The following is a 144,179-nucleotide window of genomic DNA, read 5'->3' as shown; positions in this document are numbered from 1 at the left end:
TTTCATGTAACTCTATAGTTCTTTTCTTTTTGGGCGTTAGCCCTCTTTTACTACCAAAAAATAAATAAAAAATAAAAACTTCATGATAAACTACATTAGTGTGGTTCCATTGCACACTTGATTTTCTTCATCTAATGTCAACATCTTCAGACTCTTCTTTCATGTGACTCTAGACAAAGAGGCATATAATTGTCCATGAGTGAATACTGGTTTAGAAAGATATATGCCTACATGAGTGATAGTTAGTAGTCATGTCATCTTTCGCTTTAACCTTAAATAACTACAAAAGAGATGAACAAACTCAATATATAGAGATCAATATATTCAATATATATCACTTAATTAATGGGGCATGATTTGTTAGTACTAGGGGTGTGCATGGTCGGATAATTTGACAAACCAAACCATATCCAAACCGAAACCATTTAATTGGATTTTGATTCATAACCATAACCATATTTTATTATAAACCGGTTATAAAACTGGTTATAAATTTGGTTATGGATATATAACCAGTTATTTTAACCAAACCAAATTTAAAAGCGGTCATTTTTTAAATCCAATTTTTAACCGGTCATTTTTTAAATCCAATTCGTAAGGGAGTTCATCGACTCCACCTAACCTAGGAAAAATAAATTACAAAGATAAAAAGAAAAGAACCTTATTGGCCTTGGAGTTGCTTGGCCCCCTTGCCTCCTCCTTAGAGTTCTCCTAACTCTAGAGTGAATATTCAATGTGTATGAATATTTCTGAATGAATAACAGTGGAGGAGGAAAGCTCTATTTATAGTTTTTCAGCTGGATTTTGGGCTTTTCTGCGCGTCCATAGCACCCATCGTGGCCACGATGGATCATATCGTGGTACGATGGAAGATCTTCTCTAGATTTTCTGCTTTCTTCAACCGCCTTTCATCGTGTCACGATGACAAGTCATCGTGGTACGATGGGAAAGATTTGTTGCAAATTTTCTTCAATTTAAACCGCCTTCTCATCGCGCCACGCTGGGATCTCATCGTGGGTACGATGGCTGCGCCGTTTATTATGTTTTTGCCCTTTTTTTACTGCTTTTTCCACTTTTTTTGCTTCTGGGCCAAATAACTTCACTTTTTCAGGTATTTGCTTGCTTTTGGGCTTCAACTGCTATTAAAACTACCTAAATTATTACTAAAAACATCATATAATTGAATGTGATCATATACATACTCCATGACTCTTCTCGGAATTGATTTCAGAACTATTATCGTACTTTGGTGCCATGATAGTTTTTCAAACGGAAGAAACAATTTTGTTAATTTTTTATAGGGAACTAACAAATTTGTATGAAATGATTAGACAAATAAACTCAACATATATATAGAGAAATAAAAAACCAAAAAATCTAAGACATGTAACAAATTTATTGTTTGTTTTTTTAGTTATGCAAATTTTCTATTTTTAAATTTTTTTAGTTAAGATAAATTTAAGTTAAATTGATAAAAAAAACAAAAAAAAAACTACATGGTTTGTTTTATTGAGTTATGCTAATCTATGATGCATTGTTATTTTTAGTTATACTAATCCTCTATATTGTTTTTTTATATATATAAATTGAATTGATCTAGACATTTTGTTTTTTTTTTTTTATAATTGATTCATAATTTTTTTTGTTAGATTCATAGATTTAATAAAAGATAAAAAAAAAATTGATTCATAATTTTGTTTTGTTATAATAGATTCATAGATTTAATAAAAGATTTAATAAAAGATAATTTTTTTTTTGAAAAGATATGACACGTAGACGCCATATTAGATTAAATTATTTTAAAAAATGCCATATAAGAGTTTGTTCATTGAGAAGCAACATGAGAACGCCAAATATACTTTTTACTTTAAGTAAGACAATTATATACAGTATAAATTAATAAATACGAAAATGTAATATACAAGAAAAAAAACAAGAAAAAAAGAGATACTACACTTTACATACGGCTATATTTTTTTTTAATGACAAATATATATTTGAAAGATAAAAAAAATAGCAATTGTCAGTGTACAAATCATCAGTACCAAAAGTACTCAACAACAAATAAGTAAAAAGATACAAAACAAAAGCACCAAAGAGGACTCCCAAAGTTTGGAAAACACCTCAACCACCCAGAGCCACATACGGTTATCTAGAAATACACAGCCAAAAGCACAACAAAAAACATAAGTGTTTATTAGAATAAGCGAGGGCAATTAAAATTTTAAAAGAAGAGATTAGGATAATGTAATTCAATTTGAATTTGAGGTCTATTGTGTATGTCCTATTGCCGGTTGATTCTTGCATTTTTCTATGAGGGAATTTGAACCTTCTTGTGTTCAGTGGCTAGAAGTGTTTAGTTTTTGTGGTTGGTGTGTCCATTTGCTTACATGTGTTATAATCTGTTAGGTGTTGGTGGAGTGTACGTTTTAACATGTATTCTGAGGCGGCTTTGTTTTTGTAGTTCCATTTTATCCCGGCTTCTATTCATCTTGTAAGGAAAGCGGTTAATTTTAATAATATATTTTGCTGTTAAAAAAATAAAAATAAAGAGCGGCTTTTTTTTAAATCAAAACTTTAGGTGACGTTTAGCTTAGATTACACAAAGGCTTAAATTGTGCATACTGCATAAACAAGTATAATGTTTACCTAAGACAATCAGTAAGTAGCAATCGGTACATATATCCGAATTAAATTGTATCAGCTTATTTTTTATAATAACGACTTTTTTATATTTAATAGATCAAACCAAACCAACAGAAACAAGTTGATTTAATTTTAATTTTACAAACTTATAGTTTATTTAATTGCTACTCAAAATAACATTTCAACTTATAACGTATTATTTGTTTTTTCAAATATTAAAAATTGTATTTATTCTTTACCAAAAAAAAAAAAGAAATTGTATTTATTTTCGTTTCCTTGTTAACCTAGCGGTATGTGAGGATATTTTATATTGACATTTTCTCTGTACTATCTAACAGCGTAAAATAACAACTGAGGATTCGTTGACTGTTGAATATGCCTAAAATTTTGAAAGTTGGTAAGATACGAGACATGCAGATCCGTGACGTGCGGGGAGTACGTGAACTTATACTACTATTACCACTAGTAGTATCTATTAATGAATAAGCTCTCAATTTAGTTTTTTTTAAAATAAAAAATATTCTCCACGCGCAACTGCGAAGATTAATCTCTCCGAGATAACTAAGATTTATTTAAGGGGTTAACGTTGTTGTATAATGTGTTTGTAGTATTGGGCCTTGATTAGCTTAAGCCCAATATAGTTTGTGTTAGGCCCAATTGTAATGACTTGCTATATAAGCAAGGTTTTGTGTGATCAATAAAACGGACTTGGCCATTTGTTCTTAACAAGTGGTATCTAGAGCCTTTAATCCATCACCTGTATTCTGTTTTCTGCAAGAAACAAGTTAGTTACGGTGGTTACAACCACTCTAACCGTCATAACCGTTCCAAAAGATTGTTCTCCGTTCATCTTCTTCATCTCACCACACCAAAGAAACCCACATTCTTCATCTTTTTCATTCCTCCCACTGCAATTTTCTTCGCAATGGCAGAAAATTCAGACTTCTTGAAGCCTTCAATTCCAAAATTTGATGGCTACTACGATCATTGGGCAATGTTGATGGAGAATTTGCTCCGATCTAAAGAATATTGGAGCTTGATCGAGAATGGTGTGACAGTGGCTCCGGCGAATGCAACGGTAGAACAACAGCGCATTGCAAATGAGAGTAAGCTTACTGATTTGAAAGTCAAGAACTATTTGTTTCAGTCCATTGATCGATCCATCTTAGAAACAATTCTTAATCGCGACACTGCACGAGATATTTGGAATGCTATGAGAATTAGGTATCAAGGTTCAACCAAGGTGAAGCGTGCACAGCTTCAAGCATTGCGCAAAGATTTTGAGGTTCTTGAGATGGGGGAAAGTGAATCAGTAGAAGAATACTTTGCAAGAACCATGGTTATCACCAACAAGATGACTTCTTGTGGTGAAAGAGTAGAACAAAGTACTGTGGTTGAGAAAATTCTTAGATCAATGACTGCAAAATTCAATCATGTAGTCTGTTCTATTGAATTATCTTCTGATGTTACCACACTCTCCATTGATGAGCTGCAGAGTAGCTTGATAGTTCATGAACAACGTATGAAAGGCCAACTGATCAAGCAAGAAGAGCAAGCTCTCAAGGTCACTAATGGTGGCAGAGGGAGAGGTAGGGGAAGAAATTCAAATTCTGCTAGAGGTCGTGGTAGGGGAAGGCAAAGCAAAGAGAATGTGGAATGCTTTCACTGTCATAAATTGGGACACTATCAGAGCAATTGTCCCAATTGGAGTGAAAATGCCAATTATGCAGAATTGGATGAGTTTAAAGAAGAGATGCTCCTCATGGCCAAAACCAATGATGATGAGTTTGGTGAAAATTGGTTCTTGGATTCTGGGTGCAGCAATCATATGTCAGGTAATAAAGATTGGTTTTATGATTTTGATGAGAATTATAGAGATTCAGTGAAATTGGGTGATGACTCAAGGATGAATGTGATGGGAAAAGGAAATGTGAAACTCAGTATCAATGGAAGAGTTCATGTTTTCACCAATGTGTATTTCATACCTGGGTTAAAGACAAACCTTCTCAGCATTGGCCAAATTCAGCAGAAGAAGGCTACAATTGTGTTCAAAAACAATTGCTGCAAAGTTTATCATGAAGAAGAGGGATTACTTTTTGCTACATACATGTCAACAAATAGAATGTATATTGTCAAAGCAGAAGTAATTGCTCCAAGATGTCTGCAAGCTTCAAAACCTGTCAACTCTTTGCTTTGGCATAGCAGATATGGCCACTTAAGCATCAAAGGATTGAATGTTCTTGTTAAAAAGGACATGGTGAGAGGTCTACCAGCATTGAAAGAGCTAGATGAGAATTGTGCAGATTGCTTGGAAGGCAAGCAACACAGAGATGCCATTCCCAAGCAAGCAAATTGGAGAGCCAGCTCTAAGCTTGAACTTGTTCATTCTGATATCTGTGGACCTATCAATCCAAAATCCAACAGTGGCAACAGGTATTTCATAACTTTCACTGATGATCTAACTAGAAAAACTTGGATATATCTGCTGAAAGAGAAGTCTAGTTCACTAGAAACTTTCAAACAGTTTAAGGCTATGGTTGAGAAAGAGTCCAGTTGTTCTATTCAATGCCTAAGAACAGATAGGGGTGGTGAATATACCTCAAATGCTTTTAATGATTTTTGTAGTAATCATGGAATCAAGAGGCAATTGACTGCAGCATACACACCTCAGCAGAATGGTGTTTCAGAAAGGAAGAACAGGACTCTAATGAATATGGTAAGGAGTATGTTGGCTGGAAAGGGTGTACCAAAACCATTTTGGCCAGAAGCCTTGAAGTGGGCTACTTATGTGATGAATAGAAGCCCCACTCTATCTGTCAAAGACATCACACCAGAAGAGGCTTGGAGTGGAGTCAAACCTTCTGTGCATCACTTCAGAGTTTTTGGTTGCATAGCCTTTGCTCATGTACCTGACAGTCAAAGAACCAAGCTAGATAGCAAAAGTGTGAAATGTGTTCTTCTGGGACTAAGTGAAGAGTCAAAAGCTTATAAGCTTTATGACCCTGAAAAAAGGAAAATAATCATCAGCAGAGATGTGGTATTTGAAGAAAATAAAGGTTGGAATTGGAATAAGATCTCAGACAAAAAGCAAAACCAATCAAGCAATGATGCTCTCAGTGATGAAGAGTATAGTACATCAGCTCCAGCAAATGACAATGAGGCTCCAGCAAATGACAATGAGGTTCAAGCTGAAGTTGATATGAATACTTCAAGTGATGATAGTGATGGCATTGACTTCCAATCTGAGGTGAATTTGCCTCCAAGAGTTAGGAGACCACCTCAGAGCTTGAATGACTTTGTCACAGGAGAGGAGCTTGACCAGCTGCATAATCTTGCAGTCTATGTAGCTACTGAAGATCCAACATCATTCAGTGAGGCTGTTAAGTCTAAAGTTTGGATAGAAGCTATGAATCAAGAAATGCAGTCCATAGAGAAGAATCAAACTTGGGAGCTTACTAGTTTACCTGATGGAGCCAATGTAATTGGTGTGAAATGGATTTACAAAACTAAACACAATGAAAAAGGAGAAATTGATAAACATAAGGCAAGACTGGTGGCAAAAGGGTACAATCAGAAGCATGGTATTGACTATGATGAGGTATTTGCTCCTGTGGCAAGATGGGACACAATTAGATCAATACTAGCTATAGCTGCAAGAGAAAGTTGGAAAGTGTTCCAGTTGGATGTAAAAAGTGCTTTTTTACATGGTGAATTAAGTGAAGATATCTATGTTGAACAGCCACCAGGTTATCAGAGGGAAAAGAACAAGGTGTACAAACTTAAGAAAGCATTGTATGGCCTAAAGCAAGCACCAAGGGCCTGGTACAGTAGAATTGAAGCCTACTTCAACTCTGAGGAATTTGAGAAATGTCCTTCAGAGCATACATTGTTCATTAAGCACAAGCCAAATGGTAAGATTCTGATAGTCAGTCTATATGTTGATGATCTCATATACACTGGAAATGATTTGCTTTTGATGAATGAGTTCAAGACATCAATGCAAAAAGAATTTTCAATGACTGATTTAGGCAAGATGAAGTTTTTTCTTGGAGTAGAAGTAATCCAGTCTGAGGAAGGTATATACATCAGTCAACAGAAATATGCAGCTGAGGTCTTAGGGAGGTTTGGTATGGAAAATTGCAATAGTGTATGCAGCCCTATAGTACCTGGTTGTAAGCTTGACAAAGATGAAGATGGTGATGCTACAGATGCAAGAGAGTATAAGCAGATAGTTGGGAGCCTAATGTACCTGTTGGCTACAAGGCCTGACTTGGCTTATTCAGTGTGTCTGGTAGCTAGATATATGGAAAGGCCTACAAACATGCACCTTACAGCAGTCAAAAGAATATTGAGGTACTTAAAGGGTACACTTACAAATGGAATCATGTATAGGTGTGACACTGAGAAAGGTTTTGAGCTAGTTGGCTGGTCAGATTCAGACTATGCTGGTGATGTGAATGACAGGAAGAGCACCACAGGGTTTGTATTCATGCTTGGATCAGGAGCCATATCTTGGTCTTCTAAGAAGCAACCTATTGTCACTTTGTCCACCACAGAGGCAGAATATGTTGCAGCAGCTGCATGTGCTTGCCAAGCTGTTTGGTTGAGAAGTATACTAAGCTACTTGCTTAAGAATCAGAAGATTTGCACTCAGATTTATTGTGATAACAGCTCCTCCATCAAGCTGTCTAAAAATCCCATCATGCACGGTCGTTGTAAGCACATAGATGTGAGATTTCACTTCTTGAGAGATCTTACAAAGGATGGTACAATTGAACTCAAACATTGCAAATCACAAGACCAGTTGGCTGACATCATGACCAAACCTTTGAAGTTGGATGCGTTTTTGAAGTTGAGAAGTGGGTTAGGAATGGAGATGAAATGAATGCTGCAGAATTGCTTGATCTGCTTCAGTTTTGCTCTGGCTGCAGAATTGCTTGGATTGCTGCAGTTTTTCACTTGTTTGCTTTGCTTATTTTTCAGTTTTTGTGTGAATGTTGTTTAGCTTGCTTGTCAAGTATCCTTTAATTGAACTCTTAGGATTGTTCAATTAGGGGAGAGTTTGTTGTATAATGTGTTTGTAGTATTGGGCCTTGATTAGCTTAAGCCCAATATAGTTTGTGTTAGGCCCAATTGTAATGACTTGCTATATAAGCAAGGTTTTGTGTGATCAATAAAACGGACTTGGCCATTTGTTCTTAACAAACGTCTGACCTCTGTCAATAAATATTTTTTCATAAACACCGGTCCGGAATCAAATTCAAGATCAAATAATTAAGGGATCTATGTATCTAACACTCGTGACACATTACATTATTATGTTGGTAAGCTCTCAAATCTTTAAGTCTTAACGATATTGCAAAAATATAACAAGTGATTGTCAAAAAAATAAAATAAATCTAACAAGTGTTGTCAGTCCAGCTCAATTAATACTATGTTTTTAATTGTACAGCTCCATGGAGAGATAATTGTATTCAATTATTGCATGTATGTGGTTGTTGAACTAATTAAATTAGTGTGTGTGTGTGTTTACAACATGTTGGTCCATGAGTTAATTAATTGAATTGATAGTTCATTAGAAAATTAGTACGAATATTGTTTTGGTGAGTAGTTTTAAATTTGAATATATATATATATATTTATATATATCCTTTTGCTGCTCAAAAAAAAAAATAGTACTCCTTCTATTTCATGATGAATGATTTAGTTTGATCATGTGCATTATTCACTTATTTTGTTTTAACTATATTTTTTTACTAATAAATAAAATTAAACGTTAATATATAAATTGTTGTTTTGAATTTATTCCAACGAATATTTTTAAAATATCAACTTTTATAACTTTCATATGATGTGAAATAGCCAATTGAATCACTTATTTATTATATGATGAAGGAGTAATTCACTAGTTTGTGTTAGATCAATATCTCAAGACAACGAAATAAAATAAAGGATTGTGTTAACTAATACCCCAAATATTGTTATCATTTTTTTAAGACTTTCATTACACAAATCTTAAAATATTTTTATTATATTTGTTTTCTTAACTAGTGCCCCTGAGACACTAGTTAATATTTCTCTATAATAAATTAGGCACATAGTGGTGGGTGAAATATAATATCATAAACAACATTAACAATAACTATATACACATGTCAGATAAAATGAAATTAATCTCTTCTAGTTTAATCAAAGTTATTATAGTTTGAATGTGAGTTTGAGCATATGATAGCGTTTAAAATTTTATGAAGTGTTTTCCTATCAAATACTATTATTTTGTCAAATAAAAACAACCTGTTTTTGTTAATACTCTAATCTTAGATTAGTTTAAATAATAATATAATAGTCTTAGATTAGTTTAAAAAGTGTCAGTGTTAAATCAGTATATATAGGAAGGAATTAGGAACACAACATATACATGTAGTCAACGGAATAGCTGTTGTAAAGTCATGATCCTTTCTCACTAGTTGTATAAATACAAAATACATTTTTTTATAGTTTGACACCTAGAGTATAAGTTGATTAGAAAAAATTGATAAAATCGATAATTTAAATAAAAAAATTAATCAATCTAGTTTGTTTCGGATAAAAAACTGAATCGATCTAGTTTGATTCAATTCTCAAATGTTGATTTTTAAAAGTCCATGAACTGATGAGCCGTAACGTACTTTTTACTAATACTATTTTTATAAATATTACATGAAATAATATCGTTCATTGTATAATAACTTATGAGAATAGAGTTTTTATACCAAAGAAATGAAATTATATTAGTTTATTTGGATTTGTATTACAAAATATTTTCTAATAAAAAATAAGAAAATAAAATTATGTTAGTTTATTTGGTTTTGAATATGTTTTGTATAAAATTATTTAATTTGAAATTATTGTTTAAAAAATTGATAACAAGAAATACACCGAAAAAACGATAGCAGAAAATACAATGTATAATTAATGTATTTTTTAAAAAAATAATATTATAAACTGATCAAATCCACCAAAATAAACACATTAATTTGGTTTGGTTTCATTTTTTTAAACTCAAAAAATCAAACCAAATTGAACCAGTAGAAATAATTTATCAATTTGGCCAATTTTTTAACTAAAAATCAGTTCAAGAAAACATAGGATTTTAGGTGTATCAATATGGACAATTTTTTAACTAAAAATCAGTCCAAGAAAACATAATATTTTAATGAGAACATAAGATGCATGACATAAGTCATAACCAGCAGTGTACCAGTCAGAAGAACTAAGATCCGCAAAAGCAGCCGTGCATTTAAAAACGTACGTTTGTTGATTGTAAACAAACATTGGGCAGCCAAATACATCTAATTAAGGAAGAGTATTATAGTTGAAAACTTTGACATGTTCTAATATACTCCCTCCGATCTTATACGTAAGCAAAAATATATTTTTTATATTTGTTAAAAATTAAAGTGGTGTATTTGATCTATATTTTAGACTAAATACATCAATTTTTCAATGAATTAAAAAAGCTACTTTTGCTTACATATAACGTCGGAGAGAGTACTATATTATAATACTAATAGTAGTAAAATTTAGGCTTAATTAGTAAAATGGTCCCTTAAAGATATTTTTGGTTTCACATTGGTCCCTTAAAGAAAGAAAAAAAAGGTCTGAATAGGTCCCTTAAAGAAAAAAAGGTCCGAATAGGTTCCTTAAAGACATCTCCGTTAATCAGTTTGATCCATAAAAAAGTCCGAATAGGACCAAACTGATTAACGGAGATGTCTTTAAGGAACCTATTCGAACCTTTTTTTTTTAAGGGACCTATTCAGACTTTTTTTTCTTTAAAGGACCAATTTAAAATCGAAAATGTTTTTAAGAGATTATTTTACTAATTAAGCCAAAAATTTAAAAGAAGATATTTTTTGCATTGAAAAACATATACTAAGTCTGTTCATTGTAAACATCGGGGCAGCCAAACACATTTAATTAGGTGAGAGTTTTTTAATTGAAAAAAAAGTGAAAAGATTAAAAACCTTTTGTTGAGATGACCACAACATATATACTATTGAAACAAACACGAGTGAGTTTGATCAATTTACTATTTGTTGTTTATTATAATTTGAGAGACCTATATTCAATTAGGGGTGATCGTATCCGAACCAATCCAAAAGTAAAACTGCAAATTGAACCAAACCAAACCGAAAACTGCAAAAACCGCATTTGGTTTGGATGTATTTGGATGGCTTTCTTACTGAACCGCAAACCGCAAAACCGCAAACCGCAAAAACCGCGGATAACCGCAAAAACCGCATTAAGTTACTATTATATATTTATATTCCAATATCGTAAAAGAAAATATATTTATATTCCAATATACATGCCCAATTACCAAGTCAGTCGACCAAATTAATCGAACTTCAAGTTGTTTTTATTTTTTGTACTGAAATTTTATTTTGGTGTTGTAATGTTATTTTAAATAAACAAATTTTATCGGTACCGTGATGTTATTTTGAAAATTCAATTTTTTTATATATTTAAAATTGTAAGTTACTATAATGTTATTTTGGATAAATAATTTTTGTTGGTACTACAATGTTATTTTGGAACTTCAATTTTTTATTTTTTTTTTATGCTTAAAATTGTTCGGTACAATCGTTATGTTTTAAACCGCACCAACCGAACCGATCCAAACCGCATTGGTTTGGTTTGGTTTGGTTTGGATGACTTTTTAAAAATCAACCGAACCGCATGCATTTTTATCTCGCGGTTAGGATGACTTTTATGCTCAAAACCGAACCAAACCGCACCGCGATCACCCCTATATTCAATCATAAAAGTTAGTTTTAGAGTTGAAATTTGCACTACCCTTATAAAGGTTATCTATGTCATATCTCTAGTCAATGTGAGACTTTTAACACACCTCCTCACGTCTAGGACTGAATAAGCTGGAACGTGGAATCAACAACAACAGATGGTCCAAATATGGGAGGTCTCCACAACAAACAACAAATGGATCTAGGATAGACTCTGATATTATATTAGAATTTGAGAAGCCTATACTCAACCACAAAAGCTAACTTTAGAGTTGATGTTTGCACTACCCTTATAAAGGCTATTTATTAGGGGTGATCGTATCCGAACCAATCCAAAAGTAAAACCGCAAACCGAACCAAACCAAACCTCAAAAACCGCATTTGGTTTGGATGTATTTGGATGACTTCCTTATTGAACCGCAAAAACCGCAAACCATAAAAACCGCAAAAACAGCGGATACCGCAAAAGCCGCATTAAGTTACTATTATATACTCCCTCAGTCCCATATTATAAGCAAAAAAAATTACTTTTTAATGTCCTAAATTATAAGCAAAAAAAACAACTTTTATCATTTTCAAGATAGACTTTTACTTAATTTACTCTCTCTCTTCTTTTCCAAATAATCAATAACCAATAAAAACTCATTTTACATCTTCCCCTGAAACTTATTTTAACAAAAACACAAAAAGTCATGCTTGAAATTATCATATTTTACTTTTCTTAATAAATGTGAAAATATTTTTTTTTCCTTATATTATGGGACGGAGGGAGTATTTATATTCCAATTATCAAGTCAGTCGACCAAATTAATTGAACTTCAAGTTATGTTTATTTTCTGTAATTGGTGTTGTAATGTTATTTTAGATAAACAACTTTTATCGGTACTCTGATGTTATTTTGGAAATTCAAGTTTTTTTTTTGGATAATTAAAATTGTAAGATACTATAATGTTATTTTGGATAAACAATTTTTTTAGTACTACAGTGTTATTTTGAAACTTCGAGTTTTTTGTTTTGGATATTTAAAATTGTTCGGTAGTGAAACGTTATGCTGTAAACCGCAGCAACCGAACCAATCCAAACCACATTTGTTTGATTCGGTTTGGATGACTTTTTAAAAATCAACCGAAACAAACCAAACCGCATGCATTTTTATCTCGCGGTTATGATGACTTTTATGCACAAAATCGAATCAAACCGCACCGCGAACACCCATACATTTATGTCATATATCTAGCTAATGTGGGCATTTTTTTTTTGGTGCAAAAGAGGGGCAAAGTCCCTCCAATGTGGGACTTCTAACATTGTTTATTTAGAAAAAGATAGACATAAATGAAGATTGAGTTTTAATTTTGAAGTATTATAAAATTTTCAAAAAAATATTATAGAATTTTTTTTATACTTTTAGTTTAATATTTAATTTTATTTGTATAATAAACATTAAAAAATATTACTTAATTAATTATTATCGGCTGGACTCCGACTGCAGTTCAACCTTTGAACCTTGGATATTTGTCTCCATTATTTCAATGTTCGGTCCAGTTTTAATTTCATTAACTCATACATTTTAAGTAGGGGAAATAAAAAATCTCGAGGTCAAAATCAAAATTCTACATATCAAATAATATCTTTACTGATCAATCGTTAGTTGGTTCAGCGATAATTGACGCTAAACTTGGTTAGGAGGACCACAACTGCGATCGGAAGGGGGCTGGAATCACTTGATGCTAGAACTGACTCCGAATCAAATTAAACTGGTGGTGAAAAAAATAAAAATATATCTTTACTGTTATTAACTAAATTGTATTTATACGACCAATTAGATCCATATTTATAAGAAATTATTATGGCTTATGTAATTATGTAGTTTGTGCCTTCTACATAAACTTTTTGTTTTTTCAAGAAAAATTATAAGTAACAAAAAAAATTGATGTGTGCTATATCAGTATTGACTTGGTCAAAATTAACCTTTTGTAAAATGGGATAAACCTAAGAGACCAAAAATGCTATTTTGAAATATATGTGGTCAAAATCACAACTTTCTAAAATTTATGAGGTCAAAAGTACAATTTAACCTATTTCTTTTAAGTTTTTTAATATTAAATTAGAAAAAGGATTCCCTTAGTTGGAAATTCCTCATGTTTTTCATGTGTGAGAATCTCCAAGGTTAATATTTAATTTGTTTACCATTTATTTGTTAAAGGCTTAGATATTACTACGTATCCTATGTTGAGTGTGGACTCATATTAATATATAATGTTGTCACATGCTTCTCTATATCTGTCTCATTATTTGAATTAATATTCTTTAAGAAATAATGTATACTATATATATGCAACTTGGGTAGGAGCTTGCTGTCATTGTTTGCAACTTGGTGTTTGTGGTCCTTAACTCTTCCAAAGTATATATATGTGTTTGGGAAATGACGTCGTACAAACAAAATTTGTTGTTAAGTGTGATTTGTCTTGTTTTTAAACATGTGTAAACTATAAAAGATAAAAAGTAGGAAAGAAACAAAAACAAGTATATACAATTCACATATCTTCTCAATATTTCGACGTTGGAATAACATAACTTTTTGTGTTTTGATGTGGCTTATTATTATGGCAAATGATAATCGGTGTCTTTGAGGTACTATTTAAGATCTTAAATAATAAGTTTTTGTTGGATTTTTATTATGTTTTTGTTGGATTTAGATCCTTTTCAATTTTTTCTTTCATATTATTGTTTATTTTATTAATCTAATGGATGATAAATCACAAGGAGTAAAAAAAACACTTAAGAAGAGAGAAAAAAAATGAATGAATGACAGATCTGAAGCTCTTTCTTTAATCATGTTGTTCATCGTGTCTTCATTTCAGTCATTTACTCATCTTTTTCTCTCTCTTTTGCACTACTCTTTTACGACATCATAAGTCGTTACTTTTAAGGGAAAAAAATATGAGTTATGACTAAAATTATAATAAATTTGAAATTAAAATGACCAAAAAGTTTAATTTTAAAATAGAAATATTATTTTGTGGCTTTAATAAAATAGGAAGACTAAAAATGCAATTAAGTCTAATATTTTTATAATAACAATGATTTAGCAATTCATTATTTCATGTGATATATGTTTTTTTTATAACAAGTAGTCTTATGTGACTATAGACTCATACAAGTTAAGTGTGCATAAGTTGGAAATTTTAAGTTCAAATTAAAAATTCTACGTATTAAACAATTTATCAATTAAGTTCAAATGTTTGAAATTTTTAAAATAAGAGATTAAAATTGCAGAAATAAAAATAAGGAGACTAAATGTTTGAAAATAAAGAGACTAACATCTTATAAATCTATTAAAAGAAAGTACATATAATTTTACCAATATACCCATTTTTCACTTTTTCCATTTGTTGACACTTAATTAATTATTAAAGGACATAATTGTCTTTTTACAAATTTTAATTAAATAAATATTTAAATAATCAATTATATGCCTACTTTTTTATAAGTAACTCGCAACCGGTTGTAAAAAACGAAAATATTACCACCAAAAAAATGTACATTAGAAATATTTTGTATTTAAATAAAAACATAGGCCTATTTAATTAAAAAAAACATAGGTCCATTTTTAAGCACATAATTTTATCATTTAACTCCCTTGAAAATCAACAACACTACCATATTATTCTAACAAAAATGTGATTAACATTTGAAAATAAGTATTCCAATCATTTGAAAATAAATAAATAATTTTTTTTTAAACAAGGAAAATAAATAAATTAATAAAAGTACATACATAATAAAATGAATCGGATTACTCAAGGTATATGAACATATATTAATGATTTTGCAACAAAATAATGCAAGGAGGATCCTCCATATTCAAAGATTAATATGTGGAAATTCCAGCTAATGCGAGAGGGATCAAATTACATTGGTGTAACATTTGAATAATGTTACACCGCACAATAACCTTTTAGCAAATATAAATTTTACAAAATCCACCGTTATATTGAAAGTTTATATCATATAGATCATCTATGTTAAATTTTATAAAAATCTAAAATCGTTTGATATATTATTGAGACCGATCAAGATTAACGGTTTAATCTTTCAATATGGAGGATCCTCCTTTGCATTATTTTGTTGCAAGATCATTAATATATATATATGTTCATATAGCTTGAGTTATCCGATTCATTTTATTATGTATGACTTTTATTAACTTATTTATTTTCAAATAATTGGAATACTTATTTTCTAATGTTAATCAAAATTTCATAATTAAATAAAAAAAACTATATCTTCAAAAGATATAATTGATTTGATATCAATTTTTTTATATGGTTAAATATATTTTTGATCTCTACATTTTGCTCTATATTTAACAACGGTCCTTAGGTTTCAAAAAATGTTTTCAAAAACCCTATAGTTTACTCAACTTAGTCCCTATGTCTGTTTTCTAGACGAAAAGTTGACGTGACACATCGGTGGATCTAATTAAATATGATTTTGGTCCTTACATTTTGCTCGCTTTTTAACAATAATCTCTACATTTGAAAAATTGTTTTTAAAGCCCATATAGTTTACCCCTGTTACCCAATTTAGTCTCTGTGACACATGCGAGTGGACCCGGTTAAATATGTTTTTGGTTTCTACATTTTGCTCGCTTTTTAACAATAGTCCCTACATTTCAAAAATTGTTTTAAAAACCTATAATTTACTCCTTTTATCAAATTTAGCGCCAAAGTCATGCACATATATATAGAAGGAGATAGTTATAATCGTATGTGAAAATAGGCATAGAGCAAATTAAGAGGAGCCGTTGAGATGAATCCAATGATTCAAGTAGCGTTGCATGGAGGGTATTCACTGTAGGAGATTTACAAGAACCAACGATTCAACAATTCAAAGAGATGAAGTTGGATTATACTGAACTTATCATACTTGAGTTGCATGTATTGGGCCTTGGCCCAGTTCAAAACCAATTTTTTTTTCTTTCAATTTACGGGGCATCATACCTAACCACAATGTTGGGCTATTATTTTCTGTTTTTGACCTAATATGTTTTTTTCTCCAAATATCTTTTTTTATAGTAATCTAAAGGGTTAATTACATAAAAATATTAGTGATAATATTACATTACACACACAATAATATAAAAATTAATTACATAAAATATACAGATTTGTTGTATTTGAGGAATATTTCTTATACTCTCCTTGTTTTTCTTTTGCTGTACTGAACTCGATTGTCGTATTTCTTCTTTTCTTTATATATATATATATATATATATATATATATATATATATATATATATATATATATATATATATATACATACATACATACATTCTGCCGTTAAAAAAAATATATATTGCTCAAATGGAAGTCTCTTTGAAGAGAGTAGAGAATTTTGCTTGTGATGATATGACAGCTAATTCACAACAAATTTGTAGCTAACTCTGCTTTACTAGCGATTAGCTACGAATTAGCTACAAACTCTGTCGTAGCTAATCCCGTATTTTCTTGTAGTGCTATTAAAGTATTAATTAATTAACTCAAGCACTATTAACACAATAAAACATAGTACTAATTAGTTCCACACCCACAAAAGTTTACAATTGAGTACAATTATCTCTCCATGGAACTGTACGTCAGACAAAAACATATTATTGAGCTGTAAACAAAATAGTCACGTTCACGTACTCATGCACAGTATGGGAAGAAGCAAAGCTTCAATATATTTGTTTCTATGATAAGTACTTAATTAGTTAACTTCCAAAAGAATTTTATTTTATATTTTACGTACAAGAATTTCTATATATAGAAAAAATCGATATCTCTGCTCAACGTGCCTGACTTCTACATTTTTTATATATAATTCGGTCACTATACAGTGTTTTTTTTTTTTTTTACGGAACCACAATGACTCAAATTCTATAGAAAAATTATTTTTTAGATTCATTAAGAGTTTAATGTATCGAGGTGTAACATGTCATGTGCTGGAGCCGATGGAGGTTGGTGAGGTGTTAGTGTTGGGCGCTAATGTATCTACTTGATGGATGGTCTACTCCCTTTACTTCTCCCCTTATCTATTTATTTTCTCCTTTCTCAGTTGTCTTGGTTCAGGATTTGAGTAGACTCTCGTGTCTTGTAGATAAGGATGAAGATATGAAGATGTTTATGGATTTCTTTATTTTTTGATATAAATGATTTTAAAAAATGAAGTTATTAATAAATGTATTATTTCAGCATTTTTTAATCAAAGAAAGGATTAAATTGTGCACATTTTAAAAGATAATTAAAGGACCATAATGGGACTAAAAAAGATAAATGACCAATATATATTACAATTAAATAAGATAAAGGATATCTAGAATAATTTTGCCTAATTTTTATTACTAATATATTATTCAACATGTTATATGGTCAAATTTATATAAGATGAATCACTTACTATAATCAAAGGAGTGATTCACTGAGGTTGGTACCAGCCAGAAACTAGAAAACATGGTATTTTAATGAGAACCATAACATGCATGATAAAATGTTTTTACTTATACTATTGTCAATTGTATGACATAAACAAGCTACAAGTATATGCATAACTAGATAAGTGAGAGACTGTAAATTTATTTTCCAATAGATTGTCCGTAATTACTTTTAGTTGTGTCTAATATGAAACTTTAAAAATAGTTTTAATGTAGAATAAAAATTATACTTTTTTCATGAGCAAAAAAATAATTTATACTACCTCCCATTCTTTTAATAAGAAACAGTTAACTTTTTCAAGTTTATTGAATAACTCATATATGTAGTCTATATTATAGACTAAATGCATTAATTAGTTATTTAATGAATCTAAAAAATAGATTGTTTATTATAAAAAAGACCAGAAGAAATATTTTATTAAAATTTACTAAACTATTATATCCACCTTTAGACTAGATCCATATTAGAAAGTTCAATTATTTTTTGGTTGGCATATACAATGTTTAAAAACTAATTAATTTTATTTTTTAAAAATGTGAGTTAAATAATGCTGACAAAACAAATATTTTAAAATAGGTTATGTAATTTTCTTTTTGATAGATAGTTATGTTTCTTTCTTTTTCTTCAAGGGTGTTCATATGCTTTCTGGTGTATTTTTTGCCATTGTTTTATGTTTTTAGGTAGTGGCTTTCTGTTTATGTCTATTTTGGTTTATATAACATTATATTTGTCATTCAAAAAAAAAATTACAGATAGAAATGTCTAATAAAACAACACATATATTTCTAGCTTCTGGCAATCACACAAGGCGTTAGTGATGATCATATCTATGAGGCTACGAGTATCTTTTCATTCGTTTTCATGGGGTCTTTGTTGCAAAATTATTATGATTCATTATTTTATGTGATCTATCTTTTTTTAATTAATAGTGGAGTGACTATACTCATACATTTTAAGCGTGGAGAAATAGAAAATCTTGAATTCAAACTTAAAACATCTCTATATATTTATATAAGTTGTTTTGTTTACCGACCAATCTTAAATTCAAATTCAAAATTCAAACAAATCTATATATGTTTCTAGAATCTCCCATCTAAATACACTCTTAATTAGGTGGAAATTAAATTCCTCATGTTTCACACATGTGTGAAAATCTCCAATGTTGAAATATATTTTTAATATTTAAACTTTGTTACAAATTTGTTTGTTTTAGGCATATATATGATTAGGGTTGGGAACAGGCCAGGCCAGACCTTGATAGGCCTGAGCCTGGCCTACGATTTTTCTTCAGGGCTGAGTCTGGCCTGCGGCCTATCAAATGTTTTTTTTTTGACCTGAGCCTTTTAAAAGCCTGACCTGACCTTGTAGCCTATTTAAAAGTTTGTGTTACATTAAAGCTTTTCTATATAGTCTTTTTAAATAGGCTAAACAGGCCTTAAAAAGTTCACATTTAAATTTTTATAATTTCTATAATATTAAGAAAAAGCTAATAATATGATTAGCACAATAATTAAAAACTAATAAAATAACAAATACGATTATGACAAAGTCGCCATAATACAAATTATTTGCTAAGTGTAGTCAGCAACAAGCCAACAACCAAAATATAGGATGAGTTGCTACTTGCTTAAGAGAATGAGAGATAGAATGGAGGTAGGGTTTCTATTTTTAATTTATATGCGTGAAATATAAAAACAAATATATTTTCTCTGTTTTGTTAAAAAAAAAAATCTCTGATATTTTGTATTTATATAAATAATATTTTTTTATAAGATATAAATAATAATTATTATAAACAGGTCAGCCTATCAGGCTTTGTAGGCCTTTTTAAAAGCCTAAGCCTGACCTATTTATGTAAACAAGCCATTTTCAAAGTCTAAGCCTAGCATTTTTAATAACCAGGCCAGGTCAGGCTTGTACAGGCTAGGCAGAAGGCCCCTGTAGGCCGTCTGGCCTATTCCCAACCCTTTAAGACCCTCTTTTGACTCATATAGTGCTGTCACATGATTCTATTAAGAATTTATACATTTTAAAAAAATACTAAATGCAACTTGGGTAGGAGCTTTGTTGTAATTTTGGCAGCTTGGTATTTGTGGTCCGTAACTTTGTACTCTACCAAAGTATTTTTGTGTTTTTATGCTCTTTTCAATTGTCATGCTTTTATTATAATTGCAGTGGAATCTTATAATGAGACATAACGTTATAATGTTTTTATGTGTCTTATTTTGTTTTTTTTTTTTTAATCATTTGGCTTCTTTTTTATGTGTCTTTTTCATAAGGAGTAAATGATTTGAAATATGAAAAAGAAGCCAAATGATTAAAAAAAAATAATAAGAATTTTGAATGACATTTTTACTCCTTATGTTAAAATAAGATAATTTTTTTTTTGACAAAAAATTAAATATGTTTAGTTCCTATAAGATTACAAATTTATAAGTTTAGTCCTTCACAAAAATTATTCACATTTAGTCCTTATTTGCATTTTAAGGGACTAATTTGAGGGAATAAAAATATCCCTTTTTTGTAAAAAAAATTCAAAATAGAGACTATTCTTAGAAACTGCAATATCATAGAGAACTAAAATTACCATTAAAATTTAATATACACTAAATTTGAAAGAGCATGATTGCGTATGAACTAAAAACATATTTAACCCGTTAAAATATGCATTAGAAATTTGATTATGTTAAATAGACTAAAGTGTTTATAATAAGGGAGGGTAGCATAAGTGATTATAGGAGAATGTAATTTAATCATCTTTTGAGCGTTTTAATCGGAGAAGATTATAATATTATCTAATTTATTTTAGATAATATGAAAAGATAAGCATATTCAAAATTTTAGGTGATGTTTAACTTACATTGCACAAAGGCTTAAATTGTATATGCACAACACAATTGTAAAGTTTACCTATCACAACCGGTTGCAGCATTTTGCAGCATCTGCTCTGTCTGTTTAGTCCTTCAGTGTCTTGGGCTCAGTTTTCGATGGTTAAGTCGATCTTGTAAATTTATATCATATATATTTAATCCAAAATTTATTTAATTTAATAAATTTATTGATTTGGATTTGGGTCGGTAAAAAGTGGAGAGAGATGCTATTCTTAAAATCAAGAGTTACAGGCCTAATTCAGTTCTACAAAATCGATTCTAAGATAGGAATATTTTTAATTTATAAACTCATATTCACATTATCTTATATCTAATTTAAGAATTTTTTTAACAAAAAATAATTTACTTTTTTAACAAAAAATATTAACTGACGTGGATTTTTAAAAATAAGGCTAGCTTAAATGCACTTTTGATCCCCCTATTTTCAAAAAAAATGAAGTTTTGGTCCTCCTATTTTAAAAACCAACTTTTAGTCCCCCAATTTTAACTTTTTTTGAGTTTTGATCCTCTATCCTATTTTAGGGCTAATTTTGTTGATGTGGCCTTGTAACTAATGATGTGGCAACATTCATGTGGACAAATTTAATATCCATGTCATTATTATATGAGTAATTTCTATTGAATCACAAAATCATCTCTAATTTCTTTTCGTTTTTAAAAATCCAGAAACTGTTGAGTTTGAATGGAAACCATAGGATTGGTGAAATCCATAAGGAAGGATTCTCTCTGATGGTGAATAAAATTCTAGTAGTTGAAGGTTTGATAATTAGGGTTTCAAATTTCATATTTTATAAGATTTAACAATTATTATTTTAGTTTAATATATAATTCTAATAATTAAAACATTTTATAAATAAATTTTATTGAATTTAAAAATACATAATAATGACATGGATATTAAATTTGTCCACGTGAATGTTGCCACATCATTAGTTACAAGGCCATATCAACAAAATTAACTCCAAAATGCGATGGGGGATCAAAACTCAAAAAAAAATGAAAATAGGGGACTAAAAAACTGGTTTTTAAAATAGGGGGACCAAAACTTCATTTTTTTTTAAAATAGGGGGACCAAAAGTGCATTTAAGCCTAAAAATAAATATAAATTTAATGCATTTTCCACGTATGCATGCCACATCAGCAAAGATGCACACTCAGATGTCCACTTGTCCATCTAGGGGGCAAAATGAAAAAATCTTGAAATTGCAGGGAGTAAACAAAAAAAAAAATTTGCGCAGGGGGTAAACGAAAAATCTCTAATTTTGCAGGGGGTAAATAGACATTTACCCTAAAATAAAAATTATACTTTTTTATGAGAAAAAAATTAAACTATCTCTCGTTCTTTTAATAAAAAACAGTTAATTTTTTAGGTTCATTATATATCTAGTTTATATTATAGATCAGATATATTAGTTATTTAATTAATCTAAAAAGTGAGTTATTTCTTATAAAAAAATCGAACGGAGTATTTTATTAAAATTTACTAAAACTATTATGTCCACCTTTAGATTAGATCTATATTAGAAAGTTCAATTATTTTCTGGTGTATTTTTGGCCTTTGTTTTTATTTTTAGGTAGTGGTTTTCTGTTTATTTTTACTCTTCATGCTCTTTTGTATTTTGGACAACTTCTTCTTCCATTTCCGTTTATATAATATTATATTTGTAATTAAAAAAAATAAAAAAAAATTATAGACATAAATGTCTAATAAAACAACACATATATTTTTAGTTTCTAGCAATCACACAAGACGTTAGAGATGACCTATCTATAAGGCTACGAATACCTTTTCTTTCTTTTTCATGGGGTCTTTCTTGCAAAATTATTATGATTCACTAGCGAATCAGGCAAAAAAAAATATGTCGTTATTATGAGTTTGTTAATAAATTTTTTTGTTGCTACTAAAAAAAATCAAGGGTATTATTGGTATTATTGTTAAGTGTTATTTCAAATGATAGTGGAGGACAAAATAGACCAAAGAAAAAGTCAGTCCAAACTCCCCTATCCCATTTATATATTGTTATAGATATTAATTCATATGATCTATTTTTTTTTAATAAGTAGTCAAGTGACTAAACTATAATACTCGTACATTTTTTTTTTTTTCGGTGCCGGGTCTCGAACCGAGTTTCTCTAGATTGAGGATTAACTCCTCAACCAAGTGACTTCTCGGGAGACAGGCATAATACTCGTACATTTTAAGCGTGGAGAAATAGAAATTTTTTAATTCAAATTCTACATATCAATAATATCTTTATCGTTATCAACTAAATTGTATTAATGCAACATGGGTACGTAGGAGCTTTGTTGTTATTTTTGCAACTTGGTATTTTTGTGGTCCGTAACTTTATACTTACCAAAGTATTTTTGTGTTTTTATGCTCTTTTCTAGGGGTGTATATGGGTTGGGCAAATCCGATCGACCCGGTCAAACCCACCCAATCCAACCCAAAAAAGTGGGTTGGGTCGGGCAAGTGGGTGGATATGGATTTCAAAAATGAAAAACCCATTAAAAAAGTCGGGTTTCGGGTAAAACCGGACCCAACCCAAAAAACCCACTAACTCACTAGTGTTATGTTTCTTGAATTTTTTTTATGAAAATACTAAAGATTTTTTCATTTGATTATTAAATATTTTTATATTGAAAATGAGTTATACTATTTTTTACAAAAATAAAAAAGATTGAATAATTTTTATGAACAAATATGATAATTTTTCGCATTAATGTTTAAAAATTTAAAAAAATTGAATAATTTTCATAAACAAATATAGTGATTCATGGTTTAGTCATTTGATATTAAAAAAAGCAAAAAAATCATTTGGATAATACGCTATCCAACCCGTAAATTAGTAGATTTACACAAAACAATGGGTTTATTTTTTATAGTGAAAAAAAGTGACCCTATTTTTTAAGAAAATACATTGAGTTATTTTTTATGAAAAAATATGATGATTCAACATTTAGATATTTAATATAAAAAAAATAGAAAAATAATTTGGGTAACCCACAACCCAACCCAATCCAACCCGTAAATTAGTGGATTTACCCAACCCGGTCCAATATTATATCGGGTGGTTATTTTACTAAACCCAACCCGGAGTACTATATGTGGTTTGGGTTTTGGTTTTGGCCAAACCCAACCCAATCCGGCCCACGTACACCCCTACTCTTTTCAATCGTCATGCTTTTATTGCAATTGCAATGGAATCGTGTAATGAGACATAACGTTATAATGCTCTTGTCTTATTTTGTATTTTTTATTTAATCATTTGGCTTCTTTTTATTATTTCAAATCATTTATATAGTTTATTTTATTTATTTTTTAAATAAAATAAACTATATTTTATTTATTAAAGAGTTTATTATACATTCAATGAGAAGTTAATTGAATAACATTTTTACTCCTTATGTTAAAATAGGATTTGTTATGAATAATAGGTAATGAATGTCCATTATTGTGTAGGTTTTCTTATCCCCTAAATATATCATCTAAATAGGATCTATATTATCATTTATATACACACTTTGGAGAGAATATACAAACTCTACTCTTTCTCTCTTCTCTCCTTCATCTCTATTCTTCTATATTCTTAGTTATGTTTATATTAGTTTCATAACACGTTATCGGCACGATAGTCTCTCCTCTTTCAAGAAAGGTATAGCAATCATGGGAAGTGATAATTTTATTTTATGTATGATTTTTTTATTCTATTTTTTATCGGATCATTTTATTTCTTCTCGTTTTTTGTTATTGATTCATAGCCTACGATCCAGAAGTGTCGTGGTAAAATTTTCTAAATATGAATCCTGAAGATTCATAGTTTGATAAAATTTTAAAATATGATCTCCTATGGTCCAGAAGTATCGTAGTAAAATTTTTGAATTATGAATCCTGAAGATTCATAGTGTGATGAAATTTTAAAATATGAATCTTGAAGATTCATAAGCCTCAATTTCTAGAAGCACCGCAAAATATTTTTTAAAATATGAATCCGGAAGATTCATAGATAAAATTATTCAGATCGCAAATTTATAATAAAATTATATAGGAAATCTGTTGTGTACTAAAATGGTTATGATGTCATTTGATCTGAGCAAAGATCGTGTAATGCCTCAAGAAAATGTTGAACAATTTGGATTGGTCCTGAAGTACCATATCTTAGTTCAATTAAAGACACTAATATATTTTACTATAGTTATACATGTCGTGGTATTTTATTTTTGTCTATTCAGCTAACACAGATATTGGAACAAAGTCAATCATATTATTTATACCTCAAAGAAACACCAATATCATCCAATCATGTGAAGATTTTAGCACTACATCAAGCAAGTTGAGAATGCGTTTTTGTCGAGGTCTGTAATTCAACACATACAAGAAACTCGATGTTTTTATTACAAAAGGATGGTTCATGCAACAATTCAATATGAAGATAATATTGGACGCGTTGCTAATTTGAAGAAGAACATAATAAAGAAGATATGACAGATCATTCTACAAAGTCAACTTCAAGTAAAACTTTTGATCAACTAGTACAGAAGATTATTTGGTTTTTCATCTCTCGTATAATTGTCTTTATGAGGGTGAGACACAAATATGTACTGCACTCTTTTTCCCTTCACCATGGTTTTATCCCACTGGGTTTTCCTGGTAAGGTTTTTAATGAGACAATTCACACACAAATGATGATGTACTCTTTTTCCTTCACTAGGATTTTTTTCCAATGAATTTTTCTCTAGTAAGATTTTAACGAGGCGTATCCTTAATGGACATTCAAGGAAAGTGTTATGAATAATATGTAATGAATGTCCATTATTGTGTAGGTTTTCTTGTCCCCTAAATGTGTCATATAAATAGGACCTATATTATCATGTATATACACACACCTTGGAGAGAATATACAAACTCTACTCTTTCTCTCTTCTCTCCTTTCTCTCTATTCTTCTATATTCTTAGTTATGTTTATATTAGTTTCATAATAGGATTAAATTTTTTTTTTTTCAGTGGGATTAAATATGTTTAAGGGTAAATGATCATTTACCCCCCTGCAAAATAAGCAAATTTTCGTTTACCCCCCTGCACAGATTTTTTTTCTGTTTACCCCCTTGCAAAAAATAGATTCCCTCATTTCGCCCCCTGGGTGTACAACAGGACAAGTGACTATGCAAACCTGTTGACGTGGCTTGTACATGTGGAAAAAATCATTTATATTTATTTTTTAAATTCCACGTCAGATAATATTTTTTTAAAAAAATAAAAAATAATTTTTTTCCTACAAAATAAAAAAAAATTCTGTTTATTTTCCCCAAAATTTTTTAAAAAAATTCCTACAAAAAAAAATTAATTTTTTTTCATATAAATGATTTTAAAAAAATTTCCAATAAAAAAAAATTCCTCCCAAAATAAAAAATAAAAAAAAGAATTTTCTTATTTTGCTCCCAAAATAAAGATTTACTCCGAAATAAAGTTTATTTCCGAAATACAAATTTTAAAGATTTATTTTTAAACTTTTTGAATTAAAAAAAACATAATCTTTATTTTTTAAAAATAAAACTTTATTTTTTGTTATTCTCTTTGAATTAAAAAAAATAGAAAAAGATTTTCAAAAAAAATATAAAATAGAAAAACAAGTTTTATTGGTGTTTTCCTCTTCTCTCAAAACCATTTGCCCTAAAACTAGAAAAATATAAAGAAGCAGAAGACAATAATGAAGTAGAAGATGATTTCGGCGATTGAAGAAGACGACGACGAATACAATCATGACGGTGGAAGCAAACGATTACGGCGAAGATTTTGTTTTTTTTAATTCAAAAAAATTTGAAAATAAATCTTTATTTTTGGAGTAAAATAAGAAAATTCGTTTTTTATTTTATTTTAGGAAAAAAATACTCAATAATTTTGTACGAAAAAAAAAAGTTATTTCTAGGAAATGTTTTTTAAAATTTTTTAAAAAAAAAACAAAATTCGTTTTTTAAATTTTGTAGGAAAAAAAAATATTTTATTTTTATTTTTTGAAAAAAATAATATCTGACGTGGAATTTAAAAATAAATATAAATGATTTTTTTCCATGTGTACAAGCCACGTCAGCAAATTTGCACATTCACTTGTCCTGCTGTACACCCAGGGGGCGAAATGAGAGAATCTATTTTTTGCAGGGGGGTAAACAGAAAAAAAATTTTTGCAGGGGGGTAAACGAAAATTTCCTTATTTTGCAGGGGGGTAAATGATCATTTGCCCTATGTTTAACTCCTGTAAAATCGGAGAAAAGTATAATATTATTATCTAATTTATTTTACATAAAATAAAAAGATAATTCATATTTGAACATAATATGAGAGAATAGTGTGGTCCCTGCTAATTCACATGGGATTCCACGTGCCTCATGTACTCGGGTCAGAGCATATGGTAGTTCAGTGATGCTTTCAGCTACTGGACTTTCAGGGGGGTATGTTTAGTCCTTCAATGTCTTGGGCTCAGTTTTTTCTGGTTGCAGATTTTTGGGCTGCTCTTTAGTTATTTCTGTTTGGGCTTCGTGCTCCTTGGAAAGCTCACTTCAAGTCTTCATGTTTCTTTTTCACTCCTTGGATTTTTTTTTTTGCCCTTCAATAAAAACTTCGGTTTCTGTTTATTGAATTTTTTTCCGTGAAATTCGGTTTTTGTTTCACGAATTTTTTTTTCTGAATTTGAACTAGAAAAATTTCGGTTTCTACATTCCAATTTTTTTCAAGTGCAAAATTGGATTTTTGAGAGGAAAAAAGAATCATAGGGGCCCAAAGAGAAGCTTTCGACTCTTTGTATGTCTTTTTTTCTTGTTTTTTCAGCTTTTTTCTTTGTACCTTGGTGAGGATCATTGTATACCTTGTACCATATCCCTCTAGATTTACTTCTACCACCCTTCCGCTACTTAAGTAGCGGACGTTATAAGAATGAGAAATTTTTGAAAAATGTCGTACGTTACTTTGACCACTAATATCTTTAATCATCTATAATAATAAATAAAAAAAAATATGAAAAATTTTTATTTTGAAAATATTCATCGAGCCAAATTGAACAATATCTTATTTCCTAACCTATGGTTTTATATATTACTAAAAAGTTATGGTCAAAGTAGATTATGTGAATGGTGCACAATGATCCAAAACGACACTTAAAAAGAAATCAAATGAGTACCTTTTCTAGTATACCATTAATGAAGGACAAATTTATAAAATGACTCATAATTTCTGTTTTCCATACATTGTCTAACATGAAATAGTGAAGAATGGCTTTATGGTACACAACATTTTTTTGAAATGTGATTTAATTTATTGGCACTGGAGTAACATTACTCAAATGTTACACTATATGTAGGGGTGTAATTGGACCGGTTTGGATCAGTTTTGAGTAAATCCAATGTCCGAACAAATGAACCCTCGATTGGTTCGGTTTGGTTCGGTTTTTAGTGTTTTTCAAAAATGAATCCGAACCAAACTTGTCGGTTTGGTTCGGATACTTTGATCGGTTTTTTTCCGATGCATTATTTTCAATGTATTTCCATGCTATTATTTTTTTCCCGATATACAACAAATACAAAATACATCTCTTTTTTCATAAATTCATCAAATACATAAAACAACCATATTAAAATCAAATCCAAAATATAATTCTCATAAGTTCATCAAATACATAATAAAACAATTAAGTTCATAATAGAGAACAAAGAAGCTTGAGCATGTGATTTTTGTGGCTATGAAGATGAGAGCAGCGGCTGCGGTTGTGTTTTTGCGTTAGGGTTTTGTTAGAAGAAGTGAAGTGAGTGAGCAGATTTTTTTTAAGTTGAATTGGATATTTCTTTTTTAATAGATGTGTGGGTTGGGTTGCACTAAAATTTAACTTAATAATATATATATATATATATATATATATATATATATATATATATATATGCGGTTTTCTAACTTAGACCCTAGTTAGGTCTAAGTTAGCAAGGTGCACCTTTTCAATTGGACCAAAATACCCATTCTTTTTAATTAATTAACCAAAATACCCATTAATAGACACGGATCCAGTGTCGCGCGCGTACCGAAGGACCATGGTTACAGACCGTTGATTTCCATCAGACAGCCAAGATCTGATCTCATCAAGACTGTCTGATCAATCAGACAGCCCAGATCATCCTGATCCATCAGATTCCAGCGCGTGCGCCACACTAGATTACACCCTGGAGAGAGAAAAATTTGCTTTTTAAAAGTAGGACACGTGTCACACAATGGTTGGCTGGACGTGATTTTTGTTCATTTAATACTTTGAACTCAATTATTTCGTTGTAAATTAATTTTTTATTATTTTTTTTTTATACCAAAATTCATAATTTTTTTTTCTACAAATAGAGACTTGGTTCGTTTGATTTGGACACCGAAAAAAAAATGCAATTTTTCACTACCTTAATCTCATTTTTTGTCTACTAAATACGTTACTTGTGTGTTGTAATTTAACACGCACCACTCAACCAACTCACTGAAACCATTATACCAGGAAAATAGTAGATAATATTCTGGAACTTTTGGTATATTTTATGAAATTTTTGGAGACCTGAAACTATTTTTAGTTAATTAAATAAGATAAAACGGTAATTAAAAACTAATGTTTGCTTCTGAAACCATTTTACTGGTAGAATTGTTGCACATAGTTGTATTCTGAAACCATTTTACTGGTAGAATGGTTTCAATGAGTAATTTATTAATTGTGTTTGCTTCTGAAACCATTTATCTGGTACAATGGTTTCAGAGAGTTGTAATCTGAAACCATTTTGCTGGTAGAATGGTTTCAGTAAGTTGATTATTAGTTATTTGCTTCTGAAACCATTTAGCTTGTAGAATGGTTGCACATAGTTGTACTCTGAAACTATTTTACTGGTAGAATGGTTTCAGTGAGTAATTTATTAATTGTGTTTGCTTCTGAAACCATTTTGCTGGTAGAATGGTTTCAGTAAGTTGATTCTTAGTTATTTGCTTCTGAAACCATTTAGCTGGTAGAATGGTTTCAGAGATTTGTACTCTGAAACCATTTTCCTGGTAGAATGGTTTCAGTGAGTTGATGTAAGGTAGTGAAAAATGAGATTAAGGTAGTGAAAAATTGGGTTTTTTTTTCTGTGTCCAAATCAAACGAACCAAGTCTCTATTTGTAGAGAAAAAAAAATTATGAATTTTGGTATCAAAAAAAAAATAAAAAATTAATTTACAACGAAATAATTGAGTTCAAAGTATTAAATGGAGAAAAATCACGCCCAGCCAATCAGACAGCGACACGTGTCCTGCTTTTAAAAAGTAGATTCTTCTCTCTCCAGGGTGTAATCCAGTGTGGTGCACGCGCTGGAATCTGATGGATTCGGATGATCTGGGCTGTCTGATTGATCAGACAGTCTTGATGAGATCAGATCTTGGCTGTCTGATGGAAATCAACGGCCTGTAACCATGGTCCTGCGGTACGCGCGCGGCACTGGATCCGCGTCCATTGATGGTAATTTGGTTAATTAATTAAAAAGAATGGGTATTTTGGTCCAACTGAAAATGTGCACTTTGCTAATTTAGACCCAACTGAGTCTAAATTAGCAGCCCCCTATATATATATATATATATATATATATATATATATATATATATATTGGTTTGGTTCGGTTTGTCCAATGGATCTTAAAACTGGAATCGAGAACTGAACCAAACCACATCGATTTTCAATTGGTTCGGTTTGATTTTTAATCCGAACCATAAAATTGGTTTTTTTTTGTTTGGATTGATTTGGATCGTCGGTTCAATTGGATTTTCTGATCCGCTTACACCCATATGAAAGAGATTATACCGATGTAACATTTAAATAATGTTACACCACTCAATAATATTTTAACGAATACAAATTTTATAAACTCCACTGTTATATCGAAAGTTTATATCATATAAATCATTCTTAAGAAAAAACATCAATCTTAAATTATTTGATAGGTTATTAAAACCTACCAAAATTAACAATTTATGCATTTTTTCACAATCAGAACATTGTGGGAAATCTCATTAAATTATTGGAGATTTTTTTCAGCAAACAAACTTGCTCCCATTTTATCTAACAAAGTTTTTTATCCTCCAAATCACCACCCGACAAAAAATATATTTAAATTTTCACCAGTTTTAACACACAACTTGCTGCCTTAAAAAAAGAAATAATATATAGGAAGTCTTGCCAAAACCGAATTAATCAAAATAATTCTTCTTTCAAACAACAAATGGCGACCACCTACTCAATATCTTAGACAGCCTCCAGCCCTCCACTACAAATATTTAAGTCTTTCTCCTCCTACAATTAGCTTATACCGATATACCAAGAAACTTAAACGAAATAGAATCTGCTCTACAATAAAAAAAAAAAATGATCCAAGTGATAAGAACCATTTATCCACATTAATACACGAGAACATATCCTCTCAAGTACAATTTATACGGGAGGTTGTCTAGTTTAAATCATAACCTTTCATTTTTATTTGACTTTATTCGGTGGTCCAAATTAATGGTTAGAATTTCACTAAACCTCTCCTAAATCACTAGAGAGGATCCAGGTTTCCATTAATACCATACAACTTACTTTTCACAAAATTTATTGGGTCATGCTAAGTGGTTTCCCGGGACACTACTTAAGAAAACTAAAAGAAGTAATTTTTGTATTGAAAAGAGTATTCTTTATTTTTATTTTTATTACAAAGAGGGCTTAAAGCCAAGTATTCTTTATTTTTTTAATAAGTAGATTACACAATTTTCGATACTTATATCCATTATTTAGTTCCTTAACTAATGTCACAAGAGAACTAATTTGTATTTTTCAAATTTATTTTCACCCCAAAAGATCAATCCTTATAATTTGGGTGCCAAATGACTACTCTCTCTTTGACAAGGATTATTGGACCCCTTCCCCTAAGAATCATGGATGTGTATTTTCTCCTTTTCAATTCTCTACCTCTTTCTCCTTCTTCTCTATCCCTCTTTTCATTTTTCTTGGCTCATCAGGGATGATTTAGGATCATTTTTGATGCGGAATCACCCCCTCTTGATCGTTTTTTATTTCTTTTTTAATTTAATAAGTGATTTACACATAATTTTAGGTTTCGTTTGTGTTTTTTCTTTGTGATTTCTTTGTTCGTTATTGTTTTATTCCCGTCTTAGTGCGGAGTTGTTTGTTATCCCGTCTCCGTACGATGTTTAATTTGATTTCCCGTCTTTGTACGGTGTTTGTTTTGTTCAAATTTGCAAGTTTACTTCTCAATGCAGATTCAATGATTTTAAAGTCGTCAACGTTACAAATCTAATAGACTTTAGACTTTATCATATTTGTAGACATTATACTGATTTATGCTATTAAGATTCCGTTTAGTTTTTAGTGAATTTAAATATATAAAATTGATATATTTCATCGATTTGAATGAATCAATATCTTTCTTTTGAGTAAAAAAAAAAGTAACCAAGTGTAAGTGACTATGTTAATGTTATTGTTAAGTTCAAAGAGGAGAAAAATTGTGAAGACATATCAGAAGAATTGGGAATGGGGAGCAGCATCATAGCATGGAAGCAGCTTCTTCTCAATGCTATGGAATCTAACACTCACCTCAAACACTCTTCTTACATGCAACTCGTAACTCTTTTTTAGTTCTTATTTTTCTTCATCTTTTTATTATTATTTTTTTTCTTAAATCTTTGTCGTTTTATCTCTGTTTCAGGCAACCATAGGAACCAACGGAAAACCTTCAAATCGCACTGTCGTTTTCAGGTTCTTTTCTTCTTCTTCTTCTTCTTATTATTATTATTATCATGTTCTTTCCTTAAACATTCACTCTTTGGTTTCATCGAAATTCACCACTTGTCTTTGTTTTGGTTATTCAGAGGATTCCAAGACAACACTGATAACATCCTAATTAACACCGATACCCGCACTCGCAAGGTAACTTCGAAATTCAATGTTGAAAAATAAAAACTGGGTTTTTGTTTGTTTGTAACTTAGTTCATGGAAATTGGAGTATACTATGGAAATTTTGTAACTTAATTCATGGAAATTTTTGTTTGTTTGTAACGTAAGTTCAATGTTGGAAATAAAGACTGGGTTTTTGTTTGTTTGTAATCTAGTTTATGGAAATTTGTGTATGGAGTAAGAGAAACTATCAAGTTACTAGTAGAGGAGAGGAGTACCTGATACGGCTGTTGGGTCGAGACGGGAGCCTCACTTGGTTGGATCAATACATTGGGTCTAGAGCAACCACATAAAGTGACTTAACTTTCACCGAAAACCTTTTTCTTTTTTTGTCAAGTAGCCTGGTGGCTAGAAATTTCACCCTTAAGGCGAATAAGTGGGATGAATGGGGTTCGAACCCCGGCCCCCCTGCATATATAATGCAACATCCCTGCCAACTGAGGCATTAGGTTTATGTGTTCTCATGTTGCTCAACGTTAACTATTCCAACCAATCTGAGACTTAACTCACACTTGATACATATCAACATCTCCCCTCAAGTGAGTCTCTAAGTATTCATGATCCATCACCACTCACTTATTGTTCCCCCAAACCGGGCTATGATACCATTGTTGGGCCTGGGCCTTGAGGGGAGCCTCACTGGGTTGGATCAACACATTGGAGCAAGAGCAATCACACAAGTGACTTTTGACACAACACTTTCACCCAAAACCTTAAGTCATTAGGGTTCTCTCACTTATATGTTGTTCAATTTCAACTCTTCCAACCAATGTGAGACTTAACTCACACTTGATAGATCTCAACAAAAGTTAGCCTGCCTAATAACTCATTATAAATATTGAATCTTGGTCATTTAACCACTTGATTATAACCAAGTGGTTGGGCTCAAACGGTTAATGACTTTTAGTTAAGGACAAATTGTTTAAGAGAACCCAATTACAAATCCTCTTTAGAACAATCTTTTTTTATCTCCTAGCTCAACTTTGGATTACCAATGTCCATTTTGTTGGAGATTAAATAACATTAATTAGGTAAAGCTGAATATATTGATCTATATGAATTACACATAGTTGCGAGCACGATTAAGTTTTTCATGGAAAAGTTATTTACGTGGAAGTATCTCCCGCCTTATCTGTATTGCAGATTGAAGAGCTCAAGCATTGCTCCTCTGCTGAGGTAATTATTCTCTGAGTTGCTTTTTTTAAAACATAAAGAAAATGCTAAAGGGCTTAGCTTTTGAGACTAAGTGTGGTTCTTGTGGTTAGATATGTTGGTATTTCACAGATTCCTGGGAGCAATTCCGGATAAATGGGCATGTAGATATCATTGATGGCACGAATCCTGATCCGCTAAAACTTCAGGTTTGATTAGAAGTTCAGTTTTTATTTCTTCGAAGTTTTTTTTTTTTTTTTTTTGAAGTTTGGGTGCTATTGAATACTATACTTATCTAAGTTTATGAATTCACAATGCAGCAAAGAGAAAAATCCTGGTTTGCCAGTTCCGTGAGATCAAGGTCTCAATATTTGGGGCCAGAACCAGGACTTCCCCGTCTAAATGAACAAACACAGCCAGAAATATCGTTGGATCCTTCTATAGGTCCAGTTGATGCTTTTTGTCTTCTGATTCTAGAACCAGATCAGGTACTGATGCCTCTACTAGTCTAACATTAATATATTCCGTTTCTCTTTCACATGTTCACTATGGTTTCAACTTTCAACCATTTACAGGTTGATTACTTGAATCTAAAGAGTAATCAAAGGCTAACATTCAGATCACATTTGAATGCTGCATTAACAAAAAGCTGGATTATGGAGAGGGTCAACCTGTGATTTCTTATCTGTCATATGTAGATTTCATTGCAATCAACAACTTGCATGTTCCAGGAACATCGGAGAGAGAATTGACTGGAGTGTGCTGGTAAGTTTTCTAATAAGAGTCACTGTCTCAGCTTTCATGCCGCATAACTTTCTGAGCAATTAATTGTTGTACTTTTTCAATGTAAACATAGTAAGATTGATATGAATTGGCCTTAGTACCGAGGTGGAAATTTCAATGGAATTGGAGTCTTGTTGAGTAATATTTTATCACTTCAATTTCCAATAATATCAATGTTTTAGTTTATTTTCGAGTTTTGATGAATTAGTGTATACAAATTAAACTAAATGAAAAGAAATTAACATTCATCTATTCATTTTTCTTCTTTACATCCATAAATTTTTCTTTTAAAAGAAATGAATCAATGCCACATTTTACAGTTACACACTCAGAGCTAAAGAACACTCGAACTTGGAAAAAAAAGTCACACAATTATCGGTTAAAACTATTTGTTTTGATCTGTCGGTAGTCTTTAGCACGAGGGCAGGTCTGGTGGGGGATGTGGTAAGGACTGCAGATCTCCTTTTCCGTTCTTCACTATAAATACCATTCCTAGTCCCCACGATTGGTGTACCTCAATGTGGCAGTGCATATACCATACACCTGCATGCAAAAAGTTATGTTACTAATAATTCCTTCAGCCAAAAAGAAATAAACAGTCTCTTGATGTGGTTAATTTGTTAAGGGGACGGGAAAGTAGTTAGCTATGAAGCACGGACACTCCTCAGATTAAGCGTGTCCTGTGTCGGACACCGACACTTATGATTACACTGAACTATGTCATTTTCTCAAATTATTATCGGTGTCAACGTGTCAGTGTCGTGTCCGGTGTCCGTGACTGTGTCCGTGCTTCATAGGTAGTTAGCAGCAGAGATTGAGAACCTTGGATGTTTGAATAAAATAGAAAAAGGAAATATAGATTGCGCTGTATACCTGGATTATCAGCTACAAAACGTACTGCTGCCCATCCACCGACTGGAACTCCAATTGTATTCATGTATGGGGGATCCACTAAATTGAATTGTGCAGTTAGTGGATCATAGTTTCCGGTGCCATACCCTACAACATAAAAGCTGTAGCCATGGATGTGAATTGGGTGGTTTTCAATGTTGACTGTTCCTGTGTTCTGCAAAATGAGTTGTACCTTGGTGCCATATTCAAGGACCTTAGTTCTAGTCCCATTCAATGACTCCGTGTCATATGGAATGTTATTAGGAGCGCCATTAACGAAGTCATAGAACTTAGACGGTGCGTCGGGAAAATCTTCAGTATATGATCCATTTATTTTTTTATAATAAGCTTCCAGGATTGAAATATGGGGATGAACAAAACTTATATTGTTCATTGAAGCTGTCAGTATCCCATTATTCATGGCTTGACAGTTTTGCTTCGGTGACTTCGAGTGGCATTTTTTAACATTCAATCCAATGGTAATGAATATGTTTTTATCAATTTCTTTGAAAACATTTACTTGATTTAGGCTCCTTAATCCATCCATTACTGTCTTAACAGCCAACTTATCATCAAGTTTAGGTAATTTAGCCGGTAAATATGAACCATTAGATTTGGCCCCTATATAGTTGAAGTAGGCAATGGCTGAAACATTTTGATATTTGACAATCTTGCCAGACTTGTAAGGAGCAACAGCCATGGAATATTTTCCTACTGGCTGATCAGCTGAGACTAGGACATTTAGTGTTTGGCCTGGTCCAATCATCACTGTGTCTGTCATGAATGGTTTCGTGTATTCAGCGTCAGCTTCCACGATCATTAATTTGTGATTAGCAATGGCAAAGAAGTTCTCGGTGTTTAAACCAGCATTAATTAGTCTTAACAAGTAGGTCCTTTCCGGAATCACATTAAGTTGGTAAACATCTGAAAAGATTACAAGAAATGAAACATATCAATGAAATCTGAAGATAGAAAATATGAATTACAAAGGTTATGAGTTGTTAATTGTCTTAGACTGGTTGTTTAGACGACCAGTGCCTATGTAGTCTCATTGTTAATTGTCAATAGATTCTTAGTGAAAATAGATTACCGCCATGCACCATGTCACCCAGATTTTTTCATATAGCTTAATCTGATTGAAACACCTCTTACAAAATTATCACTGAAATTGTTAGTTGTATAGTATGAAGCACTGAACCAGACACATATACTTCAAACACGACATTGACACTGACAAGTCGACATAGTAATAGTTTTAGGAAATACAATGATTTAAGTAACAATTGCGTCCGTGTCAGACACCAGACACGCATGGAATATGAAGTGTGTTGGTGTTGCATAGGTTGTATACAATTTTAAGCAAAAATACCATTAATGGAGCAGTTGTAGTTGGGGCCTGGATGACTGTTAATGGTATATGCATCTGCCGGAGGTGGAGCTCCTCCACTCACTAGAGTGGCATGCTCAATTTCTTGAAGATCCTGCAGCCAATACTCTCCTGCAATAACTCGAATCAGCTCGCAATACTTTGAACATACAACATGAAACACAATTCAAACCAAAGGAGTCACATTATAAGTTACCTAGTATGATTATTTGCTCTTGATAAGGACTCTTAAATGGGAAAGGTACTTTATTATTTGGATAAACAATCATAGCTCCATGAACTGTTCCTCTTAGCCAAGAAACATGAGCATGCCAGAAGAAAGTTCCCTTCTGATTCACCACCGTAAAATTATAGGTGAAACTTTGGCCTGCTTGAATTGGACATTGTGTAATAAAGGATGGACCATCATACCAGCATGATAATCTTTGCCTGATACCATGCCTAAAATTTGAAATACAAGTTTGTTGGTGAAATTATTTTTGTTAATTAAATGAACTGCATTATGTATGAGATTGTGATTATGATTACCAGTGAAGTGTAACATTGAAAGGTGTCTTATTGGTAACCTTGACTATGATTCTATCATCTTCTTGCGCGTAAATAACAGGTCCTGGAAACATACCATTGACTGTGACAATGTCTTTGGAGTTGCAAAGTTTGGTAACTCTTTTAGTTTGAACCTGTATAGTAACCATTAAGCACATCAACAAATAAAGAAAATGCCTTTGCAATGCTGCAATTAAACTAAAATATGGTGTCATACTGGGCACTTTAAGAATAAATTTTAATCCCAATGTTATTTGTTTTCTTCATCTTCGGTTCAATCTGGGATCGAACTACCCTCTTTTCTTTGGCTTTGCCTCTTGTCGAGGCTCTTTCTTCTTTCTGTGACTTTGCCCGTGCGTGAAGGTATGTGTCCCTTTTTGCACCTTCCTGTGGCACTAGCTAATCCAGGAGATCTGGTTCTAGAACTGGGTGTGGGTGAATAACTCATCACGAATCTGTTTTTGGTACACTGAGGCTTCTCCTTCCTGTTCTCTCCACTGAAGATAATCTTATTTGAAGCGTGTTGGACACTAAACATGAATACCTCACCCATTTAGAATTCGAATATTAGTTTGTCACATTGTAAAGTCCAGTCTCTTCTGCCAGATCCAACTCCCTTGGTTTCCTATGTTTTTTTTAGTTGTTGTTTTAATGTTATTTGCACATACTTAGAAAATCAATAGATTCTATTACTTTTGATGAAATTATTTGTCTTTTTTCTAATACCCTTCACTATTTATTAACTCATTTTACTCTCTACAATAAATAGTTAAAAGTATTATTGACAAAATAATAATTAATATTGTATTAAACTTTTAAAATGACAATTAAATTTGATTTCTACAAAAACAAAAGTTTAAAAAGAAACATAGGGAGTACCTTAAAATCATAGAACCTAGTTGATTCTCCCCTTACACTTCCATGTACCAAAAGTTTCACATTGTAGATAGTACATATCACAATAAACCACATCATAAACAAGGTGACTAAGTTGGCCATTTTAATGAGGAGTGAATATAGATTGTGGCACAAGGTAGAATGAAAGAGAACCCCTTTTAAAAGAGTGAAACTCTCTTTAGTAAAATTTATTTTTTCTTACTAAAAATAAAGTCAGAAAATAAAGTCTATGCATGCAGGTTCTATTCTATTTGTCAGCTTTCATGATTTCACTAGCGTGAATTTGTGATAATAAGATGTTTGGGAAGTGATTATTCAACGTGACTATAATGGTAGGGAAGGTTTCAACATTACCCTTTTCTTCACACCTATATGTTTCTTTCTATTATCTTCTTTCTTGTCAACATTTTCTGTTACAAATCATACCAATGACTTAGAATAGAGGACACACATGCTTCCAAACATGATCTATATCAAACCCCACAAACACAATCAGCCATTTCCTTTTTTGTTCTATAGTTGTTTTTCCATTAATTTTAATGTTTTTTATTGCCTTTTTTGGTAACAAGTTGTAACCCAAGATGATTATTTGCTAAAAAAATTTATTATTAATATTGAAAATCATGTGATATATAGAAACTCAAACTACATAGCAGCATTATCCCTCCAGCTATCACTACTAGTAGTACAATAACAAGCATTGAACTATAAGAACTAATATTGATCGATTTTGATGCATGTGTAATTTTTTTTACACCGTCAACTAATCACAAACCATGAATTTATATGATTTTTAATTATCTAACGGTTATGATTAGTTGGTCAAGTACAAAATCGTTACATTATCGATGCATATCAATTAAATTTAGAAACTAATCATATGTATGGCGTGGCTAAGTTATATTGAAAACTAAATCTTTTTTTTTATCTAGTAACCTAGTGATTAGAAATTTCACCTTAATTAAAGATAAATAAATGGAGTGTCCGGGGTTCGAACTCCGGCTCTGCATAATATATGTAATGTCTCTACCAATTGAGCTAAGCTCACATAGGCAAACTAAACTAATTTATTTAGAGTGATAATATGTTTTAGAAATTCATTTAGATATGTTTTAATTTCTTCTCACTAACTAATTTATTTAGAGTGATAATATGTTTTAGAAATTCATTTAGATATGTTTTAATTTCTTCTCACATGATTGAACCAATTTAGTGAGACCAACATGATACAATGGAAAAAAAACATGATGCAATGGAGTTCCTTAAAACATTTATTAAAAGATGTTTGTTTCTTAAACGAGTCTTAATATTTATGGATTAATCTTTAACTAAAGATACCTTAAGTTATAAAATTTCTAGTGAGTTTCTCTGGTCTACTAAATTAGACCACCCAAATTGGCACCAGAGAGAATCGAACCTCAGACCTCAAGAGGAGCACACTCTCAGATCCCAAACCAATACCAATGCACCAACCCAAGTGGGTTCTTATTAGCATTGCTGTAAAATTATTAGAGTTGAATAAATAAAGTACTACCAAAAAGACAAGGATTTAGACAACTCAAAACTTTCATGATCGTCACTTTGTATTTGGGGAGAGAGGTGAGGTGAGTATAATAAGATGCGATGGGTCACTTTGTTTAGCTTTTTTTGGACATCTTCATCTTCTCATTCATAACCAAAGTTGATGTGCCTTCACATACCTATACACCATCATTATTGAGCTAAAGTATAGTATCACAACAACCTACCTTACATTCCAAACTGAATCAAACTTGTTTGGAGTGAATCATTAACGGTTCGATCGGTATAGTTTGGTTTTCTTCCTGAATTGTTCTCACAATTCAATTCAATTTAATTTGCTTCCTGAACTGAACTAGGAACAATTCTAATAAGACTCGTTAATGCTCACCACCGAATACTGATAAATGAGTGCTTACCAAAGAAAAAATTGTCGCTACCACCCGTCAATGTTCATAGAGTGAATGATGTCGTGGACGTCGTCTCATAAAGATGTGACAGTACTAAAAGTGTTGCATTGAGTATATAAAAATATTCAATATAATAATTAAACTATAACTCTCATTTAATAGACTAATATTTTAGATTGAACTCCGCTCATAAATTTAAGTTGTTTAACAACTATTTTACATTGTTATACATACAAATGTATGCACAAATGAACCAATCGGTAGTTGGTTCAATGTTGATTAACGTTGGACTTGATAGGGAGGATCATGGTTCGATTCCCGCAACTGCGTTCGGAAGGAGCCTGAAACCACTTGATGTCAGAACTGGCTCCCGAATCAGATTAAGTGGTCCAGTCGTCGAATACTGGTGGTATAAAAACAAAACAAACAAAAAAATGTATGCACAAATAAACTCTTCAATTTTCCCAAATCAAATCAATCTCTAGTTAAAATGTGGACCAGGAGTTGGCTAAGAATGCCATACTTTGAGAGACAGACACTTGAAGGAAAAGCCTTAATATATGCAAACTAACTTAAATGGCCAAGATGGAGCAACAATATCATTGTGTCTATGATATGATATGCAAACTAACTTCTAACACACGCTTATGGCCAGCATGTAGCAGTGCCAACTGTGGCAAATATAAATAACTTTCGTGCATATTTTCTATTTAAGCTAAGTTTTGTTAAGAAGTTTCACATTGGATGTGAGTTTGCTTTGATGAGTTTATAAAATAGAGGCAATCATCATCTTACAAGCTGATTTTGTAAAGATGAGTTAGACTCAATATCCAATTCTAAGATCAGAGCCTCTCCAAGATCCGTTGGGCTACCTGTTATTAGGTTTTCGCTATCGAGCCACCCAAATTTTATATTCACGCACCAAGCTCAATAGTGTTGAACGTGACGAGTGTGTTAAGAAGTCTCACATCAAATGTGAGTTGGCTTAGACGTGTGTATAAAGTAGATGTAATCCTCACCTTACAAGTTATTTTTGTAAAGATGAGTTATTCTCGATACCCAATTCTAAGAAAATTTTCCCCTTTTAATTTTTTTTAATACCAATTGTGGTGAACTCCTCGTCACATGCTTAAGTGATCCAAATATCTTAAGATAGATCAAACCGTTAATGCAACTTTGAATGCATAGGCAAACTTTCTAAACAATATTAAAGATATGTGAAATTAATAATCAAGATCAAATTTATACCCAAAAAAAAAATCAAGATCGAATATTTTTTTTTTATATATAATAATATATTGATAATGAAAAAATATAGGTGCTTAAAGATATACGATGGTTTCAACTTCTGCCTTGTTTAGTGGGTATACTATACAGCGAGAGGGTCAAGACCATTGTTTTAAGGTTTTTATTGAGTGGCTAAGCACCACGTGATCTAACTTCTACTAGTCAAACTTTGATGGTTTCCACGTTTATTAATTAGAGAAATGGAAGGAAACTTCTACTTTGTCCAAATGGTTTTATGATACATCTTTACCTGTCCAAAACTTGTTTGGAACATCACCATTCAATGGTGCTGAAGAGGATAAGTTGATCAAATTAATTGCAGTCATCAAACCTCATCCCAAAATATATTGTTTGAATACTAATACACATGGTTTTTTGTTTTGAGGGCATACACCCAAATCTTTTTGGAGTGGTCATGTATAAAGGTAACAAAATATCTTGCACATCTATGAGTACTAGAGGTCATTACGCCACAAATATTAACGCACAAAATCTAAAACATTTGGTCTTCTATGTGGGGCCTTATAGTGGGATAAAGCTTTATGTTTCTTTGCATATCTAGTGATTGAAAATTGAAAACATTTTTAATGAGATGAATCAATTAAAATAATCTCCAAAATTGTCTTGTAAGCGCAATTCAGATGGTAAAAAATTGCAGAGATATTTGACATGTTAGGACACGGATTCAAAATCACAATTCTCCATTGTTCAGCATTTTAATTTGTGTGTTAGAGAGAGAGTTTTGTCGCTAGACTCTTTAGAAACAAACAATATATTTGCCATCACTAATTTCTTGTTCATTTTGATCAAGATTTCAATCAGCAATAGCTTGGTTAAACTCTAATTAAAGGGTTCAAGCACTTGATCAAGAAACAATAGAGGTTGATGGAGAAACTATAACTACTAAAGTTACCTATATTGAACATGAAATAAAATTCTTAAGTAAAAATAGACCTATTAAGCTGAAAAATAGGTAAGAATTGTTTTTTCCACATGAATAAATACATGAAACAGTATATATAGCTTCACAAGTCATGACCACAGGACATTGTTTTTTAGTTCCAAAACGGGGGCACTGTTTAACATTTTCCTTAATTAAATTCTACATCTTTCTTTTTTTAAAAACCAGAGAGTTAAAGGCAAAATTATTAAAAATGATTTCTTATTTTACTTCCCTAAATAATCTTAGACAAACTCACTCTATGACTATGATAAATAAATTTGGTCATTCACTAGTTATTGCTCACAAATTAGCCTTTGTTATTTTTGGAAACATCCACTAGAAAAGAGAACAAGGAACCTTAAATGTTGTCATACATTATAAGTTGTTCTTAACTAAGACATTTGATCTGCCGCCATTTTAATATCTTCTATAAACATTGTATGTACTCACATGAAAATTGCTCAGAGCATAGCCAATTTCACAAGTACTAGTACCATTTTTGTCTTGTGCTTATAAACATAACTTCTTGGCTACATAATAAAAAATAAAACAAAACCCTTCCAAAATCCAAGATTTGGTATCCAATTCCAATCAAAAACAGAGAAAAGGTTTGATGCTCAATCAACTTAAATCACAATTACTTACCATCAAAATTAATTATAATTCAAGATTGACCCAACCATTATAATTCAAGATCGATCAAACCTTATAATTAAGCGTATATTTAGTATTATGGTGGGTATTTCTAAATTACAGCAATCCACCGTGATTTGTCAAAAGTTACACTCTATTGCTTTCTGCAAAATCACGATGAATCACTGTGATTGTGATTCTGACATATTTACTGTGATATCAAACATAGGCTAAGTAATTAACCCCCAAAAAAACACAAATTAACAAGCTCAACAAACAAAAAACTAGTACAAAATTAAGTTGATATAATGTCATGATAATTTCATTAACATGATAAGATAACATCACAAAGATCCAACAAATTCCACACACACACACACACAAACACAAAAAAAAAGACTAAATTTTTATCATGAAAATGATCAATAACAAAACACCCCAAGAACAAAAAGAGATAAAATTACAAACCCAGATGAGATCAAGGACTAAGATTAGATTTTGATGGAAGAGTTGATGTGGGGACCTCAAAGGGTAGATGAGAAACAGGATTAGTAACCATAAGAGGAAGATCATCATTGTTGTCATCTTCAATGTCGGTGGTACTAAGGTTGATGCAAGAACAACGTTCCAAAGAAGCAAAAAAAGCAGAAGCCACGTTAGTGCCGACCCAGTTTGCAACTCTGTCAAGTTTGTCACAAGACAACAAACCACATGTGTTGTTGTTGGACATTCTTGATTTTTCAGAACTGTTACTTGTGATGTTGTTGTGGATTGGAATGGAATCTGCAGAAACAAGAAAGATGAACAGAGAGGGAGAAGTTGGAATTTTCTTTGTGGAGATTATTAGAACAGAGTGAGAATTTTGTATGAAATGTGTTTTTCTTTTTTGAAGGTAAAGGGAAAGTGATTTTTTCTTTTTTTGACCAAAGGAAAGTGATGTTTATATTTGATATTTTAGATTTGATATTAATTTTGGGATAAAATTTTGGATTGTGACAACCGAACTTTAGTGATTTTGTCAAAATAAAACTTTTTTTTTTCAATTGACTATTGAAGTTTGAATTTTAAATTTTAAAATAAGTCATTAAAAATTTTATACACTATTGAAGTTTGAATTTTAGTCATTAAACAATTTATATACACTATTGAAGTTTGAATTTTAGTCTTATAATGTACAATTTAACAATTTTGACATTTTTAATAATTCAGTTTTGATTTGTTAACAAAATAAAACTTATTTGGTAGCTTCTTTTTCAATTTTCTCTCAAATTTGTACCAAATAATATCATTTATTAATATAGCACTCTTTTTAATGGGGTCTGCTTTCGGGATCATGAAGGTAATTTTGTGGCTGGCTTCGCGCAAAGACAACATGTCACCTTGTCAACGGTTGAAGGCAAGGCATGGGCGCTCCTGCAGGCCATGAAGGAAGCCAATCTTAGAGGTTTGAATATGGTTCAATTTGAAAGGACGCACAGGTGTTGACTGAAGTTATTCGAACTAGGCGTAGTGGTAACTCAGAATTTAGTTTAATTGTTGCTGACATTATCAAAATTATGTTATCATGCATAAACTTTGAAGTGAAGTTTGTTAGGAGACAAGCGAACATGGTTGCTCATACTCTTGCTCGGGCGGCCATTTCTTGGGTTAGTTTCCATTGATTTGAGATTATTCCCTTATGTATTAAACGTTTACTAGTTAATGAATTGCATTAAGTTTGTTTGTTTAAAAAAATATAGCACTCTTCTCATAGCTATTAAAAAAATCAAAACACAAATAAATGTCAATTTTTTAAAAAATTCTAAAGTAAAAATTGCATATAGTAAAAAAAAAAAAAACTTCACAAACTGATTCTTCGCGTTTTAATTTTTCGTTTTATAAAAACATCATATTAAAATATTTGAGAGAAGTTGAAGGGAATTACTAAGGATGAGGTGAAATATTTTAATAAATATAAGATCCACGATTTTGGTCTCCAATTTTAAAATCAAACATTTTTGTTCCGTATTTTGATTTTTTTTTTTTCACTTTTGGTCCATCACCCCATTTTTTAACCAACTGGCAAGAAAAATGCTGATGTGACAATATCTATGTGGCAAAGAACAAGTACATGTTAGCAAATGTATTATTTTTAATAAAAAAAATATAAGTGTTTTTCCGGCCACGACAATCTATTTTTTCCTGCCACTTGGTTAAAAATCGCCAATGTGGATACTTTCCTTTGCCACGTGGATACTGTCACATCAGCTTTTTTTGTCAGCTAGCTAAAAAAATGTTGATGTGGATGTTTTCCACGGGGATACTATCACATCAACATTCTTCCTGCTAGTAGGTTAAAAAATGGGGTGGGGGACCCAAAGTGCAAAAAAAGAAAATCAAAATAAGAGCGCAAGAATATTTGATTTTAAAATACAGGAAACAAAATTGTGGATCTTGTAAAATAGGAGGATCAAAAGTACAATTAAACCTAAAAAGAATAACGGTACCATAATGCTATGACCTTTGAGGTCTGTCTATGAGTTTTGTGAAACTTAGTCTTCTATATTATGTGTTTGCACCCTAAATTCATTTAGTATATGTTTGGTATCACGATAGATATGTCAGAATTATGGTGATCCACCATGATTTTTCGAAAGCTACACTCTGTAGCTTTTGTAAAATCACGGTGAGTCACCGTGATTCTAGTATACCCACTGTGATACCAAACATAACTTTAATCATATCAATCTTCACTTGTATTTTATTAGCTTGTTAATGGGGAATGATAGATTAGGACCAGCGTGTGTAAGTGATGAGGTATCAAAAGTAAGTATTTTTAATATATCGCATCCGCGGGGACTAGTGTGATATTAACCGCCGTTCCACAATAACCATGATTTTAAGTGCGGGTTTTGAAATGATTTGGTTGATTTCTGATGAAAATTTAGCAAGTGTACTAAAACGCCGTCAAGTATAATAATAAATCGTTCTTTTTCCGCAGGGATTGTTGTAATTCAAATGGAAATTGAAGGCATACTTAAGAAAATTGACATAATAGTAACAAAGGGGAGAGTTTGCTTGGTTCAAAGTTTTAATCATAAACTTAAGAAATGACTTAAAATTCAAATTGATAAAGAAAAGCGATTGATCCTTTTGGTTCATCTAATTACTATTTCTCTTGGTAATTTCATGTATGATAACAAATTACTCAATTTAGTTTCATGATTAGATTAAACATAATTGATTATGCCCAATGTCTTGGTAACATAATCCTCTCACTTGATCATTAATCCCTAATTTCTTAGGATGATCGATGATCAATTGAGGAATAAAAACTTTAATCCTTTAAATCTCAATTAACAATCCAAAATATCTTAAGTGAAAGTCAATTGATCAATTATTCCTAGATCGATGATTCATTCCTATTTTCATAGTAAAACAAATAATTGAAATCATCATACAATTGGCCAAATCATATAAAGCATTAAGCATAAAGAATAATCAATAGAAACTAACTTCGTAATTCATTCATCATATTAAATGACAATCACATTGTTCAAGATCAAAAGTAATTAGAATCCCCTAAGGATCAATCATAAAGATTTAGCCATGTTCAAATAAGAAATTACATTAACATGAGTGAAATAAATCATCATTACAAGAAGGGATTAGATGTGTTTCCACCCTTGAATCCTTGCTTGAATGCCTCTTTGATCCTCTGAAATAGCCGTCAAAAATCAGTTTTTGATCCAGAAATTCGTGACCTAAAAATCAGAAAATGTTTTGAATTTATAGTGCAGTTTTCGTGCCAAGCCAGGCTTGGATCTGCCCAAGCTGGGCGCAACAGGCAGTGGCTCAGACAGAAAACTTAAAATTTTTCTGAGCCAGGCTTGGTTTTCCTGAGCCAAGCTTAGTTTACGGCAATAACACCAAATTTGACTCTTTTCTTGCAATTCGAGAAACATCAAAAACTCAATGTAATTCCTTGTATTATTGTACTAAAACATGGTAAAAACTACTTGTTTGTTTGCATTTGCTTAAAAGAACATAGAAATGACATGAAGTCATCACAACCCCAAACTTGAACTTTTCCTTGTCCTCAAGGAATATCTTCATCCATCGAAAACCTGGCACTATCAAACAGTCTAATTCAAAGCCATCAAAATCAGTCAAGTTAGAACATCACAATTAACATTTCAATGATCATCCCTATCATGAATTTACTTGCACATAGATTAATACCGAAAAATCAAGAACTTTTCACAAATATTGACGAAACCATAATCACTTCACTCCCTCACATTCTCTCCTGTTTAAATTGGTATATTCACTCAATCAACACACACATAGCCATTCTACCATAAGCTAGCAAACATTCTAACAATCGATCGACATGCATAAGAATTCACACCTTTAGAGAACTTGAGGGTTATAACGGGGCTAAGGTTTTAGGGTGGATATTTTTTTGGATGGTAAGCAGAAAAACTTGCGAGTTTTAAGATCACCTAGAAAGAGAAGTCATTTAAAGTAAATGGACAGCGGTTGAAAATTTATAAAGGAGGAGATGTTGATCGCCACAAGGTGGCAGTGCTTTTTAAAGATCCGTGAGGTCATGGATCGTCAAGCCTCGGGACATTAAACAAGCGCATGGCCTTTTAGGACATGGACCGTCAAGCTATCGACGTTAAACGAGCGCTGCTTGGGAGGCAACCCAAGGTTTTCTTTGCTAATCTATGGTTATTTGCATTGTTTGTTTGTGTTTGCAGGTTAAGCTAAGGAGTAGTGTAGAGTCCCTAAAAAAAAAAGAATAAAAAAATTGTTCATGTCTCTGCCAGTTAAGCCTGGCGTATATGAAGGATAAGCCCGGCGCGGTTCGAATTTAACAGAAAGGGGAAGGTCACTGCCAGTTGAGCCTGGCGCAGACAATCTCAAGCCTGGCTTGAGTTTCAAATTTTTTTTGGGAAGGCCACTGCATGTTGAGCTCGGCTCGGGAGAAAGGAAGCCTGGCTTGGGGTCAGGTTTTACAAACAAAAAAAAAATGCAATTGGTTTAAAAAAAAAAAAAAAGTAGTTTGCCACTTTTAGAACCCTAGCCATCGTGAAACTCATCTTCTTCCTTGAAACCACCATATTCATCTCTTCTACAAACCCAAATTCTTCCATTAACACCTTTCTTTAACATAAATTCTTCCATCACTAACCTCTTTCCAACACCAAATTCATCTTTCTCTTCACACAATTCCATAAAAATTTCTCAAATCCTTTTGAATTCACAACAACTAAAAACTCAAATCCATTCTTCTAAACACCATCACTCAATAAACCCCATCTTCTACACCTCAACAAAAACTCACGAAATTCAACAATCCCATCTCCAAATTAAAATTTCTCTTCACAAAATTCCATCAAAATTTCTCAAATTCTTTGAACCCACTTCTACCATATCTTTCAAACCTTTAAACCAAAAACCTTCACCTTCACCAAACCACCTTCAAGAATCACGAAATTCATACCCACCACATCACCAATTCCATTTAACTTTCTCATCTTCTTAACATTCATCACAAAAATTTCAATTTTTCACCAATTTTAGCCATACTAAAATCAAACCATCAAACCCAAATTTCACTTCCAACACACTCTCCAAAACCCACGAAATTTCACCACCCCACCCTCACCTTGAAATTTTCTTGAAAAAATCATGGTAAGAGGAAAGAAGAAGGCTACATCTCCTCCGGTAGAGAAACGGGCGAAAAAGCAAAAGAATGCAAAGGGAGCAAAGTCAAAGGAAGGGCTAAGAAGTACATCTGTAACTTCAAATCCGCTGTCACCACATCTATTACCACCGGTTTTACTTGATCAACCGATACCTCTGGAACAGAGGTTTGTGTCAGAGGCCGCATTCAAAAGGTATGAACTACTAAGTACCTTTAATTTTCAGAAAGAAAAAGGATTGTCTGTGGAATTGTTGAAAGTTATGTCTGAGATTAATCATGAAATAAGGAGAAGGAATTGGGAAGAGTTTAATCAGATATTGAAGAAGGTCGAGGGTAAACAGGGTAATGCATCTTTGGCTAAGGAATTCCTTGCTAATGCTTACGGTGAGAGAAAATTACCTAGAATTCCAGTGAGAGAGAAACAGGTACCTTGGTCTCCGGCCGCATTAAACAATTTATTGGGCACAAACAATCTGAATTCGTGTCCTCTTGTTGAAAAGCGGGAGGTGTTGAAGATGCTTCTGAGGCTGAGAAAGAGGAGGTTAAGAATGATGTATGTCGGTGGGGTACACCATTGTTCAATTGTGACAAATCGACAAAGATGCTATTGTCAAATTTTAAACCTGTAGCACACGCGTGGGCCGAGTTTTTTGTTAAATCAATAGAGGCAATTTCTAATTCTTCAGAGTACCAACTTCGGAATGCAGCAGCGGTACAAATGATCATTGAGGGTAAAGATCTTGACCTTGGACAACTTCTCCATCGCAGCCTACGCGACAAGGCCTGTAGCAAAGAAAGGATCATTACTCTAGGCCACTGCAATCTGATTACAGCAATGTGTGATGCTGAGCATGTTCCGCATTATGCTGGTGATGAAAAGTTGCAGGAAATTAAGGCCCTCACAGTTGGTCAATATAGAGACTATGGCAAGAAGAGAAGTCACACAGTTGAAGCAGATGGTGATGAAAATGATGGTGACTCAGCGGATGAGATGAACCAATTGGAATATGGTACTCATTTACAGCAGCAGCAACCACAACCTCACCATGACGATGATGACATTGCAGCCTTGTCGACACAGTTGGCTATTGCCGAGGCTTGTAACATTCCTCACGTCTTCTATAGTGAAGAATCGACGCGATATCAGGCAGCCAAGGCGCAACTAGCTTCATTCCAGCATCCTCCAGCATATCCGACATATCCTACTCGTGAGAGTTTGATAGCAAATCATGGGATTGAGACTGCTCAGCTTATTGCTCGCCAGGAGGCGCGATTGGTGGACTGGGACACGAGGTATAATGCACATCTGCAGCACCAAGTTGCAGTGTGGAAGATGTGCATTATACCTTGTGTTCCAGTCCACCAATCGCGCCTCCTGGCGAGCAATAAGCTGAGCAGTCTCAATCCCATAATATGCTATCAAACTCTCACGAGTAGGATATGTAGGATACGCTGAAGGATGCTGGAATGAAGCTAGTTGCGCCTTGGCTACCTGATATCGCGTTGATTCTTCACTGTAGAAGACGTGAGGAATGTTACAAGCCTCAGCAATGGCCAACTGTGTCGACAAGGCTGCAATGTCATCATCGTCATGGTGAGGTTACGGTTGTTGCTGCTGTAAATGAGTACCATATTCCAATTGGTTCATCTCATCCGCTGAGTCACCATCATTTTCATCACTATCTGCTTCAACTGTGTGACTTCTCTTCTTGCAATAGTCTCTATATTGACCAACTGTGAGGGCCTTAATTGCCTGCAACTTTTCATCACCAGCATAATGCGGAACATGTTCAGCATCACACATTGCTGTAATCAGATTGCAGTGGCCTAGAGTAATGATCCTTTCTTTGCTACAGGCCTTGTCGCGTAGGCTGCGATGGAGAAGTTGTCCAAGATCAAGATCTTTACCCTCAATGATCATTTGTACCGCTGCTGCATTCCGAAGTTGGTACTCTAAAGAATTAGAAATTGCCTCTATTGATTTAACAAAAAACTCGGCCCACGCGTGTGCTACAAGTTTAAAATTTGACAATAGCATCTTTGTCGATTTGTCACTATTGAACAATGGTGTACCCCGCCGACATACATCATTCTTTACCTCCTCTTTCTCAGCCTCAGAAGCAGTCTTCAACACCTCCCGCTTTTCAACAAGAGGACACAAATTCAGATTGTTTGTGCCCAATAACTTGTTTAATGCGGCCGGAGACCAATGTACTTGTTTCCCTCTCACCGGAATTCTAGGTAATTTTCTCTCACCGTAAGCATTAGCAAGGAATTCCCTAGTCAAAGATGCATTACCCTGTTTACCCTCGACCTTCATCAATATCTGATTAAACTTTTCCCAATTCCTTCTCCTTAATTCATGATTAATCCCAGGCACAACTTTCAACAATTCCACAGACAATCCTTTTTCTTTCTGAATATTAAAGGTACTTAGCATTTCATACCTTTTGAATGCGGCCTCTGACACAAACCTCTGTTCCAGTGGTATCGGTTGATCAAGTAAAACCGGTGGTAATAGATGTGGTGACAGCGGATTTGAAGTTACAGATGTACTTCTTAGCCCTTCCTTTGACTTTGCTCCCTTTGCATTCTTTTGCTTTTTCGCCCGTTTCTCTACCGGAGGAGATGTAGCCTTCTTCTTTCCTCTTACCATGATTTTTTCAAGAAAATTTCAAGGTGAGGGTGGGGTGTGGTGGTGAAATTTCGTGGGTTTTGGAGAGTGTGGTGGAAGTGAAATTTGGGTTTGATGGTTTGATTTTCGTATGGCTAAAAATGGTGAAAAATTGAAATTTTTGTGATGAATGTTAAGAAGATGAGAAAGTTAAATAGAATTGGTGATGTGGTGGGTATGAATTTCGTGATTCTTGAAGGTGGTTTGGTGAAGGTGAAGTGATCGCGTGTTTATCAACTTAACTGCAAGTATACAGTTGTGTCACGTAGTTTTAAAAGATTATCGAACCCAAAGGACCAATAATCGACCTACCGTTATCTAGTGTCGCTTTGTAAATCTAAGGCTAATGATTTAAAAGATTTTAATTAAGATTAAAGGAATATATATTTTTTTAGATTTTTAATATATGAATAAAATACTGCTAGGACGTGCTATTAGTTGCTTCAGAGGGTTCAATATTTAATTCGTGCTAGACAAACTGTTAATTTTTCGAAACTATATTGATTTAAAAATACCAATCTCAGCTCTCGCAAATCTTGACCAGCATTATATAATATAAAGGTGGTGCTTAACTCTCGTTCTCACATCCACTAATAAAATATTTTTTGAAAAGCAATATAATTTAATTAACTCTAATCCCAACTCTCGTTGCGAATTAGAGTTAATGTTCAGTTTTTACTATCTAGTAGAAATCTCACGCTTTCGCTCTATTGATTTTTACTTTAATTAATTCTCACTCTCGTGACAAATTATAATCAACGTTAAATTAAAAACTGCTTAAGAAAACAAAATAGTTGCCAATTTTCAAGAATTATATTTGATTTAAAAACACTAATCTTAGCTCTCGCAAATCTTGACTAGCGTTATACTTAGATAAAATAAATGCCCAGCTCTCACGCGCTCACTTACCTATAAAAATACCTTTGAAAATCAATATAAAACTCATCAATTCTAAATAGCTCTCGCGGACTTTAGAACTAACGCTCAGTTTTAACTATCCGGCCCTAAACCTCAACTCTCGTCAATGTTGGTTCATTGACTTTAAAACAATCCTCACTCTCGTGACAAATTGTTTGAAAACGTATTATTTAAAACTGGTGGTTGAAAACTATTTGCACGAATCAACTACCGAACCCCTATTAGCTACTAAGGTGTTGTTCCAATGTGTACGCACATCTGTCTCAACACTTGGTGTACGCACATATGTCTCAACACTTGGCTAAAAGATGTTTTTGCAAAAATGTAGCCAACATACAAAAACACAACAGATACTTTAAGTGAATATTAAACCAAAATTTATGTCTAAACTTTGAAGTTTAATAAGTGATTATCCTAGATCTTTGATTCAAATAACATATGTCTATATCATTCAAACCTTTAAAATAACATCTAAAGCAAGGATAACACCAATAATGATTGATAAATAAAACATATATAGCAAAGTTAAGGTGATTACATGATCATAAATCAGCTATCTAACCCCAACAAAGAAGAATTTAGCTACTCATAGCCATGATTAACTAACAAAGATGAAGATAGAAAAGATGAATGAACACAACACTTTTCTCAAGTTTGGATGAATCCACCTTCAAAATCTCTTTGGAACCCTAGATCTATGTTTTTCTCTCTTATGAGCTCTGTAAAAAGTGATTGAGATCTAAATTTCTTCAGATGATGGCTATTTATAGACTTTTAGGAATTACATGTTCGCTGAGCGAACAGAGTGGTCGCTGAGCGACCAAGTTACTTAACAAAAAGGTTTGCTGTCACGTGGCTCTTAAACCGCTAAACTCAGCACTGCTCGCTGAAGCTCACTGACAGACCAGAACACACTGCCTTTGCTCGCCAAAGCTCGCTGAGCGACCACTACTGGTTGCTGCTCGCTACTTCTCGCTACTGCTCGCCACGAAGCCTTAATCCACTGCCTTTGCTCGCCACAACTCGCTGATGCTCGCTGAGCGAAGGCTTCAAAACCTCAAAATTCTTTCTCTTATTCAGCAAAACCTATCAAAATGGTTAGGATTTGAATGCAATTGATATATTATGATAAAAAACCATATTTACAACAAAGGGGGTAATTTACTATAGATTTCTTTCAAAACAAGTTAATAAGTGCCTATATTTAGTATATACTTTTACTAGTGTTTGGCACTTATCTGTAAGATAGTAAACAACACAAGCCTTCTTGATAGAAAAAGTAGTTTTTGTTGTTTGTGAAATTTTGAGATTGGGAATTATTGGTGTAGAGCAGCTTTACAAGCTAACAACAATGTTTTATAAATCAGATCGAAGATCAAACCGATAAGACTTTTGAGTTACGATTTAACTGGTTCAATCGTTTTAAATCGTAATTGAAATCGTAATTTTCAACCCAACAATTCAAAATACATAACAAAGTAAATTATAAATAAGGTAATTTCTCGGCCTAAGTCTCTTGAACACTTGATTTTACATACAGTTGTGTTTTCTCTATTTCTGGTATGTCTACAATTCATAATACACGATAACTTGATAAGTCAACAACTGAACAAATGCAAATTGCAAATAAAACAAAAGGATTATTGATTAAACTTACTAGAATGTTTGATTTCCTGAAAATCATGCAATCAATTACGTGTACAAATGAGAGCTTGCACAGTGTTAGCGAGTAACTAATTCCTATACTTATTTAAGATACGACCTCTGATACTAAAAGAAGATTCATAAGTCACTGTTGTAATTGGAATGCTTAAAATGTCACACACCATTATTGCAAGTTGAGGAAATCGAACACTATTTAACTTCTAATATTGAAGAATATCCACATCTCCATAAGACATTTTTCATCCAAGTATATTTCAAGTTCAAACTTATCATCATTTGAGATCCTTTGTATTTTTTCTTGACGGTATTCTTATAATTAGACATACAAAAACAATTCAAATTAGGCTTGAATAGAATATAATCAGCCCCACACATGCAAACAAAAAAAATGCAAGCAGTACTAACAGAGCAAAGTGCAAAGTTAGGAACCATGAGTTAAAATCATAATCTAGGCATATTTTACTCAGCCAAGTAATATTTTATCCTTAAGGAAATCAAGTTAACTAAACACATCCAAAATAAAAGAACAAATTAATAATCCATACTGTGAAGGGGGATATAGACATCACGCAAGCATAAGAAAATCAGATATCAAGAACAAATGATACAACATCTAACCTCCATACGAATAAGTGAAAGTTGATCTCGCAAGCTTCATTTGTATCACGAGAGCAAATTAGTTATTCGCCGATTTCAAAAATCCTAGAGGAGGAAGCTGCTGTTTGTGCTTGATGTGTTGATATGTTACTTGTTTTTGGACATTTCTTTTGTATTTGAGAGAGTTACTAAGTTTTGGTTCCTTGTTTTTTGGCTTTCCTTTATAAAATTTATCAGTCCAATTGAAACTTATTTTAAAAATTTTTATTTCACAAAAAAAAAAAAAAAAACTGTTTTTAGCAGGGTGGCTGCAAGCCAGGTGGGCCAGCCCAATACGACCCATGTAAAAGATAGGCCTAATAGGTCGACCCAAAAAGGCCCAATTGTTTTTTCAAGTATTTTTTTTAGGTTCAACCCATCTTAAAATACATGATGTTTTCTCTTTAGGCCCCTCATGCTTCTTTCCCCCCTGGATTTTACTTTTTTTGCCCTTAAATAAAAACTTCGGTTGCTACGAACCGAATTTTTTTTGCCTTGAAAAAAAAAATCGGTTTCTGTTAACCGAATTTTCGCTGAATTTGAACTAGAAAAAACTTCGGTTTCTGCGAACCGAAGGTTTTAACAAGGGCAAAATTGAAATATTTGAGGGTATAAAAGATACATGGGAGGCCTGGAGAGAAAACATCAAAATACATGGCTAGTGAGCTGGTCTAGTAGTCCAGTCCATTTTGATGGCTCTACTCATAAGCAATGGTAATATAATGAAACAAAATGCTTCAAAAAAATATAAATGAAAGAAATAATTATTTTATGTTAAAGTTTTAATAAGAATAATTTTAGGTTTTAACATAAAAATAGTTTTCTCAATATAATAAATATTTAAATAAAGCGTCTTCTCTCTTCTCGATTTGGGGAAGTAAAAAGTGGTGTTAAGAAGAATTTTGTTCTTATCTCTTTCCTTTCTAAAAATTAAACCAAACACGTATAAATTAAACTATTTCCTTATTTTCTCCTCTCCAAAATCTCCCCAACAAACAATCCTAAATATTTGATACTCATAAATTGTTGCCTTAAGAAAGTGTTTCATTGGTGTGATGTAATGATTTGTGTAATGTAATGATATTAAAAGTCTTTTTTCCTCTTGATCTTGAAGCTTTCATAGTGTCCGGATTAATAAAAGAGTGTTCGAAGAAACGTAGACTATGGGTGCGTTTGATTCGTAAAATAACAAGGACTGGACAGAACAGTATAGTACAGAACAAGATAATACAGGACATGACAAAACTGTACCGGAGAGATATAAGACGATAATATTTTTATATTCGAAAATAAAATGGGTATTTTCGTATTTTTTATAGTTGTACTATGAACAAAAAGTTGTCCCGTGGTTCAGTGAAGGACAAAAAATCTTGTTTTTGTCCTGTCCCTTGCTACCTAATTTGTCCAGTTCCATAATCAGTTTCAAATCAAACAGGGTACAACAAAAGTTGTCCTATCCAGTCCCCTATTTTTTAGCAAATCAAACGCACTCTATAAGAATTTTGCTATTGCAAAATTAGCACTCTTATATCATATATGCATCAAAATAAAGTACATGCATTATGAAAGACGCTCCAAACAAACAAGAACACTTGAGATCTTGCTAAGTATCCTATGATATAATGAAGACTTAGTCTCAAAGTATTTGTGTTTCCCATTGTTTGTCCACTCATAACCCAACTATGATAGCAATTTTTTCATCGCAATGAATACAACTTTAAAATGAAAACTTGGTTGACAAGCATACACATATACTCTAATTTCTTTTTTCTTTTCTTTTTTGTTTTTATAATCATATATACTCTAATTTCTCTAAAATTATTATATGGTTAAAAAATTATCTTTTCAATAATATTAATTTTTTGTTTTCTCATTGACACTATTCAAATTTTAATTTGCTACATTCTAAAAAGTTAGCTTATTTCATTTAATCCAACATTTGATTGCAAACTGAGAAATTTCTCGTTAATATATAGAGAATTGATGTTTAAACATAAAAAATTTGCTGTCAAATTTATTGTCAAATTTTTTTTTTTGTGTATTTTCAAAATATATATATAAAATATAGAAAACAAAAACTAGAAGAAAGGTAGAGCTCTATATTTATCTCGAGATAATTAAAATTTGTAAAAAGACAATTATGTCCTTTCTTATATAAAATATATATTTATCTCGAGATAAATATACTATTTATGATAATTACGTCTTCTTGTTGAAGGCAAAATATATATAAAATATATATTTATCTCGAGATAAATATATATTGTCAATTTTTTTATGATTAAATAACATAACATAACTCTAATATAGCTCGAATATATACATGTCAAAAACACTAATATTATAAAACAAAATATTTATGACTAATTTATATTGGTGTAATTTGATTTTTTTTCATCATATATTATGATATCATATTTCTATAAAATTTGTATAAATATTGTTATTAGTAATTAAATTATTTTATTTTATTTTGTATTCGTGTTTATTTTCAATCTTGAATAAGTTTGGTGTAAACCCTATGCACAAAACTAAATAAAATAAAACGTAAAAATATATAATAATATTGTCTCAGTATATGAAAATTTTCCCTAAATCATCAATTTAGTTTTTAAACAATTTTTTTATTTTTTTTAATCAAAGTTATTTTCTCTAATATAAATATATAATAATATTGTCTTTAAAGTATATGAAAATTTTCAATCTTAGTTCATAAATTATATGAGAATTTTATTTAAAAAATTAGTTATTATATAATTTAAAAATGAAAGAGAAATGATAATTTAGAGTTCAAATTATGCTTTATTAGATGTTTCAAAAAACTTATGCTTTATTAGAAAAATAGGTTTTTTTTTATGTAACCAAAAAATGAAAAAATAGGGTTTTTTTTTATGAATTTATAAAAATAGGGTAGTTAGAATGTGTAGGCTTTGTTGCATCTAACAACAGTCCTGTTCCTGTTTGTACCATAAAAATCTAACAACTGTCCTCAGTCCTGCAGGCTACATTCTTACTGGAAAAGAAAAGTATACTATATAAAATTGAAACACACAATAAAAAATTCAATAACATAAATTTTCTGAAACACAAATTCAATCCATAAAACAAAATCATGGATTTTGTCACTCTGTTCTTGCCTTTTTTCCTTGTCAAGCTTGTTCTCAAATTAAAGTATCCCAATTCCATCATTACAAGTCGTCTCTTCCAAGCAACCTTCCACTACTACCATCCCTAATATCTCTCTCTCTCTCTCTCTCTCTCTCTCTCTCTCTCCACTCACTTCTATACTCATTTCAATTCAATTCCATTCTTCTACCACACTTCTTCAATGTATATATATACACATGCTATATAGAACAGAAAAATTCTCAAATTAAAATAGAAAATTTCCCATTTTTGATAAACCAATTTAGAATAATGGGTATGAAAAAAATTTCAGTTTTGAATCATGGGTATGAAAAAAGATTCAATTTTGAATAATGGGTATGAATAAATTTTCAATTTTGAATCATGGGCATTGAAGATTCAACAAAGACAGGTTTAACAGTGAAAACCCCACTTCAAATGCAATCATTTGGTATTTTCCTCCGTGAACCGCCGCAAAATGAGGTCACCGGCGATGACAACCACCGCAACCCATCACCGGCGATGAAGAAAACAATCAAGAAGACACTGATCATGGATGAAACATCATTAGAAAACCCTGATTTGGGTCCATTTCTTTTGAAGATGGCAAGAGATACCATAGCTTCTGGTGAAAATCCAGAAAAAGCTTTGGATTATGCAATTCGGGCATCCAAATGTTTTGAACGGGTTTCGGGTCCGGGTTTGGATCTTGCCACGTGTCTACATGTTGTTGCTGCAATTTATTGTAATTTGGGGAATTTGGATGAGGCTATTGAGGAATTGGAACGGTCTATTTTGTTGTTGGATGTTGAAAACGGGTCGGGTCATGCTATGGTGAAATTTTCTGGGTATATGCAACTTGGTGATACTTATTCCATGAGTGGACAATTGGATAGATCCATTTTGTGTTATGAGTCGGGTTTGAAGATCCAAATGGATATTTTGGGTAAGTCTGACCCGAGAGTTGCAGAAACTTGCAGGTAAAGTTAACACTACTTGTGACTAAACATGTTTTTGTCTTGTCTTCATAGTACATATACTAGAATGTAGTTATGTTTCTTGTACCAAAAAAAAAAAAGAATGTAGTTATGTTTCTTTCACAAATATTCTTATGCAGAAATAGCATGTAAGATAATTACTACTAGTCATTAAAATTGCAAGAATCAATTAATCTAGAGTGTGTTTGGTTTGGTATTTAAACTCACATTAGTTTTGCTTTTGTCGGAGTTTCTTAGAAGGTACAAAATGAAGCTTCTACATAGATGTGAAAAACTTGTTGTGATTTCAAGCTGAAGCGGAAACTTGTTGCAAAACGAAAACATAACATTAGACTAAATTTGTAAATTGATAATTTAGTATTTTAAATTGAACAACGTCACTCGATTTAGTTATTTTTTCAAATTTAGGGCCATAATTTTCAATGTTCTATGTTTGTTTTGCATAATAAACATGTAGGTCTTTAATTGATTTTGATCAATGTTTTCTAAATTGATAATTATGTAAAAGGTGCTAAAAAGATTTCTAACTAATTGGTTACCTTGGATGACAGATACTTAGCTGAAGCCCATGTTCAAGCCATGCAATTCGACGACGCAGAGCACTTCTGCAAGAAAACACTTGAAATTCATCGGGAGCATTGCTCACCCGCTTCCCTTACAGAAGCAGCAGACCGGCGTCTCATGGCTCTTATATGCGAAGCAAAGGGAGATTATGAACCAGCACTCGAGCACCTTGTCCTGGCCAGCATGTCAATGATTGCTAACGGACAAGATACTGAGATTGCAGCTATTGATGTTAGCATTGGAGATATTTACACGTCGCTGTGTCGTTTTGACGAAGCTGTTTTTGCCTATCAGAAAGCATTGACAGTGTTCAAATCTACCAAGGGTGAAAATCACAGTTCTGTGGCTTTAGTGTACATTCGACTAGCTGATCTTTACTACAAGACAGGAAAATTAAGAGAGTCGATATCCTATTGCGAAAACGCATTAAGGATATACAGTAAACCTGTGTCTGGAATAACTGCCGGAGAGATTGCAAGTGGTTTAACTGAAATCTCTGCAATCTATGAAGCTCTAAACGAGCCCGATGAAGCGCTGAAGCTCTTGCAAAAGGCAGTGAAACTATTGGAAGGTATCCCTGGACAATATAGGACAGTTGCAGGAATAGAAGCTCAGATGGGAGTGATGTTCTACATGGTTGGTCGGCATGTGGATGCTTGGAAATCTTTTGACAATGCTGTCACCAAGCTGAGAGGCGGCGGGGAAAGGAAATCTGCGTTTTTTGGATTTGTGTTGAACCAGATGGGTTTGGCGTGCGTTCAACTGTATAAAATAGAAGAGGCTGCTACACATTTTGAAGAAGCTAGAGAGATCTTGGAGAGGGAGTGTGGAACCTATCATTTGGACACTCTTGGTGTGTATAGCAACCTAGCTGCAACTTACGATGCATTAGGAAGGTAAACAATTTTTTTCTCTTTGTTTAAATCGGACAGTCGAGACTAGTAACCGCATGACTGCCTGAATGCGTCTAATCCAAATCCTATACTCAAGAATCCAAATTTCTTGTAGTTAAGGAATCACGCATTTGGCACAGTCACACAATCTAGTTCACCTTCCAAATTTACCATGGTAAATTGAGTCCAAAAATTTTACAAGTATGATTGCTTTTTGGTGGATGAAAATAACTCTTTAATTTTATTTTATTACAGAGTTGAAGATGCCATTCAAATATTGGAATATATACTCAAAATGAGAGAAGAAAAGCTTGGAACTGCAAATCCAGATGTTGATGACGAAAAGAAAAGATTGTTTGAGCTTTTGAAAGAAGCAGGAAGAGTTCGAAGTAGAAGGGGAAAATCTCTGGAAAAACTTATAGATTCAAACACCTTAAAGATGAAGAAAGAAGGTAGAAGGAGATGGGGTGCATTTGGTTTAAGAACATAAGAGGTCTTGTTCTTACAACAACAATGTTTTGCACTTTTGTGCATTTGTGAAAGTTTTTCCATAATCTTGATGCATGATTTAGTTTTGATGAAAAAATGAAAGAGAGAGTAAATTATTTGTGAAGGAAAGTCATGTAGAAGTGTGATATATAAAGCATATAAGAGATTTTGTTTCCCTTTCTCTTGTTTCTTGGTGATACTGATAGCTCATTTTTCACATGTTTTTCTTGATTATTATTAACAATTGATCGCAACCTTTCATTCGAAATCAGACAGTTCTGGATTTTCTGATGTTACACAGTTTTATGCACAAAAAAAAAAAAATTCTCCGCCACCAATTTTAGATGGAACGGTGACACAATAACGTCAGGAAATCCTGTTCCCAAAAAAACCTATACATAATCATGAGTGTTTAACATAATGTCAATTTACTTAAATAAATAAACATAAAGTTAGAACCCTTGTGTTACTACTGCAATACATAACTTCTAAATAAATGCAACATCTAGAAAGAGTACAACTAAGGTGAGACATCACCTGTTTTGTTAATCCTCTCATAATTCCAAACTTTCAACCAACGTTTCCTTTTTTCGTCCGCCATGAAATCACTGATATACAGCATACACACCTCTTTCTCATACTTAGACTTAATAAACTCAATCAGCTCCTGATCCAACTCCCTCGACAACACCTCAATGTCTGTACACTCATCAATATACATGTCATAACATCTCTCCAATAACTCTTGCTCGTCCAACGGAACATACTGAGAAGCAGGGAGATATCGTCTCTCAACCTCGACTATCTCCTTCTCCAGCTGTTTCTCCAACAACACAATCTTACTTCGATGGTCAGCAATATCAGCTTCAATCTCCGCTATCCGTCCTTTCCTCGCAGCTTCCAACTCCGATACTTGACGCATAAGCATCAATGCAATATCCCGTGTTAAAGAGATCATTAAAGTGCGTGGAAATTTCGGCTTTCTTCTGAAAACAATCGAGGAATTCAGACCCTTCTTTGGATTTAAGAAAGATACAGAACTTCATCATAGCCGTCGGAGTACATTTACGGTTTTCAGTCCAGAAACCGCGTTGAATTGCCAAGGACATTACATTGTCACGGACAATCTTGTTGCTAGGAGTAATTGTCTTGACACTGGCGATGAAACTCTCGGTGGTTATGAAATGTCGCGCGAGCTTGGTTGTTGTCCAGGTTTGAACTGGAATGCCTGTGTCCTCGAAGGATTTGAGGACCAGCCTTAGTTCTTCAGAGAGGTCCATAGTATCTGCCATATGTAAACACAAGAACAAGCACTATAGAAATTATGGGAGATGCTGTTTTTGTGTTGCAAAGGAAATTGATATAAGAAGGCAATATTACAAGAGAAGAGACTGAAGGGAGATTAAGATTAGGAACAAACGGTTCAATTTTTGAGGTTTGTGTATTGGGTCACACATCGTCTAAGTTGGGAATGTCACATACTTGAATTACAGTATGTGACTTCACACTTATCAAAAATATTTACTTCCTCGGTATCAAAACTTTTGTGCTGCCATTTCTAGTGCAAGATCCAAACGGTTAGATTCTGATCTAAGATAAAGTAGTTGTGTAACTTGTGTTAATAAATTTGTCAAAAAATTGTGTTATTTTTATATAGGATTAAATTTTATTTTATTTTACGGAGGATTAAATATATTTTTAGTTCTATAGATATTTTAATTTTCACTTTAAATCTTCATAATATTTTTCATCGAATAACAGTCATCCTAAAATTTTCCGTATCCAATTTTGGTCCTTGTTGTTAAATGTCTCTAACAAAAGATGATGTGGCATGCTTACGTGACAATTTTTAATGACTAGGATTTGACATGGCTTGCAGACTTGGCAAATGTTTACTTATAATTAATTTAAAATAATAATAAATTTTTTTAAGCAAAACAAAAAATATATTAAATAAAAATAAAGAGATATATAGACCGGGGGCATTAGACCTGATCGAGTTACAACCCAAACAAAAATACTTTGTGATAATACAAACCCGAAGGAAACAACCCTTATCAATCCTAACAATACACAGGAAAGTCAATCCATGAACTTTCCAAATTAATCATTTGGTTTCGCAATTTTCTCTCTTCCAAGTTATCAATATTCTTCATTTCCCCATTATTTCTAGCAAAAAATTAAATGGGTTTCAATGCTGACGGTGGTTCTGCAAGTGCACAGAATCGCTACCAAGTAATAAAGTGATAAGTTTATCGTTCTCCACAGGGATTGTGCCAAAGTTACTAGTTTCACTTAGAAATGAGTTGCATTTGCTTTGGTGTTTGAAAGTAGTTGTGCGGGTAAAAGTAAATTGTAATAGTTAAAGAACAGAAATTAAATTGCAAGAAAATAAATGGTGTGTGTGTGACCACACAGGTGGTTAAGTGTGGTCGGATCCCTCCCTTACTCTCTTGGTGGTGATTCCATTGGTTCCCTCTATCAGGAATTAGACTATTGAAAATAGGTTAGAAGCAATATCATTTCCTATTTCTATTACAAACTGTTCAGAGCCTAGTTAGTGGTTACCCTTACTCTATTTAAGTATCATCGCCCCAGGTTCCACTTTTTTGTTAAAAACGTTGGTATCATTACCTTAGTGGCTCCATGTGTCATAAGCTGTCATGTGTGCCTCTAACTAGTTCCAACTCTGTCTCAGGTAGAAATTATCGTTCTTTCTAATCCTATATTAAGACCTCAGATACTGAATTTAATAGTCTCATATTGGCTTTAGCATACCGTCCTTCGTTCGGGATTACTAGCTTTGTTTCCTATGCGATATCCACTAGGTCCTTAGATTTTATTCTCATGTGATCAATATTAAAATAAATATAAAACCGGACAATAAAAGAGTTTGCAATCAGAACTCAATTGAATATATACCCAAATTGTACAAAATACAAAATCAAGCATTCGTAAGGGAGTTCCTCGACTCCACCTAACCTAGAAAAAATAAATTACAAAGACAGAAAGAAAAGAACCTTATTGGCCTTGGAGTGTCTTGACCTCCTTGCCTCCTCCTTAGAGTTCTCCTAAAGTGAATATCACTGTTGTTGAGTGATTTCTGAATGAATAATAGTGGAGGAAGAAGACTCTATTTATAGTTTTTCGCCTCATCGTGGGCACGATGGATCATATCGTGGTACGATGAAAGATTTCTTCAGGATTTTCTGTGTGTTTTTCAAGTCATCTTCGTGCCACGATGACAAGCCATCGTGGTACGATGGAAAATATTTGTTGTAGATTTTCTTCAATTTAACCGCCTTCCCATCGCACCATGCCAGGATTCATCGTGGGTACGATGGCTGTGCTGCTTTATTACATTTTTGCTGTTTTTTCCACTTTTCTTGCTTCTGGGCCAAGTAACTTCACTTTTACAGGTATTTGCTTGCTTTTGGGCTTCAATTGCTATTAAAACTACCCAAATTACTACTAAAAACAACATATAATTGACTGTCATTAAATGCAAAAAAAAAAATTTAAATGGGTTGATTATTTGTAGGATAGAATTGTTCAAAGAAGTGGAAATGAGAGACACAATGGAAGAATTGAAGTTGAAACGAAATTCTAATCGATAATCTAAATGAGAAACTTGAATCTTAGATGTCATTGCCAGCTACTCCCTGCGATCTTAAATATAAACAAAAATCAAAATGTATTTAGTCTAAATTTGAGCCAATACGTTTTGACATTTGCTTATATTTAAGATCGGAGGGAGTACTTCAAAAAATAATACTTAAAATGAGATATTGAAAGTCATCGATGTTGTTGAACGACAACCACCACCATCATCAATAACACCAAATCAAAAATAACAACAGCTAAAAAACAAGAACACCAACAAAAACCCATAAAACAACAACAACAATGTTATGGACTCGGCATAAGGCCCAATTGGATAAAGACCCAAGGTTGCCTCCTCCTGCCTAACAGTCATGGAAGCCAGGCTTCCGTAATGGCCAACATCGAAATGATTGTCATTTACGGTCATTACGAAACTTGCGTCTGCAGGCTATCAACTGTTATTCAAATAATCATTAATGGCGACAACGTTGTATCCATCCCCACATTAATGGCTTTGGCTCTCCGCTTGATACTATATATATACCTTCTCATTCAGAAGGATCAGGTATTCTATCCTTACCCTCTAAAACCTTCATTTCATTCAAATACTAACTTGGACGTCAGAGTGTCTGCATGTACAACCATCCTTCGAAACAACTGTGCAATAGAGGTCCACCACCGACTACGTCGATCTTTATCAGATAAGATCGGTGGTGTTGTCTGTGGGGACTCAAGTTTCCCTCGACTTTTTCTAAAAACAAGACCAAAACTTCAAAAACCACCAAACACGACCAGTAATGTTCCAAAAATCTTGGTTGAGAGAATCAAAGTAGATTTACCAATAATGGTCGATGCCAGTAACAACAATGGCGAGATTGAAGCGCCCAATCGCTTGCAAATTGTCCAGGCGGACCACCGTGACGCGAGCCTGCCTCCGTATCGGAAGCAGATCCCAATTACAACCCCTATATACCTGCAGCGGAAACAGATGCACCGATGATAACACTCATTCATGCTATCAACGAGCAAAGTCGGATTATCCAAGAACGGAACTTGTGTTTGCAGGCTATTGAAGAGTTAAGAATCACTCGAGCTTCGACGAGTATCTATAGAAGGCGTGGATCCACTATATCTCCCCCACAAAGAAGGTAGTACACATTCTCTAGATCAAGGTCCCTGCGACAAAATTATCGTAACGGAAACTACAGATCCTTGAGCCCTCAGAGGAACTCCTCTTTGACGCTCCCCTCCGGGGGTTGAAGAAGTTATAAGAAACTTGTAAAGCTACCTAAAAGTGAATCTTGTGTGGGACTACAAAATGTAGTTTGATGCAAGGAAAATAATCATATCGAGAAGCTTGTGAAACTAGTAAGGATTACTAGATGCAAGTGGAAGTTGGTGCTTAGATCAGAGTTCAAGTGAGGACTAGATTTAATCATTTGTCTTATAAATAGTATAGTAGTAATTCAAGGATGGAGATGACAAAAAAGTGGTTAATAGTTGAATTGACATCACCGTTGATTTGTAGGTAAGGTCGAGAATTATTGTGTGCCTTAAAATAAAAAATCACAAAATCATAATTTATATTTTAGCATTTTATGTTATTAATTGTTGTGAATTTGTTCGCATTATTTTTTGCATATTGAATTTATGTTTGTATATAATTTATTTTATTAATTTGAACAAATGAATATAATTTTTTTTGGGGCACAAATGAAATAATAAAACTTGAAAGCTTATACTAGTACTAGTAATAGGCAAAAACAAACCTTAGGCAACGTTTTCTTTCACTCGAGTGAGTGAATTCACGCTATGCTTCTTCTTCATCATCTTGTTCCTCCAAACTGAGAAACAGAAACAACATAGTAACAACAATAATGAAAACAAACACAGAAACAGATGCAACAACAACCTCGTCATCATCACCATGTCTTCAAAACATCATAGATCATCATCTTCCTCTTCGTCTTCTCAGATCCGATATAGTAACACCTGCTCCTACTTTCTCCAATTCAACAATCGATTTTCTCCCTCACTTTGCAGGTTACTCATGGATCGCTTATGGAGCTTCTTCAATTCTCACCATTACCCATTTCCCTTCTCCTCTTTCATCTCATCAAACTCGCATCGGTCCTATTTTTCGTCAATTTTTTGAACTCTCCGATAATCATTCTTCACCTGTTTCCTCTGTTTCTTGGTCCCCCCAAATTCCTTCTTCTGGTTATCTTGCTGCTTCTGCTCAAAATTGCATCTGGGTTTTTCACCATGATTCTCTTGCGTCCAAAGGTAACTCAAAGATTCTATTTTTCCCTTTTTCTATTTCATTTTTGTTCTAATTGCTGAAATAATTAATATCACGAATAAAAACGATGCTTTTATAGGAATTTAGGTGTAATTAGTTTTTTGGGTATGTATGTCTGGATTGATTTATTTGAGCTTTATCTACTGACATAAGTTGTGCGAGACTGCTTTGGAGAACTTATGAAAACAGCTTATGACAATCTCTATAAGTTATTTTCATAAGTTCTCCAATACAGCTTATGAAAACTATTTATTTTATGGTTTGCCCGTTTGGATTAGATTATTTTAAGCTTATGAAAAATAGCTTATGCAAATAAGTAAGCTTTTATGTTAATTGATAAGTTCTCATTATCAAAAATTGTATCTTCATAAGCTGTTATTTCATAAAACACCCTAACAAACTTATAAATAATACATAAAAGCTTATTTATTTGTATAAGTTGTTTTGCATAAGCTCAAAAATAAGCCAATCCAAACGGGCTACTAGCTTATGTGAGCTTATACATAAGCACTTATCATGTTAAGAGCTTATGCTATAAGCTGCAACCCATAGTTCAATTATCCAATGCAATGAAGCACCGACACACACGGGCAAGAGGCACTGACACTTGATACAAGCAACAATTTAAGAAAATGGAAATGATTAAATATATGTGTGTTGGTGATACTTGTGGAACAACAACAATTGTTGGACACAGACACACCTTCGATCTGAATTGTCGATGCTACATAAATGACACAGGGTGATATAGTTACTTGTAGTTTCTGGATGATTTGATAAGGATTGCTAGAACACTACTCGGAGGATGATGTTGGGGTTTAGTTAGTTTATGCTTAGTTAGAGAAAAACTTCTGTTATTATTAATTAAGATAGTTTTATAAGTTTGTGTGAGACAGTTGTGATCATTTGGTGTGAAATCAGCTGCAATGCTGTACTGCCGCTATCTCAAAATAAGTGTCACTTTAGGAATAAAATTTTGGAGGGAATTTTTGAAAAGAGAGTGGCAAGCTTTTGATTACATATATTTTTTTCCTTCTTCTTTTTCTTTAATTTTTATTTTCCATTGCTAATATGTTTATTATTTTTAGAAAATGACAAAATTGTACAATAGAAACATGAGACACTTATTTGATTAGCTTTATATATTAAAACCACAATTGTCACTCATATTCAGGTTCTTTTTGTTGGAGCCAGAATGCAGTGCTTGTACAACGTACAAAAGTGGAGACCATCAGATGGACAGGATCAGGGGATGGAATTATTTCTGGTGGAATGGAGGTAGTTTTCTGGAAAAAGAGTAACAGATGTTGGGAAATCGCGTGGAAGTTTAATGCAGATCAGCCGCAAACACTCGTAAGTGCAACCTGGTCTATTAGTGGCCCTTCAGCAACTGCTGCACGTCCTAGTAAAGAACAGATTGAAGGGTCGTTAATCAGTCAGGGAAGCAAATGTGTGTTAGTATGTCAAAGCAATGGACTATCTGAATATTCAAAAGTCAAACTACAGCATCCTTTACCTATTGTGACAATTCAATGGAGACCATCGAGTGGAAAACTATCAAACCGATATGGTAGGTATTCAAAAAGGAATGTGTTACTGACATGCTGCTTAGACGGAACTGCAAGGTTATGGAGTGAGATTGATAATGGAAAGGCCAAGAGGGTCGGGAAGAACACGGGGTGCTCTTTTTGTGTTATTGCTGTTATTGAGATTAGTCAGTGTTTAAATGGAACTCTTGGTTCAGATATATTTGTGACATGGGGGACAGAAACTGAGGGGTTAGTTAGAAGAGGTGAAGGAGACAAACTGAATTTTTCAAAAGAAGGATTTGAGCATGATGTTAGAAAATGTGACTGGTTAGTTGGATTTGGTCCTGGATTGTTGCTTAGCTTTTGGGCTGTCCACTGTCTTGATGATGTTTCTCCACTGAGATTCCCCCGAGTTACATTATGGAGGAAACATGAACTCCAAAGCCATGACATAGGAAACATTTATAAGTTTGACTCGTCTGATTTTAAAAACGCATTGCTTCTGCATAAAGTCATTATATCAAGAAACTCCTTGTCTGGTCCACCGAGTATATGCTCACCACTTCAGCTTTTACCTTGTAATTCCTTAGTTTGGTCATTTTTCAATTTTCAAGAAATACGCGATGCTGTTGAGAGCTCCCTTGATAATGGTAAAACAGATAAAATCTCCTCCCATTTGACTGGTGGGTCATTAAACCTAGATGGACATAGTGAGAAAATATTAAAGGTTTCAATTCATCCTTATACTTGCGAAGCTCAAGTTGCTGCTTCTCTTGATTCTAATGGACTGCTTCTTTTTTGGTCACTTTCTAATATTTCAAACTCTATTTTGGGATGTCCAACGTTGGTTCCTACCTGGGAACTCTGTGGAAAGCTTGCAACTAAACACTCATGCTCGATGTATACTAGCTTGACATGGGCACCTTCAATACTTGATGAGCAACTGGTATTTTTTATGGGACATACCAGGGGGGTTGATTGCTTCATAGTCAATATAAGTCGAACTGAAGAAGAAAACATGGAATGTCACTACTTATGCACTATTCCCTTCACTGGTCATGGTCCCTATGAGGATGGCCCACACGATATATTTGCAAATCCTTTGAATTCTACTTGTAATAAAACATTTCGTAACAATAAACTTATGCTGTTAGCAATTTGGACGGGGAGATTTCAGGCCCTATCCTGGGAAGTTAACTTGCACTCTTTTGACATGTCAACAAGCTGTTGTGAATGCAACTTTGATGCTAAAAGCCTTGATGAGAACAGCGTTTGGGCATTTGAAAGTACATTTGCTAGTAAAAGATATTGCATTACTGTAATTCCATGTTCGTCCAAGTTTCCGAATTCCAATGATGTGGTTACTAGTTTTGCAGTGGCGGATCCTGGCACCCCGAGTCACAACCAAGAGTTTGGCTTTGCAAATGATCTTTGTAGTAGCTGTCCTACATATATCATGGCCACAGGCTGCTCTGATGGTAGCTTGAAACTTTGGAAAACTAACCGTGGCAATCCGTTGACCCTGCACTTGCCATGGGAGCTTGTGGGTATGTTTATTGCACATAATGGTCCTGTCAAGGGTATATGTTTCACTGATTGTGGTCAGAAAGTTGCTACGTTCTGTAATGAAAATGATTCAAGTGCTGTCAATACCATCCATATATGGGACGCTGTAAATCTGATCATATCGGGGACTTTTATTTTAGAAGATACGTTGATGGTTGAAAGCGATGTTATTACTCTCAAGTGGCTAAATTTAGGGACTGGTGAGTTATTGCTTGGAGTTTGTTTGCAAAATGAATTGCAAGTATATGCTCAGAAACGTTACGCCGGTCTGTCATGGTCAAACTCAGTAAATTTTCCAAAATTGAATGTATGGTCTCACATTGCATTTGCTCGCACTTCCCTTCCAATAAATGATTTCTTATGGGGACCGAGAGCTGCTGCAGTGGTAGTTCATGGAAACTACTTCAGTATATTTAGTCATTGGTTGTTCCATGTGGATAAAATGCAAAGGAGTAATTTTCGTTCTCATAACTCAGATCCAATAGCCTATAATTGCAAGGGTGAAACATCTGAAGACATAAGTTCTGCAATTTTTACTGATTGCGACATTGGTGCTTCAGGAGAGCTTTCAATTGGAGACAGTCATGCAGATTGTGATTCCAAGCTGTCCATCACAAATAACGTGAAGGACAATAACCTATCCAGTAGCTTGTTTCTTGCCAAGGAACAATTAAAATATGAACTCCATAGCAAGGTTGGTTTGTGGAGCATCTTAGAAGTAGCTGAGCGGATTAGTGGATCTTTGCCTACTTATCACCCTAATGTACTTCTTACCAATATAAGTTCAGGTAATGATCGAGTAAATTGTTTTATTTCTGGATGACTCATTACTTGGCTGATTTACTCAAGCATGTGATGCATATTATATCATCTTTTTCATGCTGTGATATTTTAATTTTTTTAATGTTTTCAGGCAACTGGAAACGTGCTTATGTAGCTGTTAAGCATCTTGTTGAATGGCTCATTTCTAATTATGATCCTATAAAGGCACAGATCAGCAAAAGGAATGGTCTTCCAAGTATTGTATTGTCAGATTATCTAGAAGGCCGTCTGTCAAAAAGTTCCCAAGATAAGGGATTCAATTGGAGCGGGGATGTTTCTTCAATTGCATCATTTTCACAGGCTCAAAGTAGCTCGATCCAGTTTTCATATCAATCGGATTCCAGTGCTGAAAATAAAAGCAGTTCCACCTCAACTAGATCTGAGCTTATTGGATTTATTCAATCTTTAGAGAAATTTCCTGATTTACCATGTTTGACCAACATAGAAAGGACAGAGATTCTCTCGATCATTGATCTTCTCAGTGAAGTTAGTAATCTAGACTCATCTTCTGCATATCAAAGTCTTGATGAACCTGGGCGAAGGTATTATTGAACCTATTCAATATTTTTATGGCTTCCTGTTAAATCTTCCTGTTACCTTCTGATTTTCATAGCACCGAAAATTCATATGGATTCAGATAATGATTTATATATCGAAAAGTAAACGTGGCAGTGATGGATATTTTGTTGTTTTTTTGTACATGATAATGATGTGGTCTCTAAACTTTTAATTATAGGTTTTGGGTTGCGCTAAGGTTTCAGCAACTACTTTTTCAAAGAAAATTTGGTAGAGCTGGTTCTGTCGAAGAACTGTTCATTAACTCAAGGTTGTTTGTATGGGCTTACCACTCTGATTCTAAAGAAAATTTATTTGGTTCAGTCGTACCCAATGAACCATCGTGGCAAGAAATGCGTGCTTTGGGTATGGGCTTTTGGTATGCTAACATACCTCAATTACGCGCAAGGGTAATGCTTGGTCCTGTTCTCTTTTGCATTCTTCTTTGTGTTCTATACGATGAAATAGCCTTCTTAGTTAATGCTGATTGCATGATGTTGCAAGAAAAACAGGGATTTCTCATTAGCTTCAAAATATAAGCATGTGGAAGAAAAAAAAATTATTTCACAAGATATAGCCTTTGTTTATGTGATTATCATTTGTGGATTATTGTCGTCATACATCATAATATTTTGTTGTTTATTACTCTTTTTCCAATTCTTGACAGCTTAAATACTTCCATTATTTCTTTTAACTCTAGATGGAGAAATTAGCAAGAGCACAGTATTTGAAGAACAAAAATCCTAAGGATTGTGCATTGCTGTATATTGCATTGAACAGAATTCAAGTTTTGGCTGGCCTTTTTAAAATCAGTAGGGATGAGAAGGACAAGCCTTTAGTGGCTTTTCTCTCGCGTAATTTTCAGGTAAAATGTCTAACAGCACATCTGCAAATACTGTGGTTTTTTCCGGATGATTCCTTCATTACGCTAACAAGGGGCTGCTAATTAGACCAATGTTTTAAAAACCGGACCAAACTGGTCGGTTCAACCAGTTGAACTAAGAATCAGCTAGTTTTCCAGTTAGTTTGATCTCGGTTGCACCGCAGTTTGGTTGAACTGAGCTGAATTGGCTGAACTGTGGATGTTTTGTTTTTAATATGGAGTGTGCAAATTTGAAATTTCCTTGTTATACATGCATTTGTTTTATCACGTTTATGGTGTTAAATCCTTAAAGTAATTATATATCGTTGATTACAGGATGAGAAAAACAAAGGCGCTGCTTTAAAAAATGCTTATGTCTTATTGGGAAAACATCAGCTGGAATTGGCAGTTGCTTTCTTTTTGCTTGGAGGTGATCATTCTTCTGCTATAAATGTTTGTGCTAAGAACCTTGGGGACGAACAGCTTGCACTAGTCATTTGTCGCCTTGTTGAGGGCCATGGCGGGCCATTAGAGCGTCACCTAATTACTAAGTATATATATCCGTCTGCAACCGATAGAGGAGACTACTGGCTGGCTAGCCTTCTGGAGGTCCCCAAAATACTTTCATTCAACTTAATCCAAAGACATTTTGTTATATTCTGCTTGCAATGGATTTTTTTGTACTTGATCCTAACTGTAACTAGCTCTCCTTGATTTGCAGTGGGAAATGGGTAATTGCTATCAATCTTTTCATAGAATGTTAGAGTTTTCAGTAAACAATGCGGCTCCAGAGTCCACCATCAAGTCCAATTCTGGTTCTTTTCTGGACCCTACTGTTGGATTTTATTGTCAAATGCTTGTAACAAAGAATAGCACGCGAAATGCTGTAGGAGAGCAAAATTCTGCCGTTCTTTTAAGGTGGGCAACTTTGATGACAGTTACTGCCTTAAAAAGATGCGGTATTCCTGTAAGTTTATTTTACATATTACACAATTGTTTGAATTTTAAGATTGTACTTTTTAAAATCAGTAAACTTAATATACAATCATACCTTGGTTTAAACTTCCATTCAAGTGTATTTATCTTAGTATATGTAAAATAAATTAAATCATACCTTGGTTTAAACTTCGAACTATTTGTTGAATGTGTCTTGAGATGTGTTTACCTTGGGCTGGTTGACATGAAAATGTGTACTTTCCCACTTTGTTCTTCATATGCGAGAAATATGTGTTCTACCTTCAAAAGCTTTATATTTAGATGTGGTTTTCATTTTTATTTTTGAAAGTGGATAAGTTAGTGTGTTATCACCTTGCTTATAGAATTGTCCTTTCTAGAAGAGATTACGTGTCCACTTGTTGCTCCTAGGAAGATTCTGTGATGCAGATGATTGATGTGCCACTCCAAGTTCCTAGCCAGATGCTTTGTAAAAATCTTGGAGAATTGTTAAACAACTTTATAATCTTTTTTTTACCGGTTTTGTTATTTCATCAAGGTATTTTTTTTTTTTTTTTTTTTTAAATTTGTGGTAGCTCTAGATAAATATTCACAACTGCTTTTTCTGTGTCTGAAGTTTTATGTGCATGCCGAGATATTACACACGTGTTAGTACAAGTGAATATGTGAAATTAAATGCATATGTATACATACCTATGTTTCTGGTTCGTAATCATTTGTAATGTTCTCTTGTTTTAAGCTTGAGGCACTGGAGTATTTCACATCTTCACTGAGCATGCTTGGGACTGCAGATCAAGAGAATGAATTGGGCGATGTTCTATCCAGTACATTAAAGCCTTTGCCAAGAAAATCCTCTAACTGGTTATCTGCTGATGTATCTGTGCATCTGGAGTTTCATGTTAAATTGAATTTGGCACTTTGCTACTTATCGAAACTGATAAGAGAGCATCCAAGTTGGCCTGACACTTTTACAGAATCTGATGGAGATGCCTCTTATTCTGAAGACTACATGATTCAATACGAGAAATCAAATGATAGTTTTAAACAAAAGTTACACGCAGGGTTTGATCTTTTCGAACAAAGGTTTTCACTGACTCCGTGCTATCTAATCAGCATGGTATGCTTTCTTATTCCAGTTTTCTTAAAAATAAAACCCCTTTTGCGTGTGGGTGACCGATGGACTATGATATTTACAGAAGTTATAGTGATCACTTTCTTTCTAATTCCCCTTTTTCACTGCAGATCTTACTCTTGCTTTCCCATCATGGACTATGGTACATTGGGTATGATGTAACCGATGGCAGCACTCAAGGAGAACTGTTTCAAAAGAAGAGGGATAGATCTGATGTTTCCAACTTATCTCATTCTCAGTTGTTCAAATCCCTCTTTAAAACTGCAGAAGAAATTTCCTTTTTGTACTCAAGATTTTTTTCTGCCTGCGGTATGGAATATTCTCAACAAAGTTCAACTCTTGAGAAAGATGCTTCACAGTGTCACTTTGAAGGTCTTCTGATTTCATTGTGGTATTTAAGATCTGTTTTGAGGTGTCAAATAAGGTCTATTAGCAAAGATCTTGTCAAAAAGCATCTTGAAATCATTGATTTATTTCAATATTATTTATATTTTTCATTAGCTTGGCTTCATAGAAACTCAGAAGCCCTTTTATTTATGGTGCAACCTTTCTTGATTGCACGTGATGGTTGCAATCCTTATGAGGTTGATATGGTGAATCTGAAGAAGCTTATCCCTAAAGTTGCGCAGTTGTTGGCTCAAAATTCTTTCATAACTAATATAGAAAACCTTCAAGTATGTGCAGAGGATAAACTAGGCGCAGATATAAAGTGTCCAGTTCCTGATGATGAAAGATGGAAGATTTTAGGGACCTGCTTGTGGCAGCATATGTCTAGATTCATGATATCTAACTTGAATTTGGTTCTTGCTAAGCTTGAAGATGAAAATTTATCTGGTTCTTTCCACAGATATAGGGAATCTAATACTCCTAGCAATATGAATCATTCTCCTAGAAATATGGATTTCGATAACATAGACTTGCCAGAGCAGATTCTATTAGTCACATTTAGCTTATGTGATTTACTGACGACAACAGTTACTCACATTTCTTCTTATCATGTTAAACAACTTGCGCAATTTTTGTGGCAGAAATTAGAGAATGATTCAAATGATATGACTCTTGAATGGTTAAAACAAACAAGTCAATCAGTATCCAATCAGCATGAAGTCCCGGATTTTTTGGAATTGATGAACAGGAAAGATAACTCTCTAGTTCATCAGTTGTTATGGGATCACTGTGCTAATCCCAAATTGATACGTGACTGCTTTGCACAGGAAAAACTCAATTGGTCAAAGGATTTGAACCAAAAGCCTACTAAAGGGTGGAATGACCTGTATGCAATTATGACAGGATTGTATAAAACTGACGAAGTAGGATCTCCAGTTAAAGGAACGTTTCCAAGTGGCCATGCTTCTGCAAGATCCAACCAGAAAGATATAATTTGTGCAAATATTGATGACTTTCAGAGTCCCAGAGAAGTTTACAAGAGAAATGGAGAACTTTTGGAGGTGGTTATTATCCCTTCTGTCTAATCATTTTCATATGGCAATATATATGTAAATATAATAACATTGATGCTATGTTTGAGCAGGCACTGTGTATTAACTCTACCAATCATCAGGAAGCTGCAGTTGCTAGCAACCGGAAGGTTTGTCCTCTTAATTTCCTGTCATTCTGAAGCTTTGGATGGTTTTATTTTTAATCACCATTTACATGTCTTTGTTTTTATGCTGACAAGATTGTATAATAATTTGCATCTAGGGACCAACATTTTTTGTAAATAAAGATATGGATACAGTATTTTATGAGATTGCAATGGTTATATCTATCATTATTGTCATTATAATTTTATAACTATAAATATCGTTATTTTACGATTATACTTAGTCCTCCTCTTAGATCCTGTGTTAAATTTCATTTCAATCAAACGGACACTATAGAAGTCTTATCATCTGTCATTTGAATATACAGCTAAGTGTGTAAATGTCTATGTTTCCTCTTATCTAATTCAGGGTATAGTATTCTTTCACTTGGAAGATGAGATTCCTTTTAGTGGCTCAGCAGACCATTTGTGGACCAAGGCTGATTGGCCACAAAATGGATGGGCAGGTTCAGAATCCACCCCGGCTCCTACTTGTGTTTCTCCTGGTGTTGGCCTTGGGAGCAAGAAAGGGGCACACCTCGGTCTTGGTGGAGCAACTGTCGGTATGGATTCTTCAGCTTGGCCTAGCAGAGACTTGATAGGCGGTGGAGCATTAGGAATGCCAGGTTATGCTGGTATTGGTGCCTCTGGATTGGGTTGGGAAACTCAACAAGACTTTGAAGATTTCGTTGATCCACTTGCCACTTTGGAGAATACAAGTACCAGGGCTTTTTCCAGTCATCCAATGAGGCCTTTCTTCTTGGTTGGTTCAAGCAATACACACATTTACTTGTGGGAGGTAATAAAATATTAAATTAAATTTCTATACATTCATGATGATAGATGTGATTGTAGATGTAGAAACAATTGTAAAAGATGCTTCTTTTTGTCATAAATGGTTTCTTATCTTGTGTTTGTTATGAAGGCCGACTTTGTCTTTATGGTTCCGTGTTTACTGTGCAAACTCCATGCACATTCTATTCTTTTGTTACTAATGAAGGTTTCCTTCGACTCCAGTAAATGATTTGTTAAACTAGGTTCTTTTGTATGTGGCACCCTCGTTTAGTTATTTGATTTTATAAGTGAATATAAACATTGAACTTTCTATCATCCTATATAGATTCTTTAATCATTTGATTTTTTTCTATTAAGTCATAGGTTTAAACTTTAAACTCTCTCATCATTGTGAGGGTGGGGGTTCAAAAAAGGATATTGTGTCCTACTCCGGACTCAATTATAAGCTATTTTTTAAAAAAATTCATTGGACTCAAATATCAACAAATGTCAACTAATATATCCAAATTTCATACTATTATTCCAAAAATACCCTTAATTATTTAATGTTGCGATTAGATAACCATTATAATTCGGAGTAGGTTAGTAAATGTAGTTCCTATTTAACATGAAATTAAGAAAATTGAATGCACTTAACTACAATACCAAATAAGTTTGAAAATAGGATTTTTTTTGGTTATGATTGATCCAGAGTATATAATACAGGACTAATAATATCTAGGTTACTCTAGTGAGTTGATTAATTGCATTTATTGTCAATATTTCAAGCTTATGGCTAATGACGAGTCTTATTAAATACAGTTCAATAAGGAGAAAGCTACTGCTACATATGGAGTGCTGCCTGCTGCCAATGTCCCTCCACCTTATGCTCTTGCGTCAATTTCAGCTTTACAATTCGATCATTTCGGTCATCGTTTTGCCAGTGCTGCATTAGATGGAACCGTCTGCACATGGCAGCTGGAGGTAGGAGGAAGGAGCAACGTTCGTCCAATAGAATCATCCCTCTGCTTTAATGGCCAAGCATCGTATGTACTTTGTTTCTCAGAACTGAGTTATGATTTTAGTCACCCTTCACTCTAAGTTGTGTTTCGGTGTTAACATTTGATTTAAAGTACGAGCATCATGAAAATTACAATTAGCTTTTAAAACATTATATTTTTCACTGTCTTGTCTGTCTGCATTGTATGAAAATTATAATTAAATTTTTAAAACGTAATTTTCCTAGTTGACTATATGAACCATTTAATAATTTATAGTATGGAGTTCTACAATTGTTGTGTTGATAATATGTTTAATTACTACTTTTTCCTTACTAAAGATGTTATTTATTTCAATTTACCCGTAGTTGAAAATCTAATATATGTTTGATTTCAGGGATGTCACATATGTTTCCTCTAGTGGATCAATAATAGCTGTGGCTGGATATAGCTCTAATGGTATCAATGTGGTTATATGGGATACATTAGCTCCACCTTCAACTTCTCGAGCTTCCATTTTATGTCATGAAGGTTTATTTCTAAATTATACTGATTAATGAATGTTAGTATGTCATCCCAAAGGCTTGAGCCATAAGGTGGCACATGAATAGTTTTATATTTTTGGAGCATCTTTGACATAGAGTCCTTTACGCAAGAGCTGTTCGACGTGAAGTATAGAACTATAGATAATGCACATGTTCATCTATTATTTGTCGAGAAGAATGAAGATGACAAAATTTGAACTCTAGACTAATTACTCATAGAGGCTTTGATAGCATATCATAAACAGACCATCTTTTAGGGTCTGTTTGGGAGTTTAGGAGGCAAGGAGAGGGGAGGGCTTTGAAAATAAGGAATGAAGAAGTGGAAGGAATAGAGGACTTTGGGAGGGGAGGGCTTAGGGGACTTTATTTTACTTCATAATACAAAATCCCCCTAACAACTTGTGCTGAAACTTGACCTTTATTTACAAGAACGGGGGAGAGCTAGTATTGAACTCTAGTTAATTTGGTGATGAAAGCTTTGACACCATGTCATGAACCAATGATGTAAAAAGCTTAGGCAACTAGAAGCAGCACATGGATGATTTTATATCAACCAGCTTGTAAGATAACCGAGTATTGAATTTCCATGGATCTATATAAAGTGATTGAAATTGGGGTGAAGTTATGAGTATTACATTATTATTGAATTTTCACCTCTATTTATGTACTAACCTTTGCACGTCTTGTGAAGGAGGTGCGCGCTCCCTTTCAGTATTTGACAATCAGGTAGGAAGTGGTTCTGTTTCCCCTCTTATTGTAACTGGTGGTAAAGATGGTGATGTTGGACTCCACGACTTCCGCTATATAGTTACTGGGAAGGCTAAAAGGCATAAGCGTTCTGATAGCAGAGGTCCAAGCTCTCCCACATCTTTGAATTATGACAAGGACCATAATGTAGATGGGATGCTTTGGTATATTCCAAAGGCACACTCAGGTAACGAGAGTTTATCTTCATTTGTAGTTATGTTTTATTGCTTATCTAATAATCTGCATAATTTTATGATCTTAGGGAGTGTCACAAAAATAGCTACAATCCCAAATACCAGCTTGTTTTTGACTGGAAGCACAGATGGAGATGTCAAGCTCTGGGATGTTGAGAGCTCAAAGTTAATACATCACTGGCCTAAGATACATGAAAAACACACTTTTCTCCAGTCAGGCTCTCGTGGATTTGGCGGTGTTGTTCGGGTAAATGTTTCTGTCACTTGCATGTCAAAATGTTTTTGCTTTTAAATTAGTTAACACGAAATTGATTACTCCCTCTGGTCCTTATGATAAGAAAAAGTTTACTTTTTAGGTTCGTAGAATGTTTATTGTATGTGGTCCATAATATGGATTAGATACATCAAACAATTTTAACACACTAACACTATTAGCATAAATTGTCATAGGCTGCTGTTACGGACATTCAAGTTGTTCCGCATGGTTTTCTTACATGCGGCGGGGATGGAAATGTAAAGCTTGTACAGTTGAAAAGTCACCTGCGTGGCTTCGGGGATATGTAATGATACATTTGAGATGCTTCATTTTTATGTTAATCTCTACTATTTGCACCAAATGCCTCGATGAAAGTGGTCATCAATATGAGATGGTTAAATTTTCTTGTATACTGATTTCGACAACTTGCATAACAAAATATGCACATTGCTGAAGCCACCATCATCTATATTGAGTTACAATTCTTGAATATCGCGTTCAGATCTTCAAAAGGCAGATCACAACTTCATTCAGGACAGCAAATAGTCCTAAACTTGGAAAAGCATTTCACCCTGGAACTTGAACATGTCATATGTTAGTTGACATCGTTGCTATGAGTTCGAATGTTCATTTTTTTTTTTTTTAGTTCTAGGCTTGTAGTCATTCTTTCTGTATAGTGTAAAAACATCAATCACAGGCCAGTATTTAATTCTATGTTATGAAATATACCTCGGGCCTGGCAAAAATTTTGAGAAGTTTTAATCTTGTAATATTTTCTGCTTTACCTGAATATTGTTCAGGTTTGTTTTGTGTACACTTTTTTCGGTCATACCTTTAGAACTTGTATATATTTTTTTTGATAAAAGGATGCTTATAGCATTTCATTCATAATTAAATGGCTTATACATGTCGGTACATCAATGAAAACATGGGAGCGAGCTATAGATGGGGCTACCCTGGTTAAAGCATGAGCTACCTCATTCGCTTGTCTCCTATTAAACTCAACATGAGAGTTTTCGAAATATGACTTAAAACTACGAATACATTCATTCAACACATCCCCAAACTCAGTAATATTGGGTCCTCCCTTATGGAAATAGTCAACCACTATTTTTGAATCAAGTGCAAAATCCACTCTTTGAAGTTGAAGGTCATGAACCCAATTGATGGCATGAAAGAGTCCTAATGCCTCACCTAAGTCCACGCTACATATTGGTGAAATCCACATAGTTTTGGCTAACACAAACCGACCTTCATCATCACGAATGCACATTCCCAAGCCCACGCGATTTTGTTGAGTCGAAAACGACGCGTCAATGTTGCACTTGTATCTACCAATTGTCGGTTTTTTCCAAACAGTCCCTACACGATCAACCCTGTTGTTATTGCTTGTGGCAAGCTCGTCGTTTGTTGTTGTTGATGCAGTCACGGTGGAAGTTGTTTGCTGCATGTGCTTGTTATTATTAGCATGCTTCCAGTCCTCAATTAAGTGAAAGGCACGGTCCAGAATTTGAGCACATGTTTCTACTGTATTTAGCCATAACCTCATGTTCCTATGTTTCCACAAACTCCACAATATACCAGCCATGTGAGCAGCATCTTGCTCATTTAACTGTTGTTCCTTCTAAAAATGAGTGAATTTCTTATATTGGTATCCGTTAAGTTTTTTCTTTAGTTTTTATCCCTTTACTTAGGACATGGATTCCATGCAGTCAGGGACCGGTCAATTCATGCAGTCAGTTCATTATCTACCATTTGATCAATATATCAAAATGAATTTATCGGATCTAAGAGTTGTGATTTACCTGCAGTTACTTTTTGACTGCAGGGAATCCATATCCCTTTACTTACCTTGCAAAATTTGACCGTGAGGTAAACTAACATTGAATATTCATATTTTCTTGGTTTTGTCACCAACCAAAAATGCATCGTGTCATAATTAAGCTCCATAACCTAATTACATGCACCACCTCACTTTCAATTACAAGCAACCAAAATAAAACTATGGGCAAGACCTATCACCAACATAAAACTATCAATGAATGCAATTCACACTAAATGTTAGTTTTGATGACACAGTAAATGGTGGTTGAGTCTAACCTAAGAGATTAGCCTACCTTGAAGAATGTCTTAATATTGTTGGAGAGTCTGGAGAGTGTCGCGAGTCACAATAGATTGATGTTTTATAAAACTTTCGGTTGAAGAATATCATCATGTTTTTACTCAAAATTTTAAGACATTGAAAATATCTTTTACTCTATTTAGTCATTTCATATTTGATGTGAGATTAATTACTCTCGACTAAACTCAATGCTGGGTAGATTATTATTCATATTTATATATATATATATCTCATTTTGGCCGTTTCAAAAAAAATAAAAAAAATAATATTAGTTATGATATTAAAAACATATCACACACAAATTACAATAAACTAGAGATGCATAAAAAAAATTGAAAATAATCTTTACACACATTAGGTCCGGTGGCATTTAGGATACACAAATGGTAAAATTTGTGTACCATACCCAACAACCAATAATAGCCATTGATTTATAATATAAAATTTCAATGGCAATGATTTTATAGGGTGACTTGTTGTGAAAAGTATGAGATTTTTTTCATGAAAGAAGTACCAAACTTTTGTGTTGTATATACAACCCAAATAGTTATGATTTATTAGTTTACTCTGTATTTTCAATTCAGTTAATTATTTTCTTAATTCTTGTATAAGACTGATAAAATATTATTATTTCTAAACAATAGAGTCTCATTGCTCAAAAAAAAAAAATAGAGTCTCACTTTAAAGTTGCTTTAATTTAGTGTTCGATCAGCTCGCGCGCAATTGTAAAAACTAATTCCTCAAGATATGTGAGATTCATTTAATGAATTGAACTTTGGAAAAAATTTCTTAAAAAATTTAATTAATTTAATTTTGAGTTTGAATTTCGACTCATATACAACATTGATATCAATCGAGTTATGCTCATAAAAACTTTTACTAACATCTATTATTATTATTATTATTATTATTATTATTATGGCTAAATTGCAGTTTTGGCCCCAACGTTTCATAATTGTGCGATTTTGGCCCCCCACATTTCAAATGTGCGATTTTGGCCCCTCACGTTTCATAATTGTGCGATTTTGGCCCCCCACGTTTGCCCCATTTTGCATTTCTTGGTCCCCGTTGACTATTTTGACCAAAATTTGCTGACATGAAATTTTTTTTACACGTGTCTTAATTGTATTGGCCAACCAAAACTTATTATTATTTAAAAAATAAAATAAAGGAAAGGTCACTTTTTGGTTGGTCCAACAGTGTAAACCTCACTTGATTATGTTGATGCACTTGCTTCTACCAAATTCTCATTAATTGGTTTCAAGAATTGATTATGCTATATTGAAAAACCAGAATGAAAAAAATTGGTCTCATTAATTGGTTTAAAAAAAAATATCATAATTCAAAATATTTTCAAATCAAAATATTTAGGAAATTAAACATTACAAAATAGGTAAATGCAGAAACATATAACTAAGATTTGTTTGTTGATTGTTGTGTCTCCATTGAATCTTCATTTTTCTTCTTCCTCCCCTAACATCTGATTGCTAAATTAACGCTTTTTATTGTTGTTTTTTATAATTTGTCAAAAAAAAAAATAAAATTAAACACCCCAAAAAAAAAAGTCACTTGACCTTTCCTTGAATTTTTTTTTAAAAAAAAATAATAAAAAATTTTGGTTGGCCAATACAATTAAGACACGTGTAAAAAAAATTCTATGTCAGCAAATTTTGGTCAAAATAGTCAACGGGGACTAAGAAATGCAAAAGAGGGCAAACATGGGGGGCCAAAATCGCACATTTGAAACGCGTGGGGCCAAAATCGCACAATTATGAAACGTGGGAGGCCAAAATCGCACATTTGAAACGTGAGGGGCCAAAATCGCACAATTATGAAACGTGGGGGGGCCAAAACTGCAATTTAGCCTATTATTATTTGGTCAAGTATAAAATTTTATCTTTTTTTCCGGTACATATAAAATTTCATCTTTTAAGTGGAATAAGTGGGAGTATCAATGGTTCCAACCTCAGTCCTACATATTAAATACAATGTATGTGTGAACTAAGTTATGACGACTATTATTATATAAAAAATATAAATGATAATAAAAACATAAATAATTATAGAAATAAATGAATTAATAGTAATAGTTTTCTCAAGCGCAAGATATGTACTACCTCCGTCCCTAATTATAAGATTTTGTTTGACAAAAATGTACTATTCATTTACCTTATTTGGACCGTGTTTTTTTAATAATATATAAATGTAAATATTAACATATAATATCTTGTTCAATTTGTTATGATGATTATTTTCAAAATATTAAATTTTATAATTTTTACTAATAGATAATTTAAGATATTAGTGATCAAAATTGTGGTCAAACTGAGCCTTATATTTAGGGACCGAGGTAGTATACTTCCTCTGGTCATATATATAAGAAACATTTCATTTTTTAAGTTCATTGTAAAATTTATGTATTTAGACTATATTATTATTTGGATACATCAATTCTACAATGAATCTAAAAAGTAAAATATTTGTTATATATAGAACCGGAGGCAGTATTTTTTTAATAATATTCTGTAATAAATAACATTTCACATCAACATACATATTTTAGTTTTACTACTATATTATTTATATTACTTTAAACTATAATCGTGAACGCAAGAGCACTTAGATGAGATAACGCGGGTCTCTTCTAGCTTAACCAAGGTCATGGGTTCGATCCCTGACTTGGGCATGCAGCATTGTTAAAACTCTTAGGAAGAGTTTGCTATCTATTTGAGTCCCACAAGACTCGATGGATTAATCTCTGCAGTTGCGCGCAGAAGATATCCGATTTACACCAAAACTATAACCGTGATATTTGGCTTTTTTTTAAAATAAAAATTTAGAATATTATAGAACCATGTTTCTAAAAAGAAGTGACTAGAACCTCATAGCACACACAAGCTACCACCAGGTACAGGGCTATTGTCGTGCTTTGTGTGTCAGTATAAAAGAATCCTATACTTCCTAAGCAAGTTAGTATTCCACATCATTGCCATTGAAATTTTAAGTTATAGATCGGTGGCTGGTATTGCATTTGGGTTTGGGACACAAATTTTAGAAAGGATCTCTCAATTTTTCTCAATTTTTACATTTTAACCATTGACCAACTTTACTTTAATTTTTTCTAATTAAAATACTATCACATGTTTTTGATCCAAAGATTTAGATACAAACATTATTTCCTCAATTTTATTTCTAAGGGGAGAATCCATTATCCACAAATTTAACCATTTGTGTATCCTAAATACCATGGTGTCATGATTGTTCGTAAATTGTCTTTTTCTTTTAGCGGACCTCACTTATAATGGTAGAAACGACGGCATAAGTTATGGTGCATAAGCCTTGCTTAGCGCGCCTCACCATGCACACCATGCATAAACCTCAGATTGCTTAGCGCGCCTCACAGTTTGCTTAAAGTGCCCCCCATATTGCTCAGCGCACCCCCAGCTTGCTTATCGCCCCCAATTTACTTAGCACGCCCCCAAATTGCTTAGCGCGCCCACCAAATTGCTTTGCGCGCCCCCACCCCCAACATAAATAACAAACAAAATCATTCCACAAGCAGAATGGTTTTGGATTACAATCCTCTAAAACCATTCGACAGTAAAAATGGTTTTGACATTATAAGTACATCTAATGTGAAATCATTCCACAACAAAAATGGTTTTGGGGGGCGCGCGAGAAAATTTGGGGGATGCATGAGAAAAAAATTAGGGGTGCGCGAGAAAATCTGGGGTGCGCTAAGTATATGGGTGGACGCTAAGCAATTTGGGGGTGTGTTATGCAATTTTCATTATTTATGCATGGTGCGTAAAAAAAAAACTTATGCACCATAACTACTCTTAGAAACGACGCCGTAATACAAAGTGGTCACAATACTTCAGTTATATATCTTCTTGGGAAAACTGACAACATAGAATTATAACTAAAAAACAACCAACAAACACTAATAAACTCATTACATAATCCACCACTAAACCACTAATTAAATTGGTTGTTGTCTCCGTAACACCCTTTTATATTGGTTTTAGAGGGTTCACGATGCAGTTTGGTTCGGTTTTGAGTACTGCGAGATAAAAATGTATGTGGTTTGATTTGGTTCGATTGATTTTTAAAAAGTCATTCAATGTGGTTAGAGTTGGTTCGGTTTGTGCGGTTTATCGCGATATAAAAAATATGACAATATTACCAACTTGTTACAAAATAAACATAGGAAATTTTAATTTATTTTATTGTTTACATGATATAATATGCATATACACATATTTTATTGTTCTGATTCGTTTTGACAGCCTATTGTTTTATGGCTCAATTTGGGTTGGACTTGCTAAGTTGTACTAGGTAATAGGTTGATTGCTACTAGTAGATAGAGTTAAGTTAAGTATTGCGGTTTGGTTTGGTTCGGTTTTCTGAAATGAAAACGCCAACCAAACCACGCAGTTTAGAAGAAAAATGATTCGTGCGGTTCACACTAAATGCGGTTTTTTACAATTTTGATTTGGATTGGTTCGTTTTGCGGTTTTACTTTTTGATTGGTTCGGATACGATCACAGTTAATTGATTTTTGACTTTTTAATATCTCAAAATAGTACTATGTCTCTATCAAACGTTTTACTTACTAAAAAATAATTCTGATTGATGAAATAATATGGCGCTTTGAGAAAAAAGGAATTTACACGGTTAAAAGTGCATATGTAGTTTGTGTGGATGTGATCTTGCATAGAGAAGATTGGAAGGTTGAAGGAGATTGGAACAAACTTTGGGCACTCTCCATCCCTCCCAAGGTAAAGCATTTTATGTGGAGGCTTGGGAGGGCTGGCCTTCCAAATAGACAAAAATTGCTAAGCAAGGGTGTTGAGTGTCAATCCAAATTCATAGTAACTATGTAGTTATTTTTACTAGGCGTCAAGCAAAAGGTAGCGCTCATGTTTTGGCAAGAGCAGTTTTATCTCATGCTTCTCGCATCACATTTTATCAATTTTCTATCAAAATAATCCCTCACATATTTAAATTGACCGTGGACTACATGACACTTAAATGGTGTCATCTTATTGTCCAGGGACACTTAAAAATCCACGTCAACGTATTTAACCGCGTTAAAAAAACTGATCTTAACCGAGAAATCAAATTTAGAAACATTTGATAAAAACTTGGTAGTTTACTAAAAGGGTCATGTTAACTTGTGCCCTAAGGGCACATGTTAAGCTACCTAAAAATAGAAATATAGCATTTAATGATACAAAGAATTTAATTTTTAGATAATTGAATACACCACAAGTTCAATAAATTTTTTTCCATATTTATCTTCTTAACATGTTAAGGGCACGAGTTAACATTCTCCTTACTAAAAAATAACCACCCTCTTCTTCTTATTACTAAAAAATAATCACCATCTTCTTCTTCTTAATTTGCTACAGATTTCTCTTTCCTTATGGAAGGTTGCTTCTTAATTATCATCATCTTTCATTCAATGCTTCACTTTTTTGGTGAGTAGTCATTCATATTGTTTGTGTGTGCGTGTTTTAATCACTTATTTATGACTGTGCTTGTTCTGTCTGAAAATTTTGTGTTCTCTCTGTGTTTTCATCTGAGTGTTGATTGTTTTTTTGTTCACCGTTTTCATTTGTTTTTGGTAAATCTTCAAATATTCAACCCTCAAATAGTACTCATCCTTCTCATAAAAACTATCACATTCATACTTTTTTCGTCTCAAAATAATTGTCACTACTTCACTAACTACGATTAAAATTAGTGTTTTAATAAATATTTCCAATTTTACCATTGAAATCAACTTCACTAATAATTTTCTTAAGAACCGCGCACAATTTAAATGTCATTTAATCTGAGGCGAAGGGGTGTCTGTGTGAACATAATCCAAATCTCTAACCATTTTTTGTTGTTCAAAATTGACAACTTTCGAGATTAACACTATGAAGCACGGACACTCATTTGATAAGGTGTGTCTCAGTGTCCGGCACCGACACTTATAATTATATTGAATTATGTCATTTTTTCAATTTATTATCGGTGTTAGTGTTTGTATCCGCGTTTTACCGTTAACACTTGAATCTTGATGTTGGTCTTTAGGATGAACTGTCACTAGAAAAAGATTTTCTTCTTCATAATTTCACAATATCTTCCTAATTGCACAATAGCTTCCTAGTGGCTTCACACATAAAACCATAAATCTTATTATTTGATTCATATGTATAATTATAAACTACCTGCAATTTTATTTTGGACAGATTAGAAATTATGAAAAGAATAATAGGTTACTTTATCCAAGAAGATGCAAAAAGAGCTCCCAAATTCGCTTATCGCCAATCTTGGTGTGCAACATCAAAATTAGATGATCTTGAACTTGCCACTACAAGTGATAAATCTGTTCATAATGCTGTTAGTACCACACATTTTAACAGTAAATTTTCAATTTCCTATAAAAAACGCCATAAGTTTAAGAAAGTTAAATGCGTTAGACGGTCTCACTTTAGCGCGGTGTTGTCAAATAGTGGTGCTATAGCGCTATTGTGTAGCAAAATTTGAACAAGTCGCTATTGTAGCACTATAGCCATGTAGTGCAGCGGAATTTGGACAAACCTTTTTTCTTGTGATACGCGACTGACAACATTGCTTTGGTGATGAGAATCAGGATTCATTTGATAATCTGCATAATGAATTCCAGGATGCAATTATGCAGAAAACATGCATGGAAGGAATGCTAGAAGCATATAGTAAGAATTCGAAAGAATGCTCGGAAACGGTGACTAAACATGAGACGACGATGGAGGTTGATTCAGTTGGTTACTTAGTGTCCAAGCAAAAAAAGGATTTCTCCTTGGATTCAGATTATTCTTGGATTAAAGATGACAATGCTCAGCCATGGTGGAAAACTACAGATAGAGATGAATTAGCTTGCTTGGTTTCGAAGAAATTACTCAATTATGTTGAGAATTGTGATCTTCCTCCTCCTCAAAAGAAGTATCAAGGAGAACAATCATATGCTGATATAAGTGATTACAATATAAAGACATGTTTTGATTGTGAAGCTAAATCCAGTGACTTTTCCAATTTGACTGTTGAGCCAAAGGATGGTTTGGATTCAGGATTAATGCATAGAAAGATAGAGCCTTCATTCAATAAAGGGCATTTATCTTTTTCTTCTGATAAATCCTCAAGGTATTTTCAATTTTCAAGTTGAATAATGTTTGCAGATGTACTCATTCCGTCCCAATATATAAGCAAAAATGAGTCAACAAAACTTAATGTATTTGGTCTAAATTTTACACCAAATATAACAACTTTTGTTGACTAATTTTTGCTTATATTTTGGGACAGACGGAATACTTCCGATTAAACTTCATACGTATTTTTGGTTAAAAATGAGTTTTTTCTAACGTGATTTAGGTTTGGATACATTTCTTTCATTAAATGTATGTTTTGCAAAATGAAATATGTTTGGATTATATTAACCAAAAGTACGTTTAAATATGCATTTTCCAAAAAAAGTATAAATTTTATAGGCTTTGTTCCTTGCGTTTATTTTAGATTTCAATTTGTTCTCTTACGTTTAAAAAGTTTCAAGTTAGTCTCTTATGGTACTAACGTTACAATAAGTTAGTCCTTTTAGTTAAATACCTATTTAAATCGTCCACGTGACTAACAAAGTTGCATATGTGGATAGCTTATGGGGATGCAATATTGAAGTTTTAAACAAAATTAACTCAAAATTTGTTGAAAATGACGAACTTATGTTGACATCAGTAATGTAAGACACCAACATAAAACTTTTTAAACATAAAGGATCCAACTTGAAATCTAAAATAAATGTAAAAGATCAAATATGCAATTAAACCAATAACTATGACTTGGAAGATAGATGAAGCATATACGATATGGTTGCTTGATAACATGTTACACTAATTGATTCAAATAACTATATGGTTTTATATATATGACATATTTTTGTTTATGATGTTCTATTAAGTGATTAACTTTCAAGTTAATTTACTTAAAATTTCCTATTTTATTGCAGTTATAGCACCATTATCCAAGAGGGTGCCACAGAACAAGCTTTTGAAGGAGACCAAAGCATAGCGCAACTCATGGAAGCATTGTGTCATTCACAAACACGCGCGAGGGAAGCAGAAGAGTTAGCAAAACAAGCTTATGCCGAAAAAGAGCGCATTATTGCACTCTTTTTTACACAAGCTTCGCATCTTTTTGCATACAAACAATGGTGTAGATTGTTACAATTGGAGAATCAGATTAAGAATACGCATAATTTGGTTTCTACTCACTTCCTCGAAGCTCTTCCTTTGATGTCATTTGAAGGTAAGAAACCGTTGAAGAGAAATCGAAAATTTGTTAATGACAAACAAGAAAAACTAGGGAAGGCAAAAAGTGATGTATCAACAACATATGATGTTGCATTTGGTTTAGGATTGAGTCTTGTGGGAACTGGCATACTCTTAGGATGGACTGTTGGTTGGATGACCTAGTTTATAGTTTTGTAGAAAATGGTAAATAGAGAAAGAATTCCAAAAAGTTGATATTTTAAATTTATTTAAAAAATAATGGATCATTTCTTTTTTTATCTTTTTTTTTTTTTTTACAATTTTTGTTTTTATCTATTAGAAAAGTGCAAAATGTGATGTTCAATGACAACCATCTTTATGTAATGTACAAATATGTTATCCGACCCGTCTAAAGTTAAGTGGGTTGGGTGTGAAATCCGCATTTTTAAATGGGTTGGATTCGCGGATTCATAGATTTAAAATAATAAATCTGTTACCCGAATCAAATCATTTTGGATTTGAACGAGTTGGTTCGGACTGAATCCGCATTTGAACGGGTCCGGATAAAATGCGGGTTGATATTTTTAATTAGAAAGTGAGGGGAGCGGGGATCGAACTCTAGACCACTTAGTCATAGAGGCTCTGATACCATGTCAAATAACCGTTTGTCCCAAAAGCTTAAACTGTTAGGAAGAGCTACATCAATGGTTTTATATTATTTCTAACCGGATTAACTCTAATCTATCATTGTTAATTAAAATAGTTAAAATCAAACAAGATTTGAACAGCTTCCACAAAGTAAGGTGTAACAGTGTGGTGTAGCAAAGCAACAAAAAAATAAATAGTAGACCTTTGAATGAGACTTGTGATTTGATGAATGAAGATATGCAAAAAACAAATTAGGAAAAACATAGTACATATGTAATGGTCATAATCAACATCATGCTGATAATTGATTTTGACAAGACCATAGTACCCGAGGTAAAATCCTAAACCCACCAACACTGATACTTGTTCACTTTTTCACTCTTCCATGGAACCACACACTTCCATCCTTCACACATCTTTGTCTGCAAAATCAAAAGAAGTGCCATCATAAGGGGACCATATCTTACACATGAAAAAAACTGTCCATTTTCTCATTTCTTTTTACCCCACATATATTTTTAGAAAAATCACTCCTATGCTATGGAGTAAAAGTGTAAAACCCACTTAGAATCCTCTCCAATTTTTTTTTTTTTTTTTCACTTTTGTTATTATTAAATAATTTTAAAAATATAAATACAATAGTGTGATATTAGTGAATCCAAATCTTTTTTATACAACTCAAAATATTTAAGAATTTTAGAAATAAAAAATGAAAAGAATAGAAAGTGAAGAGGATCCCCACTCAGTTAAACCTACCAACCTTATTATCATTAAGATTACATGACATGACAAGACTTTTTAGATTGAATCACATTACTATAGATTAGATTGAATCACAATACTATAGATTTGAGGAAACGGATCCTCTTTAGTGGGGTTTATGCCGGAAAGTGTCCAGTTTATATCTACACCATTTATTTATTTTGACTGTTTGTAGTGTACTAAAAAATTAACGGATAGATCTTCACTAGAAAAAAATTTACACAAGAGAGAACCTGCTCCCTAGATTTGAGGTTGTGCCCGGGTAGAATTGGGAACCCGATATCCCAAGGTAAATATTCATGCAGTTTTCACTTTTCACGCTGTTTTTAGTTAAGACCGTCCGATCTAATGTTAATGATTGTAATCGATTTGTACTAATTTTATTGAGAAGAAATATGAATCGATTTAAAATGGATGGATGAGATGTACTACTGCGTAGAATTGCTCTTTATACCTACAAAGTTGGTTTAGAAGACAAAAACCATTTAAAATTATAACTTCAAATTAAAATTAGTTAGGGTGGGGAGGGGAGCTCAGAGCCAGGAGCTGAGGGTAAAAGGAATAGGATTCAACGGCGAAGGTAAAAATACTAATATTAACAACTACTTATTTAAGTACTAAAACGAAAAGTAGAGACTAAAAAGTGTGAAAACAAACTTTGGGGACTAAAACGAAAATTTTGGGAAAATATAAGAAGCAAAAACATATTTAACCCTTCATTTTATAATAAATCTAAAAAAATATGTTTTACTCGTAATAGTAACAGGAGGGAATATTAAATAACAAGATTATCCAAATAATGTGCTAAAACATAATTAGAAACAAAATTACCCAAACAGGAGACTTGGCATGGAATGGATTATCAAAGCTACTAGTACCATAGTGTTTTATCTTCTTCCTCATCTTCAAATTCTTGTCACTACCTATAATCTCATCAAAAACATCATCATTATCCTTATCAACAGAAGATGACAAAAAGACATGTTTATTAACCTTAATATCCTTTTTCCTCCAATTACCAAAAAACCCTTTTTTCTTTACTCCCATTTCTTCATCCTTAAGAATCAAACTCCCAAGTTTCACAATTTCAGAACCAGGAGATTTTTCACAACAATCCTTTTTGTAGGGACCCTCCAAAACTGTTGTAGGTGATTGAAGTTTTGGAGGAAGTTCCAAACACTTGATTAGTGTTGGATTTGAGAATGTAACAAGATCAGTACAAGGTTTTGGTTTTCCTGGTTCTTCTTCCCAAACAAATGGAACTGAAGCTGAGATATTAAGTGGTGGAGTTTTTGTTCCTGGTCTCTCTGGTGAATACATTAATGGTAGAGGGTTCAATAGGGGTAACTTTGGTATTTTCTTGCTATTTTCTTCCTCACAATAATCCATTACTATGTTTTTGGGTTTTGGTTATGCCTTTGATTTGGTTACATTACATATAGTGAAAAGGATATTAGGGGAAGCTCCTTTAGCAGAAAATGTTGGTTCTTTCGGTTGTGTTTGATTTTTTCTTGATTCAAGAAAAATAACAAAACTTATACTTAAGTTGCTTATTTTTTTGTGCTACGTGTAATATTTTGTTGGAAAAAAATTTAATTGTGTGTATACTACATTTTAGGATCATGTTTTTTAGTCCAACAAAAAAACATAGATTTCCTGCTTTGTTTTTGTTTTTTAAGTTTGTCGTCGGCTTGTGTGGCGTTGTGTTCGTCGTCGTCTTATGCAACGTTTGTTGGTTTTTCGTTTTTAGTACGTTGTTTTGTTAATTCAAATTGACATATCTACTTCATCTCATTACAAATTTGATGAAGACTAGGATGCCAACATTGCAGATTTGGGAGTATGAATATTCCGAATAGATGATATTGATATGTCAAGTGCGAGTTGAATCCACTTTGGATAAAAATGTGAATTTTGAACATTTTATAAGAGAAAGAACTTATAAATATAAGGATTGAGATTTGCTAGTTAAAGTGGATAAGTACGCAGTTTTCAATCTCGTCTGTTCATAATTGATCAGACCGTTCAAGTTGATAAAGTTATAAAACCACCTAAAATGATCTCAGTCGTACGTGTTAGATCTGACGGTCCTAAATCATTAATGTTTACAACAACATATCCACTAGGATAAATCTAATACTTTGATGTTTTGTATTTAGATGTGGTGTTCAGGTCATTTATGTGGTTGCTTAAGGTCCAATGAGAATATGAGATGATCACTGAACCTCTCATGACCCAACAATAGTATTATATAACTGATGGTTGAACCAGCTTCTTGTGTCAAAATTCTTCCAGACAAGGTAATCAAGCAGCGTGTTCAGTTTATGGATCCGCAACGATGAGTGAGAGGACCCATAAATTTAATGTCTTAATATTTTGGATTAAGATGTGATGTCCATCATGGATTACCTGCAAAAATGTATTGATCACTTGTGTAGTTGCTTAAGTCTAAATGTGATGATCTCAAACCCTCATGAGTCATGACCTATGGATTACCCACAAAAAACATCAAATGCCATGAATATTAATACGTAGTTTAGTATGGGTAAAAAGGTTAAAAAGAACAAATAAAAAGAAAATGAGGATTTTTAAAATAAAAAACTCAAGTTAGAAAAAAATATCAAATTGTCCCCTTTTTTTAGAAATTTTTTGAACTGCCCTATTTTTATGGTAGAAGAAGGGATGACGTCAATGGCAATGGAGCAACACAAGAAGGGGTGACGCTATTGCCAATAAAATCTATAATTACAATTAAAAAAATCAATATTCCTGCTCTTTTGTTTGTGTATTCTGTAGCTTTTATAAGCTTTCAATATTATCTTTCAAAAATGTTATTTAATATTTGAATTGGACATGTTATAACTTTTAGAAAAGAAAAAAAAGGGAGAAAAAAAACCATTTGTATATATTAAAAAGAAGCCCAATCTAAGCTCATCTTATACTTTAGAAAAAAGTGTGATTTGAATTGGACAATGGCCACTATTTTTAACTAATTTCAACTACCATTAGGCCAACTTTCTTTTTTTACTAATCAACCAAGGGTTGGATATTACTTATTAAACAAAAATTAATTATTAAGATGATCTTGTAGATAAAAAAATATGGGGAAAACCCCACTTGAAATTGGTCTAGTGATGTTGGCTTGGGTCCTTGGAGTATGCTCCTCTCAAGGTTTCAGGTTCGATTCCCCCTGATGCCAATTTCGGTGGGCTAGGTCCAAACAAAGCAAAAAAAAAACTATGATTTTAAATGGGCCCCGCAAGTGAGCGGTGAGATTAGTCCCCTTGAATTAGTCGGTCCTAAGGCCGGATACCAAGTTTTCAAAAAGAAAAAATACGGGGAAAAATGATTTACCGAATAAAATCTTATCTTATATGGAATATTATTTACAAATCGATGATTAATTAAAGATAAAGGTGTGTATTTTAAAAGTACAGTAGAAACTCTTTAAATTAATACTCGGTAAATTAACAAACTCTCTAAAATAATAAATTTGTCTGGTCCCAACTTGGGGCAATGTAAAAAATTGAAAAATTCGATAAAATAATAAGATAATAATTTTTCGGGAGATCCTTTTATAATTTTTTGTCCCAAGAAAATCATAAATTAATAATTCATAGAAATTGAAAAAAATATATTACACTCTATTGAAATATGATTAAATAGTTGTCTGTTTTCCTTTAAAGTTCAAAGTCCTTATTGATTTCCAAAGCATATGACCACAGTAGTTACTAATTTACGTTGAGTCTCAAGGTTCGCTGCAGCGTAATTCTAAGAGGCATAGACTAATTTGTCTTTTTGTTTATTATATACAGTATAATTACTTAAAAACTCTTTAAATTAATAATTATTAATTTATCGATAAATTAATAACTCTCTAAATTAATAAATTTCTCCGGTCCTGACATTATTAATTTAAACAGTTTTTACTGTAATGTGTCTCTTGAATATCTCTAGATAAAAAAAATGTGAATAAAATTACCAAACGCTAATTATAATATGGGTAATATGAAGAAGGTCGGTGCAACCAAGGTAATCAGAACCGGATCGGACATCGAACTAGTAAGCTTATCGGTTTAAAGTTCAATTGGTCAGACCGAGGTTCAACCGGGTCGGACCGTTTTTAATTAAATATATATTTTAATTAATATATAAATAAAATTATATAAACAATTACTCAAAAAAGAAAAAAATAGTTGCTAATATTCTAAATAAATAAAAAATCACTATGGGCTTCTTGAGATGTTAAATTAAAATTCTTATTAAAAAAAAAAAAACAGACAAAAACGATTTGTATTCCCGGTTTAAAAAATAAAATCCAGACCGACCGATTTACCTGCAAATGACGTCGTTGGTGTTTCAGATTTTCAAAAAAAAAAAAAAAAAAATACTGAACCGCCCGACCGGTTTATCGGTTTGAACCGGTTCGAACGGTTTTTTTTCCGGTCAGCTTGCTGTTCGTTTTTTGCACCTAACCAAACCGTTTTCACTCCCGATTCACGGTCCGGTTTTGATAACCTTGGGTGCAATTATGAATCTCCACGTAACATCTAATATTAAAAGCATGCATTACCACATTTATTAGCTTCACGAAAAATATAAAAATTTTAAGTTTCTCAATCCAACCGGAAAGATACACCTTTTGCCTTTCTCATAATGCTCCAACTCATCGCGCTACCATCCTTATTTCTCATAATGCTCCAACTTATAACTCACTTTTCAAAATTATGGTTTTTTTTTTTTTTTTGATAAGCAAAATTGTATTAATAAGGAGTACAAGGAGTACTCAATCCTTACAATACAAAATGAAGTTATAAAGCTTCAAATCAAATACTTTGTAAACAACATAAAGGGTTACTACACCAATTGAAAAACGAGTAACCTGTTTTGCGCCCCGCTCTACCACTAAACCAAAGCCAAGAGATGAATTTGATTTGCTCAAGAATGGTAGAAAAATCAGCAATCTTGCCTCTAAACAAAGTATTGTTTCTCATTCGCCATAAGCACCAAGTTGTGGCTAACCAAATTAGATGTCTAACCTTCATTCCTTTCCTATTTTTAATAAGGGAGCCAAATTGCAAAAAATGTTTACCGCCCCCTTCTTGCAATGTAGAGTCAAAACCCAGCCACAAGAAAACTTGCCTCCAAACTTCCTTAACTTTATAGCAACTAAAGAAAAGATGATTACAATCCTCCACATCTTGAAAGCAAAAAACGCACGGTAAATCATGCGGATTAGATAAAATACCTTTGGAAGCTAAAGCCGCTTTGGTTGGCAATTTCTCAATAAGCAGACGCCATCCAAAAACTCCCATCTTTGATGGAATATCATTCTTCCACATTTTATGTAATGCAGCCAATACATTTGGTTCGATAATGTTTGACTCAAGACGAGATTGCAGAAAATTATAAACAGATTTTACACTGAACAAACCTGTAGTGTCTGAGTTCCACCTCCATCGATCTTCTATGTTCAAATGTACTGTCAAGCCGAATAAAAGTTGTTCTAATTCTGCTTTCTCTACTAACTCAGCATGCGATAATGACGATAACCAATCTCTATTCCAATTTAACTCAAAACTATCTGCTTGAATTAATTCTGACATGAGACTATCTTTGTGCAATACTTTCTCAAATAAGCTAGGAAATAGGTCTCTTAAAGGAACAGCTCCATACCATTTCTCTTTCCAAAAACCAATTGATTTACCATTACCCAACACACTACTTACCTTAGAAGGAAACCAACAGTCATCATATTTTCCCCCGATTCCTACCACATCTCTCCACCATAGAGAGTCCTTAGATCCCGTTACAACTGCATCCTAGTGTCGCGGTGATTTTCGGACGCCAAGCTATTGGCTAGCTTTGGTTCTCAAAAAATGATTCACCACCGAACTTTAATTTATCCAAGGGAAGGGAAAAAGATCGAATAAACCCAAAATTAAATTTTTTAGAGATTAAAAGGTTCGGGGGTTAGTTATACAAAGGGAAGGTATTAGCACCCTTTGTATCCGTAGTACTCTACGGGAACCTCTTGTGCTTATGTGTATTTTGTGCTAAAAAGGATTTGCTTGTAAATAATTATTTATAAATAATTGGGATAATGAGAAGAAAAAGAAAATATATTTTATTAATTTTGATTTGAGAAGACGCAAGGTCTCTTGCACTACGTACCCGTTAAGGATCAAAATCCCGTAGTTCGGGGTAAAAATTGTAAAATGGTTTGTTTGGTTATTTTTTAGGAGGAAAGACGAGTCGTCATCTTAAGTTTTAAACTCCTTTTAATCCACCACAAACATGCTAAAATGAGATTTTTGCTTCATAATAGGGAAGGGCTCTCACTCGGAATTCATCGTCGAGTATGCCACTAACTCTCCTAAATGAAGAAGAAATCACATTTTTCATTGTTTTAATGTTATGGAGAATATTAGAATTCTCGACCATAGAGATGACTCATATCTAAACTCTTTTGTGAAAATGTTTTAAAATTAAAAGCCAAGCGGCAAAAATGTTTGAATTTGTTTTTTATTTTTTAGTTTCTTTTGAAAAATATTTAAACATGCTTAAGTGTATTAAAGCATTTATTTGGAAAAAAGGTTGAAAAAAAGTCTCTCGACGAAAGTCGAAGTTTATTAGGAAAAGATTATTTTTTGAAAGTATTTTTGATTTATTTGAAAGTTTTTTATTATCTTTTAAAGAAAAGTATTATTTTTTAGCGTCGATTACTCGGACCGCAAGCCATCCGGCAAGAAATCCAAAGCAACCGAGGGGTGGAAAGTCATCCGTCCGACCACTCCTCTTTTGTTGAAATCCTCTTTACTAGAAAACAAAAACTTTTTTTATTTTGAAGGGATAAGTGAAAAAAAACGTGACGCGAGGTTAACGAAAAAAAAAAGAATTTATTTATTCCCTTGGACATGGACATAAGCATCCCGAACAAAAATAAACCCTAAATAAAACATATTTTGATCTTTTTGTTTTGTTATATTAAATAAATAATTGAAATGATAAGGGAGTGCAAACCTGTAATAAAAGGGGGTGCGAGTATAGTAAAAACACACAGGCCCAAGACCAGACAGGCCCAAAACGCCCAAAAAAACAAACAAAAGTCAGGAATCACATCTGACCGTGTGATTGATCAGACAGTCCTGATCTGGTCCGGGAAGAAAAGAATATAAGCCGTGTGATGAAGATCAGCGGCAGTAACAAAAGGGCTTATGGCGTGCTGCGATAGACACGCGCACACAGGATCAGGCTGGGGTATAAATACCCAAATCCTACCGATTTTTTTTCATTCTTTTTTTTTTCTCTCACTTCCTCCTTCTTCTCTTTCTCAGTTCCCTCTTCTCTGCTAGGGTTCATAAGGAGAGATGAATCTTCATCTTCTCCGGTGGGCTGCCACCACGGAGCTTAGATTCCGGCGCGGCGGCTGCCGTAACAGTACGGCGGTGCCGCCGGAACACTTTTCTTCTTATTTTTATTTTTTATTTTTTTTGGTGTTAAACACTAAATCCACCCTCAAAACACCCAAAATCAAACCCAAGAAACTGTTTTTTCGAATCCAAATCCGAACCAAGACAAAAAGCAATTATTCAAAATATTTGATCTAAGTTCTGTGATTCGTTTTTTTATTCTGGTAAACACACAAAAATCAAAACAAACCCAAAAGGAAGACTTTTAAACAAAATAGGGAAAAAAAGATAAGTTAAGGTCGAACTAACCCTTGAAGACCAAAAGATTCGGACTCCTCTTCTTCACTGCTTTCTTTCTTTGATATATTTTTACTCTTGTGAAAATTTTATGTGTTTTCTCTCAATTGAAATTTTCTCTTCTCCTTTTTTTTTCTTTTCTGCGTGTGTTTTGGCTCTATTTATAGAGCTTTCAAGATCAAAGTTGACATTTGATCTAGAGTGTGTGAGTGAACAAAGTTTTATGGAAAATTACAAAAGCAAAATGTTTGGTCTGCTGCTGTTTGAACTTGTTGATTAAAGTGAGATTTTTTGCAGGAAAGGGATGTACTGTTGCTTGTTGTAGTTAAAGTTGCAGCAAAAGGTGAAGAGAAAGAGGAGGCAAGGAGGCGCAGCAGTACCGGTTGCAGTACTGTTGCGTGTTTTTTTTTCTTTTTTTGTATTGTTTAAAATTAAACAAAAAATAACAAATAATAAAATAAAATAAAAGGGAGGGGAGCGTGCTGTTGCTGTTCTTCTTTTTCCTTTTGATTTTTGTTTTTTTTCATTATTATAATAATACCAATAATAATAAAAAGGAAAAAGGAAATTTTTTAAAAAGAAAGGGGAAGGGAAAGCAGCGTGCTGCTCCTTTTCTTTTATATGTTTTTTTATTTTTAATAATAATAATAATAATAATAATAATAAGTATAATAATTATAATGGTAATAATAGAACTAAAGATATAAAAATAAAACAAAAAGACTAACACTAAGAAAAAGGACGAAAGGACACTTGAACCAAAACGAAAATGAGGTATTTTAAAATACCTCTTTGCCGAAATTTCGTTTAAAAAATAAAGGAATATCCCGGATAAAAGATATGAAAAAAAAATGTGAATGCAACGGGATCTTAGGTCAAAAATTGGGGTACGACAGATGCCCCTATTTAAGTTTCTTCATCTGGAGATATGAAGATGAAATCTTCGTCTCGACAGGATGAAGAGACTTAAATATAGAGTACCCAATTTTGGACCTAAGATGCCGATAATGCTTATGTAATGTTAATGCAAGACTCTGGATCCTGTGGGAAAGTGGGATCATAAGAGACAAATTTTATTACTGGGGAACACATGGAAGTTCAAAAGTGACCCGACTGGGGGAGAAGAACAATGAAAGGGAGAAGAAAAAGATCCGACTCCACTGGGGTAGCAACGCAGCTTCATTGGGGGAAAAGGTTATACATTATTCGCTTATCAAGATAATGATACCAAAATTACCTGTTTATCAAGGTAATATGGAAAAAGAGGACGGACATTATCTGCTTATCAAGACAATGAGACTGAAATTACCTGCTTATCAAGGCAATACGAAAAGAGACGGACATTATCTGCTTATCAAGACAATGTGACCGGAATTACCTGCTTATCAAGGTAATACGAAAAGAGACGGACATTATCTGCTTATCAAGACAATGTGACCGGAATTACCTGTTTATCAAGGTAATATGAAAAAAGACGGACATTATCTGCTTATCAAGACAATGTGACCGGAATTACCTGCTTATCAAGGTAATACGAAAAGAGACGGACATTATCTGCTTATCAAGACAATGTGACCGGAATTACCTGTTTATCAAGGTAATATGAAAAAAGACGGACATTATCTGCTTATCAAGACAATGTGACCGGAATTACCTGCTTATCAAGGTAATACGAAAAGAGACTGACATTATCTGCTTATCAAGACAATGAGACCGAAATTACCTGCTTATCAAGGTAATACGAAAGGATGAGAATTACCAACCTTTACTGAGGGTAACAAATACAAGTTGTTCCCGCTAAAGGGACTGCCACTTGTTAGGAATTGGGAATCAATAACTCCACCGGGGATCTTTAAGAGTGACGCGGGTGGATTAGATCGTAAAACGTCTGTAAGGTTTTTAAACAGAATCTCTTGACAAGACTTACTGGGGATAAAAACACTTGAGGAAATTGAAGAGATATCTGGTGACATACAAGTTGCTCAAATAAACAGAATACCACTTGCTGCTTGGGGTCGGGATTCAATCCAGGGACGAACTGGAGAAAAACGGTCAAACAAGACTCTATACCCAATGAGGAATGAACTCGACTGGGGGTCTTCCCATCCATGTATTTGGAAAGGGAAACAACTGAATCAACCTTCTTCCACGAGGAAGGAACTCAGTGGGGATTTTAAAAGGATATACATTTTCTGCTTACGGCCGACAACCTACTGGAGGGAATGACACACCCAACCCATTTTCTAGAATAGACACAATTAAGACAATTGAAATATTGAACAACCAAATGCAATTATGCATGAATTGATGCGAATATGTATGAATGCTATGTATGAGTGTCATATATGCGTTGTGTATACTGACAAAACTGATAGGATAATTGAAACAAGAGATAAGCCAACAATACTCGGCAGATCTTGACAGAGTGCAGACATTGCTGGAGATGGAGTACAAGCCATTGGTGGAGCAGAGTCCGGCTATGAGGTTTACCCTTTTTCTGGGGACAAACAAACTGTTCTTCAGAAAGAGACTGCCATTTGTTGTCGATAAGCAAACTTCTCAAAGAGATTGCCATTTGCTATTGATAAGCAAACTTCTCAAAGAGATTGCCATTTGTTGTTGATAATTCGAGGACAAACAAACTGTTTTTCAGAAAGAGACTGCCATTTGTTGTCAATAAGCAAACTTCTCAAAGAGATTGCCATTTGCTGTTGATAATCCGGGGACAAACAAACTGTTCAAATAAAGAACTGCCATTTGTTGTAGATAAGCAAACTTCTCAAAGAGATTGCCATTTGCTGTTGATAATCCGGGGACAAACAAACTGTTCAAATAAAGAACTGCCATTTGATGTCGGTGAGCAAACTTCTCAAAGAGATTGCCATTTGCTGTTGATAATTCGGGGACAAACAAACTGTTCAAATAAAGAACTGCCATTTGTTGTCGATAAGCAAACTTCTCAAAGAGATTGCCATTTGCTGTTGATAATCCGGGGACAAGCAAACTGTTCAAATAAAGAACTGCCATTTGATGTCGGTGAGCAAACTTCTCAAAGAGATTGCCATTTGCTGTTGATAAGCAAACTTCTCAAAGAGATTGCCATTTGCTGTTGATAGTTGAGATATCCATAAGACACAAGCTGTCCAAATAAAGAGACTACCACTTGTTGGGGATATAATTGATAATTTTTTGCAAGGCGAGCTAATGTTGGTGATTCCTCTGGGGAAATAAAAGCTGTGTTGTGAAATATCAAGTTTGCAAAATAAATGCAATCTCCTGAACCACTTTCCAAACAGTAACTGCTGGGGAAACAACATTCAATCCAGGAATGAACTGGAGAGAAACAGTCAAAGAAGACTTTAGTGAGAAAATAACTCAACTAAGGGGTTGTTCTATCCAAATGTGAACCGGAGCAGAACACTGAATAAAATACTTCCATAAGGGACAAACTTAATGGAGATTCAAAACAGAGGAATTTTCTGCTTAAGGGGTAAACTCTAATTGAGAGGAGTACATACACCTTATGACGAGAAGGAACAAACATCAAAAATGCAAAAAAGAGCAACGAATATACATTCGGCTATGCATGATGAATGAATAAATGCATGAATGTTATGATGTGTATCATGTATACGCTGACAAAACAGACAAAACAGACAAATTGGCGATGACCAAACAATATAGTACAACTGAACACTCAGCCATTCTCAATCAAGATGGAAACATCACTAGAGAGAGATCAGACCACCGATAAGTAGAGTCCTTCTACAATGCTCAACTCTCACTGGGGAGAGGATAATACTTTCGTGGGGAGGAACCTCTAATACCTCAGATCCTGTCGAAAGGATAACAACGAGGATTCTTCTTCGAGGCTTAGTCGGGGACCACTGGGGAACGTTCAAGCTCAGTATTTAGTTGCGGGAAATGCTGGATCATATACCCAACACTCTACTTCAGAGAAATTGCACATGTCCCAAAAGATCAACTCTATCGGAGAATGATTCTTGGCTTAAAGAGGAAGAAACACAACAACCATCTTGACAGATCTGGATTGCCCCTAGAAACCACTTCGGGTGCCCCTAGTTCATTGTGCTGATCATGGTAGCCTTCAATTCACAACTTGCCCCAGACCGTACGGCCTCTGCGATAAACCGTTTGATCAATGGATTCACAGAGAGATTCATCAAATCTCGAGGTAACTGCCCCAGATTGACGGTGCTTGACGTATTATTTTCTCAACAAATCTTCTAGACAAAATGCCCCTTGCTCATGCTTAATTGTAAGTTTCCTTGATATCAAACAAATGTTTTACAAGCAAAAAAAGTTTATTCTAAGAATGAGAATTCTAATGCAACAATTATGTGAGTCTTGAAGATTTTATTAAAAGGATGTCGCCAAACCTTGTGATTGAATCACTGGTAAAGATATGACATTGATTTTTTGAAAAACAAATATACAAAAGCATATGATACCATCACAGATTTTGAGCAAAACTTATGGGAGCCAGGAGCGCTTAAAAGTGTGCTATCGAAATAAACCTTGTTTCAATTAGGACTTTTGAGGGTTGTAACGTGGCCTGGTTCACGGTTTTTAGAAAAAAAGATTTTAAGGCTCAAAGGTTATTTGTGCCCACCCATTCTTCGTGATGTTCTTCAGTCCTATGTTCATTTCATTCAACCAGAGTGTTCATTTCTCAAAAAAAAAAAAAAAAAAAAAAAAAAAAAATTTGACGCTTAAAGAATCAATGAGGCTTTCGGTGTAGCAGTCACCCTTTTTTTTTGTTTTTGTGGTTGTAGTCACACAGATTTGTTCTTTTTGGTATTGAAGACCTTGGCTTTAGTAACCCTTTCACTTTTCATTTTTCATTTTCCCTAACTTTTGCCTGAACTCCTTCTTTTGAATTGGTAGTCCAGCGGGATGCCCTAATTTTTGCCTAAGCCACTTGTTTTCAAGCTTGGTCTTAGCGGGCTTTTTTTTTTTGCTTCTTTCTTTTGATTGGTCTTTTGATATCTTGATTTTGAACAAATCGTATCACTTTGTCTTAAGTTGAAAAGGGTTTTGTCTGCCTTATCCCTTGATGGATGAGTGATAACCATTGTGGTTTCACACCCCTTTTTCATCTCTTGAAGAATGAAGGATAGCTATTGCGGTTGATCCTCATAGGTACATATCTTAATGAAATCTGAACACTTGGTCAAATAAAATGAATACTACCCATGCCCCAGGTTAAATGAAAGGGTTATGTTTTGTATTGAAAAGAAACTCCTACTTCAAAGGCTCAACAAGGTTAACGAGGGATTATCTTCCTTATATCTCCGGTGTTTGGGAATTGAAACAATGCCTGTACATCATCAACAGGGTTTTATTCAAAAGCACACAATCATAGTTTTTGCGTTTTCAATCATCATCCTCCCTCCAATTTCTGCCTAAGCAAGAGGATTGGTAGGTATCATAAAAAACAGTTTAATTGAAAGCAAACATGAGTGAAACAAATGGATTTCTTCAAGACAAATATATTCATTGTACTAAGATTAGAATTCAAATATAAACAAGTTATGCATGCAATCTGTTATTGATCAAAACAAGAAAAATTACAAATAAGCATGCAGGTCGGTATCCCTTAGGCATTGAATTGGGAGTCTTTGGTGAAGAATCCTCCAAGATGGTCAAACTTTGCCAAGTGTGATTACTTGCCATAATCCCTAACTTTTGGCCCTTCGGGTTTTCGGTCTATCGGGATGATTATTTTCTGTTTATGTCTCTAATTTTTGTCTGGACCGCCTTTTCAGGTTTTCGATCCACCGAGACGCTCATTTTTGCCTAAGCCGCCCTTTCGGGTTTTCAACCTAGCGAGCTGTTTTTTTTTTTTGGCGAAGTATTTCTTGTTTGCATCGGTGTTCAAGGCATGCCCCCGAAAAATTCATTGGTTATTTGATGCTAGGAAACACTAAATGGAGGCACAGAAGCTGGAGTAGCAACAATTTTTGAACTGACAATTGTTTGGAACGTTGTTACCTCTTCATGAAGCTCAATATTTTCTTGGATGCGTCCATTCTCTTTTTCAGGTTTGCACGGTGTTGTACTTTGTGACCGACTCGAAGATTGGAGAGAAAAGGCACGAATAGTTCCCAGAGTTTGAAAACTTGAATGATGCATGAAATGCAATGCCCATGATTTATTTTTATTGGTTTTCAAGGAACTCAATATTTTAATCGCAAACATCATAAGGACACAATTCCTTTTTTAGAAAAACGTGCCACCTTTTACTGAAGGAAAAGAGAAAAACGTACCAACATTTACTAATGGTAGAGAAAAAACGAGTATGAATGGTAACAAAGCATACCAACGTTTCTAAAGGTGGAAAAGAGAAAAAAACTTCATTTCATTGATAATGGAAGGATTACAGAACCTATGACGTTTGCAAAGGGAATCCCAAGTTCTTTGAAAACCAAATTAAAAATTTTCATGAATGCATGGATGCATGGTTATGGATGCAAGGGTATGGTCCGGGATAATTTCAAGTCATCTAGTGTTAACTTTTTTAAAAACATTTGAACTACCACCCCCTCACATGTTGGTTCTAAGTTCCCTAATGGTCCCTAAAATCATTGATCTTTATTTGAAAATATTGCAGTCATTGTAAATCCTCACAAGACTGCAATCATTACAAACAATCTCTTTTAGGTGTGGCCTTTGCGTCGACCCTACGAGATATCCACCACGAAGGTCAACGCTTAACCACCAACTAGGGCTCTAGAAATAAGTCCTTAATAACATGTTTCAAGGTTCTAGACCGGTTTAAAAAAAAGGTCCCTAGAGTCATGGACCCAACGAGAAAATATCATCGTCATTGCAAATCCTCGCAAGACAATGACATCTCCAAGAGAGTCTACTCTAGGCGTGGTTTTCATGTTAACCCTACGAGGCATCCACCACGAAGGTCAACACTCAACCACTAACTTATCATAAGTGTTTGCTCAAGTCCGGGTAGAGAACTTTTCTCTCATAAGTAATAAGCCCAAATAAATCAGTATTATAAAATAAACAAGATATACAAGCAAATAATAGCACAGAATAACATATACACAAGTTAGGCTTAACCCTCTTGGGGGTTTCCCCAGTGAAGTCGCCATTTCTGTCGCGGTGATTTTCGGACGCCAAGCTATTGGCTAGCTTTGGTTCTCAAAAAATGATTCACCACCGAACTTTAATTTATCCAAGGGAAGGGAAAAAGATCGAATAAACCCAAAATTAAATTTTTTAGAGATTAAAAGGTTCGGGGGTTAGTTATACAAAGGGAAGGTATTAGCACCCTTTGTATCCGTAGTACTCTACGGGAACCTCTTGTGCTTATGTGTATTTTGTGCTAAAAAGGATTTGCTTGTAAATAATTATTTATAAATAATTGGGATAATGAGAAGAAAAAGAAAATATATTTTATTAATTTTGATTTGAGAAGACGCAAGGTCTCTTGCACTACGTACCCGTTAAGGATCAAAATCCCGTAGTTCGGGGTAAAAATTGTAAAATGGTTTGTTTGGTTATTTTTTAGGAGGAAAGACGAGTCGTCATCTTAAGTTTTAAACTCCTTTTAATCCACCACAAACATGCTAAAATGAGATTTTTGCTTCATAATAGGGAAGGGCTCTCACTCGGAATTCATCGTCGAGTATGCCACTAACTCTCCTAAATGAAGAAGAAATCACATTTTTCATTGTTTTAATGTTATGGAGAATATTAGAATTCTCGACCATAGAGATGACTCATATCTAAACTCTTTTGTGAAAATGTTTTAAAATTAAAAGCCAAGCGGCAAAAATGTTTGAATTTGTTTTTTATTTTTTAGTTTCTTTTGAAAAATATTTAAACATGCTTAAGTGTATTAAAGCATTTATTTGGAAAAAAGGTTGAAAAAAAGTCTCTCGACGAAAGTCGAAGTTTATTAGGAAAAGATTATTTTTTGAAAGTATTTTTGATTTATTTGAAAGTTTTTTATTATCTTTTAAAGAAAAGTATTATTTTTTAGCGTCGATTACTCGGACCGCAAGCCATCCGGCAAGAAATCCAAAGCAACCGAGGGGTGGAAAGTCATCCGTCCGACCACTCCTCTTTTGTTGAAATCCTCTTTACTAGAAAACAAAAACTTTTTTTATTTTGAAGGGATAAGTGAAAAAAAACGTGACGCGAGGTTAACGAAAAAAAAAAGAATTTATTTATTCCCTTGGACATGGACATAAGCATCCCGAACAAAAATAAACCCTAAATAAAACATATTTTGATCTTTTTGTTTTGTTATATTAAATAAATAATTGAAATGATAAGGGAGTGCAAACCTGTAATAAAAGGGGGTGCGAGTATAGTAAAAACACACAGGCCCAAGACCAGACAGGCCCAAAACGCCCAAAAAAACAAACAAAAGTCAGGAATCACATCTGACCGTGTGATTGATCAGACAGTCCTGATCTGGTCCGGGAAGAAAAGAATATAAGCCGTGTGATGAAGATCAGCGGCAGTAACAAAAGGGCTTATGGCGTGCTGCGATAGACACGCGCACACAGGATCAGGCTGGGGTATAAATACCCAAATCCTACCGATTTTTTTTCATTCTTTTTTTTTTCTCTCACTTCCTCCTTCTTCTCTTTCTCAGTTCCCTCTTCTCTGCTAGGGTTCATAAGGAGAGATGAATCTTCATCTTCTCCGGTGGGCTGCCACCACGGAGCTTAGATTCCGGCGCGGCGGCTGCCGTAACAGTACGGCGGTGCCGCCGGAACACTTTTCTTCTTATTTTTATTTTTTATTTTTTTTGGTGTTAAACACTAAATCCACCCTCAAAACACCCAAAATCAAACCCAAGAAACTGTTTTTTCGAATCCAAATCCGAACCAAGACAAAAAGCAATTATTCAAAATATTTGATCTAAGTTCTGTGATTCGTTTTTTTATTCTGGTAAACACACAAAAATCAAAACAAACCCAAAAGGAAGACTTTTAAACAAAATAGGGAAAAAAAGATAAGTTAAGGTCGAACTAACCCTTGAAGACCAAAAGATTCGGACTCCTCTTCTTCACTGCTTTCTTTCTTTGATATATTTTTACTCTTGTGAAAATTTTATGTGTTTTCTCTCAATTGAAATTTTCTCTTCTCCTTTTTTTTTCTTTTCTGCGTGTGTTTTGGCTCTATTTATAGAGCTTTCAAGATCAAAGTTGACATTTGATCTAGAGTGTGTGAGTGAACAAAGTTTTATGGAAAATTACAAAAGCAAAATGTTTGGTCTGCTGCTGTTTGAACTTGTTGATTAAAGTGAGATTTTTTGCAGGAAAGGGATGTACTGTTGCTTGTTGTAGTTAAAGTTGCAGCAAAAGGTGAAGAGAAAGAGGAGGCAAGGAGGCGCAGCAGTACCGGTTGCAGTACTGTTGCGTGTTTTTTTTTCTTTTTTTGTATTGTTTAAAATTAAACAAAAAATAACAAATAATAAAATAAAATAAAAGGGAGGGGAGCGTGCTGTTGCTGTTCTTCTTTTTCCTTTTGATTTTTGTTTTTTTTCATTATTATAATAATACCAATAATAATAAAAAGGAAAAAGGAAATTTTTTAAAAAGAAAGGGGAAGGGAAAGCAGCGTGCTGCTCCTTTTCTTTTATATGTTTTTTTATTTTTAATAATAATAATAATAATAATAATAATAATAAGTATAATAATTATAATGGTAATAATAGAACTAAAGATATAAAAATAAAACAAAAAGACTAACACTAAGAAAAAGGACGAAAGGACACTTGAACCAAAACGAAAATGAGGTATTTTAAAATACCTCTTTGCCGAAATTTCGTTTAAAAAATAAAGGAATATCCCGGATAAAAGATATGAAAAAAAAATGTGAATGCAACGGGATCTTAGGTCAAAAATTGGGGTACGACACCTAGCTCAAGAGTTTAATAGATAAAGGCCCATACCTGTACATCAGCAGAGCATGCCAAATAGCATCTTTATCATTTAAGCACCTCCACTTCCATTTGCACAAAAGAGCCGAGTTAAACATTTCTATATTCTTCACTCCTAAACCACCCTTCTCTTTGGGTAAACACACTTGTGCCCAGCTGACCCAACAAAGTTTTTTAACCTCCGCGCTGCCTCCCCAAAGAAAATTCCGTTGAATTCGCACCAATTGATTAATAATTCCAAGTGGAGCCTTGTAGAACGAAAAAAAATATAAAGGTAGACTCGACAACACAGAGTTGATCAACGTCACTCTTCCTCCAATCGAAAGATTACGACCATTCCATCGTGAAAGTCTTTTCGTCATTGAATCGACTATAGGAGTCCATGTCGCTTTCCTCCTCGGATTTGCTCCCACCGGAATACCCAAAAATTTAAAAGGAATGGTATCATAACTACAATCCAAAAAAGTTGCTGCTGCTTTTAGAACATTGGCTTCCACATTAATACCATACAACTTACTTTTAACAAAATTAACCTTCAGCCCCGAGACTAATTCAAAGCCTCTTAAAATAGACTTCATAGTTCGGACGTTGTCCCATGAGCATTCCCCCAACAGAATTGTGTCATCTGCAAACTGCAGTATCTGAAATCGAATTGAGTCATTCACTTTATAACCAACAAACTTGCCAATTTCCACTGCCTTGTTTACCATCCCGATTAAGCCTTCGGCTGCTATCAAAAACAAGAATGGGGAAAGAGGGTCACCTTGTCGAAGTCCCTTACCAACCGTAAAATCCTCTGTTGGACTGCCGTTGATTAACACTGACATCGAACTATTGAAAATACAAGCTCTTATCCATTTCATCCACCTCTCAGCGAACCCCATTTTTAACATCATGCTTTCCAAATAATTCCAGCTGATTGTGTCGTACGCGCGTTCAAAATCCACTTTAAATAATAAGCAACAATCTTTTCTCCTCTTGGCTAGATCAATGACTTCGTTAAGAACCAAAACACCGTCTAAAATCTGTCTTCCGGGAATAAAAGCCGATTGACAAGTTGAGATAAGCTTTCCCATTACATTCTTCAACCTCGCAGCCAATAATTTAGATAAAATTTTATATAGCATGCCAATCAAACAGATGGGGCGATAATCTGATAATTGTTGAGGATGATCCTTCTTAGGAATAAGCGCTAAAAACGACGCTGTGATTGCCTTTGGTAAAACAGCATTTTGATGAAATTCGTTCAAGAATTCCATAACATCGAATTTCAAAATCGACCAACACGCCTTCAAAAAATTAAAATTGAATCCGTCTGGCCCGGGGCTCTTATTACCATCACAACTCCATATCACCTCTCTAACTTCTTCCTCTGAAAAAGGCAGTAGTAACAAATCATTGTCTTCAATAGATAACTTTTGAAAATTGATGTCATTAACAAAGGGTCTGTTATGGCAATCTTCAATGAAGTTCCTAGAAAAATGATTTTTGGCTAGCATCTTAATGTTGTCTACCCCTTGTATCCAATCATCTCCTTTTCTAAGTACCAACAATTGATTTCTTCTTCTTCTGTTTTTGAGACTTGAATGGAAAAAACGAGTATTGGAATCACCTTCCCTTATCCATTTCATTCTTGATTTCTGTTTAATCAAGCTTTCTTTGTAATGAAGTTGTTCCCAAAATTTTCTGTTAACGCCGGTTTTATCTCCCACCTAGGCATGGCAATGGGGCGGGGCGGGGACGGGTTTTGCCCTCCCCAAACCCAAACTCATAAAGTTCGGGTTTCCCCAAACTCATCCCAAATTCGAGCGGGGATAAAAATGATAACCCCAAACCCATACCCAACGGGGATCGGGTATCCCCATCGGGTTTCGGGTATCCTCATTATGTCTCTTTCCACATGAATTTAGATTATATTTTAGTATTTTTTATTAAAAAATAGTTAAATGTCCAAAATTATTTTCTCTCAACAATATTTTTTTAAATAAAGAAAAAAAAAATAGTAAAAATGGTTTGTTTAATACTCAAATTAAAATAAAAAATAAATATATGAATGTGATTTAAGAGATTGTTTAAGAGTTTCTAATTTAAAAGAGGTGAAATCTAATTTTTAGTATAAGCGGAGCGGGTTCGGGGACGGGTTCGGGGTGAGTATCAATGTACCCATTACCCGCCCCAAACCCATCTTTTGAAATCGGGGAAAACCCAAACCCAGTCAACTCGGGTTTTCCCCGTCAAAGCTGGTATGGTTTGGGTGGGTACCCGTGGGTATGGGTTTTATTGTCATGCCTACTCCCACCACCAAATTCTCCCCATCAGTACAAATTAATTGTTAGTTACCTTTATATCACAAGTTGAAGAAAAAAAATCTTTCAGTTATCAATATATTGAAATATTACTTTTATTACAAATTGGTCCATTTTCCAATTTCAAAGTGGTCCCTTATTTTACCAAATTTATATCAATTTATTCTTTTTCTAAAATAGTGTAAACTACCTTAAAAATGCAACATAATTGCACAAAGAATCACGATGAAATACAAAATAAAGATAAAGAATTAATTGAAAGGGGAAGATGAAAGCATCAACATAAAGATAATGCTTCAAAAAAAAAAATATATAGAAGAGTGTTGCTATACATACCAAAAACTTTCTTGCAAATTTTTTGTTAAGTAGAAGACAATCCACACTTTACAAGCCGATTTTGTATGAATGAGTTAGGCTCAAACACCCATTTCTAAGATTTTTCACGAAACATTATGTGTCTTCTTCTTAAAGGAGGGTCAAATTTTCAACTCAAGATCATTTGGAAAACACGGTAGAGAATGAATATAAACTATCAAAGTTTAATCTCGTGATTCATTTTTTCGTGGGGTTTAGCATTTTTCAAAATAGAAAGCCACCAATTTTATTGTCCTATTTTTGCAATTTTAAGTAGTTAGTTGCTAGAGTTCTCAAAACTAAATATTTTCCAAATGGAGACTTGTTGGGAGCTAAGATTGGTAGTAATCCGAGTAACACTTGGCGAAGCATTTGTTCTTCTCGTGTTTTATTGAAATAAGGGTTGCGTTGGAATATAGGGGATGAGTCTCATATTCATGTGTGGTTGGACAATTGGGTGCGTAGGTCGAATGGTTCAAAGATTCAGCCTGTGACTTTTTTTATTAGTGGCGATTTATTGAGTGTAGAGAGCAAGCAATGGGATGAAAATATCGTTTGTAGCTTGGTTGGGCTGAGGATGTTGACAATGTGCTTAATACACCTCTGTTAGATTCGATGACGGCGGACTCGCTTACATGGTGGCCGGATTCTAGAGGTATTTTTTCGGTCAAGTCGGCTTATCATCTAGTTGTCAACAATTTAATTGATACTTCTTACTTACGTGTGCATGGTGATTGGTCTTTAGTTTGGAATTTGGAAGTCCCGCCAATGGTGAAAATTTTTGTGGGGAGGATGTTTGTGATTGCCTTCCAACCAGGAGCAAGCATATCACAACAAAGGTACAATGATCTCAATATTGTGTGTGTTGTGATGCGTATGGAGAAAATGTTTGGCATCTTTTTGTCACTTGCCCAATTTGTCAAATACCCCACTGAAATTTTAAAATTCGTCAAATACCCCATTGAAATTTGGAAATAGGCAAATACCACCTGAAATTTTAAAAAGTCAATCAAATTGCCCCCTGATACTACCAGTCAGAGTCCACGCCATGGGGCAATTTGATTGACTTTTAAAACTTCAGGAGGGTATTTGCCTATTTCCAAATAGAATGGGAGTATTTGATGAATTGTAAAATTTCATGTGATATTTGACAGTTTACTCTTGCCCAATTGCTATAGAAACTTGGAAATCTCTTGGGTCACGGAATATTATTAAAAACCATGTGATGACCGTTGATGGTCTATTTGATATTTTGATCTTTTCTCTTGGGTTACGAAATATTACTGATATTATTAATTATATAAGTTTTTTTTTTGACTAAATAAAAGATATTCATTCATTCAAATTGATAAGAGTACATCGATGCAATACAAATCAAAATCGCTAAAAACAAAAAGGATGAATCTGCGAACAAACTCACAGCATCCGTGTTAATAGCATCAAACGACATATTGCAAAAGCCTACATATTTGACTAGATTGAAGTTTCCGGAACATTCATGTCGCCGGATCTGTAGCGTTGATGGTACAAAAGTCATTGATTGGATCTGCACTGAATCAACCTTAATCTTCAAACCTGAAACAAATGAACACCGCACAAAGACGGGACAACAATACTCCGCACTAAGACGGGACAACAATACTCCGCACTAAGACGGGACAACAATACTGAAAATCAAAACAAAGGATAAAATCGCAAAGATGAAAATAAAACTATAAGACTTAAACTATGTGAAAATCACTTATTTGTATTAAAAAGTAAGAAGAAAAAAATGTAAAGGGGTGATTTTAGGCCAAAAATTGACCTAAAACCACCCCTCTATGGGTGAGAGAAGAAGAAGAAAATCAAAAAGAGTTTTAGGGCCGGCGGTGGTTGGATTTGCCAATGAGTATTATGATGGAAAATGTATTAATTATATAAGCTAAGTTTGCTAATATCAAAACAAAAAAAAAAGTTTTAGGAGAAATCTGGAAAGTCTATTATGAAAATCAACTTAACCTCATTTTAGCTAAAAATATTTTATTTTTGAAAATACCCCACCAAAATCTCACAACCACTCAGGCTCAGTTTTAAAAATAATTTGAGTTTTAGAGTTTAATATCTTTTGGAACATCATTCATACCAAAAACATTTAATTTAAGTTTTTAATGTAGTATATGTTGCTTCTGTAAATGTTTTTTAAATACAGTAGATTATTAAAAAAAAAATCTGAGATAGAATACTAGATAATATAGAAACTTTAGGAAAATATATACTACTTCAGATTTTATTAACAAATTTTAATTTCTTAAATTTATTAAAAAAATAATATATTATCTAGGCTAATGTTACGGTGAACCACTTTTACAAATGGTCCACCGTGGACAAGTGATCTACCGAATATGAATTTTACGAAATTAACTGTTGGATTAAAAGTTTATATCTTACAGATTATCCATAAATTTTTTAAAATTTTTTGAAATTCATTTGATATGTTATTGAGACCCATCAAAATTTACGTTATTTAATAAAACGTTAATCTTGATGTGTCTCAATAACATATCAAATGATTTTCAATTTTTCTAAATTTTTCTATGAATAATCTATATGATATAAACTTTCAATCCAACGGTGAATTTTGTAAAATTCGTATTCGTTATAATGTTATTCATTACTGGTCCACCATGGACCACTTGATGAAGTGGTCTATATTAAAATTTACCATATTATCTATAGGGTCTTGCTAACGAGTGTCCCCGGGACACTCTTTAAGCATTCCATTTAAGGAAACTTTTTATTCAAAAAGTTAAACACTACGATTTTCAATGCGTTGACTTTACGCATTCCGATAAAAATTCTATAAAAAACTTACTATTTAAGGGCTTAAAGAGTGTCCAAATGGCACTATTTAGCATTTGCCTTATCTATATTATAAATTAGATATATCATTTTCTAATAATTCTAAAAAGTAATTTTTTGTTTATATATAAAATTAAAGGGAGTAAATCAAAATTTTGGGTCCATTCTCTAAAAAAGACCAATCTAATAACGACACCAAATTGTTTGCAGCTATCAAACATGCTTTCTATGTCAATCAATTTTTTTTTGAAAGTTTCAGATCTCAAACGACAATTAAAATTGTATTTTCATGTCAAGTCATGTCGATATCTGTCTACCAATATATGTACTATGCGGCTAAAAGTACGGGAGGACATGACTAATGTTATTTTTTTGCCGTTTATGTTCAATTATTAATTTTATCGAAAAGTATTGTTCACGGTGGTTATTTAATTTTATTTTATTTTTAATGATTTTAAGTTTTGGTTTAAGGTGAACCACTTAGCATTTGTCATCTTTATATTTTTAATATGGAAAATGCTAAACAGTGCCTTCTGGGTACTGGTTAAGCATGTTAAAATAGAAATTCTGTCTCGAAATATGTGCATTTAATGCCTCAAAAGTACAAAAAGTTGTCTTTTCAATATAAATTTTATTTTTTATTTCCTTTTTAGGTATGCTTAACAAGTGCCCCGGGGACACTGTTTAGCATGACCCTTCTAATATTCCTACTACAATGGTATGGTTTGTGTGGACAAGGATTGTGTGACTTTTTGGAGGGAAAGGCATGGTGACTTTGGCTTAATAATAGTTGTTCAATTGATCCTACGCTTCAGATTACACCATGTATCATTATTTTATTTCTTTTTTTTTAAAAAATAAAATAAAGTAGAAGACCAACACCCATTCTCAAGTGTCCGACCCACTTCCCACAACCCGTCGTCCTCCTCCTCTCCGCCCCGTGCTGCTCGTCGTTGCCGCCTCTGTTACTGTCGCCGGTGTTCAATACGCCGTCGTCAACAATAACCAAAACAGAATAGTCACATTACCACCATAACCCAGTGCTCTCATACTATCAAAATAGGAACCAAAATCTTGCTACATGAAAAAATAACCAAATCAACAATTAGAAATAGAAATAGAAATAGAAACAGAAAAAGGAAAACCAAGAAAATATGAATCAACCACCAATTTAAAAGGTTGTAAAAAAAAAAATAAATAACACCAATTGAAAAGGAAGAAACAAAGGATTGAAAGAGATATAATCAACCCATTTTATACTCTGTAAAGAGGACGACGGTGGTGAGAGAGACATCGGAGGCACTTCTCTAGACACCGGCAACAAGAGGACGACGACGGCAAACAAGACTGAGGTAGAGAGAAGCACGACGGCGACGGATGGAAAGAACTGCACGCGCCACAGGTTGCTATTTGGATGTTTCATTTTAACTTTTATTTACTGTGACAGATGGAGAGAAATAAAATGACACATGACTAGGGATGGCAATTTGACCCATACCCAGAGGGTACCCGCAAAAATTACCCATAACGGGTAGGGTAAAAACCCGCATTTTGGGTACGGGCACGGGTATGGGTAATTACCCGCAAAAATGAACGGGTATGGGTGCGGGTACGGGTACCTTAGTACCCACCCCGCCCCATACCCGCATAATATATATTTATTTATTTTATTTATATTATTATATTATAATATATGTAAATCAATTTAAAACAATACAACTCTACTAAACTATTACATATTTTTAATAAAAATATTTATTTATAACATAATATAAAAATAATGTAAATATTTAACATAAATATGAACTTTAACATAAGGTTAATAATAATTTTGTTTATAATTTTCATTAGTCAATATTAAAATCTTTGAATTTTTTTTAACTCTATTAAAATTATATGATATTTTATAATTGATCAATTTATTTTTAGTAAAAATACGGGTAACGGGTACGGGTATGGGTACCTAGGTACCCATAGGGTATGGGGACGGGGGCAAAAGTTGTTACCCACGCGGGTATGGGGATGGGTACGGGTATTTTTTCAATCCGCGGGTATGGGGATGGGTACTATAGTACCCTACCCATACCCTACCCATTGTCATCCCTACACATGACATGATCTAGTGCGTAGGATCAATCGAATGGTTGTTATTAAACCAAAGTCACCCTGCCTTTCCCTCCAAAAAGTCACACAATCCTTGTCCTGGTTTGTGTTACGTTGGACCAACTTCACAAGCGTTTCACTGTGGGTTAGTACTTCAAATTATCAAAAAAATTGACGGTTGTCGGTAATACTTTTTAAAAGAACAATTCTCTTTGTCTTTACGGTTAAATATAAGTTAGTTCAATATAAGTTACATATTTATTTTTTGTTGTTTTAATCAAATCAATATCAATTAACACATCATTTCAATCATAAAAGTAGGGACGATCATTATCTTATGCTTTTAAATAACAATGTATGTCGTTGAAATTTTAAATAGTTTTTAGGTATTGTTCCACAATAGGTCACTTGTAAAGGTGGTTCACATTAAAATTTTCCATTTATCAAATTTTTTAAGTGACATAAATATAGCTCATGCATAATAAACAATGTAGTACACAATTAATTTATGATGATTTTTAGAATAGAGAAGCGGTCTTGTGTGGCCACAAAATTTTGACATCTTATTTAGATACAAAGAAAAAAGGAAGATGAAGAAATATTTAAATAATGTATATTTTAAAACAATTAAATGTGTATTATTTGAGGTTGCGACTTCCCAAAAATTTCTTAGAGAAGTGTTTCATATGATCTAAATTGAATAAATCATTTAAATAGATTTAAAACTCTAACAATGATAGTATCATAGTACATAAATAGAATTATGTTATGAACAATTTCTAAAGAATAAAATAATAGAGAAGGAGAGGAGAAATGGAGAAGAGAAAAGAATAGACTATTGTTATTATTCTATTCATATGTGTGTGTTTACATGAAAATAAGAGTGTCATTTATAGGACATACTAGGTGACAAGAAAACCTACACAATAACGGAAATTCACTACATATTATTCATAACACCCCCCACCCCAAAAAAAAATGTCCATGAAGGATATTCTTTCTCTAAAAAAGAGTACATCATTATTTGTATGTGAACTGCCTCATTAAAAACCTTACCAGGAAAACTCAGTGGGATAAAACCACGGTGATGAGAAAAAGAGTACATATTTGTGTCTCCCCCTCATAAAAACAATTATACAGGAGATGAAAAACCAAATAATCTTCAGTACTAGTTGATCAAAAGCTTTACTTGAAGTTGACTTTGTAGAAAGATCTGTCATATCTTCTTTATTATGTTCTTCTCCAAATTATCAGTGTGTCTGATATTATCTTCATATTGAATTGTTGCATGAACCATCCTTTTGTAATAAAAAACATCAAGTTTCTTGTATGTGTTGAATTACAGACATCGACAAAAACTCATTCTCAACTTGCTTGATATAGTCCTGAAATCTTCACATGATTGGATGATATTGATGTTTCTTTAAGGTATAAATATTATGTTTGACTTTGTTCTAATATCTGTGTTAGCTGAATAAAATACCACGACATGTATAATAACTATATATAGTAAAATATATCAGTGTCCTTAATTGAATTAAGATATGGTACGTCAAGACCAATTCAAATTTTTCTTGAGGCATTACACGATCTTTGCTCAAATCAAATGACATCGCAACCATTTTAGTACACAACAGATTTGTCCATGTCAAACTGTTTTAATACTTTTGCTATATAATTTTATTATAAATTTGCGATTCCAAATAAACTTTGCGCATCCAACATATTTCTTTATTCTACGAATTTCAGAAGCTCTTCAGGAGTTCTGATAATATTTATATTAAATGATATTTCTCAACAAATATATTAGCATTTGATATATGGTACTTCAAGACCAATTATTAATTAGCTCTTGATGAACTTACAACAATTAAAGTACACAATTGATGTGATTTTTCATATAGAATCATTTTATTATATAAGGTTTCATGATTCTTAAACATTCTTCGAATATTTATTTTGTAAGAAATGACAATATCTCATAAGCTCTTCAGGAGTCTTGATGATATTTTTATCATCAATATAAACCTCAAATATAACAAATTCATTTTCAAATATTTTCTTAAAAATGAACAAATTGTCATTTTCATATTTCTTATTTGGAAATATTCAACATGAATATTATACAACATGCATATAAATTGTTCGAGTATATAAAGAGACTTATTTATGATTATTAAGTCATCTATTCAATAATCTGATTTATATGTCTCACAAAAACAAAATCCTTCAGAGATTCTCATATAATCAGCATTATCAAGTGAACCAGTCAAATACGTTAAAATACATATTTCACATAAAAATTGAGTATTTCTTATGGTACTCAACTTAATTAATTACAAACAAGTTTTTGAATTCACTTCCGGTGAAGATGCTTCTTGAGAATCGATGATAGACATTTATCAATATACTTGAATAACCATTCAAACTCTAAATATTTTATTATCATTATTTTCTTTTCTCTTGAAAACTTATTCATATCGAATTGTTTCCATCTGCAGATGAAATGGACTACTAGTCCAAAACATTTTGCTTTGCACAGCTACTTTAATATTGTATCAATCATGTCTATCTATTTAGTCAATAATTTCATTATCTATAATTCTTAATAGACTTTAATTCATGATTCTCATTATTTCTTGAAATATATAACGTGTTATGAACTATTTCTAAAGAATAACAATAATAGAGAAGGAGAAGAGAAATGGAGAAGAAAAATGAATAGACTATTATTATTATTATTATTATTATTATTATTATTATTCTATTTACATGTGTGTATTTACATGAAAATAAGAGTGTCATTTATAGAACACACTAGGGAACAAAAAAATCTACACAATAATGAACATTCATTAAATATTATTCATAACAAATTATATGATATTTGATGACGGATCGTCACACTCTCTAATCCATGCCTATTTTAGCAACATTAAATGCATTTTAGTAGGTTTTAAGCAATAAATGTAAGAGAAATCTAATCATAAGCTTGATTACTTGTTTTGCAAGAAAGCAGGAAAAATTGCAGGAAATTGCTGATTTTCACTACGCTGGGGGCGTAGCCCATCACGCGCCGCGTGATGGAGATCACAGGGAGCCAAGTTTTCACCTTGATCACGCGCGGCGTGATACCTGACCACGCGCGGCGTGAAGCTTTGTTCAGGAATTGGATTGCTCTCTGACTTGATCACGCGCGGCGTAGCACTGGATCACGCGCGGCGTGAAGATGGCAGAGTTGAAGATCAGAGACCTCAGATTTGATCACGCGCCGCGTGATACCGTTACACGCGCGGCGTCGTTGAAGAAAGTGCAACCACGCGCGGCGTGATAGATCTGGCGCGCGGCATGGTTGCGATCATTATATAAGGTTTCTGCATTTTTCTGTTAAAGAGTTGGAAAATTCTGCAATATTCATCTATTCTCTGATTTTGGAAGCATCAAGATCCAGATCAAGGACTCCATAGGATAACTCCGAGCACCTCAATAGCATGGATTCTCAAGCCATGAAGTTGAAGCGAGGACGCGAACGAAGCAACATGAGGAGCTAAGCTTCTTTTGGAGGTAGGATCTAGGATAGTCTAGGATGTAGATGAATCATTTGTAATCTGCTATATTGTAAGAATGTACTCTGTTCATGTGTTTACTCAATGCAAATCTATTCTTAATGCTTTATAATCCTTCATTAGTGTTGTAATGATTTCGAGTTAAGTCACGTGCGAGAGTATTGATTTAATTTCTGAACTGAATTGCATTGAGCACTCGAGTGTTTCCGGTCGAGAGATTGAGACATAGAGTGTAGCGAACGATCGACGCGCTTTCATATCATTCGTTGTAGGTAGCTTCCGCCCGAGAGATCGGGGGAGTATCGACAACGAATAGAGTGGATTTTGACAAGAGATTGCGATTCACTAATTTGTTGATCCAGTTGTGAACACTTGAGTAGATTCCTATGATGTAGTAGATTGCATGTGGTTTAGCTATAGACTAGGTGATTCCGATGATTCTACCTCGCTTTTCCATTATATCAAAGCACGTTTTCTAACAATTCATCACTCAACATACCCCCAATTTATGTGTATTTCTTGCATAATGTTTATGAACACTATTAGACTAGTTTAATCACACAATCTCTGTGGATCGATATTTTTATTACTACGTGGTAATTCGTTCACTTGCGAAAATTATCCATCAATATTATTCATTCTCAAGTGATGGTTAAATTGGGGGTCAATTCAAAAAAAGAAATAAGGATAAAAGAATATTAGTTATTCAAAACTCAATTCTTTCTTTTAGCAAAAAAAAACTCAATTCTTTCTCTTGCCTCAGCCTTCGTCTTCCTCTCGCCCCCAACAAATTTCCACTATTTCCGGCCATCACGAAACTTCTTATCTTCGTCATTCGTCCAATTTGACATCTCTAGGCATGTAGAGATCCGTGGAAGGAGATAAAGAATGGAAAGAATGTCAATGGAGAGCAAATCGATGGAATTCAGTAAGAAAGATGAACAGTTGTGAGAATGGAAAAAGGCACACGTGAGTTTTTAGTGTGGTGTTTAACCTCAGCCATGCATTTTTATTTAATGGTTGAGATTTATTCTCATCATTCTCATATATAAAAGACATTCTCATAAGATATGCCCCCTATATGTATTTTTGGTGCAATCAACCATCAACAACTTTGAAGAGCTTCATTTCTCACTTGTTTGCAATTTTGAGGATAATATAACCATGAAGAAGACAAGGGCAAAAACGTAAAATCACAAAAAAAAAAAACACTTCCATACTCTTTCTTCGCATCTTTGGGGAGAAATAGAAAACATGTGGGTCCCACCATTTAAACTTCTCTCTTTCCAATCTCTCTTCAAACCAATCAGGAGAAATAGGACATTTCTCTTCAATTTCTCTCTTCCCAATTACTCTCTCCCCTATTTCTCTCAAATCAAACAAAGGCTTAGTGTTTTGCAAAGAGAACAAAAGTTTTGAGCGGTAAAGAAGTCACAATTCAACTCATCCACTAACAAAATTCACCGAAATTGAAGGCAAAATGAAATGTTTCTTTGGTTAATAAAAATCTTAATTGGAATCAAAATTCTAACAATTTCTTGCCACCTTCCCTAAATATAAATATCTCTCGTATATTTCACTCTTACTTAAAATGTTTATTTAATTTGGATAAAAATTCTTGCAATATCCTCCCTCCAATCCTAAATATAAACATCTCTTATATATTTCAATCTTATTTTTGAAGAGTTGGTTTGTCATTAATGTGCCCATTTTATATATTGACATACCTAAAAGGCTAAAATACCTTCCAAATGTATCTATAATTATTCTCAACCGTTCATATTTTACAACAGTAATACAGTACTCCTCCCTAGGGATGTCCACGGGGCGGGGAATATGCGGGGGAAGCTTCCCCGTTCCCCGCCCCAAAGTGTATGCGGAGGAGATTTTGCCTCCATCCCCGTTCCCACGGGGAAATATTTGTCCACATCCCCACAGATCCTCACGGTTCTCGTGGAGATACACGAATATCAAATATTAACAAAATTTCTATATTTTTCGGTCAAATTATGACAGTAGTATGACGTTATTTTTTTTTGTCTTATTTAAAAAAAACAATTATTTTGCATCTTTCTTTTTTAAATAATAAAAACAACACATAATGCATTCATAACGAAAAAAAACATTGCAAAAATATTTGACTACTAATAATCATACAAAACCTAACAGTCAAAATATTTCATAGCAAAGTATGGCAGGTCGGGGAATGGACTAATAATCATACTAAAAACATTGCAAAAACATTTGGCTACTAATAATCATACTAATAATAATATATAGTGTATATATGGACGGATTCGTGGAATCCGCGGGGACGAATGTTTCGTCCCCGATCCCCGCCCCAAAGTGCCTACGGGGGGATTTTTGCCTCCATCCCTATCCCCATGGGGATAAAATTTTTGTTTTCGGAGCTCCGAATGGAGCAATCCCCACGAAGATCCGCTCCACCAGATACAAATTGACAACCCTACTCCTCCCTAATTATGAACTCCCTCAATTTTAGTTATTCAAAACTCAATTTATACATATATATTTCTTCTTAATCAACATCAAGATCTAAGATGACAAATATATGAAGTGGTAAGGCGACTTAGTGTTTTGATAAAAGACAAGAGTTTTGAGCAGTAAAATAGTCACAATTCAACTCATCCACTAACAAAATTCTAACAATATCACCGTCCCTAAATATAAACATCTATTGTATATTTTACTTTTATTTGAAATGTTTTTTTGGATAAAAATCTTAATTGGGATTAAAATTCTAACACTATCCTCCCTCCAATCCTAAAAATAAACATCTCTTACCTATTTCACTCTTATTTAGAAGAGTGGTGTTGTAATTAGTGCCCATTTTTTATATTGACATACCTTAATACACCTTTTGAATATGTATATAACTATTCTCGACTGTTCATATTTGGAGACACTTGTCCCTAATTATAAACTACCTTTAAGAAAATAAAATCTGTTCCTAATTTAAACCCTCTTTGTAAAAATTGAGAAATAGATTCCCTGCAATCACTATTTGACTGTAAGTGAATCTCAGCCATCCATCTTTAAATCTGGACCCATCAAAACTTAATCTAAAGGTGTGCAAGACATGACTGCATGACTGCATGAATATTTTGACTGCACTGAATCCTCGTCCGATAGTGTTAGTTAGTCCAACCCAAATTATAGCATTGCATAAAAAAAAACAAAAAAAAACAAAACAAAATATTACATGTCCAACAACAAAGATAAAAATTATAGTTAGGGAAATGCATATTTGTTTACAAGCTAATGGCACTATAGCCTACCCAAAAAAAAGTATTCACAAAAATAAAGTTACCTAAAATCCAACTTCAAGTAGTCCACAATTTTGAAGTTGTTGTGAAGGTTCCATAAAATCAAGCACCCTAATTTTCCATCTCAAACCAACCAAAAAAAGTTGATAAATTAAGTCACATGAGTTTGTTAATTCTCATCCCTATTTTGTGAATCTAAGCTAAACAATGTCTCTTCCATCTCTAATGAAGAGTTAGGTAGCTTGCATTTCATTTTCTTCAAATCCTCTTTTGAACAAATGAAAATCTTTTTCACAATGTTGCAAAATTCCCTGCATAATAAAATGCGACACATGACACATGTTACATGTCATTGATAAATGTAACATGCAAGTGAAATGTATGTATGAATGTAGGAAATGGATTACATGCAGTCGCAAAATCTTGTGTAGTCATGCAATCAAGAGCTTATAACCATCCGATTAAGATCGAATGATCTAGAAAAAACAAATTTAATTTTTATTGAATAATGTAAAAGATACTTATTTAAAAATCAAAACCGTCTGATCTTGATCAGACAGTTTTTAACGCATGACTACATGAGTGTATGATCATTTCGACTACACTCAATCCAGGTCCATCAAAGTTGACACATGTGACATGTCATTCATAATGTAACATGCAAGTGAAATGTATATATCAAAGTTTATGTTACTTACGGCCATGGATCATCACCAACAAGCATCATGTCATTTTCATTATCAGTGAAAGTAACTCGCCATTTGTTTTGTGAACGTAGCTCTCCTTTGATATCAAATAGTTTCTCAACTTCATCAATGAGTTCATCATAACCACTTAACATGGTTAAGTCAAGTGCTCTACCAACAGCTACACCTTGCATTTGCACCTTCTCAAAAAGAAAAAGAAAAAAAAAGTTAAGGACTATTTTGAAATATTAATAATTTTATAGGCTATTCTTCAAAAAAAATTCTAGGCTAAATTGATAATCTAATAATTTTAAGGTTTAAATATGTTTTTGTTCCTACAAATATAATATTTTTTAGTTTTAGTCCCTGTAAAAAAATTATGTTGATATTAGTCCCTATAATGTGTATAATATTAATTTTAGTCCTTATGTAGGAGGGACTAAAATAAAATACTAACATCATAGGGAATAATTTCAACATAAACTAATTTCAGAGGGACTAAAACGAAACAAGGACTGAAATAAAAAAGTAGTATATTTGTAAGGATTAAAAAACATTTAAACATGATTTCAAAGACAAATTGGTGATTTACTTTGAACTAAATTGTGATTTGTTAAGGGAACATGTAGAGAATATTACACTAAGATTCCTACATAACTACATAGTACCTAACCAAACCATTGACCTCACTTATTCAAAGGATAACAAAAAATTCATTTTCTTTATCATCACATTATCTTACTTTACTCCTAAAAATATGACAGGAATCTTTATCTTTATATTATTATTACACTAAGACTGAAAAAAATAATGTACCTTAGTCCTTGTTCTCATGGATGGTACAGTGGCCAGCTTGTTCTGCCATTCATTTGATGATACATCACAAATTATTTTCTTCTGCTGCCCTTTGGTAGACAATGAATTGTTAGGACTCTGAACCTTTTCAGTTTCACATGCATTTGTAAGGATAGATTCCTTGGGACCACTAGTAGTGACATTGGCTAAATTTGGAAATCCATGTTCTTTTTCTAAACAAGGATTAACATTGTTGCATTTGTTGTTTTTGTTCAAGTTAACTCCAAATAGCCAGCAATCTAGGGGGTTCGAAGTCTTGTTTGCGTCTTTGACTGGATGATCGCATGTGGGGCCGTCGACCGGTCTAGATGCATAAGGGTTGGAAGTAACATTCATATATGGTGAATTAGGCCAAATTCCTTCCACTGAGACTCTAGAAGTTACGATATGATTCTCTTTGGCTTGGACTTCGGAAGCACCGACCAATTGGGTATGCTCATGAGCCTGGGACGATCCAGCCCCAGGATACCAAAAACCTGAAAAGGAGTTAAAGGATCAGGGTTCATACACTGGTGAACGAAAAAATACCAACATAACTAATATACTAACAACATTGGTATGACAACATGTTCGTACCACTAGATGAAACATCGGCGGGCCGAGATCTTTTGCTCTTGGCTGATGGTTGAGTGACATTCAAAGAAGGAGAAGCTGTGAAAGGTTCTATCTCCCATGGAGAAACTCTCTCTGGTCTTGGAGTTGTTGCCGCTTCATCCCATTGAACCTAAGTGGCAAAAACATTAAAATGATGAGATTGAGAGAATACTATTAACAGAAAAAGAAATAAAGATAGGAAATTTAGAACAAAGTTCAACCTTCAACGATCTCCATTGAGAATTCGACCATCCAGCAGATAAATCCCCAACCCCAACAATAGTACCAGAAAATCTGACCATATAATCACATAGTAATAAATATCAACTTAAAGCAAAGGGTTTGTTTAGATTGGCTTATTTGAGTTTATTTATATACATTAACACTTGTAAGACTCTTTCGGAGAACTTATAGAAATAGCTTATGACATGTCCGTCAGGTATTTTCAACCATTTCAATAAGCTCTTCAGGATAGCTTATGAAAATAGCTTATATGATAAGTGTTATGTCATAAACGCTTAATTATGCTGTTTATCCAAACATGGCGTAAATGTTAATTAGAATACCTTCTTTCGGGTGAGTCATCTCCTTCAAATCTCATCTTGAATCTCATACCAACAGTAAACCTATAATTGTTGACTGCCTCCAAATACTTGTTCAAACCAACAATAAACTGACTAGTCCTGAATGGATCAAAAGACGTGTTCAAGAGAACGTTAAAATTAAGTTATTACAAACTTTTTGGTTATAAGCAGCTGATTACATTTGCAATAAGATGTTTTTAAGAAATTTTACAAACCTTGGTTTGTAATAAACAACAAACATGGTTTGAGTCATAAGAGCATGAGAAGCAGTTGCAAGCACTCCGAGATTCATGCTTTGGCTTGATATCACAGATGAAGGCATAGGACAATGCTGTTTAGACATACGCCTAACGCCAACTCTCAGTTGCCCGTCCTCTCCCCTGCAAAAATCAAGTCAAGACCGAAGCTCAGATAAACAATCTTAACCAACTTCCAACTACCTATATCGAACTCCAACTATATCTAAAAGAGAGGCTCAAAACATAAGCATCAAAACTCAAATACCTTAGGAAAACAAAAGCATCTCCGGCCACCAATCTTTTGGAGGCGACAAATGTACTCCAGCCAGTTGTGAGCAAGTGCCTCCTTGGTTGACCTGAGCATCGTAGAAGGAGAATTAGTGTATGCAACTAAAATCAGCGAAAGAAAATAAGGCTTCAAATATTAGAGCCAAATTACCTCTATATATGTGCTTAAACTTCCACTCAAATCCATGGAGATCTTTTGCTACAAGCTCCTGAGTTGGAGTTGCTTGTGTCATGTCCTATAACATATAAACAAAACAGCATTTGAAATTAAGAACACATGAAAAACCGATCGCATTGGTCAAAAGAAACTCGGTAAACTAATTTACCAATGGTGGCAAGCACTCAGTAGCATGCTTCCTCAAAACAGAAAATCCCCCATGTGTGCTAGTATCAGAAGCCGTTAGTATTTTGCAAAATGAGTGAAACTTCTGTTTTGGAGACTCGGGAGGAATCAGTTCAGGATCAACAGGCTCAGTCTGCTGCACAAAACCATCAAGAAAAACCAACACTAATTTAAAAACACTTTCATCTCCATTTTTCAACATGGAATATATTTCTTTTGCAATAAGTATCTTTTTCAAAAGCCAATCCAAAAACAAAACTGAATTAGATATGCAAAGAATTAGAAATTCAGTTTCTAAACACCAATGATTGATAATATATTCTCACATCTGATTCTGGAAGCAAAGCAATACAAGCATAAACCTCATCAGTTTCTTGCTCAGCCTACAAACAAAAAGAAAAATCAACAAGATTCTAAGGTAAATAAACACAAAGTACAAACCATCATTTTCACAACAAAAAACATGAATGTAACAAGAGGAATCAAACAACAGTACCATCAACCGAAGATTAACAACACGGCATAACATCTTCGACGGTAGATTGAAATGAGGAATTTCTTGGTTCAATTCTTGATTAGTAGATGCTTGCAGCTGCAACCGAAAAAAGACCAAAAGACCAAAAAGTTTTATGTCTAAGTACAACAAAAAAAGTTGCTTGATTTAGACAAAAATTGAATACAACTACATCACAAAAATGGTAACCAACAAAACAAAACAAAACAAAACAAAAAACAAAAGGGTCATAGAAAAAAGATACACACTTGTTCCATATGACCCTGCGGAAAGTAGTAAACTCTCGCACTAATATTAGGAACGTCCACCAAAGGACCTGCACATAACTTCCATAACTCTCCATACAGCTCATCATTTTTCTCTCCTGCAAAACACAAGAACAAAAAAAATATTAATTTTTTTTTAAATGCCCTTAATTTGTTTCTGAGAAAGTTAACAACTTTAATCATCAATTTCACTTATTAACCCTTCCTCAGTTTCCTCCATGTTCATAAGGTAAAAGGGTCACTAAATTTCATTAAAAATAAGTACAAAATTAGAAATTGCTAAAAAAAAGTAAAAAACACAAGCATTTCCATTTAGTGTTAGAAGTTTGTAAGTAACCAAAATTTGTAATAAAACATGAAATTTCAACCACAAAATCATTGACCTTTTTCTTGTTGAGAAGTTCCTGGGGCCCTTAGATTACACTCCAGATGTGCCATTCACCAACAACAAAGAGAAGAACAAAACAAAAACACACACAACCAAAGACACACAAGAACAACAACAATTGAAGAAACAAAAGAAGCTCCTTTGAAGCAACCACAAATAGATTAACCCATCAATAACTCATGAGAGAGAGAGAACATTAACCAGAAATGATGAGAGTTAAATGCAAGTAATGATAAATTAGTGACTGGTTTTTTCTTCTGTAACAACTAAGAAAAAATCATAGTGATGCTTCAAGTTTTGTTTTTTCAGTTACAGGAGAAGAAAAAACATAACTTTAGTGTGTTTGTGTTTTTGGGTTTTATGGGATTTGGTTTTTTGTGTGTTGGGTTTGTTGGTGAGTGACAATGAAAATCAAAGATCACTTTTTTAATAAGCTGGAAAAACCAAAAACAACTTTTTGAAAGGATTATTGTTGTTGTGAGATTTTTTTCTCTTCTTCTTCTTGCTTTAGGTGATGTCGTTTTCTTTGATTGTTTCTCTCAAAAGACCTGAATCCACGTTACCAACTTGCCAACGTTGTTACCTTTTTCTGTTGCTATTTCATAATGTTGCAGTTGTTGTTCACATCACAGTCTTCTTTCTCTTTCTCTCTCTAGTCTTCTTCTTTGTTTCTATCTCTCTCTACACTTTCTCTATACTCATTTTTACACTTTACAATGCTTTGTTTTGTTTCTCTCTCTTTGTGTGGAGAGAGAGAGAGAGAGATAGAGAGAGTATGGTCCTATAGTCTATAGATTCAGCTTAGCCTACTGCAACATATTCTCCTTAACTCATTGGTCACGGTATATTTTTTAATAGTGAATAGTTTTATTTTTTATTTTTTTGAAGCATTTTATATAGTGAATAGTTAAATAAAGAGTAGTCGTATTTTATAGTTAAATCACTACTTATATAGGAAAAAAACTTGTATAATCTTGAAAAAAAAGTTTCATTTCTTTACACTTATGTAAAATTATTTTACACATATAATGATGTGTTGTCATATCATTTAATGAATGTGACACGTCATGTATTTATAAACATAATGTGTCAATATATTATTAAATACATGACGTTGTATATAAATTAAATTTTTAAAGAGTCCCTGCAAATTTTTGGAAACAATTATTTTATTTTTAAAATTTATTTGTTATTGATATTATAAATTTATTTTGGAATATGAAACATCAATAATATATGCATTTATACATAGAGGATAGTTTAGTAATAGTCATATATACATTTCAGACGAGGGTCATGATCTTCCATGTTTTTAATTCTTTTCATTTCTTCCATTGCTCTACGACTCTGTTTGGATTGATAAAATATGATGAGATGGAGCCGAGTGGAATATAGTGGAGTGGAATGAAGCAAAATGAAATAACTCTTTCATTCCACTGTTTGGATATAGGAGAGGAACAAAAAATTTAGCATTTTATCACTTACCTCTCAATTTTTTATTTTTTTTAGGCAAAAGGGGGTGTAGATGGAGAACCAACTACGACACACTACATAGATAAATAAAAAGAAGAAAATACAAAAAGAGAAGGGTTACATGAACCAAAACCTTCTCAAGCAAAAAGAACAAGAAAATAAAAGCATAAGCTGCAAAACAAAACAAAGAAAAGAAAAACAAACGCAACAAAAGAAAACGAAGGGACACGTACTACTTACTTCCCGTAGAACGGGTATAACAAACCAAAAATCCCTTATGCTATTTCTTTTTCTTAGCCTTAAACACCACATCAATAAAAAGTTCTTCCATAGCAGCAGATCGGTTCTTCAAATAATTAATAGCAGCTGCAGTCTCCTCATCAGTATACACCTTATGCCCAATGTCGCTAGCCTCATTATCTTTCCAATTTCCCGAAATCTCCAAGTCATGAGCTACATGGGGATTCAAAACAGCATCAGAAGCAGTGACGATGGAGGAAGTACCACACCAAGATAGGGGATCTTTAATGTAGTCCAAGTATGTCACTGCGTCACTCCAGGAACCAACAATCCGCAAGTCTGGAGTGATTCTCTATAGATCCACTCTTGGTTTCTTAGCTAGATCATTAGCATGAACCTCCTCAACCTGCACCGACCGTGCAGAAATCGCTTGACCCGAAATGCTAGAAAAAATCTCTTCTTCAAAATTTAGGACATCTCCCATAAGAACACTAGGTCTAACCTCTTTGTCTCTTGTAATATCCTCAATAAGCAGATCTACATATGCCACAACTTGATGAGATGCAATTGCAACCGGTTCTGATGCAGAAGGCATAGAAACAGGTTGCACTTTTCTCTTGTTCACTAAACTCGCAGTGTTTTTTTGGGGATTCTGATACTTGCAATTCTTAAAAGAATGCCCAATAATCTGACAAGAGTGACAGAACGGAGGAAGATTCTCATATTCAACATCAACATAAAAATCAAAGTCATTCCTTTCAACAAGGATTCTTTCCCGCGAGTTTGAATTCAAATCCACATCTATCAAAATTCTTGCAAAGTGATCAAAAGTTCTTTTCTTAGTTGCCACATCGAGAGCCAAAGGACAACCTACAGCCCCCACAATTTTAAACAGAATTTGAGGCCGCCAATATTCACGGGCAAGCCCATGAATACGAATCAATGTTTGAGCATTAGTTGGTTGCATAGTATATGGGTTAAAATCAACAGACCAAGCAAAAGTCCTAAGTAAACCCGGTGAGAGGTTCCAAAAACCTATGAATCTCACTGCACTTAAATCATCCAAGGATGAAAAAATAAATTCCAAGTAGCTTTTGTTGAGGCAAAATCTTAATTTGATGTTTTAAAGATAACAAACATCTTAATTATATTTGAAGTGAATTCTGATCTTTTTGTGATCTAACAAGTTCTCTTGAGTGATTAATATAGACAGGAACAAAAGCTCATTCATTATATATCATTACACTTAAATTGATTGAAAACTGCAAGTTTATGAGAATGATCAGAGAACATTCTCCAGTCTGCACTTTTTCTCACGTGCAAAGCTATACATCAACAATAAGCACTTAATTGATATCATCTGAACAAGAGACAAATAAGCACTTTTGCAAAGGACTTTATTGAAGAAAATCTCTATAGGATATAAGTCATTTAAAGCAAGGATTAAAAGATAGCAAAAAAGAAAGCTTCCTATTTGGTCATGTTTAAGGAATAAACATGAACATGTCTTTGACAATTTATTTCTCAAGCTCACATGCTCTATTCAGAGATTATTTGAAGACATTTATGGACCAATGAAAAGGAGACAACAAGTTTGAAATGGTACTACTCAAAGGACTTCATAAAATATATTTCATTATGATCTTGATCTACAATGGAAAGCTACTTGTACTTTTACAAGTACACATGAATAGTAAAAGAATAAAAAGACCAGCTATCATCATATGATCATCATGAATATCTTGAGGCCCACGAAATCAAAACAAGTAATGCACATCTCTCTATTTGATCTAGGCCAAGAATCAGAAAATACTCTGGGAGAACGATCTAAAAACGTTCCAGAATCAAGCAGACTTTCTGCTCTTGATCGAAAGATTCTCTCCAGCTGTATCCAGCTGTTGTAATTGATCTTCCAAGGCTTCAACAGTGCTTGTTCTTGGAGAACAAGTTCATACAGCTCAAAGATGCTCAACCTCACGCTCCTCATGACATCATCATTCTAAGAATGTTCTCAAGAAGCATCTTCTCTCTCATCAAATATTATTTGAATAATATTTGATCTGGTCTTTTAAAGGACTAACGGCTAGTCTTTGGCAACACTCCAACCTGCTTGGAGACTACGGAACAAAGGACAAAAAACATCTATAAATAGCACACTTGGGTGCTTTGAAGATTCAAGAGTTTCAACTACAAATTTCAACATCTACACTTGTCTTTTTCGACCAAGTCATAAAACTCTTCCACTCTCACTCCAGCTCTCTAACATCACATACTTGGATCAGTATATCATTGAGTGAACTGAGTGTATTCTTCTATTAGCTTCTCAACTTAATTTTCTCTTCATTTGAAAGCTTGTGATCCGAACAATTCATTGTAAAAGATTGGCTCAAGTCAATATGTAACTATTGATTGAGTGACACCTTAGTTTGTAGGACTGAGGTAGATATTAAGCTTGTAGGGCTTAAGGTTATTGATCTTGGTTTAGATCAAGGAGGTTTGTAATTTGAGATTACTAGTATCTCAATATTATAGTGGACACTCACGGAGCGTGAGGGACTGGACGTAACCCATACTATTAGTGGGTGAACCAGTATAATTGGTGTGTGTTGATTCTCTCTTCCCTTATCTTTTATTTTCTGCAAACACTAAGCACACAATTCACTTTGAATTTGTTTTACTGCTAACCAGATCGTTCTGAGATCATTCTAACGCTTTCTATTGAGTTATATTTTTAAAAGGTAAATTTTAATAGGTTCACAATTCAATCCCCCATTTCTTGTGAAAAAACTTTGCTACTTCAATTGGCATCAGAGCTCTGCCTCTAAGGTTGAGCATTTAACAAGTGCTAGAGGAAAAGATTCAGGAAGGAAGTAATGGCAAAGTATATAAATGAAGGAGGATCCTCAACAAGACCACCCTTATTTGAAGGACAGGATTACTACTACTGGAAGGATAAAATGGAGTTGTTCCTTAGATCACAAGACAACAACATGTGGCATGTAATTGAAGTTGGAGAATATGTTCCACCACCAGCTAAAGATTCAACAACTCCAAGAACTTCAGATCAATGGACCACACAAGAATCTGATCGGGTACTTTTAAATACTAGAGCAAAATTATTTATAAAATCTGCTTTGAACAGGGAAGAACATGATAGAATCATGGAATGCAAAACTGCTAAAGAAATGTGGGAAACTCTTCAAAATCATCATGAAGGATCAAGTTGTGTAAAAGAAACAAGGATTGATATAGGTGTGAGAAAATTTGAGTTGTTTGAAATGAAAGAAGATGAAACCATAGATCAAATGTATGGAAGATTCACAATCATTATCAATGAACTCAACTCTGTTGGAAAAACCTACACTGCACATGAAAGAGTAAGAAAGATTCTAAGAAGTTTACCAAAAGATTGGAGGCATATAGTAATAGCTATCACTGAAGCAAAGGATCTCTCTCAACTCAAATTAGAAGACTTGATTGGATCTCTGAAAGCTCATGAATCAATCATTCAAGAAGATAAACCTACACAGAAAAGGATGATTGCTCTAGAGTCACAAGTAATGGAACACTCTCAGAACAATCTGACTACAGATAATAATAGTTTACTTCAAGACGATGATGAAGAAGAATTTGCACTCATTTCAAGAAGAATTCAAAGATTGATGATGAAAAGAAACCAGATAAGAAACTCATTTCAAAGAAATAACACCAGAAATGAAAGTGATTTGAGCAAGGTTCAATGTTATGGATGTAATCAATTTGGACATTACAAAAATGATTGTCCAAAGACAAGGCAAAAACCTCCAGTCAAAAATAAATCGATGATGGCTACCTGGGATGAAATAGATGAAGCATTTGAAGAAGAAGAACAACAAGAAGCAAAGATGTGCCTCATGACACACTCAGACACTCAAGAGGTATCACTCGAACCTTGTGCTTCTTGCCTTAAAACTGAACATTTATTTGATAACCTATTATATGACTCTCAATTTATAACTCAACAAAATGGTAAGCTTAGAGATGATTTCACTAAAATAACTCAAGAAAGAGATGAATATAAAGCTGAAAATATCATTTTAAAAGAGGTTATTTCAAATATGAAAAAAAGGGATTTATCTAAACAAGAAATTTTTGAAAAATCTGAGACTCACAAAGAAAATATTGCTTTAAAAGAAAATGTTTCTGTCTTAGAAAATGATATAAAATGTTTTGTAAAATCTACTGAAACTTTTGGAAAAATCATGGGATCTCAAGTTAGTGTTTTTGACAAATCTGGATTAGGTTTTAAAACTCATCAAAAACAAAAGCCTTTTAAAAATTTCTTTATCCCTGATCAAAACAAAAAGGTTCTTAAACTAAAAATGGCCATGCTGAATCATTTTGCTATAAAAAGAAAAGGCAACACTCTCACTGAAAAGCAGAACGTTCTCAGAAGAATCTGCCTAAACAATATTCTTCTAAACCACCTTATAAGAGATCATCTTATCAATATAAGAAGACATCTTATAAGATTGGAAATGCTAACCTACAAGGACCCACCTCCATATGGGTACCTAAGAACTTATTAAATTCAAATGTAGGAATGTCATCTAGCAAAGAAGAAAAAGCCATGGTACTTGGACAGTTGTTGCTCAAGGCATATGACCGGAGACAGACAAAGCTTTCTCTCATTTGAAGAGAAAGATGGAGGATCAGTAACCTTTGGTAACAATGAACAAGCTAGCATCAAAGGTAAAGGTATTATAGGTAAGATTGATTCAACTAAGATTGAAAATGTTCATTATGTGGAAGGACTTGAACATAACCTAATAAGCATTAGTCAACTATGTGACAATGGTTATGAAGTTATCTTTAAACCTCACACTTGTGAAATTAAGCAATCTGGTAAAATTGTTTTTAATGGATCAAGAAGAAAGAATGTTTATGTTTTATACTTAGATAAATTCCAGCCGAATCTTGTTTTGTTTCTCTTGAAAAAGATAAATGGATTTGGCACAAAAGGGCTGGACATGTAAGCATGAAAACAATCTCAAAACTTTCTAAGCTTGATCTAGTAAGAAGATTACCTTAGATAAGTTTTGACATAGATAAAGTACGTGAATCATGCACAAGTCAAAAGTAGTTTTAAACCAAAAGAATTTGTTTCAACCAAAAGACCTCTTGAATTGCTTCATATAGATTTATTTGGCCCTGTCAAAACTACAAGTTTTGGTGGTAAGAATTATGGTTTTGTCATTGTTGATAATTTTTCAAGGTTCACTTGGGTACTTTTTCTAAAACATAAAGATGACTCTTTTGAAGCTTTCAAAACTTTTTGTCTAAGGGTTCAAAATGAGAAAGGTACTAGTATCATCTCTATAAGAAGTGATCATGGAGGAGAATTTGAAAATTCTCTTTTTGAATCATTCTTTGATAATAATGGTATTTCTCATAATTTTTCTTGTCCAAGAACTCCACAACAAAATGGGGTTGTTGAAAGGAAAAATAGAACCTTACAAGAGATGACAAGAACAATGATTAATGAATCAAATGTTGAAAAATATTTTTGGGCTGAAGCAATAAATACTGCTTGCTATATTTTAAATAGAGTCACCATAAGAAAGTTTTTAAACAAAACCCCTTATGAACTTTGGAAAGATAGAAAACCAAATATCTCTTATTTTCATATCTTTGGTTGTTATTGTTATATCTTGAATATCAAAGACAACTTGGGTAAGTTTGACTCAAAAGCAGACAAAGGAATATTCTTAGGATACTCTACAACATCAAAGGCTTACAAAATTTATAATTTAAGAACACAAACCTTTGAAGAGAGTATGCATGTTAAGTTACGGCGACGAACGATCACGCAGGTAAAAAACAACACAGCAACACAAAAACAAAATTACGGCGACGAATTCGTCTTGTGTTGGAGGAAACGTGAGAGACATGAAGCAGTTTAACCTGACGAAGAAGGATGAAACGAGAGGCAACACCATCGCTCGACGGCAACGGCGAAAGAAGCCGGTGCTCCGATTAGAAAACACGAGATTTAGGGATTGCAATAGTGCAAAGGGAATTGCTACAGTGTCGGAGCATTTTCACGAAAACTGATCGAGAATTTTTACTGTTAGCTTTTTCGTCCTACTTACCTCTCAAATTGGAGAGGAACAAAGTTGAAAGTAAATAGTGGTATGAGATGAATTTCATTCCACTATTATTTTACAAATCCAAACAACAGAACATTATTCTATTTCAGCCTTTTCCATTCCATTTTGTTCCATCTCATTCCATTAATCCTAACATAGTCTATAGTTTTGGAAATATAAATACAAATGTATGACAAATGTCTTTTATACAGCTCAAAATATAAAAAAAAAATAGTAATCAAGTAAATGAATATAGTAGAAAATTGAGAGAATCCTAACCCTTCAGAAAAATTTATTACTCAATAACTTTTTTACTAATGTGACTTTTGTTAGAGGTTTCTATAACAAAGAATGGTGGGAGTAACATTTTTCTTAAATAAATATAAAACAAATATAGATATATTATAAGGTGTTTACACAACATTGAATTGATTCAAGTGTTAAGAGACTTGAACTCATAAGGAAGTGATCAATGTGTAATTCATGATTCTTGCATATGGAGAAAATTTGATTAGAAGATGAGAATTTACCTTCTACGCTCCACATATTCATTGACATAGAGAAATCACTACTAAACGGCAGTCAAAACTTCGTATCTATAACATCATAACCACAAAAACAAGAGTTATATGATGTTTAAAGTTGTGTTATAGAAAACATCTCATTTTTACAATGAGAATTTTATTTACATATTATAAACAATAATAACTATGCACAGGGACGGACACATGTAGGGGCTGAGTGTGGCTTTAGCCACACCAGATTTTTCCAATTTTTTTTTATATACTGAAAAGAAATAAAAAAGTACAGAGTTGTTAACCTCAAACAATCACATATTCTTTCTCTCTTCCTCTTCAAATTCTCAAATAAGCAAGATCAGAAGTTTCTACCTCAAATCCTCAATTGTAAGCTTCTAGGTGTGTTTGAAAATCTAAGGTAAAGGTGAGTATTCCAATTTTCTCCTATTCTTTTCTCCTTTTTCAGCTGAATCCCAAAACCTCAATTTGTTAAAATTTCAATTTTCTCAATTTCTCATAAATGGGTACCTTTATAATCAATTGGTGTGAAGAACAATAGTTATTTAGTTGTGATTTTGATCTGTTATGTTCAGTAGGTTATTGTATGATTGCATTACTTTGTATTATTAATATACCTTGAATTTGTTCCTCTAGCTTTGATAGTCTGCCTTGGTGTTTGATGATATGGTTATTTGTTTGGATAGTGTCCTGCTATATTATGCAAGTGTTGTAATGTTTCCTTAGCATGAGTTCAACAATAAAAGAACATAGGCATCACAATAATAACGGGAAAATAAATTGACTTTACTCAATTTAAAATCACAACTAAAGAGCCCCAATTTGTTAAGAATAGAGAATAGAACAATTCTAAGGAATTGATATGAGTTGCACTAGACCTCACTGACCTCACTGAATTAGCTTATTGGCATTGTAAGTGTTAAAGAAACAAGTGTTAAGTCACTTATTAAGGAGACATTTGAGAAGTTGTTGTTTATTAGTGGCTTGAGTTTTTCTAGTATTAGGGGGCAAGTGTATGACGGAGCTAGCAATATGCGAGGTAAGTTTGGTGGTTTTAGAACTTTAATCCAAAATGAGAATCCATCTTATTATGTGCATGGTTTTGCCCATCAACTTCAATTGACACCTATTGCTTGTGCTAAGAATTACAAAGATGTTAGTGGTTTTTTCGGTAAGATCAATATGCTTGTTAATTTCATAAAGTCTTCTAATAAGAGACAAAAATTGTTTTAGGAATCAGGACAAACAAGTAACCCAGTTTGCAAAATTTCTTTTATGTTTAGCCACACTGATATTAAACGTCTGGATCCGTCCCTGACTATGCATGCACACGAACAATGAAATTCAAATTCAAAAATGCATGTTTGATTTTATTTTTTTGAGTACATAGTATTGAATATGCCTTGAAATCTCAGTTACAAGAAGTCAGAAAAATCTTTGTTGAATCTTTTTGCATCTTTGTTGTTTTGGAGATTTTTTGGGAAAAAAATCTATTCTTGAAGGACATTCTGACTTGGATTTATTTTATTTTAAAAAACAGATTTGTTACTAATTTTTTAGGCATATATTTTTCTATAAATAGAGAGTGTTTTATTCATTGAAAAATTGAGAGAGCAGAATCATGTAGAGACAAAGGATTAAGGTTTGCCACCACACAAAGGCTAGAGACAAAGATTAAGGATTAAGGATTAAAATAAACTTGTAGATATGGTCAATTATAATAAATTTTACCTCTAAATTTTTTTAATAAGAAAACACCTCCAAAATTGATTATATCTACAAGTTTATTTTACTCTTTATAATTAAAAGTTTGTACCAAAAAATAAAAGTTAGAATGTTTCTCCAACAATTGATTTTTAACATCAAAATTTGTATTGTTCAAATAGCTTTTATATTAATTTATTTAAACATATATCATTTTAAAGCCAATTCACTTTTAACCAAAATCAATTTTAAAAAATGTATTCATTCAAATAATTTTTGTCGTCGTATAATGAATATTATAATAGTAAAATATGAGTTGGCGTGTTACTAACTATATGTTTGTTTGGTTCAACGATATGAGTTTGACGTGTTGCTACTAAATTGAATGTAAACATATTGGTGTTTGTCTATATCTTTATAAAAGTGAGTTAAAAAATAAATTAAAGTTTCAAAGTCAAGACAATAGATCCAAATTTTAACTTCAAGACAACGGATTTTGTTCAAGCTACACAATGTAATTATTGCAAAATCAGGATAGTACGCCGTAATATTTGGCACACAACAAAATTCAATGTTGAGCAATGCAAGTGTTTTTCAAATTTCAGCACGCTACATATATGATATATCATTCGTGATTTAAAATTTATAATAAAAAAATCCACATCCATAAATGCATCACCCACCACAAAATTAATATTACATAGATTGAGCATGTAAACTTACTTGATCTTGTCCACGAGGGCGCGAGCGACCTCCTTGTGTGGCGGAAGCTTCTAGATCTGTGTGAGAAAATCGAAAAACCAAAAAGATATGTAAGTGTTTATAAAGTAAATGAAGAAAAGGGAAAAATAAATGGATACAAAGGAGTATAGTTTACAACAATCAATTTTTTGGGAAAATCAAAGGGAATTTTTTGACCTCTTATAGCCTTCAGTGATGGTGACAAAGGTTCGCCAAAACTTGGCCCGGTCAATTTTTTAGTTCAATCAACTTTCAATTTGGATTTTAGGATTCAACGATTGATGGGTTCAATTTCAATTTTAGGGTTCAACGAGATATGGAGAATGATGGAAAGAAAAAGATTTTTAGGGTTCCGCCGATGGTGAACGATGGAGAAAAAACAATTTTTAGGGCACGCCGATTTCTGGGCTCAATGTTTTTGGATGGCATATATATAATGGCTAATGGGTCATACCTAAAAGGTCTAAAAGAGTTAGAAGCCCAACCAAACAACTAAATAAAACTCAAACTAAAAATGTAAACTTGAACATCTAAATTATTTAATTAATTATAATCTAACTATCAAAGTTTGTTTTAGAGAGTGAGGATGAGTGAACGGTTGAACAAAGAGTGAGTGGCGCAAAGTGTTTTCCTTTCATTGGGAAATGAAAATTTCATTGCGTTTTTTTGTTGTTGCGAGAGTGCCCTATAATAGCTCTTATGCAGAAGCGTTATCTAGGGGGTAACTTATTATAGTGCCCACGCTAGAAGCGTTATTAAGGGTCCTCGTCATAATTTTTTATTTGTTTATACCCTATAATAATGTTTAAAGAACAATCACTATTATAAAAGATATCATATAATAAGTGTATGAGTAGCGCTTTTCTAAAAAGTGCTATTTGTTAGAACAATTTTGGTTTTGTTAAATCTCTCTTTAATGGTTTTGATGATAACAAGTATAAAGAACAATTGGTGTTACTAATATTTGATCAAGTGTGCAGGATTGAAAGATATAGTTTACATCCATTTAAACGTGAAAAAGAGAGGTTGAAAGCCAACTCTGAGTAGCAGACTTTGATGACGTTCAGAGGCTGCTAAGCTTCAGAAGATGAAAAGCTTCAGAGGCTTTGAACAATAGACTCCGATAAAGTCTGTCTTTGGAAGATCAGACTTTGGAGTCTTAGAGGTTCACATTAGAGTTGACAACAGGAAGACATAAAGTACAACGTCACTGTCATAGTAGTTGTCCTTTTACCAAGAATGTAAAGACATTAGTTCTCCTTATTAAAGCTTGGAGTGGTTATTACCCATATTGCAACGACTATGCATAAAGCAAATTGCGAGTTCTATCAAGCTTCTCAACGGTCATCTTCGACGAATTTATTTCTATCTTCCTATATATGAGGCATCAGTTGAGGATTATCAAAAAGACCCACCAGCCTCTGAAAAGCGATTATACTCTGTCAAATTCAAAAGTTGTGTAAACACTTAGGAATTCTTACAACTTTGTATCTTAGAATGTAAGTGTTAGAGAGTCTTAAAACTGTGTTGTATTTTGTGAACACCTCTTATAGTATATCAAGTGTTCAATCTTTGTAAACTTTCTTAAATTTATTTAAGTTAGTTGAAGTCTCTGGTACGAGGTACTTGAGCAAGGAAGTCCTAAACATGGTGTTTGGATAATTGTAATCAATTGTAATTATAGTAAACTCTCTTGGAAGTGCAGGGGGACCGGACTACTCTTGTTTGTGAGAGAAACCAATATAAAAATTTTGTGTAGTCTTTTCTCTGTTCTTTCTCTTTGTGTGTTATTATTCCCCTGCAGTTAACTTTTTTCGTATAACTCACAAAGACTTTTAGAAAAGCCAAAACACAATTCAACCCTCTTCTTGTGTTTTTCTCACCTTCAATTGGCATCAGAGCAGGATCTGTTGCTCCATCACTTAATAGTGTAACAGGAAAGATCCTGAGAAAAACATGTCTTCTATTGTTGATGATCCTTCCGTTGAGTCTACAAGTATTGACAATACCTCCACATCCAACCCTGATAAAAACTCTAATAAAGCTCAATTCTTCAATGATGGTGCTGGACTCTTCCTTACTTGGAAATCTAAGATGTATAGTCATATCATATGTATAGATGATGATATATGGGACTTGGTTGAGGAAGGCGTTAATTTGGAAAATATGGATGAGGATGGTGTTATTGCTACCAAAGACAGAAAACTTCGCACTACTGAACAGAAGAAGCTCTATAGAAAGCATCACAAAGTCAAGAGTATTATTGTGAATGCCTTGACACATTCTAAGCTGCTGAAGATTATGAACAAATCTACTGCCAAATATGTTTGAGACTCTCTCCGTTCATCGTATGATGGAAATTAGCAACTAAGAGAGGCTAAAGTTAATCTTCTAGTACATCAATAGGAGATGTTCAAAATGAAGAAAGATGAGGATATTAAAACTATGTATGCTAGGTTTCAAACTCTTGTGTATGTCCTTCAAGTTCCGAAGAAAAGCTACACTATACCTGATCATTCTAAGAAGTCTCCCTGTCAAATGAAGACCAAAGGTGACTGCTATTCAAGAGTCAAAAGATCTAAATGATGTCACCTTGAAAAATTTGATAAGCTCACTCAGAAGTCATGAGATGGAGCTTCAACAAGATGAACCTGTCAAGAAATCATGTAGCTTTAAAGGCAATCAGAAGTCTGTCTGAAAAATAAAAGGTTATCTAGCATGGAAAGCGGTTCAAGAAGTTTCAAGGATAAAGAGGAAGATGAAAAAAAGTAGTATTGAACAATAAATACATTGTGTTGAGTGTGTTTCTATCTCATTTATGTTTTTAAAAAATCACTAGTCTTTGACTTGAGATTGTAAAATTGGTCGAATAAAGTACAGTGGCAGAATAAAGTACACCCATGATGACTTAGGATCCAGGTCGTAAAAGTCGAGTTTTGACTTTGACTCATTTTTCTTAGGCAAATCGAAACTAAAATCGTCAATTTTACCTCTTATTAAAATAATATTAAATCTATATACACAACATATATTTACTTCTAAAATATTATCGTGTTAAAAAAAAACTTATAAAATATTATAAACGCGTAAATAATTGAAATTTTCAACATAATTTTAAAGCAAAAATATACTAAATCACCATAAAATGAGTTTTTTAAATTATCCACCAAATCATCAAAGGGACATCCAAAAATAAAATGAGTTTTTTAAATTTTGTAAATAACAAAAAAATGTAAAATAATGTCAAAGAGTAAAAACCAACGATTATACACGATTCCAACAATTTTAGAGTGATGTAAATCGTTTAAAATCGTTCCAAGCTATGAGTTTACCCAAAAAGGTTTCTACCTGCGATTTAACTCTAAATACGAACCTAGAAACGTGAAATATATAGATTTTAAGTTTTAACTCGTGATTTTAACAACATTACTTAGGAGATCTTAAAGGTGAAGAGTCAAATATAAAAATATGGACAAGTGCATCACTTCATGTGAGTCGCTTATGATTTATAAATTAATTTTTTTATGGCAAATCATTTGTATGTAATTGTTATGTTAGTTTTTTCTTCTTTGTACGACTTGAACCCTGGACTCTTCAACTCCTTAACTCTTAGCTGAACCAATTCAACCGGTTAAAAAAAATGTTTATATAGAATTAAATGTAGAAAATTTATGTTGAAAACTATATATTCAACTTTTCTTAAAATTTATTAATTTCAATATAAAATTATTATTTTTATAAAATGTGACTAGAAATTTCACTCTTAAGATGGATAATTAGGTGTCCGGAATTTTAAACACATCCCTATATATAATACAATATCCCTACTAATTAACCGAGCTAAATTCACATAGACTTATATTTACATAGACTTTTTTCACCCATGCATTTCGGCCACAAGTTACCATAACCCACATATTTAATCTCAACCATTAGTTTTAATTTCATGCTAGTAATTGATCCTCATACATTCTTTGATCAGTAGATATTTCTTACCATTAATTTTCTATCCCAAAAAGCATGCCCAACAAATTATGTAACGGATTTTATTTAACATTAGTGATCCCAATTAATCATGTATATTTTTTCCTCTCTTTATCGTTTGAACAACAATAAATTAAAGAAGAACGTACACTAGTCAAGTTTGCAACACTATTGTCAATTTGCCATTACGCCACCATTATGCAATGTCAAAAAGGATTTATATATGTGTTGTATATGCCTTGAAAGTCAGAAATCTGATTTGATTCTGCGAAATCCTCAGTATAAGGGCGCCCTGAAATCCTCAGTATGAGGGCGCAGGGCGCCCAAGAAATTAAAGAACATTTTTTTTCTCCGTGGTCTAGAAGTTGGTAAACCGTGTGCAAGGCGATTTGGTCTTGAGCGAGATGCTTATAACATGCACAAGTGGTCGCGAGGCGCATGCACCAGCTGCTCCATCTGGTATAAATACTTATACTATGCCTTTCCAACAAATTTGGTGACCTAAAAAGAGTGGAATCTTAGGAACCACAAAAGGAGATTCTTAAAGAAATCTCAAGGGCTGAAATTAGAGCTAAAATTTAGTTATTAAATCTAAAAAAAATGAGTAAAATAATAAGTTTTTAGTAGTAACAAAGTCATAAATGAGTTAACCAAGTAATTTGTCTCAAGTGGTTATGTACTCCCCTAGGATGAATATCGTTCGGAAAAATTCGAGTTTGATTTCTGGTGAGAACAATTCTTTATCAGACTTTATTTATCTCGCGGCCGAACTCTGAATGAACGGGGTCTCATTCCCATGAGAACCAGGTTAATACAAAAAATTATTAAAAAATATTTTCAATATATTTTGGGTCAATTTAAGTTTGTCTTAAATAAACCTCCGATCTAACAGACCATTAGATTTGGGTTTGTTTGAATTTTGGGACGGGTTAGGGTCTTCAAAATGACCGGATCAAAATTTAGGACAAAGTTAAGGTTGGTTATAACACATTTCAACGTGTCCCTTAGCTAAGGGTGCATTTTAAGAGAGATTATAGTATTAAGAAACATGTACATTGCAAATATTTTGAGTAGTTAGGAATCATCGATGGAAAAGATCTAAGCCTTCTTTAAATTCTTAGAGTGAAATCAATCGAGTGAGGAGTTGAGAGAGACTGAGAGAAATTGTTGATTGCTCTTGGTTAGCAATTGAAGACAATATCTTGTCACTTTTGTAACTCTTTTGGTGTGTTTGTTACTTAGACGAGATAACAAGTCATTGGAAACTCACACACAAAGTTGGGGACCGGGGATCGAACCCCGATCATGACGTCCGACACTAGCAATTTCGACACTTCTGCCAATTAAACTAAGATTTGTGGAAGGTTTAATTTCTAT

General features: G+C 33.3%; 9 protein-coding genes and 2 long non-coding RNA genes across 16 annotated transcripts; 7 read left to right on the top strand and 4 right to left on the bottom strand.

Annotated features, from left to right (window-relative positions):
• Positions 1 to 32,293: 32,293 nt before the first annotated feature.
• LOC123885626 (pyridoxine/pyridoxamine 5'-phosphate oxidase 2) lies at positions 32,294 to 34,908 on the top strand. The gene is made up of 7 exons (XM_045934915.1): positions 32,294 to 32,454; positions 32,540 to 32,589; positions 32,703 to 32,760; positions 33,931 to 33,963; positions 34,053 to 34,148; positions 34,260 to 34,427; positions 34,515 to 34,908. The coding sequence occupies exons 1-7, from the start codon at positions 32,365 to 32,367 to the stop codon at positions 34,614 to 34,616; spliced, it is 597 nt and encodes a 198-aa protein (XP_045790871.1). The 5' UTR covers positions 32,294 to 32,364; the 3' UTR covers positions 34,617 to 34,908.
• A 33-nt stretch (positions 34,909 to 34,941) lies between these two features.
• Positions 34,942 to 38,702, bottom strand: LOC123885625 (laccase-6). Its single transcript, XM_045934914.1, has 6 exons — positions 38,426 to 38,702; positions 37,529 to 37,680; positions 37,197 to 37,441; positions 36,983 to 37,111; positions 35,596 to 36,537; positions 34,942 to 35,265 (listed from the first exon to the last, which is right to left on the bottom strand). Exons 1-6 carry the CDS (start codon positions 38,543 to 38,545, stop codon positions 35,135 to 35,137), a joined length of 1,719 nt encoding a protein of 572 aa, XP_045790870.1. The 5' UTR covers positions 38,546 to 38,702; the 3' UTR covers positions 34,942 to 35,134.
• Positions 38,703 to 57,882: 19,180 nt separating this feature from the next.
• LOC123885316 (protein KINESIN LIGHT CHAIN-RELATED 1-like) lies at positions 57,883 to 61,067 on the top strand. The gene is made up of 3 exons (XM_045934591.1): positions 57,883 to 58,928; positions 59,498 to 60,406; positions 60,659 to 61,067. Exons 1-3 carry the CDS (start codon positions 58,333 to 58,335, stop codon positions 60,891 to 60,893), a joined length of 1,740 nt encoding a protein of 579 aa, XP_045790547.1. The 5' UTR covers positions 57,883 to 58,332; the 3' UTR covers positions 60,894 to 61,067.
• Positions 61,068 to 66,241: 5,174 nt separating this feature from the next.
• Positions 66,242 to 80,127, top strand: LOC123883130. Of its 4 annotated transcripts, none has more exons than XM_045931850.1 (16): positions 66,242 to 66,781; positions 67,972 to 70,680; positions 70,806 to 71,256; positions 71,451 to 71,679; positions 71,970 to 72,134; positions 72,468 to 72,740; positions 72,853 to 73,098; positions 73,825 to 74,202; positions 74,328 to 75,665; positions 75,749 to 75,805; positions 76,170 to 76,598; positions 77,396 to 77,619; positions 77,969 to 78,102; positions 78,808 to 79,050; positions 79,126 to 79,304; positions 79,508 to 80,127. In XM_045931850.1, exons 1-16 carry the CDS (start codon positions 66,373 to 66,375, stop codon positions 79,619 to 79,621), a joined length of 7,578 nt encoding a protein of 2,525 aa, XP_045787806.1. In that variant the 5' UTR covers positions 66,242 to 66,372; the 3' UTR covers positions 79,622 to 80,127. The 4 variants fall into 4 exon arrangements, with proteins under 4 accessions (XP_045787806.1, XP_045787809.1, XP_045787805.1 ...); XM_045931853.1 differs by having other exon boundaries at positions 66,248 to 66,781; positions 67,992 to 70,680; XM_045931849.1 differs by having other exon boundaries at positions 66,248 to 66,781; positions 78,808 to 79,304.
• A 57-nt stretch (positions 80,128 to 80,184) lies between these two features.
• Positions 80,185 to 80,901, bottom strand: LOC123886387. Its single transcript, XM_045935708.1, has one exon. It carries the CDS (start codon positions 80,899 to 80,901, stop codon positions 80,185 to 80,187), a length of 717 nt encoding a protein of 238 aa, XP_045791664.1.
• A 6,786-nt stretch (positions 80,902 to 87,687) lies between these two features.
• On the top strand, positions 87,688 to 89,930 carry LOC123886385. The gene is made up of 3 exons (XM_045935707.1): positions 87,688 to 87,828; positions 88,115 to 88,608; positions 89,465 to 89,930. Exons 1-3 carry the CDS (start codon positions 87,688 to 87,690, stop codon positions 89,928 to 89,930), a joined length of 1,101 nt encoding a protein of 366 aa, XP_045791663.1.
• Positions 89,931 to 90,603: 673 nt separating this feature from the next.
• On the bottom strand, positions 90,604 to 92,691 carry LOC123884978 (uncharacterized protein At4g00950-like). Its single transcript, XM_045934219.1, has 2 exons — positions 91,968 to 92,691; positions 90,604 to 90,796 (listed from the first exon to the last, which is right to left on the bottom strand). Exons 1-2 carry the CDS (start codon positions 92,523 to 92,525, stop codon positions 90,716 to 90,718), a joined length of 639 nt encoding a protein of 212 aa, XP_045790175.1. The 5' UTR covers positions 92,526 to 92,691; the 3' UTR covers positions 90,604 to 90,715.
• Positions 92,692 to 98,582: 5,891 nt separating this feature from the next.
• On the top strand, positions 98,583 to 99,281 carry LOC123884845. The gene is made up of 2 exons (XR_006800960.1): positions 98,583 to 99,050; positions 99,143 to 99,281. It is a non-coding gene; the product is annotated as an uncharacterized LOC123884845 (long non-coding RNA).
• Positions 99,282 to 107,601: 8,320 nt separating this feature from the next.
• Positions 107,602 to 108,300, top strand: LOC123884847. Its single transcript, XR_006800961.1, has 2 exons — positions 107,602 to 108,069; positions 108,162 to 108,300. It is a non-coding gene; the product is annotated as an uncharacterized LOC123884847 (long non-coding RNA).
• A 14,876-nt stretch (positions 108,301 to 123,176) lies between these two features.
• LOC123884341 (auxin response factor 18) lies at positions 123,177 to 128,823 on the bottom strand. 3 transcript variants are annotated; one of them, XM_045933428.1, is made up of 14 exons: positions 127,992 to 128,823; positions 127,591 to 127,706; positions 127,325 to 127,420; positions 127,155 to 127,211; positions 126,812 to 126,961; positions 126,637 to 126,721; positions 126,463 to 126,553; positions 126,174 to 126,338; positions 125,941 to 126,057; positions 125,596 to 125,668; positions 125,357 to 125,504; positions 124,742 to 125,256; positions 123,938 to 124,125; positions 123,177 to 123,550 (listed from the first exon to the last, which is right to left on the bottom strand). In XM_045933428.1, the coding sequence occupies exons 1-14, from the start codon at positions 128,044 to 128,046 to the stop codon at positions 123,409 to 123,411; spliced, it is 1,998 nt and encodes a 665-aa protein (XP_045789384.1). In that variant the 5' UTR covers positions 128,047 to 128,823; the 3' UTR covers positions 123,177 to 123,408. The 3 variants fall into 3 exon arrangements, with proteins under 3 accessions (XP_045789384.1, XP_045789383.1, XP_045789382.1); XM_045933427.1 differs by having other exon boundaries at positions 126,812 to 126,964; positions 127,992 to 128,814; XM_045933426.1 differs by having other exon boundaries at positions 126,812 to 126,967; positions 127,992 to 128,778.
• Positions 128,824 to 132,582: 3,759 nt separating this feature from the next.
• On the top strand, positions 132,583 to 134,277 carry LOC123886384. Its single transcript, XM_045935705.1, has one exon. The coding sequence runs from the start codon at positions 132,583 to 132,585 to the stop codon at positions 134,275 to 134,277; it is 1,695 nt and encodes a 564-aa protein (XP_045791661.1).
• Positions 134,278 to 144,179: the final 9,902 nt, after the last annotated feature.

Source organism: Trifolium pratense, linkage group LG5, assembly GCF_020283565.1.
Source record: "Trifolium pratense cultivar HEN17-A07 linkage group LG5, ARS_RC_1.1, whole genome shotgun sequence".
NCBI classification, from domain to species: Eukaryota; Viridiplantae; Streptophyta; class Magnoliopsida; order Fabales; family Fabaceae; genus Trifolium; species Trifolium pratense.
The sequence above is the reverse complement of the archived record's forward strand: the minus strand, read 5'-3'. Positions and strand labels throughout refer to the sequence as shown.

What these genes read in the sequence shown, in the direction of transcription:
- LOC123885626 (XM_045934915.1), top strand. Translation starts at nt 32,365, where the DNA reads ATGGGGAGCAGCATCATAGCATGGAAGCAGCTTCTTCTCAATGCTATG. An exon ending in ACTCTTCTTACATGCAACTC is followed by an intron (nt 32,455 to 32,539) that starts GTAACTCTTTTT and finishes TCTCTGTTTCAG; the next exon opens with GCAACCATAGGAACCAACGG. An exon ending in CTGATCCGCTAAAACTTCAG is followed by an intron (nt 34,149 to 34,259) that starts GTTTGATTAGAA and finishes TTCACAATGCAG; the next exon opens with CAAAGAGAAAAATCCTGGTT.
- LOC123885625 (XM_045934914.1), bottom strand. Translation starts at nt 38,545, where the DNA reads ATGGCCAACTTAGTCACCTTGTTTATGATGTGGTTTATTGTGATATGT. An exon ending in TTCAATGTTACACTTCACTG is followed by an intron (nt 37,442 to 37,528) that starts GTAATCATAATC and finishes TTCAAATTTTAG; the next exon opens with GCATGGTATCAGGCAAAGAT. An exon ending in TTTTGTAGCTGATAATCCAG is followed by an intron (nt 35,266 to 35,595) that starts GTATACAGCGCA and finishes TTTTGCATGCAG; the next exon opens with GTGTATGGTATATGCACTGC.
- LOC123885316 (XM_045934591.1), top strand. Translation starts at nt 58,333, where the DNA reads ATGGGCATTGAAGATTCAACAAAGACAGGTTTAACAGTGAAAACCCCA. An exon ending in AGAGTTGCAGAAACTTGCAG is followed by an intron (nt 58,929 to 59,497) that starts GTAAAGTTAACA and finishes CTTGGATGACAG; the next exon opens with ATACTTAGCTGAAGCCCATG. An exon ending in ACTTACGATGCATTAGGAAG is followed by an intron (nt 60,407 to 60,658) that starts GTAAACAATTTT and finishes ATTTTATTACAG; the next exon opens with AGTTGAAGATGCCATTCAAA.
- LOC123883130 (XM_045931849.1), top strand. Translation starts at nt 66,373, where the DNA reads ATGAAAACAAACACAGAAACAGATGCAACAACAACCTCGTCATCATCA. An exon ending in GGCTGGCTAGCCTTCTGGAG is followed by an intron (nt 72,741 to 72,852) that starts GTCCCCAAAATA and finishes CTTGATTTGCAG; the next exon opens with TGGGAAATGGGTAATTGCTA. An exon ending in GAAATGGAGAACTTTTGGAG is followed by an intron (nt 75,666 to 75,748) that starts GTGGTTATTATC and finishes ATGTTTGAGCAG; the next exon opens with GCACTGTGTATTAACTCTAC.
- LOC123886387 (XM_045935708.1), bottom strand. Translation starts at nt 80,901, where the DNA reads ATGGCTGGTATATTGTGGAGTTTGTGGAAACATAGGAACATGAGGTTA.
- LOC123886385 (XM_045935707.1), top strand. Translation starts at nt 87,688, where the DNA reads ATGAAAAGAATAATAGGTTACTTTATCCAAGAAGATGCAAAAAGAGCT. An exon ending in ATAAATCTGTTCATAATGCT is followed by an intron (nt 87,829 to 88,114) that starts GTTAGTACCACA and finishes AATGAATTCCAG; the next exon opens with GATGCAATTATGCAGAAAAC. An exon ending in TCTTCTGATAAATCCTCAAG is followed by an intron (nt 88,609 to 89,464) that starts GTATTTTCAATT and finishes ATTTTATTGCAG; the next exon opens with TTATAGCACCATTATCCAAG.
- LOC123884978 (XM_045934219.1), bottom strand. Translation starts at nt 92,525, where the DNA reads ATGGATTATTGTGAGGAAGAAAATAGCAAGAAAATACCAAAGTTACCC. An exon ending in ATGCCAAGTCTCCTGTTTGG is followed by an intron (nt 90,797 to 91,967) that starts GTAATTTTGTTT and finishes TTGATTTTGCAG; the next exon opens with ACAAAGATGTGTGAAGGATG.
- LOC123884341 (XM_045933426.1), bottom strand. Translation starts at nt 128,046, where the DNA reads ATGGCACATCTGGAGTGTAATCTAAGGGCCCCAGGAACTTCTCAACAA. An exon ending in CTGAGTGCTTGCCACCATTG is followed by an intron (nt 126,722 to 126,811) that starts GTAAATTAGTTT and finishes TATATGTTATAG; the next exon opens with GACATGACACAAGCAACTCC. An exon ending in GTTTAAGCACATATATAGAG is followed by an intron (nt 126,554 to 126,636) that starts GTAATTTGGCTC and finishes TACGATGCTCAG; the next exon opens with GTCAACCAAGGAGGCACTTG.
- LOC123886384 (XM_045935705.1), top strand. Translation starts at nt 132,583, where the DNA reads ATGGCAAAGTATATAAATGAAGGAGGATCCTCAACAAGACCACCCTTA.